General features: G+C 47.5%; 40 pseudogenes; all 40 read right to left on the reverse strand.

The window, feature by feature from the left end:
• Nucleotides 1-14,292: 14,292 nt before the first annotated feature.
• LOC143949807 (5S ribosomal RNA) lies at nt 14,293-14,412 on the reverse strand (annotated as a pseudogene).
• A 2,721-nt stretch (nt 14,413-17,133) lies between these two features.
• LOC143948925 (5S ribosomal RNA) lies at nt 17,134-17,252 on the reverse strand (annotated as a pseudogene).
• A 101-nt stretch (nt 17,253-17,353) lies between these two features.
• On the reverse strand, nt 17,354-17,472 carry LOC143949472 (5S ribosomal RNA; annotated as a pseudogene).
• A 797-nt stretch (nt 17,473-18,269) lies between these two features.
• LOC143948429 (5S ribosomal RNA) lies at nt 18,270-18,388 on the reverse strand (annotated as a pseudogene).
• A 1,180-nt stretch (nt 18,389-19,568) lies between these two features.
• Nucleotides 19,569-19,687, reverse strand: LOC143946934 (5S ribosomal RNA; annotated as a pseudogene).
• A 2,331-nt stretch (nt 19,688-22,018) lies between these two features.
• On the reverse strand, nt 22,019-22,137 carry LOC143948927 (5S ribosomal RNA; annotated as a pseudogene).
• A 101-nt stretch (nt 22,138-22,238) lies between these two features.
• On the reverse strand, nt 22,239-22,357 carry LOC143949473 (5S ribosomal RNA; annotated as a pseudogene).
• Nucleotides 22,358-22,678: 321 nt separating this feature from the next.
• LOC143949336 (5S ribosomal RNA) lies at nt 22,679-22,797 on the reverse strand (annotated as a pseudogene).
• A 1,179-nt stretch (nt 22,798-23,976) lies between these two features.
• Nucleotides 23,977-24,095, reverse strand: LOC143946935 (5S ribosomal RNA; annotated as a pseudogene).
• Nucleotides 24,096-26,448: 2,353 nt separating this feature from the next.
• LOC143947137 (5S ribosomal RNA) lies at nt 26,449-26,567 on the reverse strand (annotated as a pseudogene).
• Nucleotides 26,568-26,667: 100 nt separating this feature from the next.
• Nucleotides 26,668-26,786, reverse strand: LOC143949190 (5S ribosomal RNA; annotated as a pseudogene).
• A 320-nt stretch (nt 26,787-27,106) lies between these two features.
• LOC143946062 (5S ribosomal RNA) lies at nt 27,107-27,225 on the reverse strand (annotated as a pseudogene).
• Nucleotides 27,226-44,031: 16,806 nt separating this feature from the next.
• On the reverse strand, nt 44,032-44,151 carry LOC143949583 (5S ribosomal RNA; annotated as a pseudogene).
• Nucleotides 44,152-44,249: 98 nt separating this feature from the next.
• On the reverse strand, nt 44,250-44,368 carry LOC143949489 (5S ribosomal RNA; annotated as a pseudogene).
• Nucleotides 44,369-44,873: 505 nt separating this feature from the next.
• LOC143949155 (5S ribosomal RNA) lies at nt 44,874-44,992 on the reverse strand (annotated as a pseudogene).
• A 956-nt stretch (nt 44,993-45,948) lies between these two features.
• LOC143948102 (5S ribosomal RNA) lies at nt 45,949-46,067 on the reverse strand (annotated as a pseudogene).
• Nucleotides 46,068-46,447: 380 nt separating this feature from the next.
• On the reverse strand, nt 46,448-46,566 carry LOC143948941 (5S ribosomal RNA; annotated as a pseudogene).
• Nucleotides 46,567-49,316: 2,750 nt separating this feature from the next.
• LOC143949180 (5S ribosomal RNA) lies at nt 49,317-49,435 on the reverse strand (annotated as a pseudogene).
• A 320-nt stretch (nt 49,436-49,755) lies between these two features.
• On the reverse strand, nt 49,756-49,874 carry LOC143949899 (5S ribosomal RNA; annotated as a pseudogene).
• A 3,331-nt stretch (nt 49,875-53,205) lies between these two features.
• On the reverse strand, nt 53,206-53,324 carry LOC143947456 (5S ribosomal RNA; annotated as a pseudogene).
• Nucleotides 53,325-55,639: 2,315 nt separating this feature from the next.
• LOC143945592 (5S ribosomal RNA) lies at nt 55,640-55,758 on the reverse strand (annotated as a pseudogene).
• A 101-nt stretch (nt 55,759-55,859) lies between these two features.
• On the reverse strand, nt 55,860-55,979 carry LOC143949919 (5S ribosomal RNA; annotated as a pseudogene).
• A 753-nt stretch (nt 55,980-56,732) lies between these two features.
• Nucleotides 56,733-56,851, reverse strand: LOC143947551 (5S ribosomal RNA; annotated as a pseudogene).
• Nucleotides 56,852-56,950: 99 nt separating this feature from the next.
• On the reverse strand, nt 56,951-57,069 carry LOC143947264 (5S ribosomal RNA; annotated as a pseudogene).
• Nucleotides 57,070-57,170: 101 nt separating this feature from the next.
• LOC143949401 (5S ribosomal RNA) lies at nt 57,171-57,289 on the reverse strand (annotated as a pseudogene).
• A 326-nt stretch (nt 57,290-57,615) lies between these two features.
• On the reverse strand, nt 57,616-57,734 carry LOC143948295 (5S ribosomal RNA; annotated as a pseudogene).
• Nucleotides 57,735-68,592: 10,858 nt separating this feature from the next.
• On the reverse strand, nt 68,593-68,712 carry LOC143948837 (5S ribosomal RNA; annotated as a pseudogene).
• Nucleotides 68,713-69,962: 1,250 nt separating this feature from the next.
• LOC143950013 (5S ribosomal RNA) lies at nt 69,963-70,082 on the reverse strand (annotated as a pseudogene).
• Nucleotides 70,083-70,832: 750 nt separating this feature from the next.
• On the reverse strand, nt 70,833-70,951 carry LOC143949086 (5S ribosomal RNA; annotated as a pseudogene).
• Nucleotides 70,952-71,110: 159 nt separating this feature from the next.
• Nucleotides 71,111-71,229, reverse strand: LOC143949963 (5S ribosomal RNA; annotated as a pseudogene).
• Nucleotides 71,230-73,223: 1,994 nt separating this feature from the next.
• On the reverse strand, nt 73,224-73,342 carry LOC143948650 (5S ribosomal RNA; annotated as a pseudogene).
• Nucleotides 73,343-73,443: 101 nt separating this feature from the next.
• On the reverse strand, nt 73,444-73,562 carry LOC143948732 (5S ribosomal RNA; annotated as a pseudogene).
• A 319-nt stretch (nt 73,563-73,881) lies between these two features.
• Nucleotides 73,882-74,000, reverse strand: LOC143946063 (5S ribosomal RNA; annotated as a pseudogene).
• A 13,122-nt stretch (nt 74,001-87,122) lies between these two features.
• Nucleotides 87,123-87,241, reverse strand: LOC143948360 (5S ribosomal RNA; annotated as a pseudogene).
• Nucleotides 87,242-90,227: 2,986 nt separating this feature from the next.
• Nucleotides 90,228-90,346, reverse strand: LOC143948060 (5S ribosomal RNA; annotated as a pseudogene).
• A 100-nt stretch (nt 90,347-90,446) lies between these two features.
• On the reverse strand, nt 90,447-90,565 carry LOC143949420 (5S ribosomal RNA; annotated as a pseudogene).
• A 17,839-nt stretch (nt 90,566-108,404) lies between these two features.
• Nucleotides 108,405-108,523, reverse strand: LOC143949840 (5S ribosomal RNA; annotated as a pseudogene).
• A 98-nt stretch (nt 108,524-108,621) lies between these two features.
• Nucleotides 108,622-108,741, reverse strand: LOC143950083 (5S ribosomal RNA; annotated as a pseudogene).
• A 9,770-nt stretch (nt 108,742-118,511) lies between these two features.
• Nucleotides 118,512-118,630, reverse strand: LOC143948947 (5S ribosomal RNA; annotated as a pseudogene).
• Nucleotides 118,631-119,168: 538 nt separating this feature from the next.
• On the reverse strand, nt 119,169-119,287 carry LOC143949376 (5S ribosomal RNA; annotated as a pseudogene).
• Nucleotides 119,288-142,583: the final 23,296 nt, after the last annotated feature.

Raw genomic sequence — 142,583 nt, forward strand, 5'->3', positions numbered from 1 at the left:
AGGACGTTCCTCTGTATAATCTAGCCTATCTGTATACACTAGCCTGTCTTTTGTACAAATTAGCCTCTCTGTAGCCGGTCTTCTGTATACACGAGCCTCACTGTCTACTCTTGGTTTTCTTTTGTATAAACTAGTATCTCTTTATACATTATCTCTCTGTGTACCCAAGCCTCTCTGTATACACTAGTCCGCCTGTATACACTAGCAAGTCTGCATACACTAGCCTCTCTTTGTAACCCAACCCCTCTCTCTTTATACCCTAGCCTCCATCTCTGCATACCCAGGACTTTCTTCTCTATAATCTAGCCTATTTGTATACACTAGCCTGTCTTTTGTACACATTAGCCTCTCTGTATAAACTAGCCGGTCTACTGTATACACTAATCCATCTGTATACACTAGCAAGTCTGCATACTCCTGCCTCTCTGTGTAACCCAGCCTCTCTCTCTCTGTATACCCTAGACTCCATCTCTGCATACTCAGGACGTTCTTCTGTATATATTCTAGCCTATCTATATACACTAGCCTGTGTTTTGTACACTTTAGCCTCTCTGTATAAACTAGTCGGTCTTCTGCATACACGAGTCTCTCTGTATACCCTTGGATGTCTTTTGTATACACTAGCTGCTCTTTATACATTAGCTCTCTGTATACCCAAGCCTCTCTGTATACACTAGTCCGTCTGTATACACTAGCAAGTCTGCATACACCAGCCTCTCTGTGTAACCCAGCCTCTCTCTCTGTATACCCTAGCCTCCATCTCTGCATACCCACGATGTTCTTCTCTATAATCTAGCCTATTTGTATACACTAGCCTGTCTTTTGCACACATTAGCCTCTCTATATAAACTAGCCGGTCTTCTGTATACACTAGTCCGTCTGTATACACTAGCAAGTATGCATACTCTAGCCTCTATCGCTGTATACCCTAGCCTCCATCTCTGCATACCCAGAACGTTCTTCTGTATAATCTAGCCTATCTGTATACACTAGTGTATACAGACGGACTAGTGTGTATACAGAGGACCGGCTCATGTGTACAAAAGACAGGCTAATGTATACAGATAGGCTAGATTATACAGAAGAACGTCCTGGGTATGCAGAGCGCTCAGCTTCAAGGTATGGCCAACATGAGTAATATGAGGGACACTCCTCACCCCCGCCCCCACCTACCAGATCTGACTTTCATCCCCTTGCCCTCTCTGCCCCGGTCATCTGGTGGCAGTTTTATGCACTCCCTGGCCCCCACCCATTCATAATCCTTACCGACCTTTCCTTCCGCTGCTTACTGGAACACACTGGATGACTTGTCTAATTAACCAACTTGTACAAGACACCGCTATCCTCCTGTCTGACACCGATCCCCCTTGGAGGCTTTACCCCTCACTGTGTTGGGTGGTCCCTGCCTCCCCTGGATGCTCCACATATACCCCGACGACATTGTCGGAGGGGCACCACTTGACAGGACACGGGGCTGTCATGCCGGTGGCATCTCCCATTGGAGGAAGGGATGATGGCCCCAACCCCTTGGCAGCAGGTTCAGCTTGTACAGACCAGGACAGCTCATCTTTCCTTCTGGAGTCTTGACCTTAGAGGGGGGAGTTGCACTTTGGGGGGTCTGAGTGATACCTAGTGCGCTGGACTGGAAGGGCTTGACATTCCCGCATATGTGTCCCCTCCCCCTGGTTGCGCCCCTCGCCCCCACCCTCTGGCCCCCACCTACTCTTTGCCGACATTGCCTTCTGCAGCTTTCAGGGACCCTGGATGACTTATTTATTGAGCCTATTGGTACGAGACACTGCTTCCCTCCGGTGTGACTCTGGACCCCGCTGGAGGATTTACCCCTTACTGTTTGGGCGGTCCCAGCCTCCCTCTGGATGCTCTACACAGCCCCCGATGGCGATGCAGGAGAGACACTAATTGGCGGGCCCCAGGACTGCTGCTCGGGTGAAGTCTCCCGTTGGATGGAGGGATGGTGGCCCCAGCCCCTTGCCTGCTGGATTTTCCATGCACCGACCAGGGCTGCTCCTCTTTCATCTTGATGTGGTGACCATGGAGGGGAGGAGTTGAAATTTATGGGGTCCGGGTGATTGCTGGTGGGAGTGCGCTAAAGGACTTGACATTTCCGCATATTTGTCCCCTCTCCCCTGTCTCCCCCCTCCCTTTCCCCCCCTTCCCACCCTTCCATTTTCACCCTTCCCTTCCCTCCTTTTCCTCCCCCTTTCCCTCACTCCACCCCCCCTTTTCCCCCCTTCCCTGCCCCTTTTCCCCCCGGGGCGTGGACGGGGGAGAGGGGGTAAGGAGAGGACAATCTGCCAAAGGGAGAAATGCATTTGTTCGGGGACTGCATGTACTTTTGGAGTATGGGACGGGGGTGGTGGATCCCATTCTGCGATGCCTTTTCTGTTGTGACGGGCTCCCTCGTGCATGCCTACGTTTAGGGCGAGCCGAGGAGACCCCTCAGTGCTGACAGTTTTATGCTCTACCTCTGTTTTGATTATATTATTGTTTTTTGGTTCTATGATGTTACTGATTGTCTTTTATTTGCATACCAGTTTCAGACGTGACATTTACCACTGCCGGGACTGGGGGGACTAGGATTCGGGGGCTCCCTCTCTGACCTGTCTACCCAGACTGGGGGGACTAGGATTCGGGGGCTCCCTCTCCGACCTGTCTACCCACCAACCCAAGTAGGACAGCACTTTAAACCTCTGGTAAGTACATCTGGTAAGCGCTATAGCATAATTGTGCTGTTTGGGGGCGTGGCCTGGATATGGCGGAGTGAAGTCCACTGTTAAATCGGCATGCAATCACCCGAAAGATGCAGGACAAGGGCAGCTGCTAAGGGAGATTGCTCTGGGACCCCCGCTGGGGAGATGCAACGCTACTTTAACCCCACGCAAAGACGGTCTACAGGTGCGGCCTTGGCGGCGCCACGAGGCACACCACGCAGAGCATCTCAAGTGCGGCCTGAGAGTCGGGACACCCCCGCGACATCCAGCCGCGGACACTCCGCCTGTAGCATCGGTTTCAATGGATGTACCAGGAAGTTCCCGGGGGTCGGACCAGGTCGAACAAGATCTCCGATCCTTGATACAGGCCCTCCCCACCAGAACGGACATTGAGGCGCTTATTTTACGCCTCGAGGAGACGCACCGCAGAGATATCTAGGAGGTGAGGGAAGATGTGTCCGCTTTGACGGAAAGGGTGTCTGCGGGGGAGGCCTCCTTTTCCACATTGGAGCACCGAGTGGCGGACTTGGAAAGGTCCCCGAGACCAACATCGTGACACAGCTATTGCACTTCAGCTCCACTTAGAAGACGTGGAAGACAGGAGCCGCAGGAACAATCTGCGGCTCCAAGGAGTACCCGAATCCCTCGAGGGTGAAACTATGGAGGCCGCTGTGCAAGAAGTTTTTCGTATTCTCTTGGAGGATCCCGCGGGTGCTGTGGAAGTGGAACGTCTTCACCGGACTCTGGGACCTAGAAATGCTGATCGGGAACGTCCGCGGGATGTCTTTTGCAAACTGCTACGATACCCACAGACGAGATACTGAGAAGAGCATGGGAGCAGGGAGAAGTTGACTTAAACGGAGCTGCCATTTCCTTTCTCCCGGATCTTTCCAGGGCCACGCTGAAACGTAGGGCCCTACTACGCCCCGTCCTGGAGTTGGCAAAAGCGAAGGGATGTACCTATCATTGGGGGTACCCACTTGCCGTCACTTTCTGGAGGGAAGGCAACATGTACACCCTGCAGTCGCCAGCTGACCTGCCCGGCCTCTTCAGGTTCCTTGAGGCGGAACAGATCCCTGTCCCTGACTGGCTACAACTGCTACCTCGCCCGGTTGGAAGATCTGGTCCCTCAGCGTACAGAGGCCCGTTACAGCCCAGGTTGCAGTGCAACCGACGGCGGCCTAGGTTGGCCCAGCGGGAGGAACCTCCACACCGTGAGTAGCTCCCTTGTTTTGCTGCTTGACCCCTGACTTATTTTGGGCTCCCCCAACTGTCCTCTATCAGTACCCCCAGCGGTTTTGTGACTTTCTTGCCCTCCATAGCCCGGATTTTTTCCCTTCTTTTGTGCCCTCCCCCCCCAGCCCCATTGTGTCCCCTCCGGACCCCCGCTGTGTCTCCTTTTCTATGGAAGACTGAGGTACATTGATATGCGGTGGGGGGTCTTTTTTCTATGATACTCTCTACATGGCAGCGAGACGATGTGTGCCCTGGCAATAGATGGATATGGCAGTTGCTTTTGTTGAGGGCGGGGGGAGGAGGGTTGAGGCCACAGGAATTACACCATGCTTTTGGGTTTTATGCTCTCCCCTGCTGCTAGGCCTACACACCCCCCTGACCGCTGGGATGCCGGACGGAGACTTATTTGCCACGTGGGGATTGTCTCCCCGGAAAACTCGTAGGTGCAGGCCCTGACCTGCGCCCCGTATTGGATGTACTATATACTGCCTTGTGTGATGGTCTGCCTTGAACAGAGGGACGTGACCATTTCTTCCATCTAGGGGGGGGAGGGGGGTGTTTTGCTTGAGGGGGGCCTGTTTTGCCCAGTGGCCCGGGACGCCCGGGGTGATTCCACTGTGCTGGGGGGTGGGAGTGCTCCTTCGGGTTGTGGAGGAGTTTGATTTTGGTTTGAGGGAGTTGGGGGGACCAGCAACCATGTTTGTTATCGGGGAGTGATGTAGAGGGTATGCTGTTAGCCACATGATTGTCTAGTGTTGTTTCTTTCCCTCGGGTTATTCTTCCTTTTATAGTTGAGCTTGGCATTGATGTTAACATGTTTCCTTTCCCTGTGAATATTCTTCATGTCTTTATATGCTATATAATGTTCCACAAATATGGTCAGATGTTTTTGCCGTTGTATGTTGTTGTTATATGCCGGATTGCCGGGGGTGTTGGGTGGGACCGGGGGCCACACTTCTCGGCCCTGTCCAACCACTACCCCACTTAGGAACGCGCCCGAATCCCGGTATCTTACTGGGGAGCACTTTAGCGGTATTCAGCACATTTAGTTGTCTCTTTGCGCAGTTCTCTCTTGTGATTGCGCCCTAATTCTACTTCTTGTTCTTATTTCTCCTTTTCAGGCCCGTTAAGGGCCTGTCTATCACTTTCCCCCTTTCCGCATCCACTTTCCCTCCCCTGAGTCCCGGCCTCCTACACCCCCCCCCGCACCCCCCCTCCCCCAGAACCCACGAGCATGGCTGATCTTACAATAATATCCCTGAATTCAAAGGGATTGAACATCCCGGAGAAGAGGAGGATGCTCCTACAGGATATGAGACGCATGAAAGCGGACATTGTATTTTTACAGGAGACCCATTTTAGAGCTAACTCTCTACCTCTCCTCAAAAATAGGTTCTTCCCCACGGTTTATCACTCCATGTACATGGAGGCTAAGTCAAGGGGAGTATCCACTCTGATCTCAGCTAAAGTGCCATGGACGTTGTTAGACGTGCAATATAAGGAAGGGCGGTATTTATTTTTGAAGGGGAAGGTGGGAGGGATGGTAGTGACCCTGGCGAATATCTACTCCCCTAGTGAGCGACAAGATGCCTTTCTCAAAACTAGACTATCGCACCTTGCTAGATACACAGAGGGCCAGCTTATTATAGGGGGCGATCTTAATGTCCCTCTTACTCCCACGGAAGATACCTCTACGGGCCTTTCTTCCACCTCCCGAGAGATGCGTAAATGCATCTCTGCGTCTTTACATTCAGCACAACTGGTTGATACGTGGAGACTTTTTCATCCCGGGGAAAGGGACTACACTTTTTATTCCAGACCCCACCAAACATACTCGCGTATAGACTATTTCCTAATCCCCCATAGACATTTACATGCTGTTAAAGATGTTACAATAGGTTCAATAACTTGATCGGATCATGCCCCGATTACCCTACGATACACTATTACGGACATTCATAAATCACAGAGATCACCCTGGCGCCTGAATGACAGTCTTCTTCAGGAACCAGAAATCTTCGCGGACATAAATAGGGAAATAGACTGTTATTTCCAGACTAACTTGACTTTGGAGAGTAGCCCCGGAGTGATCTGGGAAGCGCACAAAGCAGTGATCCGTGGAGTGCTTATTAAACTTGGTGCTAGGCTCCACAAGCAGAGGTCGGCTCAACTGTCGGCGTTGCTGCTAAAGGTGCAGAAGCTGGAGGTATGTCATAAACGCACTCCCACAGTACATTTAGGTAGGGAGCTAGATGTGGCTCGCAGGCAGATTACTGACCTGCTTCATTATAGGGCAAAGGCAATGCTCCAAATATGCCGGAAAAAGGTGTATGAATCCGGAGATAGGGACCTTAGCTCGTAACCTACAGGAACAAACACTCGCCTCCTATATACCATACGTCACCTCTGCGGGGGGTCAGAAGATCTCCCTGCCGCAACAAATTTCACAAGAATTTAAAACATTCTATGATGCCCTTTATAATCTACATACGTCCCCGCCGCCCCCAAATGCTACCTCTCAGTATATCGCCGCCTCCCTCATGCCCACGTTACCGGTCGAAATTATAGAGAACTTAGAGGAGCCAATTACGTTAATAGAACTTCAGTCGGCGCTAGGCACCACTAAGACGGGAAAGGCTCCGGGTCCAGACGGTCTCACGAATACATACTATAAAACCCTTCTCCCGTCTTTGGGTTCACATTTGATACATTTTTTTAATGTCCTGAGCACGGGAGCGCACTTCCATAAGTCAACGGTACAGGACCAGATTTCTGTGATACCGAAAGAAGGCAAGGATCCAGCGCAATGTGGGAGCTACCGCCCTATCTCCTTGCTAAATACGGACCTGAAACTCTTCACAAAAATTTTGCCCACTAGACTACAGCGACATTTACCTGGCTTAATCCACTTAGACCAGGTGGGTTTCGTACCGACCAGAGAAGCCAGGGACAATACTATTAAAGTCCTGAATCTGTTACATGTGGCGAATAAGGAACGCATTCCGTGTGTATTCTTCGGGACGGACGCCGAAAAAGCGTTCGATCGAGTTAACTGGCAGTTTATGTTCTCCACGCTGGAGCACATTGAACTGGGGGACAGGATGATACGCTGGATTTCGGCGGTGTATTCCAATCCGATGGCCGGGGTGAGAGCCAACGGTGTTCTCTCGGACATCTTTGAGATTACCAATGGGACCAGGCAGGGGTGTCCTCTCTCCCCCATGCTGTTTGCCCTGACCATGGAGCCTTTCCTTTGTCATATTAGGAGAAACCCAGATATTGTAGGGATCGGGGTCGCGAATACACAATACAAAGTCTCGGCTTACGCCGATGACTTATGCCCCGTACACACGAGCGGACTTTTCGACATCCAAACTCCGACGGACTGAGTCCGGCGGACTATCCGATCGTGTGTGGGCTGCAACGGACTTTAGCGAAGCTAAAGTCTGACGGACTTTAGAAATGAAGCATGCTTTAAATTTTCCCGACGGAACTCCGCCGGACCCGGTCCCCTTTGAAAAATCCGCTCGTGTGTGTGCTACTCCGACGGACTAAAACCGACGCTAGGGCAGCTATTGGCTACTGTCTAGGAACTTCCTACGTCGAATCCAGTCGTACGTCATCACGTTCGACTCCGTCGGAGTTTGGTGTGATGGTGTGTGGTCAAGTCCGTTCGGTCGAAAAGTCCGCCAGAACTCCGTCGGAACTCCGGCGGAACTCCGGCGGAACTCCGGCGGAACTCCTTTGGAGGTCTGTCAGACTTAATCCCTCTCGTGTGTACGGGGCATTACTGTTTACTCTGGCTGATCCGTCCTTATCACTACCTACCCTACTTAGTGAATTTGAAACTTATGGCAAACTCTCCAACTTCCGTATACATTTTAGTAAATCGGAGGCCATGGGAGTAGGCATGTCCGCTCCCCAGCTGACTAATCTACAAACTCGTTTCAACCTGAAATGGATGACAGTAGCCTTGAAATATCTGGGCACACTTATACCCCCAAAACTATCTCAACTTTTTCAGCTCAACTTTCCACCCTTGCTTCATAAAGTACGAGCTTTGTTATGCAAATGGAACAGCGGCCTCCATTCTTGGTTTGGCCGCTGTAACATCCTGAAAATGATGATTCTTCCCAAATTTCTCTGCCTCCTTCAAGCCCTCCCAATCCACATCCCTCTATCCTACTTCGCATAAATCCGGTCAGTATTTTTGAACTTTCTGTGGGCGGGGAAAAGGTCTAGGTTACAGGGGAGGATTTTGTCCCTACCCAAGCGATCTGGGGGTCTGGCGATGCCGGACGTGCACACGTACTACAAAGCAGCACAGCTGGTTAGACTAATTGACTGGTGTCGTCATGGAAAGGTGAAGCTGTGGACGCAGGTGGAACAAGCCCAGAGCGGAATACTCCTGAATGTCATCCCATGGTGCTACAATGATGTGCCGCTGGCCCTCAAGCGCCACCCACTCATAGGCAATACTGTGGTAATCAGCACGCGTCTGGCCTCCCGGGTCCCCCTGTCTTCCGATAACTCGCCCCTCCGCCCGATTTTAGATGACCCACATTTCCCCCCGGGCACATCTGATGCAGCATTCCGAACCCTGAGGGATTCGGGGTGTTACCTAGCCTCACATTTTAGTGTAGCGGGACGCTGGAGAACGACTGCAGAACTGACAGACCCGACTGGCTCTTTCCGCCTGGACTTTTTGAGAACAGCACAACTGCGACACTTTTTAGACACCCTAGCGCCGCCTAGGGCCGCGTCTTCTTCTCCCACACCCATAGAAGATCTATGCTCCGGGTTGGTGGCTCATACTCTGTCCTTAACATATACGATACTTAATGTTCCGCCGGAAGGCTATCAGCTCCCAAGTCTCATTAAATGGGAAACAGAACTAAATTGCACATTCACAGATCTACAGAAGCAGAAAATGGTGCTGTTTACGCACAAATCATCAATCTGCACTAAGGTGCAGGAGACGAATTACAAACTCCTCACGAGATGGTATAGGACCCCGGTAGTTTTGCGTAAATTTTTCCCGGCGGTGTCGGATGAATGCTGGCGCTGCCGGGAGGGGACGGGGACTCTGTTGCATATTTTTTGGTCCTGCCCTAGACTTAGATGTTCTTGGGAGGGAGTCCGTCGGATCGTGCAGGGATTCACTGATTATGTGATCCCGGATGATCCGGCGTTCTTCCTGCTTCATGTTAACGACATACCCACACGCTTGTATAAGAAGTCTTTGATCAGACACTTGGTAGATGCGGCGAAGGCATGCATTCCCCTTGCCTGGAAATCCCCGCTCCTGCCTACTCTGAATACTTGGGTCAGGAAAGTCCAAGACGTTAATAAGATGGAAGACCTTGTCCTGACCAGCCAACACAGACAGGAGTTATATACTAAGACATGGCAGCTTTGGAATATATTTAAATTCTCACAAGAGGGGCAGGCCCTACGGATGCCCCTAGATCACCCACCGTGAAGTGGATGATATCGTGACCATTCGTTCGAATGTTTACCTAATCTGAGTATACTGGACACCCATGCTCGTGGGTACCCCCCCTCCCCTGCCCCGCCCCCCCAATCTCCTTCCTCCTGCCCCCCGCCTGACCTTTACTTACCTCTCCCTTACTACTTCCTCTTCTATTCACTGTTTTTATATCTAGCTTTGCCTCCCTTGGCACCTCAGGGCTCTGTTGGAGTTCCTGGGCTTTCTTACATCCTTCTACAATCAACAGGAAAAAGAAAAAAGGGGGGGGGAGAGACCTGGCCGGACCTAAACGGCATGATGTTACATGTTACTATCAGGAGATACCTGTGTTGCAGTTGTACTATGTCATGTATTCAGATTGTCGCTACTTTATATTGCACTGTGAATGTTTGGATTTTGTACATGTTGTGGCCAGTTTGGTCCTTCCGCCCAAATACAAATAAAAAATAAATAAATAAATAATTGTGCTGTTTTAGTATACCCTTCCTGTACTGTTGAGTGCGGACAACCCTTAATTTCCCTCTCCCCCTGGGCTTGAGGTGCCCGGCCTCTTTTTCCCCTTACCTTTCCTTCCATTTGCCCTTCCTTTCTCCCCCTTAGTTCCCGCCATCCATTACCTACCCAAAACCTACCTTGGTTCAACTTTCTTTGCTTTTCTCTGACGTCCCCCTCCCCGAGGAGCGATGGCAGACTCAGTCAAGGTCACCTCTCTAAACGTTAAGGGACTGAACTCCCCTGAAAAACGGTGGATCCTCCTGTGAGGACTGAAGACTTCCTGTACTGATGTGGCCTTTATACAAGAAACACATTTTAAAAATACTAGCCTCCCCTTTCTATGGTCGAGATCCTTCCCTAAGGTCTACCACTCTACTAACCCCTCCTCTAAGACCAAGGGAGTCTCCATTCTGATCTCTAGCAGGCTCCCCTCGGTTCTCCAGGATTCTCTGGTGGACCCTGGGGGCCGATATCTTTTTCTTAGGGGCCACATTGGAGAGCGCCTTTTTACATTTGCCACTGTGTACACTCCCAATGATCACCAAGACACGTTCCTCAGAACTACCCTGCAAAGATTATGTGACTTTCGGGAGGGCCAGTTGATATTAGGTGGGGACTTTAATGTCCCCTTTCGCCATCGGTTGACACTTCTGCCTCTTGCTCCTCGCTCCTCATTTCCTCTAGTAAGCGGATTACTAAGTGTTTACTGAATGACCAATTAGTTGATGTCTGGCGTCTGCAACACTCTGGGGAAAGGGACTACTCTTTTTGCTCTTCCCCTCACAAATCATACTTGAGGATAGACTTCTTCTTGATTCCACATGACCAACTGCACTTGGTGAGCTCTTCCTCCATCGGCCATATTACTTGGTCCGACCATGCTCCTGTAGCCCTTACCTACACCCTCTCTAGGAACCCCTCATCTAGGTCTCTATTCTGGCACCTTAATGAGAGCCTCCTCCAGATACCGGAAGTTTTAGCAGATGTGACCAGGGAATTGGACCTTTATTTCCAAGAAAACTAAACGCAGGACTGCGACCCGGGGATAATTTGGGAGGCTCACAAGTCAGTACTCCGCAGGGTACTTATCAGGCACGGGGCGCGCATCAAACAAACATGGAAGGAACAGCTTGCTAATCTGTTTCGTGAACTTGCCTCTGTGGAAGCGAAACATAAACATGCCCCCTCACGGACCTTAGAGATTGAATTGGGGACACTCCGTACCCAGATTGCTGACCTACTCCATTATAAAGCGAAAGCGGCACTCCAGTTTTGTCGCAAACTGACATAGGAGTCAGGGGACAAATGCGGAAAAATCTTAGCCAGGTCGGTAAAGGAGTTGAAATCTGCCTCTTACATACCACAGTTGATAGATGAGAATGGCCAGAGGGCCTCTACCCCAACCCAAATAGCCGAAGTCTTTGAAAAATGTTACTCTGATCTCTACAACCTGCCCGATTCAGGGTCCGGACAGGACAATATAGACAGATATGTAACCGGTTCTGGTCTACCAACCCTCTCATCGGATTCACGGTAGTACTTGGAGGACCTGATCACACTGGAAGAAGTCCAGACGGCCGTGGGACCTCTGGAGGTGGGTAAGGCTCCGGGCCCTGACGGATATATCGCACAATACTATAAGACCTTCCTCCCTATTCTCGGCCCGCGCTTGGTGATTTTATTTAATACTCTGAGCTCGAATGGGGATTTTCCCGAGGATACACTTAGAGCCCACATCTCGTTGATACCTAAGGAGGGCAAAGACCCGGACCTATGTGGGAGCTACAGACCCATTTCTCTCCTAAATTCGGTCCTAAAACGATTCTCTAAAATCCTCGCCACGTGATTGGCACATCACTTGCAGTCCCTTATACATATTGACCAGTTAGGTTTTATTCCCACCAGGGAAGATAGGGACAACACCATTAAGCTGGCATGGATAAGTAAGATATACTCACGCCCTTCAGCTAGAGTCAAAGTGAATGGGGTGCTCTCATCTCCCCTTGACATCGGGAATGGGACCAGACAGGGTTGCCCCCTGTCGCCCCTGTCATTGGAACCCTTTCTCTCCACAATTCGACAAAACTCAGACATAACGGGACTCCAAGTGGGTACTATTGAGTGCAAGATATCTGCCTACGTGGATGACATGCTGTTCTCGCTGACGAATCCAAGAGATTCCTTGCGAAATCTCCTTCGGGAATTCCAGATATACGGGATACTTCTTGAAATCAGAGGCCATGGGGGTTGCAGTCCCCCCGCAAACGTTACTAGACTTGCAGTCCAATTTTTGATTTAAATGGACCCATACAGCCCTTAAAACTTCCCCTCATCCCTTGTCACTAAGATCCGCAGTTTGCTTCACGGGTGGCATTCTGGCCTCCATTCCTGGTTCAGGAGATGCAATCTCATTAAAATGAACATACTCCCTAAATTTACCTATCTTTTCCAAGCTCTCCCGATCCAGATTCCAGTCCCGTTTTTTAAGCAAGCTCAATCCTTGCTCACTCAATTTAACTGGGCCCACGAAAATCCCAGACTTAAGCAGTCACAGCTGACATTGTCTAAACAACAGGGAGGGTTGGTTCTCCCTGACTTGCGACGCTACTACCTGGTCTCCCATCTGGGGCGTGTATTGGACTGGAATCGAAACAAACTTTCTAAGCTCACTCCTGAATTCCGCTAAGAAGCGCCATGTGGTGCTATAAGGATTTACCCACAGAATTTACGTCACATCCCACTATAGGGGCTTAGTTGAAAGTCAGTCACCTGATCGCTACCCAAAACACACTCACGTCTTTGACTTCCCCACTATTCCCTATACGTGGGCATCCGAACTTTGAACCGGGGACCCACTTAGAAATTCCAACCTAGACAATGCGTCTAAATTCGTCATTGATGGAAAATGGCCTTCTTTCTCAACCCTAACAGATCCGACAGGGCTTTTCCAACTGCCTTTTTGGAGAGCGGCGCAACGACATAATTTTCTCCATTCCATCCCCAATTCTCAAACGTTCGACCGCCCTCAGACAGAGTTTGAGACTCTATGCAGGAGCGAAGGCCCTTTGGCCCACATTCTCTCTCAAACAGATTACCCACACTTAACCTGTCTGTCCAACTGGGAAAAGGACCTTAATTGCTCGTTTTCCCCAGCACAGAGACAACGCATTATCACTTTGGCTCTCAAAACCTCGCTGTGCACGAAGATACAGGAGACAAATTTTAAACTTCTCACCAGGTGGTATTTGACACCATCAAAGCTGCATAAATGTTTCTCCTCTTCCTCGAACATATGCTGGAGGTGTGGAGAAGAAGAGGGCACGTTGCTCCACATTTTTTGGTCCTGCCCCAGCTTGGTGGACTTCTGGACAGAGATCCGATGCATAACACAAAAATTCACAGACTTCTCCATCCAGGAAGAGGCTGCATTCTTTCTCTTGCACCATTCACAGATTCCCTTTAAGAAGTACAAAAAAATCTATTTTACAGCATGTGATAAATGTGGCGAAATCCTGCATCCCTCTCTATTGGAAAAAATGTTCCCTCCCTTTCATTACTCACTGGCTTAGGAAAATAGAGGACATTAAAAAAAATGGAGGACTTGATCCTCACATCACAAGGTAAACAAGAATTTTTTTAACAAACCTGGGACATCTGGAATACCTTTATATTCTCGCTGGAAGGATGTCGCCCGCTATCGCCTTAGTGCTCTGAGCTTTCCTTGACTGGCCCCTTGGACAGTGGCTGTCATCGTGTCTCGTCCCCTCTTCTCCTCTCCTGATCTTTCACCCCTTCTCTTTTCTGCCTTCCTCCCCTATCTCTCACCCCCTCCACCCCCTCTCTCTTGGAAAAAGTGGAAAATTGGGAATGACGGCCCCACACCCCCCTCTGGATGGATTATGCCGGAGGGACCTGGGGTTTGTGTGACCCTGGATCTTGGTACAGTACTTTATCCATGCCTCAAATCATTGTGGTTGATGGAAGGCAGACTCACAGTTGCGAATATACCTGTATCAAGTATTGTTCAGCTGCTTTTAGCTCTGTATTTCTCTGTTGCATTATGTACTCGGGGGACCGTCTTCCCCTGTTTGGAGAAAAAATTATATTTGAAAAAAAAAAGAAGCCTACGACACCTGGTATTCCCAGGCGGTCTCCCATCCAGGCATTAACCAGGCCCGACCCTGCTAAGCCTCCAAGATCAGACGAGATGGAACAGATTCAGGGTGATGTAGCCATAGCCAATATCTTCAGGCACTCTCAATTCTCTTGACAAACGCCAAGATGGTCACCTTGGGAAAAAGCGGAAAAAAATAGGTCAACGGCAACAACATAAAAAGAAGCCTACGGCATCTGGAAATCCCAGGCGGTCTCCCATCCAGGTACTAAACTGGTCCCAACCCTGCTTAGCCTCTGAGATCAGATGAGATTGGGCTCTTACAGGGTGATGTGGCCGTAGGAGATTTCTTCAGGCACTCTCAACCCTCTTGACTAACGCCAAGATGGTCACCTTGGGAAACAAACAAAAAAAACAAGTCAACGCCAACAACATAAGAAGAAGTCTACAGCACCTAGTATTCCCAGGTGGTCTCCAATCCAGGTACTAGCAAGGCCCTGACCCTGAGATCAGAGGAGATCGGGGCTTTCGGGCTTATGTGCCCATAGGCAATCTCTTTGGGCACTCTCAACCCTCTTGACAAATGCCAAGATAGTCACCTTGGGAAACAAGCGAAAAAAAAACATGTCAACAACATAAAAAGAAGACTACGGCACCTGGTATTCCAAAGCCATCTTCCATTCAGGGACTAACTAGGCCCAACCCTTCTTAGCCTCATAGATGAGAAGAGATAGGGCTCTTTCAGGGTGATGCTGCTGTAAGCGAACTCTTTGGGCACTCTCAACCCTCTTGAAAAAAAACAGGTCAAAGCTAACAACATAAAAAGAAGCCTACGGCATCCAGTATTCCCAGGCGATCTCCCAATCAAGACACTAACCAGACCAGATCCTTCGATGGCACCTGGTCTTCCCAGGCAGTCTCCCATCCAGGTACTAACCAGGCCTGACGCTGCTTAGCCTATGAAATCAGACGAGATCGGGTGCTTTCAGAGTGATGTGGCCGTAAGCGTTCTCTTCAAGACACGCCCAACCCTCTTGACAAACGCCAACATGGTCGCCTTGAGAAACAAGCGAAAAAAACTGGTCAAAGCCAACAACATAAAAAGAAGCCTATGGGCTTACAGCGGACCTTAAAAGATGAGACCCATTAGCTCTGTCATGGTTCAGACGCTGTAATGTGTTGAAGATGAACGCGATGCCACGACTTCTGTATCTACTACAAGCCTTACCTATCAAAATACCCCAGACTTTCATTCATGCGGTTCGCTCAATCTTTATCAAGTTCCTCTGGCGCCGCAAACATACGCGTATTGGTAGGGCAATGCTATTGCGACCGAAATTGCGGGGAGGTATTGGCTTCCCGGACCCTGCTCTATATTACACAGCGACGCACATGACACGGGTGGTTGACTGGTGCCGGCATGGGGAACTGAAGCTATGGGTCAAGCTAGAGCAGGAGATGGCGCGGGTTCCACTGGCTGGTCTGCCTTGGGCGGGGAGGCCATTGGAGCCCTGTGTGACTACTCACCCGTTAATTGGCCCCTCGCTCGCCGAGATGGAAAGTTTTTTTCACCTTTCCCACCTGACTAACTTCCCTTCTCCTATGACCCCAATTATTGAACATCCTAGATTCCCTCTGGGCCTGTCTGACCAGGCCATTACCAGGCAAGCCCTGAAAGGGCTTCTGAGAGCAGCCCTATTTCTTGGACCCACGGGCTGGATTCCCACGGGCACCATACTGCTAGAGCAAGTACCTGTTGCATTGGATAGCTGGAGAGCTAGACAGCTCATCCATTTCCTCGGTTCACTACATAACCATTCGTTCTTCTCTAGACAATTCCACCCCTTCGAGGAACTTTGCATGGATGATGGCCCAATTCGTGGTTCTCTCTCTAGGTCCTTCCAAATCCTGACAGACGCACAATCCTCCACGGATCCGCCCTTCCTAGCTAAATGGAAAAGGGACTTACAAACTACATCCTCCAAACCACAGAAGGACAGAATACTCTTTTTCGCCCATAAGTCGTCACTCTGCAGTAAATATCAGGAGATCTCATATAAGCTGATCACACGCTGGTATCGTACACCGGTGGTGTTGGGCAAAATATTCCCCGGTCAATCTGACCGCTGCTGGCGCTGTGAGCAACAGGCTGGCACCATTCTCCACATTTTCTGGGAATGCCCTTAATTACAAACATTCTGGCAGCCTGTCCTGAGACTCATCCACAAGTTCACAGACATTTCCTTAGCCAATGATCCTGCAGAAGTTCTTCTCAATCAAACTCCTATGTCGAGAAAGCGTTATCATAAGTCCTTACTTAAACATCTCCTCAATGCAGCTAGGGCCTGCATCCCAAGTCAGTGGAAACAGCAATCTGCTCCAACGCTGACCCAGTGGTTCGCAAGGTTAAATGATATTGAACGAATGCCACAATGAGGGATAAAACAGAGGAGCATGGGAACAGATGGTTCTACTGGACCCAGTTTCACTTTTCGGAAGAATACCTCCGCGAGACATAGTAAGCTCATGGTGATTGTTGGAGATCGCTGTTCCAAACGTTGGACAGCTGATGAGCTGGTAAACCGAGGGCGTCTCTTGCTCCCAGGGAGGGGACCGCAGGGGACCCCACCCTATCCACTCTACCCACGACACCCCCTTACCCCTTCTTTTCCTTTTCTGCCATTTCCTTCCCCAATTATCTCTTTCCCCTTCTCCCTCCTTTCAGTTCTACTATTTCCCTTCTTAACTCAAAAAAGGGAAAAGAAAATGGTATGTTCCGACCCCATTTGACTACTACACAATACTCTTCCCCTATCTATGGATATCTAAACTCTTCGAGGGTAGCAGGGCTCGTATCAATAATATTTTAAGTGGTAGAGGATCCCAACGAGATGGAGCTTTAATCTCATCTTGATATGACCGCAAAGCTTTACACGTGCTATTCTCCTCGGACTTCTTACCATTGGCTCTGATATCCATGCATTATGATCATTTGTTTGTAACTATTTGTATCACACATTCTGTGAAGTTGCCTTTGCATTATATGTCGCATACTACTAAATAAAAAAATATGGCACCTGGTATTCCCAGGTGGTCTCCCATCCAGGTACTAACCAGGCCTGACACTGTTTAGCCTCCGAGATCAGACGAGATTGGGCGCTTTCAGGGTGATGGGGCCGTAGGTGATCTCTTCGGGCACTCTCTACCCTCTTGACAAACGCCAAGATGGTCACCTTGGGAAACAAGTGGAAAAAAAAACAGATCAAGGCCAACAACATAAAAAGAAGCCTACAGCACCTAGTATTCCCAGGTGGTCTCCAATCCAGGTATTAGCAAGGCCCAACCCTGTTTAGCTTCTGAGATCAGAGGAGATCGGGCGCTTTCAGGGTTATGTGCCCATAGGCAATCTCTTTGGGCATTCTCAGCCCTCTTGACAAATGCCAAGATAGTCACCTTGAGATACAAGCGAAAAAAAACAGGTCAATGTCAACAACATAAAAAGAAGAATACGGCACCTGGTATTCCAACGCCATCTCCCATCCAGGTACTAACTAGGCCCAACTCTTCTTAGCCTCAGAGAAGAGAAGAGATAGGGCTCTTTCAGGGTGATGCTGCTGTAAGCGATCTCTTTGAGCACTCTCAACCCTCTTGACAAATGCCAAGATGGTCACCTTGGGAAACAAGCGAAAAAAAAAAAGCGAATCAACACCAACAACATAAAAAGAAGCCTACAATAACTGGTATTCCCGGGTGGTCTCCCATCCAGGTATTAACCAGGCCTGACTCTTCTTAGCCTCCAAGATCAGACAAGATTGGGTGATTTCAGAGTGATGAGATCAGAGGAGATCGGGCGCTTTCAGGCTTATGTGCCCATAGGCAATCTCTTTGGGCACTCTCAACCCTCTTGACAAATGCCAAGATAGTCACCTTGGGAAACAAGCGGAAAAAAAACAGGTCAATGTCAACAACATAAAAAGAAGACTACGGCACCTGGTATTCCAAAGCCATCTCCCATCCAGGGACTAACTAGGCCCAACCCTTCTTAGCCTCAGAGATGAGAAGAGATAGGGCTCTTTCAGGGTGATGCTGCTGTAGGTGAACTCTTTGGGCACTCTCAACCTTCTTGACAAATGCCAAGATGGTCACCTTGGGAAACAAGCGAAAAAAAAAAAAACGAATCAACGCCAACAACATAAAAAGAAGCCTACAATAACTGGTATTCCCAGGTGGTCTCCCATCCAGGTACTAAGCAGGCCTGACTCTTCTTAGCCTCCAAGATCAGACGAGATTGGGTGCTTTCAGAGTGATGTGGCCATAGGCAATCTCTTCAGGCACTCTCAACCCTCTTGACAAACACCAAGATGGTCACCTTGGGAAACAAGCGGAAAAAAAACAGGTCAACGCCAACAACATAAAAAGAAGCCTACGACACCTGGTATTCCCAGGCGGTCTCCCATCCAGGTACTAACAAGGCCCGACTCTTCTTAGCCGACAACATCAAACGAGATTGGGTGCTTTCAGGGTGATGTGTCTGTAGGCAATCTCTTCAGGCACTTTCAACCCTCTTGACAAAAGCCAAGATGGTCACCTTGGGAAACAAGCAAAAAAAAATAAGTCAATGCCAAGAACTTAAAAAAAAAGCCTATGGCATTGAGAAATCCCAGGCGGTCTCCCATCCAGGTACTAACCAGGTCCCAACCCTGCTTAGCCTCTGAGATCAGGCTCTTTCAGGGTGATGCCGCCATAGTAGATTTTTTCAGGCACGCTCAACCCTCTTGACAAACGCCAAGATGGTCACCTTGGGAAACAAACAAAAAAAACAAGTCAACGCCAACAACATTAAGAGAAGCCTACAGCACCTAGTATTCCCAGGCGGTCTCCCATCCAGGTATTAACAAGGCGCGACCCTTTCTAGCCTCTGAGATCAGAGGAGATTGGGCACTTTCAGGGTGATGTGCCCATAGGCAATCTCTTTGGGCACTCTCACCCCTCTTGAAAATGCCAAGATGGTCACCCTGGGAAACAAGCGGAAAAAAAACAGGTCAACGCCAACAACATGAAAAGAAGAATACGGCACCTGGTATTCTAAGACCGTCTCCCATACAAGTACTAACTAGGCCCAACCCTTCTTAGCCTCAGAGATCAGAAGAGATAGGGTGCTTTCAGGGTGATGCGGCTGTAAGCGATCTCTTTAGGCACTCTCAACCCTCTTGACAAATGCCAAGATGATCACTTTGGGAAACAAGCGAAAAAAACAGATCAACACCAACAACATAAAAAGAAGCCTGCGGCATCTGGAAAACCCAGGCGGACTCCCATCCGGGTACAAACCAGGCCCAACCCTGCTTAGCCTCTGAGACCAGACGAGAGTGGGCGCTTTCAGGGTGTTGTGCCCGTAGACAATGTCTTAGTGCACTCTCAACCCTCTTGACACATGCCAAGATGGTCACCTTGGGAAACAAAGGAAAAAAAACAGGTCAACGCCGATAACATAATGAGAAGCCTACGGCACCTGGTATTCCCAGGCTGTCTCCCATCCAGGTACTAACCAGGCCCATCGCTGCTTAGCCTCCGAGATCAGATGAGATTGGGCTCTTTCAGGGTGATTTGGCCGTAGGCACTCTCTTTGGGCACTCTGAAGCCTCTTGACAAAGGCCAAGATGGTCACCATGGGAAACAAGCTAAAAAAAAACAGGTCAAAGCCAACAACATAAAAAGAAGCCTACGGCATCCAGTATTCCCAGGCGATCTCCCAATGAAGACACTAGCCAGACAAGATCCTTCTATGGCACCTGGTCTTCCTAGGCAGTCTCCCATCCAGGTACTAACCAGGCCTGACGCTGCTTAGCCTCTGAAATCAGACGAGATTGGGTGCTTTCAGGGTGATGTGGCCGTAAGCGTTCTCTTCAAGACACGCCCAACCCTCTTGACAAACGCCAAGATGGTCGCCTTGAGAAACAAACGAAAAAAACAGGTCAAAGCCAACAACATAAAAAGAAGCCTATGGGCTTACAGCGGACCTTAAAAGATGGGACCCACTAGCTCTGTCATGGTTCGGACACTGTAATGTGTTGAAGATGAACGCGATGCCACGACTCTGTATCTACTACAAGCCTTACCTATCAAAATACCCCAGACTTTCTTTCATGCGGTTCGCTCAATCTTTATCAAGTTCCTCTGGCGTGGCAAACATACGCGTATTGGTAGGGCAATGCTATTGCGACCGAAATTGTGGGGAGGTATTGGCTTCCCGGACCCTGCTCTATATTACACAGCGACGCACATGACACGGGTGGTTGACTGGTGCCGGCATGGGGAACTGAAGCTATGGGTCAAGCTAGAGCAGGAGATGGCGCGGGTTCCACTGGCTGGTCTGCCTTGGGCGGGGAGGCCATTGGAGTCCTGTGTGACTACTCACCCGTTAATTGGCCCCTCGCTCGCCGAGATGGAAAGTTTTTTTCACCTTTCCCACCTGACTAACTTCCCTTCTCCTTTGACCCCAATTATTGAACATCCTAGATTCCCTCTGGGCCTGTCTGACCAGGCCATTACCAGGCAAGCCCTGAAAGGGCTTCTGAGAGGAGCCCTATTTCTTGGACCCACGGGCTGGATTCCCACGGGCACCATACTGCTAGAGCAAGTACCTGTTGCATTGGATAGCTGGAGAGCTAGACAGCTCATCCATTTCCTCGGTTCACTACATAACCATTCGTTCTTCTCTAGACAATTCCACCCCTCGAGGAACTTTGCATGGATGATGGCCCAATTCGTGGTTCTCTCTCTAGGTCCTTCCAAATCCTGACAGACGCACAATCCTCCACGCATCCGCCCTTCCTAGCTAAATGGAAAAGGGACTTACAAACTACATCCTCCAAACCACAGAAGGACAGAATACTCTTTTTCGCCCATAAGTCGTCACTCTGCAGTAAATATCAGGAGATCTCATATAAGCTGATCACACGCTGGTATCGTACACCGGGGGTGTTGGCCAAAATATTCCCCGGTCAATCTGACCGCTGCTGGCGCTGTGAGCAACAGGCTGGCACCATTCTCCACATTTTCTGGGAATGCCCTTAATTACAAACATTCTGGCAGCCTGTCCTGAGACTCATCCACAAGTTCACAGATATTTCCTTAGCCAATGATCCTGCAGAAGTTCTTCTCAATCAAACTCCTATGTCAAGAAAGCGTTATCATAAGTCCTTACTTAAACATCTCCTCAATGCAGCTAGGGCCTGCATCCCAAGTCAGTGGAAACAGCAATCTGCTCCAACGGTGACCCAGTGGTTCGCAAGGTTAAATGATATTGAATGAATGCCACAATGAGGGATAAAGGAGCATGGGAACAGATGGTTCTACTGGACCCAGTTTCACTTTTCGGAAGAATACCTCCGCGAGACATAGTAAGCTCATGGTGATTGTTGGAGATCGCTGTTCCAAACGTTGGACAGCTGATGAGCTGGTAAACCGAGGGCGTCTCTTGCTCCCAGGGAGGGGACCGCAGGGGACCCCACCCTATCCACTCTACCCACGACACCCCCTTACCCCTTCTTTTCCTTTTCTGCCATTTCCTTCCCCAATCTTCTCTTTCCCCTTCTCCCTCCTTTCAGTTCTACTATTTCCCTTCTTAACTCAAAAAAGGGAAAAGAAAATGGTATGTTCCGACCCCATTTGACTACTACACAATACTCTTCCCCTATCTATGGATATCTAAACTCTTCGAGGGTAGCAGGGCTCGTATCAATAATATTTTAAGTGGTAGAGGATCCCAACGAGATGGAGCTTTAATCTCATCTTGATATGACCGCAAAGCTTTACACGTGCTATTCTCCTCGGACTTCTTACCATTGGCTCTGATATCCATGCAATATGATCATTTGTTTGTAACTATTTGTATCACACATTCTGTGAAGTTGCCTTTGCATTATATGTCGCATACTACTAAATAAAAAAATATGGCACCTGGTATTCCCAGGTGGTCTCCCATCCAGGTACTAACCAGGCCTGACACTGTTTAGCCTCCGAGATCAGACGAGATTGGGCGCTTTCAGGGTGATGGGGCCGTAGGTGATCTCTTCGGGCACTCTCAACCCTCTTGACAAACGCCAAGATGGTCACCTTGGGAAACAAGTGGAAAAAAAAACAGATCAAGGCCAACAACATAAAAAGAAGCCTACAGCACCTAGTATTCCCAGGTGGTCTCCAATCCAGGTATTAGCAAGGCCCAACCCTGTTTAGCTTCTGAGATCAGAGGAGATCGGGCGCTTTCAGGGTTATGTGCCCATAGGCAATCTCTTTGGGCATTCTCAGCCCTCTTGACAAATGCCAAGATAGTCACCTTGAGATACAAGCGAAAAAAAACAGGTCAATGTCAACAACATAAAAAGAAGACTACGGCACCTGGTATTCCAAAGCCATCTCCCATCCAGGGACTAACTAGGCCCAACCCTTCTTAGCCTCAGAGATGAGAAGAGATAGGGCTCTTTCAGGGTGATGCTGCTGTAGGTGAACTCTTTGGGCACTCTCAACCTTCTTGACAAATGCCAAGATGGTCACCTTGGGAAACAAGCGAAAAAAAAAAAACGAATCAACGCCAACAACATAAAAAGAAGCCTACAATAACTGGTATTCCCGGGTGGTCTCCCATCCAGGTACTAAGCAGGCCTGACTCTTCTTAGCCTCCAAGATCAGACGAGATTGGGTGCTTTCAGAGTGATGTGGCCATATGCAATCTCTTCAGGCACTCTCAACCCTCTTCACAAACACCAAGATGGTCACCTTGGGAAACAAGCGGAAAAAAACAGGTCAACGCCAACAACATAAAAAGAAGCCTACGACACCTGGTATTCCCAGGCGGTCTCCCATCCAGGTACTAACAAGGCCCGACTCTTCTTAGCCGACAACATCAAACGAGATTGGGTGCTTTCAGGGTGATGTGCCTGTAGGCAATCTCTTCAGGCACTTTCAACCCTCTTGACAAAAGCCAAGATGGTCACCTTGGGAAACAAGCAAAAAAAAATAAGTCAATGCCAAGAATTTAAAAAAAAAGCCTATGGCATTGAGAAATCCCAGGCGGTCTCCCATCCAGGTACTAACCAGGTCCCAACCCTGCTTAGCCTCTGAGATCAGGCTCTTTCAGGGTGATGCCGCCATAGTAGATTTTTTCAGGCACGCTCAACCCTCTTGACAAACGCAAAGATGGTCACCTTGGGAAACAAACAAAAAAAACAAGTCAACGCCAACAACATTAAGAGAAGCCTACAGCACCTAGTATTCCCAGGCAGTCTCCCATCCAGGTATTAACAAGGCGCGACCCTTTCTAGCCTCTGAGATCAGAGGAGATTGGGCACTTTCAGGGTGATGTGCCCATAGGCAATCTCTTTGGGCACTCTCATCCCTCTTGAAAATGCCAAGATGGTCACCCTGGGAAACAAGCGAAAAAAAAACAGGTCAACGCCAACAACATGAAAAGAAGAATACGGCACCTGGTATTCTAAGACCGTCTCCCATACAAGTACTAACTAGGCCCAACCCTTCTTAGCCTCAGAGATCAGAAGAGATAGGGTGCTTTCAGGGTGATGCGGCTGTAAGCGATCTCTTTAGGCACTCTCAACCCTCTTGACAAATGCCAAGATGATCACTTTGGGAAACAAGCGAAAAAAACAGATCAACACCAACAACATAAAAAGAAGCCTGCGGCATCTGGAAAACCCAGGCGGACTCCCATCCAGGTACAAACCAGGCCCAACCCTGCTTAGCCTCTGAGACCAGACGAGAGTGGGCGCTTTCAGGGTGTTGTGCCCGTAGACAATGTCTTAGTGCACTCTCAACCCTCTTGACACATGCCAAGATGGTCACCTTGGGAAACAAAGGAAAAAAAACAGGTCAACGCCGATAACATAATGAGAAGCCTACGGCACCTGGTATTCCCAGGCTGTCTCCCATCCAGGTACTAACCAGGCCCATCGCTGCTTAGCCTCCGAGATCAGATGAGATTGGGCTCTTTCAGGGTGATTTGGCCGTAGGCACTCTCTTTGGGCACTCTGAAGCCTCTTGACAAAGGCCAAGATGGTCACCATGGGAAACAAGCTAAAAAAAAACAGGTCAAAGCCAACAACATAAAAAGAAGCCTACGGCATCCAGTATTCCCAGGCGATCTCCCAATGAAGACACTAGCCAGACCAGATCCTTCTATGGCACCTGGTCTTCCTAGGCAGTCTCCCATCCAGGTACTAACCAGGCCTGACGCTGCTTAGCCTCTGAAATCAGACGAGATTGGGTGCTTTCAGGGTGATGTGGCCGTAAGCGTTCTCTTCAAGACACGCCCAACCCTCTTGACAAACGCCAAGATGGTCGCCTTGAGAAACAAACGAAAAAAACAGGTCAAAGCCAACAACATAAAAAGAAGCCAATGGGCTTACAGCGGACCTTAAAAGATGGGACCCACTAGCTCTGTCATGGTTCGGACGCTGTAATGTGTTGAAGATGAACGCGATGCCACGACTCTGTATCTACTACAAGCCTTACCTATCAAAATACCCCAGACTTTCTTTCATGCGGTTCGCTCAATCTTTATCAAGTTCCTCTGGCGTGGCAAACATACGCGTATTGGTAGGGCAATGCTATTGCGACCGAAATTGTGGGGAGGTATTGGCTTCCCGGACCCTGCTCTATATTACACAGCGACTCACATGACACGGGTGGTTGACTGGTGCCGGCATGGGGAACTGAAGCTATGGGTCAAGCTAGAGCAGGAGATGGCGCGGGTTCCACTGGCTGGTCTGCCTTGGGCGGGGAGGCCATTGGAGCCCTGTGTGACTACTCACCCGTTAATTGGCCCCTCGCTCGCCGAGATGGATAGTTTTTTTCACCTTTACCACCTGACTAACTTCCCTTCTCCTATGACCCCAATTATTGGACATCCTAGATTCCCTCCGGGCCTGTCTGACCAGGTCATTACCAGGCAAGCCCTGAAAGGGCTTCTGAGAGCAGCCCTATTTCTTGGACCCACGGGCTGGATTCCCATGGGCACCATACTGCTAGAGCAAGTACCTGTTGCATTGTATAGCTGGAGAGCTAGACAGCTCATCCATTTCCTCGGATCACTACCTAACCATTCGTTCTTCTCTAGACAATTCCACCCCTTCGAGGAACTTTGCCTGGATGATGGCCCAATTCGTGGTTCCCTCTCTAGGTCCTACCAAATCCTGACAGACGCACAATCCTCCACGGATCCGCCCTTCCTAGCTAAATGGAAAAGGGACTTACAAACTACATTCTCCAAACCACAGAAGGACAGAATACTCTTTTTCGCCCATAAGTCGTCACTCTGCAGTAAATATCAGGAGATCTCATATAAGCTGATCACACGCTGGTATCGTACACCGGTGGTGTTGGCCAAAATATTCCATGGTCAATCTGACCGCTGCTGGCGCTGTGAGCAACAGGCTGGCACCATTCTCCACATTTTCTGGGAATGCCCTAAATTACAAACATTCTGGCAGCTTGTCCTGAGACTCATCCACAAGTTCACAGACATTTCCTTAGCCAATGATCCCGCAGCAGTTCTTCTCAATCTAACTCCTATGTCGAGAAAGCGTTATCATAAATCTTTACTTAAACATCTCCTCAATGCAGCTAGGGCCTGCATCCCAAGTCAGTGGAAACAGCAATCTGCTCCAACGGTGACCCAGTGGTTCGCAAGGGTAAATGATATTGAACGAATGGAAGACCTGACTGCCACAATGAGGGATAAAACGGAGGAACATGGGAACAGATTCTTCTACTGGACCCAGTGAGATTTTCGGAAGAATACCTCCGCGAGACATAGTAAGCTCATGGTGATCGTTGGATATCGCTGTTCCAAACGTTGAACAGCTGATGAGCTGGTGAGCCGAGGGCGTCTCTTGCTCCCTGGGAGGGGACCCCACCCTATCCACTCTACCCACGACACCCCCTTACCCCTTCTTTTCCTTTTCTGCCATTTCCTTCCCCAATCTTCTCTTTCCCCTTCTCCCTCCTTTCAGTTCTACTATTTCCCTTCTTAACTCAAAAAAGGGAAAAGAAAATGGTATGTTCCGACCCCATTTGACTACTACACAATACTCTTCCCCTATCTATGGATATCTAAACTCTTCGAGGGTAGCAGGGCTCGTATCAATAATATTATAAGTGGTAGAGGATCCCAACGAGATGGAGCTTTAATCTCATCTTGATATGACCGCAAAGATTTACACTTGCTATTCTCCTCGGACTTCTTGCCATTGGCTCTGATATCCATGCAATATGATCATTTGTTTGTAACTATTTGTATCACACATTCTGTGAAGTTGCCTTTGCATTGTATGTCGCATACTACTAAATAAAAAAATAAAAAAAGAAGCCTATGGCACCTGGTATTCCCAGGTGGTCTCCCATCCAGGTACTAACCAGGCCCGACACTGTTTAGCCTCCGAGATCAGACGAGATTGGGCGCTTTCAGGGTGATGGGGCCGTAGGTGATCTCTTCGGGCACTCTCAACCCTCTTGACAAACGCCAAGATGGTCAACTTGGGAAACAAGTGAAAAAAAAACAGGTCAAGGCCAACAACATAAAAAGAAGCCTACAGCACCTAGTATTCCCAGGTGGTCTCCAATCCAGGTACTAGCAAGGCCCAACCCTTTTTAGCCTCTGAGATCAGAGGAGATCGGGCGCTTTCAGGGTGATGTGCCCATAGGCAATCTCTTTAGGCATTCTCAACCCTCTTGACAAATGCCAAGATAGTCACCTTGAGATACAAGCGAAAAAAAACAAGTCAATGTCAACAACATAAAAAGAAGAATACGGCACCTGGTATTCCAATGCCATCTCCCATCCAGGTACTAACTAGGCCCAACCCTTCTTAGCCTCAAAGAAGAGAAGAGATAGGGCTCTTTCAGGGTGATGCTGCTGTAAGCGATCTCTTTGGGCAATCTCAACCCTCTTGACAAATGCCAAGATGGTCACCTTGGGAAACAAGCGGAAAAAAAAAACGAATCAACGCCAACAACATAAAAAGAAGCCTACAATAACTGGTATTCCCAGGTGGTCTCCCATCCAGGTACTAACCAGGCCCGACTCTTCTTAGCCTCCAAGATCAGACGAGATTGGGTGCTTTCAGAGTGATGTGGCCATAGGCAATCTCTTCAGGCACTCTCAACCCTCTTGACAAACACCAAGATGGTCACTTTGGGAAACAAGCGAAAAAAAAACAGGTCAACGCCAACAACATAAAAAGAAGTCTACGACACCTGGTATTCCCAGGCGGTCTCCCATCGAGGTACTAAAAAGGCCAGACTCTTAGCCTCCAACATCAAACGAGATCGGGTGCTTTCAGGGTGATGTGCCCATAGGCAATCTCTTCAGGCACTTTCAACCCCCTTGACAAACGCCAAGATGGTCACCTTGGGAAACAAGCAAAAAAACAAAAAATAAGTCGGAAGCTAGAGACAATACGGCTCGAGACCTCAATTTAATCCATGCAGCACATGTACAGGGAAGGCCCTTGCTTATGTTGTCAACGGACGCGGAGAAGGCCTTTTTTTTTTTTTTTTTGGGGGGAAAACCAACTTTACAAACATGTTCAACACTCAATAAAACAAACTCATGAAACAGAGTAATGGCATAGCAGTACAAGCCAATCAGATGTTACAGAGTCATCAGAATACACAACTAACACATCATGCCGTGAACGACCAGGGGAAAATGCACTTGTTATACCATACCCCTACCCCCCCCCTGCAAGTAGGTAGTTTTCCTGTTTCCTTCTTTTACTCTGTGTCGTATTGCCGATTCATCCTGACGCTGCTGTAGTTAACCCCTGCATTTATCCAATTTTACATACAGGTTTCCCCATCACCTATCCATCTGTCCCATATTTTGGAAAACTTTTGTAAACATCCCCTGTGTTGAAATATCAATTTTTTAAACGGCAGCATGTTGTTGACATCCCTTTTCCAGTCGCCAATAGTTGGAGGAGAACTCCTCATCCACATACGTGCTACTGCCTTCCTAGCTACAGACAGGGTTTTGTGAATAAATGTTGCTTGATAATTTTCGATGTCGATGTCTGGCAGCAGTCCCAAGATACATAGTCTTGGGCCTGGTGCCACTGGAGAGCACATGACATTGTGTAAGAATTGAACTACCTGTAGCCAGTACGGCTGCAATTTATCACATTCCCAGATTTGGTGATAGAACGTACCGGGGTTGTGACCACAAGCGGGACAGCTGGTCTGGTCTGAATTTAGCAAGTCTCTGTGGTGTGAGGTATGATCTGTGGATAATGTATAGTTGTGTCAGTCTATCTGAGAGCTTGTGAGACATCTTCGGGACATTATCTAGGATTTCATCCCAGTCAGTGTCGGTAATGTCCCCCAGATCTGGTTCCCAGTTTGCCTTGGCTTTCTAGATGACTGCTACTGTCTTGGGGAGGTGAAGTGTGGAGTAGAGATTGGAAATCAGTTTTCTGGAGTCTGCGTCTAGGAGTATATCAATGAGCGGGGGGCGTGTAAGAGACAGCTCTGTATTTCTAAATTGGGCTTTCAACGCATGGCGCAATTGGAGGTAGCCAAACTGTAGGCGCTGCGGTAGTGCAAATTCCTCCTGGAGAGAGCGAAATGACTTCGGACCCAGCTCCGTCATCACCTGATATAAATATACCACCCCGTATGAGGCCCAAGTCCCGCGTCAGGGAGCTGTTGTAGTTCCACCAAATGGATGTTGCCCCAGAGTGGTGTGTGTGAGTGTATGTGCCCTATATTTAATTTCCTTAAGGCTGTTTCCCAGGTTTTTTGATGGTGTTCCAGCATTATATCTACAAGGCCGCCTGTGTACTAGTCCGCCCCTGAAGATGGCCTGCAGTGGGGTCATTGGAGGATTACCCGGGTTGTCTCCTACCAGGGCTCGATATCTAGAGGCCTCTGTTGTATTAAAATAGTGAAGATGGGATAACTGTGCTGCAATGTAATATTCTTGTAAGTCCGGGAGCGAGGCTCCCCCCATGTTCGCTGGATTTTTAAGCGTCTGCCAGGCCAATTTATGCCGGCCGTGAACCCATACAAAAGTGTTGAGGATGCTCTCCAGTTTTTTAAATAATCTAAGAGGGAGACGTAGCGGGGCGTGCCAGACCATGTATAGAATTTTGGGCAATAGTACCATTTTCACTAAATTGATCCTGCCCATAACCCCCAAAGGCAATTTGGTCCAGGCCTGTGTCTTAAGTTTGAGCAGCGTAAATAGGGATTCTATATTACTTGTGCAGTAGTCCCTCAGGTCTCTTGTGACCTGCACCCCCAGGTATTTAATCTCCCCCACCCTCTGCAAAGGAAGTTCTGGGGTGTTCTGTGGTGGTGGAAACTGGTCAATAGGGAGAATTTGGGACTTGTCCCAGTTCATACGTAGCCCTGAATAATTGCCCATGCGTTCAATGATGGTCAGCGCAGCCCGGAGAGATGGACCTTGGTCAGCCAAATATAAGAGCGTGTCGTCCGCGTAAAGACCTATTTTGTCCAATGTATTTCCAACACGCAGGCCCTCTATATCTGGGGATGCCCTAATAGCCATGGCCAGAGGTTCTGCCACCAGGGCGTACAGGAGAGGGGTCAGGGGACATCCCTGTCTAGTTCCCCTCTCCAGTGGGAACTGCTCTGACATCCACCCATTGACAAAAACTCTGGCCTTAGGCGACTGGTATAGAATACGTATCCATTTCTGGAAGTTGGGTCCGAATCCGAAGCTTCCGAGGCATTCCCAAAAGTAGGGCCATTCTACCGAGTCGAACGCTTTCGCTGTGTCTAACGCTACAATGACTCGCGAGCCCGCGTTTTCATGGCGCGCCTGTAGATTCATAAACCACCGCCGGATGTTCATAGCCGTGTTCTTGGAGCTTTGGGTGGTGTATACAGAGAGTCTAGTGGGTAAAGAAGACAGGCTGGTGTATTCTAGCTAGTTTTTACAGTCTAGTGTATACAGAAGACAGGCTGTGGTATACAGAGGGTTTAGTGTATTCAGAGAGTCTAGTGTATCCAGTTAGCGAGTGTATACATAAGACTGGCTAGTTTACACAGAGTTAACAGAGAAGCAAAGGTGTACAGAGAAGCTAGTATATATAGAAGACCACAGCATACAGAAGAAAGGCTAGTGAATACAGAATAAAGGCTGGCTTCTACGGAGAGGCTAGTGTATGCAGAACACTATCTAGGGTATACAGAGAGGCTAGATTATACAGAGAGGCTAGTGCATAGAGTGAAGCTATTGTATATAGAAGCCTGGTTAGTGTATACAGAGAAGCTAGTGTGTACAGAAGAAAGGCTAGACATGTTATAAAGAGAGACAAGTGTTTACAGAAGACCGTTTGAGGTATACAGGGATGCTAGTTTATACAGAGAGACAAATGTATACAGAAGATAGGCTAGGGCATACAGAAGACAGAAGACGGGCTAGTGTATTCAGAACATAGGCTAATGTATATCGAAGACAGGCTAATTGTATGCAGAAGACCGGCTAGTGTAACATGCTGGTGTATATAGAGAGACTAGTGCATTTAGAGGGTAGGCTAAGTGATAACAGAAGACAATCTGGGCTATACAGAGACATTTCATCTAGCTCACATCTCTAATGGAGTTTGTCTCATTCTTATGCTAAATATAGATTATACTCACTCCACGATTTTAATCATCCACATCAAGCATGCAATAAAACCATCAAAATGAACCATGTACTCTTTTGCTCTATTTTGCATATTTGTAATTCTCCACATCAACTGTCACATTGAGTATTTGACAGTCCTGACACACCATCCTGACTTATTTTGCTTTATTTATTATTAGAAATAGAGAGTACTACCTCAAAATCTGGTTAAATCTATTCACTTCGATGAGTTCTACCGCTAATTGTACGGTAATGCAAAATGTTCACAAAACCATCCATTTGCTACCAGACATGCTGCCCATACTAAGAGTAATGTAACTATCGCTCGCTAACGATGTAAACAGTTTTATTGCTTTTCTGAAATTAACCGAGTATCTCTGACATTAACTGAGTATCTCTCTGCAATATGATGTTATTAAAAATAATAATAATAATAATAGGATTGTGTAATGCTTTATCAACTAGTCTAATATAAGCTTTCTCATTGGTACCGGCATATCCTTTATATTTAGACTAACGCAACTATTTCTCGGCCATTTTCAAGCTAAGCTTTCAATCTCTTACCGTTGAACAGCGATAATTCCTCTCTGCAATATTAAGCCATTTAAATATCCTATTGGTCGCCTATATTATACAACTCTCTGAAAAGCATATATGTAGAGAATAAAACTAGTCTTACATCTTAATAAAACAGTTTTATTGCTCAACCAGTATCAGTTGTCATGACATAAGCAAACAAATGTTTCCACTGTTTGACTCTATTTTCTGTATTACTTCTTTTTCTCCACCTTAACACAGTTAAAACACAGTGACAAAACATTTCTTTTTACCGCAGCAAAATGTGAGAAAAGCAGTGTAAGCCGTCTTTCTGCCATTTGCTTCAGAAAATTAATGTACCGCTTTTAAATCCATATCAATTCCACATACGAGGACGTAGAGAGACGACATTGCTGGAAGAGGCAGCAGAGGAGACTATATGCTGAAGTAAAAGGGCGAACATTCCCCTAGCACAGCAGGAGCAGAGCCCAAAGAGCTACACAGTGGCTCATACTGTGACTGCTCGGCTAACCCATTGAGGGTTCTCTGTCTGGTGAGCGCAATTATATTCTCCTGACACTGAGTGGCGCACCGGAGAGGAATGCTCCTAACCTTCCTGCACTAGTCACCTTGTTCTATCCTTTTACTTGAAAAGACTTTATGCGTTTTTTCAGCAATTGAGTGATGCGATTTTGAAAAATTCGTTTGAATATTGAAGGATTTCTTTTTGTCATTTTTTTCTTGTTATCTTTACGATCATTTTGGACTGTCATTTTTGGGACTTATAGTATAGAGTACAGTTTATAGATCACTAATATTGTGGCTTGTGGTTCGCATATGATCTTTTGCACCTAGTATATATATTTTTTGTACTTATTTTTATTTTTATCTTTTATGTGACATATTTATCACTTTTCACAGCACATGTGCACTTTTGGGTTGCACACCACTGGGTATTTTTTTTACTTCTTAATTCTTATTTATTTTTCTTAATTTATATATTTTTTTGCAATAAATTTTTATTGTGGTATACAAGAGTAAATAAAAAAATATATATATAATGGAGCAATAAAATAACAATACAAACTTACAATAAGCATAAATAAAATGGACATGCATTTAAGAAAAATAAATAAATAAATAAATAAAATAGGAAATTTAAATATCAAAATGCAGTATATGTCAATAAAGATTCGCTAAATTATCGTAAGGATAATTGCGCATAGTCAGAGGATTTACAAAAGCAATTCCAAGAATCCCAAATCTTCCTAAAGATATCAGTAGTATCATTCGCTTGATGAATCAATTCTTCCATGCATTTAATTTTTTCAATACGATTAAACCAATCCAGAATGGATGGGGGAGTAGTAATGTTTCATAGAGCTGGAATACACATTTTTGCTGCGTTAATTAAGTGTAGAGTAAGAGATTTATGATACATTTTTCTAGGGATATGAGAGTGATGTAAAAGCATCTGTGCTGGCGAGAAATCAATCGGGAATGTGGAAACTAGAGAAGTAATACGGTAGACTTCTTTCCAGAAAGGTTGAATAAGGGGGCAAGACCAAAAGATATGAAGTAAAGAGCCTTCTAAATCCATACATCTGCAACAATGAGAAGGTATGGAAGGAGAAAACTTATGTAGGGAAAGTGGAGTTTTGTACCACCTAGAGAAAATTTTAAAACAATTTTCCTGAGTAGAAACATTAATGGAACCTTTATGTATATAGGAATAAATCTTACTCCATTCTTTACTTGAAAGATCGAGAGAGAGATCTTGCTCCCATCGTTGACTGGCAACATTGGATTTGGAGTCAATATCAGAGAAAAAAAAAGAATACATTTTAGAAATAACGTGTTTTTGAGGTTCAATTTGAGAGCATAGTACTTCAAAGGAGGTTAGTGATTTTGTAAAAGCTATACGTTTGAGAGGGTTATTTAAAAAATGTCTTTTTACAAGCTTGATTGAATATTTGTATAGTATTGTGAATGAGAGGATGTAGTCTGCAAGTGTGTGGTATATGAGCGGGAGAAATCCAAGGTAGTTGGTGAAGAGGAATATTAGTGTTCAATGGATATCCAATCTTTAATAGAAGAGTGAATATTCCAGTCAACTATTCTTGATATGTGACAGGCCCAATAATATTTAGAAAAATTTGGAAGACCAATACCGCCTTTCAATTTAGGCATGGTCAGTCTATCAAAACTAATTCTTGGTCTGAGTTTACCCCACAGAAATAAAGAGCAAGCACTTCGGAGTGAGGCAAAAAAGGCGCGTGGTAGCTTAATGTGTATAGTTTGAAAAAGATAAAGAAGTCTTGGAAGGATTTTCATTTTTATAATAGAAGCTTTACCAAACCAGGAAAATATACCAGTGGACCAAGAATGTGCTTTTTGTATATTTTGAAGGATGGGAACGTAATTTTTAGAGTAGAGTTTAGACAAATGAGAGGGTAATTGTATACCAAGGTAAGTGATTGAATCAGTATTCCATTTAAAAGGAAAATTTGATTTACATCGGGAAATATCATCAGCTTCTAGAGATATATTCAGAGCTTCGGATTTATTGAAATTTATTTGTAGATTAGATAGAAGTTTAAATGTGGCAAAGTCTTTAAGCAAGGATGGAATAGAAATATGAGGATTAGTAAGAAATAACAGAATGTCATCAGCAAAAGCTGCTAGTTTATAAGTGTTGTGGGTGATAGTAATTCCATGGATGTCAGAATGTTAGAATTGAGACAATGAAGTAAAGGTTTAAGAGTGAGTACAAAAATTAAAGGGGATAGTGGACATCCTTGACGAGTGCCATTGGAAATTGGAAAGGCGTTCGATAGGTGGCCATTAACTCTCACTCTCGCATACGGGGAGGAGTATAATGCATGAATAAATTGCAACATGCGTTCGGGGAGACCAAATATTTTGAGAGCTTCAAACATATAATCCCAGACCACTCTATCGAACGCCTTCTCCGCATCCAAAGATAAGAAAAAACCACGTTGTTGTGAGGAAGACAACCAATCATGTAGATTAATAGCTTTCGTTGTATTATCTTTTGCTTCTCTACCTGGAATGAAGCCTACATGATCTAATGAAGTTAATGTGGGCAAGAAGGGTAAAAGACGATTGGCCAAAAATTTTGCATAAATCTTCAGATCCACATTCAGCAATGAAATTGGACGGTAATTAGAAACAAGGGATGGATCTTTATGAGGTTTAGGAATAACTGTTATATGAGCAGTAAGTAAATCAGGCGTGTGAGATTTGTGTAAAGATAAGAAATTAAAAGCATTTAGAAAATGTGGGCGGAGGATTTCTATAAAAGATTTGTAATAGCCCGAAGTTAGACCATCAGGTCCAGGACTCTTTCCAGGTTTTAACTGTTGAAGAGCCATATCAAGTTCTTTAGAAGAAATAGGTTGTGCTATAGTGAGAGAGTCTTGTTCAGAAAGTTTTCTCGTGGTATATTTAGAAAAAAAAATTTGAATTTTTTTTTTTATTCGGGTGTTTCGTTCAGAGTCTGAAATGGAGGGCAATAAATTGTATAGACGTGTATAATAATTAACAAAGTGATTAGCAATATCAGTATTAGTAACTAATTTGCGTCCCGTGGAAGTGGTGAGGGAATGAACAGTAGAACGTCTCTTCTTGAGTCTCAAAGCATTTGCTAATAGTTTCCCTGCTTTGTTCCCGTATTCATAAAAACGTTTTTAATTTAATATGTAATTGCGTTTATATTGATTGTGCAATTCGGCTAACAAATCTTCTCTAGCTTGAATAAGATCATTTAAAGAGGAATGGCGAATACGAGATGTCAAGTTATTGATATATGATTGTTTTTCTTTTTTACGTTTTGTGGAAACTGCAATAAAGTAACCTCTTATAACGCATTTTTGCGCTTCCCAGGACACTAAAGGTGAAACATCAGGAGAGGTATTTTCAGCAAAATATTGATTCAGTCTCTCAACAAGGACGGGAGCAAATCTGTTATCTGTGAGAAGGGAGGGATCTAGACGCCAGATAGATGGTGTTGAAAGTACATCAGGAAATGACATGGACATGGAAATAGGGTGATGATCAGATAAAAACATAGGATCAATAGTGGCAGAAGTGAGGAAAGGTAGGTCTTTCTGAAAAAGAAATAGATAATCAAGTCTAGAGTAACGTTTATGTGGTGCAGAATAAAAGGTGTAATCTTTCATTGTAGGGTATAGTGTACGCCATGTATCATGTAGAGATACATTTTGAAGTTGAGTTTTAATGGAGCGTAAAACTGTATAAGGGAGTGATGAGGAAACGGTAGACGTATCCTGAATAGGTATCAAGGGAACATTAAAATCACCTCCTACAATGAGAATACCAGAATAAAAATCAGACAGTTTCTGCAAGGTTGATTTAAAAAATAGGGATTGTTTAGAATTAGGAACATAAATATTAGCTAAAGTGATAGGTTTACCATGAAGTGATCCTTTCAAAAAAAGATACCTTCCCTCTATGCCTACACAGGAGTCCAAAATTTGGAAAGGGCATTTAGCAGCAATTAAAATCGAAACCCCCTTGGATTTCGAATGGAGATTAGTGGCATGAAAAAAAGATGGATATCGGGCATCATGAAGTTTAGGAGTGGAATTCGTTTTAAAATGTGTTTCTTGTAAGAAAATTATATCAGCTTTGTTTTTATACTTATTATTATTATATTATAGAGATAACTATCTCCAAATCATTGTAAACCTAACCATAGTTATAATGTCTACAGCTAATTTTACGTTAAAGCAAAATTCACACAAAACCACCTTTTTAAAACCTTTACACATTAAGAGTAATGCAACCATCTCTCGCTACCTCTATGCAATAGGATTCTCTTTCCAGTGGAAACGGAAAACAGTCAGTGTAAGCCGTCTTCGTGCGTAACAAAATTAATGGAACGATTTACACGTTGGAATTTTGAAGCTACGTCAACTTACTCTTAAATAATGTATACCCTTTAGCTGCTTAGTTCACACTTTGCTGTATGTAGCCGCGTTAACTGTATTAATGGTTACATGTAAATAACCAATGGGGATTTACATTTCATGTCTATCTCACATCGCTAATGCAATTTGTCTATTTGCCATGTCATAATTTACCAGTTATTATACTTTCTCATCCTTAAAGACACGTAAGGATCCTGAAAAACGATAGAAACCTAGTCACGTCGTTGCTGATATTTCATGATTACAGCAATCATCTCATCTAATTGCTATTCCGACATTCTGCCTTGGTATTACTTTGCAACGCTCTATTGAACAATATAAAGGTAAGCTAGATATTTTGTGTATTTCCACTTAAACTCGACTTGTATATACTGTCTCAATATTATCCGTTCTAATTTTGCTAAATTAGATTGTAGAGTTTGCTCTGTCTAAATCCAGGTTACCTACTCACCTTTATTACGTATACTGCTAATTTTAGGATAATACAAAACTATCTTATTGCTTCTTTACACGCTGCACACATTAAGAGTAATGCAATGCTACCGTGAACAGTTTAATTGCTCTTCTCACATTTAGCTGGTATCTCTCTGCTATAGGAAACTGAATTTGTACTACAACGATCACTCATCTAATATCAGTCCACTCAGTGCTACCGGGATAACTTTTACATTTAGAGTAATGAAATTATTTCTCAGTCATTTTGAAGCTACTACAACTAACGCTTCTGATCTCTTTTCAACTGCAATACTTAATCACTGTTATTGCAGAATATTTAGCTGCTTACCTCACACTTTGCTGTACGTAGCCGTGTTAACAGAATTAATACCTGTAAGTAACCAATGGGGATTGACATTTTATCTCTAATTCATATTCACATTTCTAATGCAGTTTGTCTTTTTGCCATGTCATCCTCTGCCAGTTATTATCCTTTCTCATCCTTATGCTATATTTGGGGTATATTCACTACATGATTAAAGACACGTAATGAACCTGATTGATAAAAACCTACACACGTCATTGCTGTTATTTCGTATTTAGAATAAACAGATTGCTATCTCTAAATCCTGGTAAACCAACTCACACAAAACCATCTTATTTCTACTTTACACGCAGCACATATTAAAATATTAACATTTAGCCGGTATCTCTCTGCAATAGTAAACGAAATGTGTAGATCACTCATCTAATCACTCATCACTCAGTGGTACCGGAACAACTTTTAAATTTAGAGTAATGCAACGATTTCTCAGTTTTATGAAGCTACTGCAACTAACGCTTTGGATCTCTTTCCTGTTAAATTACGCTCTGCAATATTAAGCCATGTAAATTTTCCTATTGGTCTGCTAACAATGTTATGTATAAGAATACAAATCTTTCAAAAGCAATATCGTCTCACTGCAATACTTGCACTCTGCATAATAAATATGAATAATGCGAATAATGCTAATAATAAAGTCGTCTAAAACTCGGCTAAAAGTAGAGAATAAAACTATCTTACATCAAAATAAACCATGTACTGCCAAACCAATAACGGCCAATTACTTAACGTCTATCAGTCAATGACTTAATAAAATAAACTAAGCACTCTTTTGCTCTATTTTGTATATTTGTAGTTCTCCACATTAACTGTCACATTGATATCACCACTGACAACACATCACTTTTTAACAGCCCCAAAATATGAAAAAAAGCACTGTAACTCTTTACATGTTTCAAAGTCCTGTCTTCTTTACACGCTAGCCTTTCTGTATACATTAATCTCTCTGTGTACACCAGCCACTCTATATAGACTAGCCTCTCTTCTGTATAGAAGTGCCCGTAATCTATATACACTAGCCTGCCTTTCTTTTTACAATAGTCTCGGCGTCCCAGCCTCTCTGCATTCCCCAGATTGTCTTCTGTATACTATCTGTAAAAAATAGCCTGCCTTTTGTACTCATTAGCCTCTCTGTATTAACTAGCCAGTCTTCTGCATACTCTTGCCTCTCTGTGTAACACATTCTCTCTCTGGATTCCCTAGCCTCCATCTCTGCATACCCAGGACCTTCCTCTGTATAATCTAGCCTATCTGTATACACTACAAATGTACAAATTAGCCTCTCTGTAGCCAGTCTTCTGTATACACCAGCCTCACTGTCTACTGTTGGTTGTCTTTTGTATACACTAGCATCTCTTTATACATTATCTCTCTGTGTACCCAAGCCTCTCTATATACACTAGTCGGCCTGTATACACTAGCAAGTCTGCATACACTAGCCTCTCTTTGTAACCCAACCTCTCTCTCTGTATACCCTAGCCTCCATCTCTGCATACCCAGGACTTTCTTCTCTATAATCTAGCCTATCTTTATACACTAGTCGGTCTTCTGTAGACATTAGCCTCCCTGTTTAAACTAGCTGGTCTACTGTATACACTAGTCCGTCTGTATACACTAGCAATTATGCGTACTCTAGCTTCTCTCTCTGTATACCTTAGCCTCCATCTCTGCATACCCAGGACGTTCTTCTGTATAGTCTAGCCTATCTGTATACACTAGCCTATCTGTATACACTAGCCTGTCTTTTGTACACATTAGCCTCTCTGTATAAACTAACTGGTCTTCTGTATACACTAGTCCGCCTGTATACACTAGCAAGTATGCATACTCTAGCCTCTCTCTCTCTCTCTGTATACCCTAGCCTCGATCTCTGCATACCCAGGACGTTCTTCTGTATAATCTAGCCTATCTGTATACACTAGCCTGTCTTTTGTACACATTAGCCTCTCTGTATAAACTAGCCGGTCTTCTGCATACACAAGTCTCTCTGTATACCCTTGGATGTCTTTTGTATACACTAGCTGCTCTTTATACATTAGCTCTCTGTACACCCAAGCCTCTCTGTATACACTAGTCCATCTGTATACACTAGCAAGTCTGCATACACCAGCCTCTCTGTGTAACCCAGCCTCTCTCTCTGTATACCCTAGCCTCTATCTCTGCATACCCAAGATATTCTTCTCTATAATCTAGCCTATTTGTATACACTAGCCTGTCTTTTGTACACATTAGCCTCTCTATATAAACTAGCCCGTCTTCTGTATACACTAGTCCGTCTGTATACACTAGGAAGTATGCATACTCTAGCCTCTCTCTCTGTATACCCTAGCCTCCATCTCTGCAAACCCAGAACGTTCTTCTGTATAATCTAGCCTATCTGTATACAATAGTGTATACAGACGGACTAGTGTATACAGAGGACCGGCTAATGTGTACAAAAGACAGGCTAATGTATACAGATAGGCTAGATTATACAGAAGAACGTCCTGGGTATGCAGAGCGCTCAGCTTCAAGGTATGGCCAACGTGAGTAATATGAGGGACATTCCTCACCCCCGCCCCCACCTACCAGATCTGACTTTCATCCCCTTGCCCTCTCTGCCCCGGTCATCTGGTGGCAGTTTTATGCACTCCCTGGCCCCCACCCATTCATAATCCTTACCGACCTTTCCTTCCACTGCTCACAGGAACACACTGGATGACTTGTCTAATTAACCAACTTGTACAAGACACCGCTATCCTCCTGTTTGACACCGGTCTCCCTTGGAGGCTTTACCCCTCACTGTTTGGGTGGTCCCTGCCTCCCCCTGGATGCTCCACATATACCCCGACAACATTGTCGGAGGAGCACCACTTGACAGGACACGGGGCTGTCATGCCGGTGGCATCACCCATTGGAGGAAGGGATGATGGCCCCAACCCCTTGGCAGCAGGTTCTTTCATGTACAGACCAGGGCGGCTCATCTTCCCTTCTGGAGTCTTGACCTTAGAGGGGGGAGTTGCACTTTGGGGGGTCTGAGTGATACCTAGTGCACTGTACTGGAAGGGCTTGACATTCCCGCATATGTGTCCCCTCCCACTGGTTGTGCCCCTCGCCCCCCCTCTGGCCCCCACATACTCTTTGCCGACATTGCCTTCTGCAGCTTTCGGGGACCCTGGATGACTTATTTATTGAGCCTATTGGTACGAGACACTGCTTCCCTCCAGTGTGACTCTGGACCCCCCCGGAGGATTTACCCCTTACTGTTTGGGCGGTCCCAGCCTCCCTCTGGATGCTCTACACAGCCCCCGATGGCGATGCAGGAGAGACACTAATTGGCGGGCCCCAGGACTGCTGCTCGGGTGAAGTCTCCCGTTGGATGGAGGGATGGTGGCCCCAGCCCCTTGCCTGCCGGATTTTCCATACACCGACCAGGGCTGCTCCTCTTTCATCTTGATGTGGTGACCATGGAGGGGAGGAGTTGAAATTTATGGAAGTTTATGACTTCCTGTACTGATGTGGCCTTTATACAAGAAACACATTTTAAAAATACTAGCCTCCCCTTTCTATGGTCGAGATCCTTCCCTAAGGTCTACCACTCTACTAACCCCTCCTCTAAGACCAAGGGAGTCTCCATTCTGACCTCTAGCAGGCTCCCCTGGGTTCTCCAGGATTCTCTGGTGGACCCTGGGGGCCGATATCTTTTTCTTGGGGGCCACATTGGAGAGCGCCTTTTTACATTTGCCACTGTGTACGCTCCCAATGATCACCAAGACACGTTCCTCAGAACTACCCTGCACAGATTATGTGACTTTCGGGAGGGCCAGTTGATATTAGGTGGGGACTTTAATGTCCCCTTTCGGCATCGGTTGACACTTCTGCCTCTTATCAGGCACGGGGCGCGCATCAAACGAACACGGAAGGAACAGCTTGCTAATCTGTTTCGTGAACTTGCCTCTGTGGAAGCCAAACATAAACATGCCCCCTCACGGACCTTAGAGATTAAATTGGGGACACTCCATACCCAGATTGCTGACCTACTCCATTATAAAGCGAAAGCGGCACTCCAGTTTTGTCGTAAACTGACGTAGGAGTCAGGGGACAAATGCGGAAAAATCTTAGCCAGGTCAGTAAAGGAGTTGAAATCTGCCTCTTACATACCACAGTTGATAGATGAGAATGGCCAGAGGGCCTCTACCCCAACCCAAATAGCCGAAGTCTTTGAAAAATGTTACTCTGATCTCTACAACCTGCCCGATTCAGGGTCCGGACAGGACAATATAGACAGATATGTAACCGGTTCTGGTCTACCAACCCTCTCATTGGAATCACGGGAGTACTTGGAGGACCCGATCACACTGGAAGAAGTCCAGACGGCCGTGGGACCTCCGAAGGTGGGTAAGGCTCCGGGCCCTGACGGATATACCTCACAATACTATAAGACCTTCCTCCCTATTCTCGGCCCGTGCTTGGTGAATTTATTTAATACTCTGAGCTCGAATGGGGATTTTCCTGAGGATACCCTTAGAGCCCACATCTGGTGATACCTAAGGAGGGCAAAGACCCGAGCCTATGTGGGAGCTACAGACCCATTTCCCTCCTAAATTCGGTCCTAAAACTATTCTCTAAAATCCTTGCCACGTGATTGGCACATCACTTGCAGTCCCTTATACATATTGACCAGTTAGGTTTTATTCCCACCAGGGAAGATAGGGACAACACCATTAAGGTGCTTACCCTGGTCCATAAAGCAAAGTCATCTGGGACCCCTTGTCTTTTCATGAGTACTGATGCCGAGAAGGCTTTTGATCGGGTCAAATGGACATTCATGTTTTCGGTCCTTCGCCATATAGGTCTGAGTGAACAGATGCTGGCATGGATAAGTAAGATATACTCACGCCCTTCAGCTCAAGTCAAAGCGAATGGGGTGCTCTCATCTCCCCTTGACATCGGGAATGGGACCAGACAGGGTTGCCCCCTGTCGCCCCTGTCATTGGAACCCTTTCGCTCCACAATTTGACAAAACTCAGACATAACGGGACTCCAAATGGGTACTAATGAGTGCAAGATATCTGCCTACGCGGATGACATGCTGTTCTTGCTGACGAATCCCAGAGTTTCCTTGCCAAATCTCCTTCGGGAATTCCAGATATATGGGATACTTCTTGAAATCAGAGGCCATGGGGGTTGCAGTCCCCCCGCAAACGTTACTAGACTTGCAGTCCAATTTTCGATTTAAATGGACCCATACAGCCCTTAAAACTTCCCCCCACCCCTTGTCACTAAGATCTGCAGTTTGCTTCACGGGTGGCATTCGAAACAAACTTTCTAAGCTCACTCCCGAATTCCGCTAAGAAGCGCCATGTGGTGCTATAAGGGTTTACCCACAGAATTGACGTCACATCCCACTATAGGGGCTTAGTTGAAAGTCAGTCACCTGATCGCTACCCAAAACACACTCACGTCTTTGACTTCCCCCCTATTCCCTATACGTGGCCATCCGAACTTTGAACCGGGCACCCACTTAGAAATTCCAACCTAGACAATGCGTCTAAATTCGTCATTGATGGAAAATTGCCTTTTTTCTCAACCCTAATAGATCTGACAGGGCTTTTCCAACTGCCGACATAATTTTCTCCATTCCATCCCCAATCCTCAAACGTTCGCCCGCCCTCAGACGGAGTTTGAGTCTCTATGCAGAAGCGAAGGCCCTTTGGCCCACATTCTCTCTCAAACAGATTACCCACACTTAACCTGTCTGTCCAACTGGGAAAAGGACCTTAATTGCTCGTTTTCCCCAGCACAGAGACAACGCATTATCACTTTGGCTCTCAAAACCTCGCTGTGCACGAAGATACAGGAGACTAATTTTAAACTTCTCACCAGGTGGTATTTGACGCCATCAAAGGTGCATAAATGTTTCCCCTCCTCCTCGAACATATGCCGGAGGTGTGGAGAAGAAGAGGGCACGTTGCTCCACATTTTTTGGTCCTGCCCCAGCTTGGTGGACTTCTGGACAGAGATCCGATGCATAACACAAAAATTCACAGACTTCTCCATCCAGGAAGAGGCTGCATTCTTTCTCTTGCACCATTCACAGATTTCCATTAAGAAGTACAAAAAAATTAATTTTACGGCATGTGATAAATGCGGCGAAATCCTGCATCCCTCTCTATTGGAAAAAATGTTCCCCCCCTTTCATTACTCACTGGCTTAGGAAAATAGAGGACATTAAAAAAAATGGAGGACTTGATCCTCACATCACAAGGTAAACAAGAATTTTTTAAACAAACCTGGGACATCTGGAATACCTTTATATTCTCGCTGGAAGGATGTCGCCTGCTATCGCCTTAGTGCTCTGAGCTTTCCTTGACTGGCCCCTTGGACAGTGGCTGCCATCGTGTCTCGTTCCCTCTTCTCCTTTCCTGATCTTTCACCCCTTCTCTTTTCTGCCTTCCTCCCCTATCTCTCACCCCCCTCCACCCCCTCTCTCTTTTGGAAAAAGTGGAAAATTGGGAATGACGGCCCCACACCCCCCTCTGGATGGATTATGCCGGAGGGACCTGGGGTTTGTGTGACCCTGGATCTTGGTACAGTACTTTATCCGTGCCTCGAATCATTGTGATTGATGGAAGGCAGACTCACAGTTGTGAATATACCTGTATCAAGTATTGTTCAGCTGCTTTTTGCTCTGTATTTCTCTGTTGCATTATGTACTCAGGGGACCGTCTTCCCTTGTTTGGAGAAAAAATTATATTTGAAAAATAAAGAAGCCTACGACATCTGGTATTCCCAGGCGGTCTCCCATCCAGGCATTAACCAGGCCCGACCCTGCTTAGCCTCCAAGATCAGATGAGATGGAACAGATTCAGGGTGATGTGGCCGTAGCCAATATCTTCAGGCACTCTCAACTCTCTTGACAAACGCCAAGATGGTCACCTTGGGAACAAGCGGAAAAAAATAGGTCAACGGCAACAACATAAAAAGAAGCCTACGGCATCTGGAAATCCCAGGCGGTCTCCCATCCAGGTACTAAACTGGTCCCAACCCTGCTTAGCATCTGAGATCAGATGAGATTGGGCTCTTTCAGGGTGATGTGGCCGTAGGAGATTTCTTCAGGCACTCTCAACCCTCTTGACTAACGCCAAGATGGTCACCTTGGGAAACAAACAAAAAAAACAAGTTAACGCCAACAACATAAGAAGAAGTCTACAGCACCTAGTATTCCCAGGTGGTCTCCCGTCCAGGTATTAACAAGGCCCGACCCTGTTTAGTCTCTGAGATCAGACGAGATCTGGTGCTTTCAGGGTTATGTGGCCATAGGCGAGCTCTTCAGGCACTCTCAACTCCTTGACAAACACCAAGATGGTCACTTTGGTAAACAAACAAAAAAAAACAAGTCAACGCCAACAACATAAAAAGAAGCCTACAGAACCTAGTATTCCCAGGTGGTCTCCAATCCAGGTACTAGCAAGGCCCGACCCTGTTTAGCCTCTGAGATCAGAGGAGATCGGGCGCTTTCAGGCTTATGTGCCCATAGGCAATCTCTTTGGGCACTCTCAACCCTCTTGACAAATGCCAAGATAGTCACCTTGGGAAACAAGCGGAAAAAAAAAGTCAATGTCAACAACATAAAAAGAAGACTACGGCACCTGGTATTCCAAAGCCATCTCCCATCCAGGGACTAACTAGGCCCAACCCTTCTTAGCCTCAGAGATGAGAAGAGATAGGGCTCTTTCAGGGTGATGCTGCTGTAAGCGAACTCTTTGGGCACTCTCAACCCTCTTGACAAATGCCAAGATGGTCACCTTGGGAAACAACATAAAAAGAAGCCTACAATAACTGGTATTCCCAGGTGGTCTCCAATCCAGGTACTAAGCCAGCCTGACTCTTCTTAGCCTCCAAGATCAGACGAGATTGGGTGCTTTCAGAGTGATGTGGCCATAGGCAATCTCTTCAGGCACTTTCAACCCTTTTGACAAACGCCAAATTGGTCACCTTGGGAAACAAGCAAAAAAAAATAAGTCAATGCCAAGAACTTAAAAAAAAAGCCTATGGCATCCAGAAATCCCAGGCGGTCTCCCATCCAGGTACTAACCAGGTTCCAACCCTGCTTAGCCTCTGAGATCAAATGAGATTTGGCTCTTTCAGGGTGATGCGGCCATAGTAGATTTTTTCAGGCACGCTCAACCCTCTTGACAAACGCCAAGATGGTCACCTTGGGAAACAAACAAAAAAAACAAGTTAAGAGAAGCTTACAGCACCTAGTATTCCCAGGTGGTCTCCCATCCAGGTATTAACAAGGCCTGACCCTTTCTAGCCTCTGAGATTAGAGGAGATTGAGAGCTTTCAGGGTGATGTGCCCATAGGCAATCTCTTTGGGCACTCTCAACCCTCTTGAAAAATGCCAAGATAGTCACCCTGGGAAACAAGCGGAAAAAAAAAGGTCAACGCCAACAACATAAAAAGAAGAATACGGCACCTGGTATTCCAAGGCCGTCTCCCATACAAGTACTAACTAGGCCCAACCCTTCTTAGCCTCAGAGATCAGAAGAGATAGGGTGCTTTCAGGGTGATGCGGCTGTAAGCGATCTCTTTAGGCACTCTCAACCCTCTTGACAAATGCCAAGATGATCACTTTGGGAAACAAGCGAAAAAAAAAGGGCAACACCAACAACATAAAAAGAAGCCTGCAGCATCTGGAAAACACAGGCGGTCTCCCATCCAGGTACAAACCAGGCCCAACCCTGCTTAGCCTCTGAGACCAGACGAGATTGGGCACTTTCAGGGTGTTGTGCCCAGAGGCAATTCCTTTGTGCTCTCTCAACCCTCTTGACAAATGCCAAGATGGTCACCTTGGGAAACAAATGAAAAAAAACAGGTAAACACCGACAACATAATGAGAAGCCTACGGCACCTGGTATTCCCAGGCTGTCTCCCATCCAGGTACTAACCAGGCCCATCGCTGCTTAGCCTCCGAGATCAGATAAGATTGGGCTCTTTCAGGGTGATTTGGCCGTAGGCACTCTCTTTGGGCACTCTGAAGCCTCTTGACAAAGGCCAAGATGGTCACCTTGGGAAACAAGCTAAAAAAAAAACATGTCTAAGCCAACAACATAAAAAGAAGCCTACAGCATCCGGTATTCCCAGGCGATCTCCCAATCAAGACACTAACCAGGCCAAATCCTTCTATGGCACCTGGTCTTCCCAGACAATCTCCCATTCAGGTACTAACCAGGCCTGATGTTTCTTAGCCTCTGAAATCAGACGAGATCGGGTGCTTTCAGGGTGATGTGGCCGTTAGAGTTCTCCTCAAGACACGCCCAACCCTCTTGACAAACGCCAAGATGGTCGCCTTGAGAAACAAGCGAAAAAAACAGGTCAAAGCCAACAACATAAAAAGAAGCCTATGGCACCTGGTATTCCCAGGCGGTCTTCCATCCAGGTACTAACCAGGTCCGACACTGTTTAGCCTCCGAGATCAGACGAGATTGGGCGCTTTAAGGGTGATGGGGCCGTAGGTGATCTCTTCTGGCACTCTCAACCCTCTTGACAAACGCCAAGATGGTCACCTTGGGAAAAAAGTGAAAAAAAAAACAGGTCAAGGCCAACAACATAAAAATAAGTTTTTGTAGTATTTGTAAGAATTTGTGTATAAAAGGGCATTGACTCTGAGGGATAAGATTGTTAAGAATGTCCCTGATCCTCCACCCAGAGGTCTGACTTTTTTTACGGGAAAAGGTTTCTTTCCTTGTAAACGCTGCTTTGCGTGTTTGAAAACTAAACGTCCAGTTGAGAAGAAATTTAAATTTACGTCCACGAGTACTGGGAATTCCTACGAGGTAAAAGATTTTATATGCTGCAACACAGAGGGAGCTGTGTACATGTTACAATGTAGTTGTGGCCTGCAATATGTAGGCCGCACTAAAAGACCACTGAGAGTACGGATAAAAGAGCATGTCAAAAACATTATTAATGGATTTGACAAACATAGCGTCTCAAGACATTTTTGTACACACCACAATAAGGACCCCACCCAGCTTACCTTTTGGGGTATTGAACCCTATAAAAAACACTGGAGAGGCGGCCACAAGGTCAGGACACTAAGCCAACTAGAATCAAAGTGGATCTTCACTTTAGATACTTTCGCACCTCAGGGGCTCAACATCGATTTTGACCTCAACTGTTTTATTAGTGATTTTTAACAATTGTTTTAACACATTTTAGTAGTGATGTTAGGTGTTTTATGCATTACCTTGCTTTGTAAACTGACACTATGAGAACTTTGGACTTCTTTTCCGGTGTCCTCTTAAAATTAGATATTTATTTCTAAATTTTATACACATTTTTTTTAATCTATTTCTCTTTTCCCCCCTCCTCTGGATTGTGCTTATGTTTAGAGTGGGATCTTGGTCCTATCTCTGTGCTCATTTTTTGGTGGGTCGGTTTCTTGCTGTTCATGGCTCTTCCGGGCTGATGAGGGCACCTGTGAAGACCATGTGAGCTTATGATGGTCCAGAATATAGGTTTTAGGATCCCTATATTGCTCCTACTTTTTAATATATTGTCATTGGTTGTTGTTTACATTACCTTACTGGTGATGTTTTTTAATTAATTATGGACCTATTTTATATTTTGTGTGCTAATTTTAAATAAAAATTATGATTTTTTCTAACATTTTTTAATGTGGTTTTCAGTGCTATTACTACGATGTGGGTATTGGTTTATATATGCCCCTTTGATTGCTGCCAGATGTCACACGGTATTTTTTAGGGTCATGTCATAAGCACCATTGTACTAGTTAGAGGTGCGTTATAGATAATATCGTTTTTAATTTGCAACTTTTTTCCGCTGTTCTAGCGGGTACCTGTGTGTCTAGCCATCCTATATTGCTTATAGGTAGATATCCACGAGTGTAGCCTTGGTTACGATTATGTTTACATCCAATTATCTCTGGGAAAATGGCCGCGAGTGTAGCCTATGGTCTTTACGATGGTTATGTCTGCTGGCTACAAGAAAATGGCTGCCGTAGATCGGTGTGTTGTTTGGCCCTCATTATAGCTATACTTGTCCACAAGAAAATGGCCACGGTTGTGGCCGGCTATTACTGACATGATTATGAGTTGTGGGCTACGAGAAAATGGCCGCTAATTACTGACACTACTTAAACGTTCGTCCTCACCCTAGCTGTTATTCCTTGATGAAGTCACATGACTGGTGACGATACGCGTAGGAACGCTATAGGAGAGTGAGGACACCGGAAGTGACGTCCGGAGTATGAACGCGGTGTTCGTTTGTTTTTAAACTGTATATTTTACTTCTCTGAAATGTGAGTACCCAGGACTTTGTCCTTGATTGAATAAATAAAAAATGTAACTACGTACTTCACCATTGAAGTCTTCCCCTTTCTTCCCTCTATGATTATTGCATATGTATGGTGACTGAGTGCCCAGAGAAAACTACCTATGTATACCAGCGGATAGCAACAGATTGTTTATTGGAATGCTGTTTACCTTACAGCAGTAAGGTAAGGTAGTTATTGCACCTAGTGTGTGAACACAAGATTCACATGAGCACCGGTGGAATCAGACCCCTTTGTTTGGTCACGCAGCCTATTGATTTATTTGGTACTGGATGGACTCACAATTTGCATGACTATATATAACCGTTGTTTGATGTGATACTTTAGGGCACATTTTGGATGTGCGTTTGGACTTTGATCATCAATTTTTTGCACTGTATGCACTTTATGGATTAAGACACACTGGATTTTATTGCACTGTACTAATTTTATTATTAGTTTTTACAGTCTTATCCTTTTTTATATTCTTTTATATTTTATATTGTTTATTTTTATTTTATTTTTATTTTTATTTTATTTTTATTTTTTCTCACCTCTATTTATTTATTTTGGATTTCTATTTATCTTTAGTCTGTTATTTTTATTTTTTATTTATTTTATTTAATTTAATTTCTATTTACGCCACATGCTGTTTCACTTCGATTGAATCTTTTTCGATTACTGATTCTGCACACAGCACTTGATTGGATACTATTAGCACTGTGTTAGGTGCACAGCTTGATTTATTTCACCTGAGTGGATATATACACTGTCTGAGTCTATTAAGGCATGTAGTTAATTTATTTAATCTATATACCATTTATTGACACTTAGGTACTGCGGTTAGTTTATTTAGTTATATTGTTACTTTATTATATATTTGTTCACTTGGAGCGCAACACCTACTACTAACTTACTATAACATAAAAAGAAGCCTACAGCACCTAGTATTCCCAGGTGGTCTCCAATCCAGGTACTAGCAAGGCCCAACCCTGTTTAGCTTCTGAGATCAGAGGAGATCGGGCGCTTTCAGGATTATGTGCCCATAGGCAATCTCTTTGGGCACTCTCAACCCTCTTGACAAATGCCAAGATAGTCACCTTGAGATACAAGCGAATAAAAAACAGGTCAATGTCAACAACATAAAAAGAAGAATACGGCACCTGGTATTCCAACGCCATCTCCCATCCAGGTACTAACTAGGCCCAACCCTTCTTAGCCTCAGAGAAGAGAAGAGATAGGGCTCTTTCAGGGTGATGCTGCTGTAAGCGATCTCTTTGGGCACTCTCAACCCTCTTGACAAATGCCAAAATGGTCACCTTGGGAAACAAGCGAGAAAAAAAACGAATCAATGCCAACAACATAAAAAGAAGCCTACAATAACTGGTATTCCCAGGCGGTCTCCCATCCAGGTACTAACAAGGCCCAACTCTTCTTAGCCTCCAACATCAAACGAGATCGGGTGCTTTCAGGGTGATGTGCCCGTAGGCAATCTCTTCAGGCACTTTCAACCCCCTTGACAAACGCCAAGATGGTCACCTTGGGAAACAAGCAAAAAAATTAATAATAAGTTGGAAGCTAGAGACAATACGGCCCGAGTCCTCAATTTAATCCATGCGGCGCATGTACAGGGAAGGCCCTTGCTTATGTTGTCAATGGACGCGGAGAAGGCCTTTGACAGGGTGGCCTGGCACTTTATGCAGGCCACCCTGGAACATATAGGTCTTGGCCCCAACATGATGAGCTGGGTAATGTCGCTTTACTCCACGCCGTCGGCAGCGGTACGGGTGAACGAGTGGTGCTCGGACTCTTTCCCCATCACTAATGGGACGAGGCAGGGGTGCCCTCTGTCTCCCCTAATTTTTATTCTGACACTGGAACCACTTATGTGTCACGTTCGGAATGACCCGAATATTACTGGCATATCCAAACCCTCGGCACACCACAAAATTGCGGCGTACGCTGACGATCTAATTTTTTTCGTCTCCAATCCACACATTTCGCTTCCCAATATACTGGCTCTCCGGCGATATGGCAGCCTATCAAACTATAAAATCAATTGCGCCAAGTCGGCTGTATTGAATATATCGGTCCCGGATGGTGAGGCCAAGAGGCTACGCTCCACTTTTCTATTCTACTGAGCTGAAAAATCTATACGTTACCTGGGCTTTGACATGGCAGCGGAATAGACTGAAATCTGATTTGGGAATCTGGCATGCTTTAACACTGACCTGGTTCGGGCGCTGTAATGCATTCAAAATGACGGCCCTCCCGCGGATCTTATACTTGTTCCAGACATTACCGACCTGGTTACCCCCAATTTTTTTCAGACAACTGCAGGTGCTGCTCCGGGACTTTATTTGGGCGTGCAAACCGCCCAGAGCCCGTTTGCAATTGCTTGCCAGACCAAAGGACAAGGGGGGTTTGGGTCTCCCAGATCTGAGACAATACTACAGAGTGACTCTGCTAGCAAGAGTCGTTGATTGGCATTGTAATGGCCCACACAAGCAGTGGGTGGAGATGGAGATTGAGGATGGATCCATTCCCCTATTGACCTCCCCGTGGCTCCTGTCCTCCCTACCAAAAGACCTCAGAGATCACCCCGTAGTGGGAGCTACGTTGGCTGTTGTGCGGAAGTTGTTCCGCTGCACACACATTGCTCCCCTGCTGTCACCAATGACTCCGGTTATAGGTAATCCAGACTTCCCACCGGGATTTACCAATAAGAAACTGCGACAGTTGACAGTCGTGGGGAAACAGCATCTGGGAGAGGTGTGGCCCTCGGGAGGGCCCCCGACCACGCAAACTGTCGCCGAGCTTTCTGACCCTCTGCTTGACTTGTTTAGTGCTTATCAACTTCGTCATTTTCTTCTGGCCATACAAAGGGCCCCCTACCTGACGCCCTATGAATCCATCTGTCACAAAAGGGAACCTGTGCGACACACCCTCTCCCTCCTGTACAACCTATTGAGTAGTCAGGAGGAGGAGTCGACCCCACCATTTATCCACAAATGGGAGAGGGACTTAGGCATCACATTTACCCCACAACAGATAGGGAAGATCCTGACCTTAGTACATAAAGCTTCCATCGCAAACCAATATCAAGAATCAGTATACAAGATAGTCTCATGCTGGTATAGAGTCCCATACCTTCTGAATAAAATGAATAGATCGATCCCGGATGTTAGTTGGAGGTGCAATTCAGATACGGGGACCATGAGACACATTTTCTGGGCATGCCCGGCCTTGAGGAACTTTTGGGTGGAGGTGACCGAGACGATAAAAACTCTCACAAATGTAGATATCGCAGACAACCCAGCAGCGTGCCTTCTACACTTGACTGAACAGCCTGTTCGAAAATACAAAAAAACCCTCACGATGCAACTCCTGAACGCCACCCGGGCCTGCATTCCCACACTGTGGAGGCAGCCTCAGCCCCCATCCAAGGTGCTGTGGTATTCCAAAGTCAATCATATTCTCCGGATGGAAGAATTGACCGCCACCCTTCACAACACTGAAGAGGCATTTAGTGTTACATGGAGGCCCTGGAGGTATTTTACTGGTACTCGAGACTACATTCGGGAGGTGAGCAGCGCCCCTGTCCCAGAAAACGACTGAACATCTAACGTTTACCTACGTAGGCCATGTCTGCCCTGGGTGACATTCCCCCCCCCCCTCCCTTTTTGACTTTATTTTTCTTTTTTTCCCCGCCGCCACCCCCCCCCCCCCCTCTCTCCGTCTTTGCACTCTCTTCTCCACCCGTCCTCCCTTTTGACTATGCCTTGTCTCCTTACTAGCCTTCAGGACCCAGAAGAACCCCAGGGTTCTGGACACGACCGGCTCATATTTTACTCTGGTTCACATAGGTCATGATAAGCTGGCTCGCTGTGGTCCCAGTTGTTCTCCATGATTACATTTGTTCGAACGGAGCTGCACTAGTTATACTGTACTACATGTCGGAGGTGGGTTTTCTCTCTTTTCTGCATGAAACTGTAGGACTCCCCTCTGAGAACCCAGAGTTATTTGGCTGCCTATTTTTTGTTACCATGTAATTGTGACCCTGGGTCATGCTGTATGGTTGACTGTTATATTTATGTTGTTTTACTTATACTTAATAAAAGAATAAAAAATAAATAAATAAGTCAATGCCAACAACTTAAAAAAAAAGCCTATGGCATCGAGAAATCCCAGGCGGTCTCCCATCCAGGTACTAACCAGGTCCCAACCCTGCTTAGCCTTTGAGATCAAATGAGATTTGGCTCTTTCAGGGTGATGCAGCCATAGTAGATTTTTTCAGGCACGCTCAACCCTCTTGACAAACGCCAAGATGGTCACCTTGGGAAACAAACAAAAAAAAACAAGTCAACGCCAACAACATAAAAAGAAGCCTACAGCACCTAGTATTCCCAGGCAGTCTCCCATCCAGGTATTAACAAGGCGCGACCCTTCCTAGCCTCTGAGATCAGCGGAGATTGGGCGCTTTCAGGGTGATGTGCCCATAGGCAATCTCTTTGGGCACTCTCATCCCTCTTGAAAAATGCCAAGATAGTCACCCTGGGAAACAAGTGAAAAAAAACAGGTCAACGCCAACAACATAAAAAGAAGAATACGGCACCTGGTAAACCCAGGCAGTCTCCCATCCAGGTACAAACCAGGCCCAACCCTGCTTAGCCTCTGAGACCAGATGAGATTGGGCGCTTTCAGGGTGTTGTGCCCGTAGGCAATTTCTTTGTGCACTCTCAACCCTCTTGACACATGCCAAGATGGTCACCTTGGGAAACAAGGGAAAAAAAACAGGTCAACGCCGACAACATAATGAGAAGCCTACGGCACCTGGTATTCCCAGGCTGTCTCCCATCCAGGTACTAACCAGGCCCATCGCTGCTTAGCCTCCGAGATCAGATGAGATTGGGCTCTTTCAGGGTGATTTGGCCATAGGCACTCTTTTTGGGCACTCTGAAGCCTCTTGACAAAGGCCAAGATGGTCACCTTGGGAAACAAGCTAAAAAAAACAGGTCAAAGCCAACAACATAAAAAGAAGCCTACGGCATCCAGTATTCCCAGGCGATCTCCCAATCAAGACACTAACCAGACCAGATCCTTCTATGGCACCTGGTCTTCCTAGGCAGTCTCCCATCCAGGTACTAACCAGGCCTGACGCTGCTTAGCCTCTGAAATCAGACGAGATTGGGTGCTTTCAGGGTGATGTGGCCATAAGCGTTCTCTTCAAGACACGCCCAACCCTCTTGACAAACTCCAAGATGGTCGCCTTGAGAAACAAACAAAAAAAACAAGTCAACGCCAACAACATAAAAAGAAGCCTATGGGCTTACAGCGGACCTTAAAAGATGGGACCCACAAGCTCTGTCATGGTTCGGACGCTGTAATGTGTTGAAGATGAACGCGATGCCACGACTTCTGTATCTACTACAAGCCTTACCTATCAAAATACCCCAGACTTTCTTTCATGCGGTTCGCTCAATCTTTATCAAGTTCCTCTGGCGCGGCAAACATACGCGTATTGGTAGGGCAATGCTATTGCGACCGAAAGTGCGGGGAGGTATTGGCTTCCCGGACCCTGCTCTATATTACACAGCGACGCACATGACACGGGTGGTTGACTGGTGCCGGCATGGGGAACTGAAGCTATGGGTCAAGCTAGAGCAGGAGATGGCGGGGGTTCCACTGGCCATTGGAGCCCTGTGTGACTACTCACCCGATAATTGGCCCCTCGCTCGCTGAGATGGATAGTTTTTTTCACCTTTCCCACCTGACTAACTTCCCTTCTCCTATGACCTAGATTCCCTCCGGGCCTGTCTGACCAGGCCATTACCAGGCAAGCTCTGATAGGGCTTCGGAGAGCAGCCCTATTTCTTGGACCCACGGGCTGGATTACCATGGGCACCATACTGCTAGAGCAAGTACCTGTTGCATTGGATAGCTGGAGAGCTAGACAGCACATCCATTTCCTCGGATCACTACCTAACCATTCGTTCTTCTCTAGACAATTCCACCCCTTCGAGGAACTTTGCCTGGATGATGGCCCAATTCGTGGTTCCCTCTCTAGGTCCTACCAAATCCTGACAGACGCACAATCCTCCACGGATCCGCCCTTCCTAGCTAAATGGAAAAGGGACTTACAAACTACATTCTCCAAACATCAGAAGGACAGAATACTCTTTTTCGCCCATAAGTCGTCACTCTGCAGTAAATATCAGGAGATCTCATATAAGCTGATCACACGCTGGTATCGTACACCGGTGGTGTTGGTCAAAATATTCCCCGGTCAATCTGACCGCTGCTGGCGCTGTGAGCAACATGCTGGCACCATTCTCCACATTTTCTGGGAATGCCCTAAATTACAAACATTCTGGCAGCCTGTCCTGAGACTCATCCACAAGTTCACAGACATTTGCTTAGCCAATGATCCCGCAGCAGTTCTTCTCAATCTAACTCCTATGTCAAGAAAGCGTTATCATAAGTCCTTACTTAAACATCTCCTCAATGCAGCTAGGGCCTGCATCCCAAGTCAGTGGAAACAGTAATCTGCTCCAACGGTGACCCAGTGGTTCGCAAGGGTAAATGATATATAACGAATGGAAGACCTGACTGCCACAATAAGGGATAAAACGGAGGAGCATGGGAACAGATGGTTCTACTGGACCCAGTTTCCCTTTTTCGGAAGAATACCTCCGCGAGACATAGTAAGCTCATGGTGATCGTTGGAGATTACTGTTCCAAACGTTGGACAGCTGATGAGCTGGTAAACCGAGGGCGTCTCTTGCTCCCTGGGAGGGGACCCCACCCTATCCACTCTACCCACGACACCCCCTTACCCCTTCTTTTCCTTTTCTGCAATTTCCTTCCTCAATCTTCTCTTTCCCCTTCTCCCTCCTTTCAGTTCTACTATTTCCCTTCTTAACTCAAAAAAGGGAAAAGAAAATGGTATGTTCCGACCCCATTTGACTACTACACAATGCTCTTCCCCTATCTATGGATATATAAACTCTTCGAGGGTAGCAGGGCTAGTATCAATAATATTTTAAGTGGTAGAGGATCCCAACGAGATGGAGCTTTAATCTCATCTTGATATGACTGCAAAGCTGTACACGTGCTATTCTCCTCTGACTTCTTACCATTGGCTCTGATATCCATGCAATATGATCGTTTGTTTGTAACTATTTGTATCACACATTCTGTGAAGTTGCCTTTGCATTGTATGTCGCATACTACTGAATAAAAAAAAAAAAAAAGAAGCCTATGGCACCTGGTATTCCCAGGTGGTCTCCCATCCAGGTACTAACCAGGCCCAACACTGTTTAGCCTCCGAGATCAGACGAGATTGGGCGCTTTCAGGGTGATGGGGCCGTAGGCAATCTCTTCAGGCACTTTCAACCCTCTTGACAAACGCCAAGATGGTCACCTTGGGAAACAAGCAAAAAAAAAATAAGTCAATGCCAAGAACTTAAAAAAAAAGCCTATGGCATCCAGAAATCCCAGGCGGTCTCCCATCCAGGTACTAACCAGGTCCCAACCCTGCTTAGCCTCCGAGATCAAATGAGATTGGGCTCTTTCAGGGTGATGCGGCCATAGTAGATTTTTTCAGGCACGCTCAACCCCCTTGACAAAAACGCCAAGATGGTCACCTTGGGAAACAAACAAAAAAAACAAGTCAACGCCAACAACATTAAGAGAAGCCTACAGCACCTAGTATTCCCAGGCGGTCTCCCATCCAGGTATTAACAAGGCGCGGCCCTTTTTAGCCTCTGAGATCAGAGGAGATTGGGCGCTTTCAGGGTGATGTGCCCATGGGCAATCTCTTTGGGCACTCTTATCCCTCTTGAAAAATGCCAAGATAGTCACCCTGGGAAACAAGCGAAAAAAAACAGGTCAACGCCAACAACATAAAAAGAAGAATACGGCACCTGGTACTCCAAGGCCGTCTCCCATACATGTACTAACTAGGTCCAACCCTTCTTAGCCTCAGAGATCAGAAGAGATAGGGTGCTTTCAGAGTGATGCGGCTGTAAGCGATCTCTTTAGGCACTCTCAACCCTCTTGACAAATGCCAAGATGATCACTTTGGGAAACAAGCGAAAAAAACAGGTCAACACCAACAACATTAAAAGAAGCCTGCGGCATCTGGAAAACCCAGGTGGTCTCCCATCCAGGTACAAACCAGGCCCAACCCTGCTTAGCCTCTGAGACCAGACGAGATTGGGAACTTTCAGGGTGTTGTGCCCGTAGGCAATTTCTTTGTGCACTCTCAACCCTCTTGATAAATGCCAAGATGGTCACCTTGGGAAACAAGGGAAAAAAAACAGGTCAACGCCGACAACATAATGAGAAGCCTACGGCACCTGGTATTCCCAGGCTGTCTCCCATCCAGGTACTGACCAGGCCCATCGCTGCTTAGCCTCCGAGATCAGATGAGATTGGGCTCTTTCAGGGTGATTTGGCCGTAGGCACTCTCTTTGGGCACTCTGAAGCCTCTTGACAAAGACAAAGATGGTCACCTTGGGAAACAAGCTAAAAAAAAAAGGTCAAAGCCAACAACATAAAAAGAAGCCTATGGCACCTGGTATTCCCAGGCGGTCTCCCATCCAGGTACTAACCAGGCCCGACACTGTTTAGCCTCCGAGATCAGACGAGATTGGGCGCTTTCAGGGTGATGGGGCCGTAGGTGATCTCTTCCAGCACTCTCAACCCTCTTGACAAACGCCAAGATGGTCACCTTGGGAAAAAAGTGGAAAAAAAAACAGGTCAAGGCCAACAACATAAAAAGAAGCCTACAGCACCTAGTATTCCCAGGTGGTCTCCAATCCAGGTACTAGCAAGGCCCAACCCTGTTTAGCCTCTGAGATCAGAGGAGATCGGGCGCTTTCAGGGTTATGTGCCCATAGGCAATCTCTTTGGGCACTCTCAACCCTCTTGACAAATGCCAAGATAGTCACCTTGAGATACAAGCGAGAAAAAAAACAGGTCAATGTCAACAACATAAAAAGAAGAATACAGGACCTGGTATTCCAACGCCATCTCCCATCCAGGTACTAACTAGGCCCAACCCTTCTTAGCCTCAGAGAAGAGAAGAGATAGGGCTCTTTCAGGGTGATGCTGCTGTAAGCGATCTCTTTGGGCACTCTCAACCCTCTTGACAAATGCCAAGATGGTCACCTTGGGAAACAAGCGAAAAAAAAAAAAAAACGAATCAATGTCAACAACATAAAAAGAAGCCTACAATAACTGGTATTCCTAGGTGGTCTCCCATCCAGGTAATAACCAGGCCCGACTCTTCTTAGCCTCCAAGATCAGACGAGATTGGGTGCTTTCAGAGTGATGTGGCCATAGGCAATCTCTTCAGGCACTCTCAACCCTCTTGACAAACACCAAGATGGTTACGTTGGGAAACAAGCGAAAAAAAAAAACAGGTCAACGCCAACAACATAAAAAGAAGTCTACGACACCTGGTATTCCCAGGCGGTCTCCCATCCAGGTACTAACAAGGCCCAACTCTTCTTAGCCTCCAACATCAAACAAGATCGGGTGCTTTCAGGTTGATGTGCCCGTAGGTAATCTCTTCAGGCACTTTCAACCCTCTTGACAAACGCCAAGATGGTCACCTTGGGAAACAAAAAAAAAAAAAGTCGGAAGCTAGAGACAATACGGCCCGAGTCCTCAATTTAATCCATGCGGCGCATGTACAGGGAAGGCCCTTGCTTATGTTGTCAACGGACGCGGAGAAGGCCTTTGACAGGGTGGCCTGGCACTTTATGCAGGCCACCCTGGAACATATAGGTCTTGGCCCCAACATGATGAGCTGGGTAATGTCGCTTTACTCCACGCCGTCGGCAGCGGTACGGGTGAACGAGTGGTGCTCGGACTCTTTCCCCATCACTAATGGGACGAGGCAGGGGTGCCCTCTGTCTCCCCTAATTTTTATTCTGACACTGGAACCACTTATGTGTCACGTTCGGAATGACCCGAATATTACTGGCATATCCAAACCCTCGGCACACCACAAAATTGCGGCGTACGCTGACGATCTAATTTTTTTTGTCTCCAATCCACACATTTCGCTTCCCAATATACTCGCGGCTCTCCAGCTCTCCGGCAGCCTATCAAACTATAAAATCAATTGCGCCAAGTCGGCTGTATTGAATATATCGGTCCCGGATGGTGAGGCCAAGAGGCTACGCTCCGCTTTTCCATTCTACTGAGCTGAAAAATCTATACGTTACCTGGGCGTGGACATCGCAGCGGATTTGGCGCAATTGTACCCGCTTAATTTTGTCCCTCTCCTGAATAGACTGAAATCTGATTTGGGAAACTGGCATGCTTTAACACTGACCTGGTTCGGGCGCTGTAATGCATTCAAAATGACCGCCCTCCCGCGGATCTTATACTTGTTCCAGACATTACCGATCCGGTTTCCCCCAATTTTTTTCAGACAACTGCAGGTGCTGCTCCGGGACTTTATTTGGGCGCGCAAACCGCCCAGAGCCCATTTGCAATTGCTTGCCAGACCAAAGGACAAGGGGGGTCTGGGTCTCCCAGATCTGAGACAATACAACAGAGCGACTCTGCTAGCGAGAGTCGTTGATTGGCATTGTAATGGGTCACACAAGCAGTGGGTGGAGATGGAGATTGAGGATGGATCCATTCCCCTATTGACCTCCCCGTGGCTCCTGTCCTCCATACCAAAAGACCTCAGAGATCACCCCGTAGTGGGAGCTACATTGGCTGTTGTGCGGAGGTTGTTCCGCTGCACACACATTGCTCCCCTGCCGTCACCAATGACTCCGGTTATAGGTAATCCAGACTTCCCACCGGGATTTACCAACAAGAAACTGCGACAGTTGACAGTGGTGGGGAAACAGCGTCTGGGAGAGGTGTGGCCCTCAGGAGGGCTCCCGACCACGCAAACTGTCGCTGAGCTTTCTGACCCTCCGCTTGACTTGTTTAGTGCTTATCAACTTCGTCACTTTCTTCTGGCCATACAAAGGGCCCCCTACACTCCTAGAGACCTGACGCCCTATGAATCCATCTGTCACAAAAGGGAACCTGTGTGACACACCCTCTCCCTCCTGTACAACCTATTGAGTAGTCAGGAGGAGGAGTCGACCCCACCATTTATCCACAAATGGGAGAGGGACTTAGGCATCACATTTACCCCACAACAGATAGGGAAGATCCTGACCTTAGTACATAAAGCTTCCATCGCAAACCAATATCAAGAATCAGGATACAAGATAGTCTCACGCTGGTATAGAGTCCCATACCTTCTGAATAAAATGAATAGATCGATCCCGGATGTTTGTTGGAGGTGCAATTCAGATACGGGGGACCATGGGACACATTTTCTGGGCATGCCCGGCCTTGAGGAACTTTTGGGTGGAGGTGACTGGGACGATAAAAACTCTCACAAATGTAGATATCGCAGACAACCCAGCAGCGTGCCTTCTACACTTGACCGAACAGCCTGTTTGAAAATACAAAAAAACCCTCACGATGCAACTCCTGAACGCCGCCCGGGCCTGCATTCCCACACTGTGGAGGCAGCCTCAGCCCCCATCCAAGGTGCTGTGGTATTCCAAAGTCAATCATATTCTCCGGATGGAAGAATTGACTGCCAGGGGGCGTGGCCTGGACAGCAATGGAGTAGGGCGCTTGTGACCTGAGCTCCGCTCCTACCGCGATCTCCTGCAGTGATCCTGGGTGCCCACTGACTATTTTACCTGCAACTTTACCGGTGTAATACCCGTTACTTTCCCGTGTATAACTTGGGACAATGTCTCCGACGAAGAAGCAGTCTGCAGCGGCGGCATCTCTTGAAAAATTCCGGCGGGACCACGAGGGCCAACATGGCGGACAGTCCCCTCCGGCTGCAGAACCTGCTACCTCAGACACGGCGAAGGTGCGTGAGGCGATTTCTACCTGCCAGGCCACACTGACAACTAAGCTTGAGGAGGTCAAGGTGGACGTCTCACTTATCCGGCAAGACATGGCTAAACTGCGTGACAGAGTGAAGGAAACAGAAACCCGGATCAGTCAGGCTGAAGATGTCCTGTTCCCTCTGCAGCATGCCCAGGAGGATGTGCAAAGACAACTCCAGCAGCTGGCGCAGAAACAGGATGACCTCGAGAATAGGGCCCGCAGATCTAACCTCCGATTCATCGGCCTACCGGAGGGCTCCGAGGGGGCTGACCCGGCGACATTTCTGGAATCTCTCCTGATCAAGGCCTATGGTAGGGAGGCGTTCTCTACCTCCTTTATTATCAAAAGGGCCCACAGAATGCCTGCCCGCCCGCCGCCGGAGGGGGCACCTCCCCGCTTGTGCATTGCTAAGCTGCTAAACTACCGAGATAGGGATGCTATCCTTCGCCTTACCCGAGAAAAAGGCAACATCCGGTTTCAGAACGGACATATATCGGTGTTTCCCGACTTCTCCGCAGAAGTTCAAAAACGTCGTTCCCGATTCGTGGAAGTTAAGCGGTGCCTCAGGGCACATCACCTCAAATACGCCATGTTGTACCCGTCCAGACTCCGCGTTGTGGGGGAAGATAGGGCCTACTTTTTTGAAGATCCTGAGATGGCGGTATCCTGGTTGGACCAGAGAGACGCGGCTCGAAATCGGCCACCTCGGAACTAAAATCGTTGGAGGATTTGTGAGTTCTCTATCTGCTCCCCCCTTTCTATTTGCCCGTGTGCAAGCAGATCGCTGTTGGACTGCCTATGCGTGGTTCACTAACCTCAGTCCCTGAATTGATACTTATGTTCCCCCTCTCTACCATGGATGGCCGTTACTCTTGTGGACTGAACATTTGCTGCTGCCTATGGCCACGCTCTGCGGGCATCCCCCTGGTTCGTTACACAGTACCCCTTCCCCCTCCCTGTTAGTTTGGGGGGCCCGCTTGGCGGGCTTTATTGGGCCCTTTCCCTGGGTGGGTGGTGGGGTTGCGGGTCATCTGGACTTGCTGCGTGGGACTGCAGAACTTTGACTTTCTCCTGATACATGCCCTTTACTGGACTGCTATGTCCCGCTGCTGAACTGGGCACCGCACCAATGGGAGTGGGGTGGGAAATGGACGCATGGTCCGGCTCCGGCCTACAAGCCGGGTTATGACGAGAGAGGATTTGGTCTTGTCACTGGGTCCATATCTGGCAAAGTCCACCCCCGTGGCTTATTGTTACTGACATTGCCTAGTGTTATATGGTTTGTTTTGGGAAGGGAGCTCCAGCCAAGTTGGGGTGGCTGAGAGCAGGGAGGGTGGGGATGGGTTGTAGTTGTTATGTTACATTATGTTATGTTCTATGCTTATTTTATGGCACAAGCTTTATTTGGTTATGGAACAGACAAATGTCTCTTTTTTATGTCTACTCTGATAAATATGGGGATGGATACTGTTTTGTCAGGTGGTGTGGGTACTATTTTTCTCCTTGTGATACTGGCTGAGACCATGCCATGGGTACCCTTAAGTTACTGACGTGGAATGTCAGGGGAATTCGGGATAAAATTAAGAGGGCGGCAGTGTTTGGGTGTCTTAAAACTTATAGAGCGGATATCACAGTTCTGGTGGAGACGCATGTAACTGGGAGATTGCAAATAGCTTTGCGTCGCCCGTGGATTGGCTGGGCCTACCACGCCACCCATACGTCCTATTCTCGCGGGGTGTCTGTATTGATATCTAAGACGGCACAGTTTTCCTTGGTGTCTTTACAGACAGACCCACAGGGCAGATATATATTTATACACTGCTTATTGCACGGCGAACAGTACATTATTCTCGCCTATTACGTACCCCCGCCCTACGATCATAGACTAATTACAGAGGGATTATTTTTTATGGCTCAACACCCTAATGTCCCAGCGATTTGGCTGGGAGATTTTAATATGGTTTTGAATCCAGGGGTGGATAGAATGAGCTCTACTCGAGGGGACCATCCACAGGGGGACACTGGCCTAGGTCGCACGTTTCAGGAATTCTCTCTTACAGATCTATGGCGATTTAAATATCAGGCTAAACGTGTTTACTCCTGTTTCTCTGCAACTCACTCCACCATGTCATGCATTGATTATATTGCTGTGTCCGCCCAGTTGTTACCCAGGCTAGTAGACACGGGCTATTATGCTAGATCATTGTCAGACCACGCCCCTTCCTGGGCAACTTTTTCCTTGACCCGGCCTACTGGACCGAAACCATGGCGGCTTCACCCCTTCTGGTTAACCACCTTGAGTGACAGTGAAGACTTAGGGGATGAATGGCGGTTTTTCTTTACTACTAATCAGGGAACGGCTCCGGTTGATTGTACCTGGGAGGCTTTTAAACTGCACGTACGCTCCCCTTTAACACACCGGATTAACCGGTTGAAGCGTACCTCCAAGACTTTGCTGTCTAATGCCCTACGGGAGCTGGACTCGGTGACCACTGACTTCACCACTGACCCCACACCTGCTAAGGCCCAGATATTAAGACACCACACAAGGATAGTAGATCACCTCCACACTGAACAGGCTAAGCAAAAGTTGTTTTTTGTTAAGCAACGGGTGTTTGAACAGGGAGAGAGGGCGGGAAAGTTGTTGGCCTACTTGGCGCATCGGGACTCCAAGCCCCCGGTGGTGGTTTTGTTGACTGACAATGGGGGTGCGGAGGTGACTGATCCGCCAACAGTGGCCACCATATTTCGTGCTTACTATGCTGCCCTCTATGAGTCGCAGGTACATAGGTCGAGGACTGAGACGGGGGCATACCTCTGAGCTGTCTCTCTTCCCCACCTGTCCGAGGCTCAGGTTGAGTCTCTTGAGGCCCCGATATCGGCAGATGAGATTAGACTAGCGGTGGCATCCCTTGCAGCAGCTAAAGCCCCTGGACTGGATGGTATTCCTCTGGATTTTTATGCCCACTACTCTGAGATACTAGTGCCAGAATTGTTGAGATTATATACACACATATTTGAATCCGAGTCCCTACCTGATACTCTAAAGCAGGCAGTTATTATAGTGATACCCAAGCCAGGAAAGGATCCCCACTCCCCGGATTCCTACCGCCCCATCTCGCTGCTCCAAGCAGATATTAACATTTTGGCTAAAGTACTTGCCACCCATTTGAGTGGCATCATCCTATCACTTATTCACCCTGATCAAACGGGATTTATGCCCGGGAAAAACACGGCCATTAATATCCGTCGGTTATATATGAATATCCAGGCTGAGCATGACAGAGTGGGATCGAGGGTGGTGGTGTCACTGGATGCCGCTAAGGCGTTTGATTCCATTGAGTGGAAGTATCTTTGGGAATGCTTGGGTAAATTTGGGTTTGGCCCCAATTTTATTAAATGGATTACTCTCCTATATTATCGCCCAATGGCTAGAGTAGCGGTTAATGGATGGGTGTCGGACCCCTTTCAGTTGGGCCGTGGCACACGTCAGGGTTGTCCGCTCTCTCTTATGCTATATGCTTTGGCAGCAGAACCGTTGGCTGCTGCACTTCGGGTACACCCGGCTGTAGTAGGCCTCCGACGCGGCTCTCTGGTGGAGTCGGTGAGTATGTATGCGGATGATACTTTACTGTATGTAGAGGACTCGGGTCAGTCATTGGGAGCTGCCCTGGGGGTCATAGAGGAGTTTGGTGGTCATTCCGGTCTGCGTATTAATTGGACCAAGTCACAGGTTTTACCCACTGACTTGTTCCCCCCGGACCGGAGTGCGGCTTCTCTCCCGCTCTCCAGGGTATCCTCCATCCAGTATTTGGGAGTGCAGGTTACGAGGGAGCCCAGGGAGTATATTCATCTCAATCTTGAACCACTGCTTCTGTATGTGCGGGAGAAGACTAAGGCATGGTCCCGTCTCCCCATTGGGGTTATGGGACGGATCAATATTACTAAAATGATCCTCCTGCCGAAACTCCTTTATGTACTTTGGCATTCCCCTGTCATGGTCCCTGTGGCGTTCTTTAAAACATTAGACGGTGTCTTAAACACCTTTATCTGGGGCCCCTCTAGACATAAGTTGGCATGGAACACACTTAAAAACCCGACCTCTATGGGGGGATTGGCTCTCCCTGATTTCCACACATACTACATAGCAGCCCAGGTTTCCCATTTTTATCACCACCATAGAGCGGATAGTCACAGATACCAGGCCTTGGTGGGCGGGAGGGCTGAATCCCCTGTTGACACTCCACTTCAGATGATTTTTTGGGGTGGTGGGGTTAGGGATGCCCGGTTCCGGATCCTGCCACACCACCGGAGTATTTGGAAGCTAGCCCTTAGATTACTGGGAGCTGACTATCACCACTCACATACACCGTTATGGCGCAACCCCCTACTTCGTGAGTTGTTTGGCTAACCAGATGTAGACTTGTGGGCTTCTAGGGGGATACTTTATCTGCACCAGGTGGTGTCTCCTATGGGCGTAAGGGATTTTCTCTCCCTACAAATGGAATTTAACATACCCCCTCATATGCACTTTCGCTACTTGCAATTGCGACACGCGCTCCGTGCGCAATTTGCTCAGGACTTCCCGAATGTACAGTCGTTGGCTTTGAGAGATGTAATTATGGGGGACGAACCAACTAAATTGATCTCGACTCTATACAGCCTACTCCGGGCCCGCTTGGTGGCGCAAATCACTGAACGGGCTAGGTTGAGATGGGAAGAGGATATAGGTCCCTTTGATGGGGAGGAATGGGAGGATGCCCTTGAGAACATTAAACAGGCTTCGCTTAACCTAACCGACCGACTAACGCAGTACTATGTGATGCACAAGTCCTATCTCACCCCTGTCCGGATAGCTAAGTATCACCCTGACTATGACCCGAAGTGTCCCAGATGCTCTTGTATGACTGGTACTTTCTACCATCTTCTCTGGCAATGCCCAATGGTCCAGGAGTATTGGGGGCAGATTGTCAAGTTTCTACATGAGCACATGGGTTCACCCCTTCAACTTGACCCTAAAGCCCCATACACACTATCAGTTTTTCTGCTGAGTTTTTCCTTCAGATTTACCAAAACCATATAATATGAGGTCAAACCTTAGGAGTTTCAATTTGTATGCTATCAGGCAGGCCCTTCTACTACATGGTTTTGGTAAACCTGAAGGAACAACTCAGCAGAAAAACTGATAGTGTGTATGGGGCTTAATGCCCCGTACACACGAGAGGGATTAAGTCTGACAGACTTCCGACGGAGTTCTAGCGGAGTTCCGCCGGAGTTCTGGCGGACTTTTCGACCGAACGGACTTGACCACACACCATCACACCAAACTCCGACGGAGTCGAACGTGATGACGTACGACTGGATTCGACGTAGGAAGTTCATAGACAGTAGCCAATAGCTGCCCTAGCGTCGGTTTTAGTCCGTCGGAGTAGCACACACACGAGCTGATTTTTCGAAGGGGACCGGGTCCGGCGGAGTTCCGTCTGGAAAATTTGAAGCATGCTTCATTTCTAAAGTCCGTCAGACTTTAGCAAAGCTAAAGTCCGTTGCAGCCCACACACGATCGGATAGTCTGACGGACTCAGTCCGTCGGAGTTTGGATGTCGAAAAGTCCGCTCGTGTGTACGGGGCATAAGAGTTGCCTACTCAGCATATTTCCTGATACCTCTGTTGATAAATACTTGGCTACATTTTTGCACTCTACGCTGTTTACTGCACGAAAGCTAGTGGCTAAATACTGGATGCGTCCAACCATGCCTACCATGCGGGAATGGGTAATGGACATTAATAGTAAGCTACCCTTGGTTAAACTGGTATATAGACATCGTGGGTGTCCAGCCAAATACCACAAAATATGGGATAGGTGGGTGGAAAATTTACATACATGTGTGGAGTGAGCTGTGTTGGAGTTTATATTATCATTGTCAGGAAATTTCCTTAATGTAAGATGTATTACTGTCCGTCACCTATGAAGTGGCTGATGTTTGTACCTACTGTAATGCCTTGTTATAACTGAGTTGTTCAATAAACTTGTGCTGTTTTAACAAAAAAAAAGAATTGACCGCCACCCTTCACAACACTGAAGAGGCATTTAAGCCGCGTACACACGTAGCCGTCTGTCCGACGTACTTAGTCTGGCAGACTTCCCGCCAGACTGTCCGTCGGACTTTCCGAACGGGCTACTTGCCCACACACGGCACTTTTTCAGTGGACAAATACGGCGTACTGAGTCCGCCGTACTATCCGCCCTACTTTTGAAATGAATGGACTCGCCCACACACGCGGAAGAAAGTCCGCTCATTTCGAGCGCGTCTCCAGGTAGGCGGGGCCCGCGAAGGATACGTCGCTGGACCCGCCGCCTGGCTCATTGTGAGCGGAGGACTCAGCGAGGCAACATCTGAAGAAGAAGAAGAGAAGGACAGAAGAACGGAAGGTGGCGGCGGCGGCAGAAGACTGGGCCACCGCCTGTAAAAGAGCTAGAAGAAGGTGCGGTGGCCCGGCAGAAGAACCGAAGACCCCCGAAGTCAGAAGAAGAGGCCGGCGGCGAGGAAGAAAGCCGGGCTCCTCCGCTAGCAAAAGAGCTACAAAAAGATAGCGGAGTAGTCCGGCGAGAAGACCCCCGAAGACGGAAGACCCCCGGAGCTGTGCAATAAACTATTTTAACCCTTGTGTGTTGTGTTTTTTTTGTACTTTATTTTACAGGTGAATGGGTAGGGGTACCATGTACCCCATACTCATTCACATAGGGTGGGGGGCCGGTATCCGGGGGCCCCTTATTAAAGGGGGCTCCCGGATTCTGATAAGCCCCCCGCCCGCAGACCCCGACAACCAACGGCCAGGGTTGTCGGGAAGAGGCCCTTGTCCTCATCAACATGGGGACAAGGTGCTTTGGGGTGGGGGGCCGCGCGGCCCCCCCTTCCCCAAGGCACCCCCCATGTTGAGGGCACGCGGCCTGGTACGGCTCAGGAGGGGGGGGGGGCGCTCGCTCGTCCCCCCTTTCCTGGCCGGCCGGGTAGCGTGCTCGGACAAGGGTCTGATGTGGACTTGGGGGGAACCCTCACGCCGATTTTTTCCGGCGTTGGGGTTCCCCTTTAAGTCCATACCAGGCGGCGGGTCCAGCGACCTATCCTTCGCGGGCCCCGCCTACCTGGAGACCCGCTCGAAATGAGCTGACTTTTCTCCGGGCGGGAAAAGTCCGTTCATTTCAAAAGTACGGCAGACTGGCACACACACGGCCGGATTGTCCGCCGAAATGCGAATCCGGCGGGACGATTGGAGTGTAAAACTACTTTCTAAGTCCGCCGTACTTTCGGGTCAAAAAAGTATGCCGGAGGCTACACACGGGGGGATTATCCAGCGGACTTCAGTTTGCCGGACTTTTCCACCCGCTTGTTTGATCGTGTGTACACGACATTAGTGTTACATGGAGGCCCTGGAGGTATTTTACTGGTACTCGAGACTACATTCGGGAGATGAGCAGCGCTCCTGTCCCAGAAAATGAATGAACATCTAACGTTTACCTACGTAGGCCATGTCTGCCCTGGGTGGCATTCCCCCCCCCTCCCTTTTTGTCTTTATTTTTCTTTTTTTCCCCGCCGCCATCCCCCCCCTCCTCTCTCTCCGTCTTTGCACTCTCTTCTCCCCCCGTCCTCCCTTTTGACTATGCCTTGTCTCCTTACTAGCCTTCGGGACCCAGAAGAACCCCAGGGTTCTGGACATGACCGGCTCATATTTTACTCTGGTTCACATAGGTCATGATAAGCTGGCTCGCTGTGGTCCCAGTTGTTCTCCATGATTACATTTGTCCGAACGGAGCTGCACTAGTTATACTGTACTACATGTCGGAGGTGGGGTTTCTCTCTTTTCTGCATGAAACTGTAGGACTCCCCTCTGAGAACCCAGAGTTATTTGGCTGCCTATTTTTTGTTACCATGTAATTGTGATCCTGGGTCATGCTGTATGGTTGACTGTTATATTTATGTTGTTCTACTTATACTTAATAAAAGAATAAAAAAAAAAAAAAAAAAAATAAGTCAATAACAACAACTTAAAAAAAAAGCCTATGGCATCGAGAAATCCCAGGCGGTCTCCCATCCAGGTACTAACCAGGTCCCAACCCTGCTTAGCCTCTGCGATCAAATGAGATTTGGCTCTTTCAGGGTGATGCAGCCATAGTAGATTTTTCAGGCACGCTCAACCCTCTTGACAAACGCCAAGATGGTCACCTTGGGAAACAAACAAAAAAAACAAGTCAACGCCAACAACATAAAAAGAAGCCTACAGCACCTAGTATTCCCAGGCGGTCTCCCATCCAGGTACTAACCAGGTCCCAACCCTGCTTAGCCTCTGAGATCAAATGAGATTTGGCTCTTTCAGGGTGATGTGCCCATAGGCAATCTCTTTGGGCACTCTCATCTCTCTTGAAAAATGCCAAGATAGTCACCCTGGGAAACAAGCGAAAAAAAACAGGTCAACGCCAACAACATAAAAAGAAGAATACGGCACCTGGTATTCCAAGGCTGTCTCCCATTCAAGTACTAACTAGGCCCAACCCTTCTTAGCCTCTGAGATCAGAAGAGATAGGGTGCTTTCAGGGTGATGCGGCGGTAAGCGATCTCTTTAGGCACTCTCAACCCTCTTGACAAATGCCAAAATGATCACTTTGGGAAACAAGCGAAAAAAACAGGTCAACACCAACAACATAAAAAGAAGCCTGCAGCATCTGGAAAACCCAGGCGGTCTCCCATCCAGGTACAAACCAGGCCCAACCCTGCTTAGCCTCTGAGATCAAATGAGATTGGGCGCTTTCAGGGTATTGTGCCCGTAGGCAATTTCTTTGTGCACTCTCAACCCTCTTGACAAACACCAAGATGGTCACTTTGGGAAACAAGCGAAAAAAAACAGGTCAACGCCAACAACATAAAAAGAAGTCTACGACACCTGGTATTCCCAGGCGGTCTCCCATCCAGGTACTAACAAGGCCCGACTCTTCTTAGCCTTCAACATCAAACGAGATCGGTTGCTTTCAGGGTGATGTGCCCGTAGGCAATCTCTTCAGGCACTTTCAACCCTCTTGACAAACGCCAAGATGGTCACCTTGGGAAACAAGCAAAAAAAAGAAAAATAAGTCGGAAGCTAGAGACAATACGGCCTGAGTCCTCAATTTAATCCAAAAAATAAATAAGTCAATGCCAACAACTTAAAAAAAAAAGCCTATGGCATCGAGAAATCTCAGGCGGTCTCCTATCCAGGTACTAAACAGGTCCCAACCCTGCTTAGCCTCTGAGATCAAATGAGATTTGGCTCTTTCAGGGTGATGCAGCCACAGTAGATTTTTCAGGCACGCTCAAATCTCTTGACAAACGCCAAGATGGTCACCTTGGGAAACAAACAAAAAAAACAAGTCAACGCCAACAACATAAAAAGAAGCCTACAGCACTTAGTATTCCCAGGCGGTCTCCCATCCAGGTACTAACCAGGTCCCAACCCTGCTTAGCCTCTGAGATCAAATGAGATTTGGCTCTTTCAGGGTGATCCAGCCATAGTAGATTTTTCAGGCACGCTCAACCCTCTTGACAAACGCCAAGATGGTCACCTTGGGAAACAAACAAAAAAAACAAGTCAACGCCAACAACATAAAAAGAAGCCTACAGCACCTAGTATTCCCAGGCGGTCTCCCATCCAGGTACTAACCAGGTCCCAACCCTGCTTAGCCTCTGAGATCAAATGAGATTTGGCTCTTTCAGGGTGATCCAGCCATAGTAGAGTTTTCAGGCACGCTCAACCCTCTTGACAAACGGCAAGATGGTCACCTTGGGAAACAAACAAAAAAAACTAGTAAACGCCAACAACATAAAAAGAAGCCTACAGCACCTAGTATTCCCAGGCAGTCTACCATCCAGGTATTAACAAGGCGCGACCCTTTCTAGCCTCTGAGATCAGCGGAGATTGGGCGCTTTCAGGGTGATGTGCCCATAGGCAATCTCTTTGGGCACTCTCATCTCTCTTGAAAAATGCCAAGATAGTCACCCTGGGAAACAAGCGAAAAAAAACAGGTCAACGCCAACAACATAAAAAGAAGAATACGGCACCTGGTATTCCAAGGCTGTCTCCCATTCGAGTACTAACTAGGCCCAACCCTTCTTAGCCTCTGAGATCAGAAGAGATAGGGTGCTTTTAGGGTGATGCGGCTGTAAGCGATCTCTTTAGGCACTCTCAACCCTCTTGACAAATGCCAAAATGATCACTTTGGGAAACAAGCGAAAAAAACAGGTCAACACCAACAACATAAAAAGAAGCCTGCGGCATCTGGAAAACCCAGGCGGTCTCCCATCCAGGTACAAACCAGGCCCAACCCTGCTTAGCCTCTGAGACCAAACGAGATTGGGCGCTTTCAGGGTGTTGTGCCCGTAGGCAATTTCTTTGTGCACTCTCAACCCTCTTGGCACATGCCAAGATGGTCACCTTGGGAAACAAGGGAAAAAAAACAGGTCAACGCCGACAACATAATGAGAAGCCTACGGCACCTGGTATTCCCAGGCTGTCTCCCATCCAGGTACTAACCAGGCCCATCGCTGCTTAGCCTCTGAGATCAGATGAGATTGGGCTCTTTCAGGGTGATTTGGCTGTAGGCACTCTCTTTGGGCACTCTGAAGACTCTTGACAAAGGCCAAGATGGTCACCTTGGGAAACAAGCTAAAAAAAACAGGTCAAAGCCAACAACATAAAAAGAAGCCTACGGCATCCAGTATTCCCAGGGATCTCCCAATCAAGACACTAACCAGACCAGGTCCTTTTATGGCACCTGGTCTTCCCAGGCAGTCTCCCATCCAGGTACTAACCAGGCCTGACGCTGCTTAGCCTCTGAAATCAGACGAGATCGGGTGCTTTCAGGTTGATGTGGCCGTAAGCGTTCTCTTCAAGACACGCCCAACCCTCTTGACAAACGTCAAGATGGTCGCCTTGAGAATCAAGCGAAAAAAACAGGTCAAAGCCAACAACATAAAAAGAAGCCTATGGGCTTACAGCGGACCTTAAAAGATGGGACCCACTAGCTCTGTCATGGTTCGGACGCTGTAATGTGTTGAAGATGAACGCGATGCCACGACTTCTGTATCTACTACAAGCCTTACCTATCAAAATACCCCAGACTTTCTTTCATGCGGTTCGCTCAATCTTTATCAAGTTCCTCTGGCGCGGCAAACATACGCGTATTGGTAGGGCAATGCTATTGCGACCGAAATTGCGGGGAGGTATTGGCTTCCCGGACCCTGCTCTATATTACACAGCGACGCACATGACACGGGTGGTTGACTGGTGCCGGCATGGGGAACTGAAGCTATGGGTCAAGCTAGAGCAGGAGATGGCGCGGGTTCCACTGGCTGGTCTGCCTTGGGCGGGGAGGCCTTTGGAGCCCTGTGTGACTACTCACCCGTTAATTGGCCCCTCGCTCACCGAGATGGATAGTATTTTTCACCTTTCCCACCTGACTAACTTCCCTTCTCCTATGACCCCAATTATTGGACATCCTAGATTCCCTCTGGGCCTGTCTGACCAGGCCTTTACCAGGCAAGCCCCGAAAGGGCTTCTGAGAGCAGCCCTATTTCTTGGACCCACGGGCTGGATTCCCACGGGGACCATACTGCTAGAGCAAGTACCTGCTGCATTGGATAGCTGGAGAGCTAGACAGCTCATCCATTTCCTCGGATCACTACCTAACCATTCGTTCTTCTCTAGACAATTCCACCCCTTCGAGGAACTTCCTAGCTAAATGGAAAAGGGACTTACAAACTACATTCTCCAAACCACAGAAGGACAGAATACTCTTTCTCGCTCATAAGTCGTCACTCTGCAGTAAATATCAGGAGATCTCATATAAGCTGATCACACGCTGGTATCGTACACCGGTGGTGTTGGCCAAAATATTCCCCGGGCAATCTGACCGCTGCTGGCGCTGTGAGCAACAGGCTGGCACCATTCTCCACATTTTCTGGGAATGCCCTAAATTACAAACATTCTGGCAGCCTGTCCTGAGACTCATCCACAAGTTCACAGACATTTCCTTAGCCAATGATCCCGCACCAGTTCTTCTCAATCTAACTCCTATGTCGAGAAAGCGTTATCATAAGTCCTTACTTAAACATCTCCTCAATGCAGCTAGGGCCTGCATCCCAAGTCAGTGGAAACAGCAATCTGCTCCAACGGTGACCCAGTGGTTCGCAAGGGTAAATGATATTGAACAGTCAGGAAGACCTGACTGCCACAATGAGGGATAAAAAGGAGGAGCATAGGAACAGATGGTTCTACTGGACCCAGTTTCGCTTTTTGGAAGAATACCTCCGCGAGACATAGTAAGCTCATGGTGATCGTTGGAGATCGCTGTTTCAAACGTTGGACAGCTGATGAGCTGGTGAGCCAAGGGCGTTTCTTGCTCCCAGGGAGGGGACCCCACCCTATCCACTCTACCCACGACACCCCCTTACCCCTTCTTTTCCTTTTCTGCCATTTCCTTCCCCAATCTTCTCTTTCCCCTTCTCCCTCCTTTCAGTTCTACTATTTCCCTTCTTAACTCAAAAAAGGGAAAAGAAAATGGTATGTTCCGACCCCATTTGACTACTACACAATACTCTTCCCCTATCTATGGATATCTAAACTCTTCGAGGGTAGCAGGGCTAGTATCAATAATATTTTAAGTGGTAGAGGATCCCAACGAGATGGAGCTTTAATCTCATCTTGATATGACCGCAAAGCTGTACACGTGCTATTCTCCTCGGACTTCTTACCATTGGCTCTGATATCCATGCAATATGATCGTTTGTTTGTAACTATTTGTATCACACATTCGGTGAAGTTGCCTTTGCATTGTATGTCGCATACTACTAAATAAAAAAAAATAAAAAAAAAGAAGCCTATGGCACCTGGTATTCCCAGGCGGTCTCCTATCCAGGTACTAACCAGGCCCGACACTGTTTAGCCTCCGAGATCAGACGAGATTGGGTGCTTTCAGGGTGATGGGGTCGTAGGTGAGCTCTTCGGGCACTCTCAACCCTCTTGACAAACGTCAAGATGGTCACCTTGGGAAATAAGTGAAAAAAAAAACAGGTCAAGGCCAACAACATAAAAAGAAGCCTACAGCACCTAGTATTCCCAGGTGGTCTCCAATCCAGGTACTAGCAAGGCCCAACCCTGTTTAGCTTCTGAGATCAGAGGAGATCGGGCGCTTTCAGGGTTATGTGCCCATAGGCAATCTCTTTGGGCATTCTCAACCCTCTTGACAAATGCCAAGATAGTCACCTTGAGATACAAGCAAAAAAAAACAGGTCAATGTCAACAACATAAAAAGAAGAATACGGCGCCTGGTATTCCAACGCCATCTCCCATCCAGGTACTAACTAGGCCCAACCCTTCTTAGCCTCAGAGAAGAGAAGAGATAGGGCTCTTTCAGGGTGATGCTGCTGTAAGCGATCTCTTTAGGCACTCTCAACCCTCTTGACAAATGCCAGGATGGTCTCCTTGGGAAACAAGCGAAAAAAAAAACGAATCAACGCCAACAACATAAAAAGAAGCCTACAATAACTGGTATTCCCAGGTGGTCTCCCATCCAGGTACTAACCAGGCCCGACTCTTCTTAGCCTCCAAGATCAGACGAGATTGGGTGCTTTCAGAGTGATGTGGCCATAGGCAATCTCTTCAGGCACTCTCAACCCTCTTGACAAACACCAAGATGGTCACTTTGGGAAACAAGCGAAAAAAAACAGGTCAACGCCAACAACATAAAAAGAAGTCTACGACACCTGGTATTCCCAGGCGGTCTCCCATCCAGGTACTAACAAGACCCGACTCTTCTTAGCCTCCAACATCAAACGAGATCGGTTGCTTTCAGGGTGATGTGCCCGTAGGCAATCTCTTCAGGCACTTTCAACCCTCTTGACAAACGCCAAGATGGTCACCTTGGGAAACAAGCAAAAAAATAAAAATAAGTCGGAAGCTAGAGACAAAACGGCCCGAGTCCTCAATTTAATCCATGCGGCGCATGTACAGGGAAGGCCCTTGCTTATGTTGTCAACGGACGCGGAGAAGGCCTTTGACAGGGTGGCCTGGCACTTTTTTTTTTTAACAGAAAATTTTTATTAGACAAACCAGCATTACATTGCAAAGAATAGTAAATCCAATATTACACAGTTGTAGAAAGGAAAAAAACACCTTCATCCAGTAATCATTCTTAAATTAATAATCCAGCAGTACAGATAACAGGAGTAACCATTACTCTATAATAAATGCAGGACAACCCCAGCGGAACTTTACAGCCATCAAGCAGGTACCTGACATTTGCGCGAGCCCACGGAGGGGGGGGGGGGGGGGCAGGGAGGAAATGGTCGGGAGAGAGAGAACAGGGCGGTCAACCGGGTGGGGGGGATCCACCACCGTCTCAGCTCAACTCAAAGTTAGGGGGAGGGGGAACCAAGATCAGCGGACGCGTCTATCCAGGAGGACCAAATTTTATCAAATTTCCCTGGGTATTGTCTACTTTCATAGGTCAACTTATACAGGGGGAGCTCCAGGTTCACTGATCTCCTCCACGAGGCAGGGGTAGGGGGGTCTTCGAGTTTCCATCTCAATAGAATCTCGCGTCTGGCATAATACAATGCGAAGGTAAGGCACAGTTTGCAGTACCTGTCCCCCTCAACGTCTGCCAAATGGCTCAATAGTAGGGTTTGAGGGTCGACCTGAATGTTCGACCCGGTCACAGCATTTAGCGTAGAAACCACTTCCTCCCAGTAGGGCTGGATTTTGGGACATGACCAGACCATGTGCCAGAAAGTGCCCACCTCCTGTTTACACCTTTGACAATTAGGGTCCCTTTGGGGGTAAATACGCGCCAGCCTCTGCGGGGTGAAGTAGGCCCTATGCAGGAATTTAAATTGTATAAACCTGTCTTTCGCGGCTATCATTGTTGGAATGTAAGAAGTCAGGCACTCCTCCCATTCCTCCTCCCCTAGGGACGGAATGTCCAAACTCCACTTCTCCCGGGATTTGGTCAAACTAGTGTCATGTTCCACCGTGAGGTAAAGATATAAGGTCGACAGGGTTCTCCCCATCACCCTGGAAGTCAGTAGATGTTCAATGGAGTCCGATTCCAGAGTCAGAGGGGCAGGAAACTGAGCCCCAAAGGCGTGCTTCAGTTGCCAATATCTGAACTGGAAAGAAAGTGGAAGCTCATATGTACGTCTCAGTTCTTGGAAAGTCGTTAGCCTACCCTGATAAACTATGTGCTTTAAAGTGACGATTCCTCTTTTCGCCCACAGAGAAGGGTCTGGGATACTATTCAGGTGAGGGAGCATGGGGTTGCCCCATAGGGGCATATGTGGGGAGATGTGGTTGGGCTTTCCATAGCTCCTCCTTGTCTCCCGCCAGACCCTCACCGTGGTACGCATCAAGCCCGTCATGGAGGAGCTCGCTCTAAGCCTCCGAAATGGTAGGTTACTCAGAGCTGCATAGGAGCCAAGGATGGCTGCCTCCAGGGTGACCGCCGGGTTTTGTGTGGGCTGGGAAGAACCACCACCGAATTGTGACCAAAACGGCCGCCCAGTAGTAAATCTGAAAGTTTGGGAGCGCCAGGCCCCCCCCACCCGATAGTGGGAGATATAGTATCTGCTTACCTACCCTGGGGGGTCTCCCAGCCCAGACAAAGGATATCAACAGACTCTCCAGTCTCTGGAAAAAAGTCCTGGGAATGTGGATGGGGGTATTACGAAAGAAGTACAGGTACTTGGGGAGATAGATAATTTTTAACAAATTGACTCTGCCCACCTGGGATAAAGGGAGAGATCGCCATGCCTCGCACCTAGCCCCTAATTGTGTCATGAGTGGCTGTATATTGTCCTCCAGATAGTTCTGAACTCTACCACTGACCTTAATCCCCAGGTATATAAAACTTTCCACTCATTTAAGCTGTGGATGAGGCACGCGAGGGGTCAAGGAGTGGAGTGGGAAAACAACCGATTTGTCCCAATTGATGCGGATACCTGAGTACCGACTGAATCGATTAATCAGTTCCAATGCAGTGCCCAAAGAAGACGACGCGTCCGCTAAATAAAGCAGAGTGTCATCTGCATACAAGGACAGCTTTTCCTCGATGGGCCCTACTTGTATCCCCTTTATCCCAGTATCCGCTCTCAGCAAAATAGCCAAGGGCTCCATCGCGAGGACAAATAAGGCTGGTCAGAGGGGGCACCTCTGTCTCGTACCCCGGGCCAGTTGAAACTGCCCGGAGAGACAGCCATTGGTACGGATTCTAGCAGAGGGGCTGTGGTACAGCATGCGGATCCAATTCGTAAATCCTGGGCCAAATCCAAATCGCGAGAGCACCTCCCATAGGTAACCCCACTCGACAGAGTCGAAAGCCTTCTCAGCGTCGAGCGAGGCCACTACACCCGTCTCCCCCCGGCCGCTCTATCTATGTGCGTGAGTAGGCGTCTGATATTAATGTCTATGCCTCTGCCTGGCATAAAACCTGTTTGGTCACTATGGACAAGGGCCGTGATGACTAAGTTAGTCTGTTGGCCAGGATTTTGGCCAGTATTTTCGTGTCCACATTTAACAGTGATATAGGGCGGTATGACGAACACAAGGTGGGGTCTTTCCCCGGCTTGGGGATCACCACTATGATCGCCTCGCTCATGGTGTCGGGAAGTTTATCAATATGCGACGACGCAGAGAATAGATGGTGGAGTCTTTCAGAGAGCTCCGTAGCGTAGTGCTTATAGAATTCCGCCGGGATTCCATCCGGTCCCGGCGTCTTACCCACCTGCATAGATTTAAGCGCCCGAAGAATCTCCAGAACCGTGATAGGTGCGTCCATCCTATTTCGGTACGTTTCCGCGAGGATTGGTATATCTATGTCGGCCAAGTAGGTCGTTAGTTCTTCCTTACTGTAATCTGACCTAGAGGTGTAGAGAGATGTATAAAACTCCGCAAAACAGTTATTAATCCCATCTGGGGTGTGAAGCAACTGACCGGATTTGTCCCTGATATGTGAAATGCTCAACCCGCCTGCCTGTTCTCTGGAGAGCCAGGCCAGCATCCTCCCCGACCTCTCCCCCTGCTCAAAGATCCGCTGGGACTGAGCCAGCATTCTCTTCTGGGTGAGAGAGGTACGAAGATCAACAGCCTCCCTGGTCAGGATTTGCAGTTGCCGATAATGTTGGGGGTCCCGAGTGCGGACAAAAAGAGCCTCCGCGCAGACCGCCTCTCCCTCAGCTTTTTATAGCTCTGCTCTACATTCCCTGCGTATTTTGCCAATGATAGTCTGATAGTGCCCCCTCGTGGTAGCCTTAAAGGCATCCCAGACTACCGTGGCCCCTAGCCGAACCTGCATTCTCCTCCCAATAGCTGTTCAATTCGGTCCTAAAATGAGCATCCACAGCGGCATCTGAGATCCAGAACCTGGAAAGCCTCCATAGTCTAACCGCTGGTCCCAGGGAAAGATCCAATGTCAGAAACAGAGGTGCATGGTCCCATATCCCCCTGGGCAATATTTGTATGTCTACGACCCTTGGAAGGACTGGGCTCCGCGCAAAGACCAAGTCAATGCGGGAGAATGTTTTATGGGTGGCAGAGTGACATGTAAATGCCCGAGACCCGGGGTGTCTCCACCTCCAGACATCCGTCAGGCCATATGTGTCTGCCCAGGCAGCCAGCCCAGGTCCATGGTGTCCCCCCGGAGTCAGTCTGTCCATGTCTGGGTCAGGAACTAGATTAAAATCACCCAGGATAAGAGCATTATCAGAGGCAAATTTGGCCATCTTGCTAGTGATTTGGTTCAGCACCAGCAATGAGGCCGGCGGGGGCAAGTATAATCCCACAATGGTCCAGGTCATTGAGTAAATTGTCGCATGAATAATGACATACCTGCCGTCCGGGTCCAAGGCCAGATCCAGGAGCCGAAAGGGGAGGGACTTCAATACTAGGACACTTACCCCCCTGGCAAAACTAGAGTGGGTGGAGTGGTAATGGTACCCCACCCAGGGTTTTTTGAGGGAAAGAAGTCTACTGCCGATGAGGTGCGTTTCCTGGAGTACGCATATGTGTGGGTTATAACTTTGAAGAAATTGGAACACCAGGGATCGCTTAACCGGGGAGTTCAATCCCCTGGTGTTCCAGGATACAATGTTAAGTATAGACATGGATTCTGGGGGCAGTGGAAGGATCAGGATCATTGTGGAACCCTGCTCCCGGATTGGACCGCTGGACCCGGGACATACATATCCGAGAACAATGCAACACTGAAATATCAATATTTTTAGTAAACAAGTACAACAAAACTAAACAGAGAACAAACAGATAACCCCAATAACCATACATGAAAAAAAGAATTTGCGCAGCAACAATCTAAACTATTGTTAGAAATTAGCGCCCTTGAGTCACAACACAAGGCCAGTCTCGCTCAAGCCACACTACATAACCTAACAATGAAGAGGGAGGAGTTGAAGGCCATGTACCATGAGCAATGGAAACGGGAAGCCCGTAGGGTGTCACAAAAATTCCATGAATGGGGTAATAACCCGGGGAGGCTTTTGGCTAGTTCCCTACAACAGGCAAAAACCAGGGCTTTCATTGATAAAATTAAGACAGCTTCTGACGCTCTCACGCATGAGACCACAACTATAGCCAAGGAATTTCATGCTTTTTACCAACGCCTATACCAGTGATGGCGAACCTTGGCACCCCAGATGTTTTGGAACTACATTTCCCATGATGCTCAGCTACACTGCAGAGTGCAGGAGCATCATGGGAAATGTAGTTCCAAAACATCTGGAGTGCCAAGGTTCGCCATCACTGGCCTATACCATGTCCCTCACGCTGTGCCGGACTTGGTGGTTAGGAGAACTCTGATCCAAGAATATCTACAGCAGGCCAACTTGCCCAAACTGAACTCTGACGCCCTCACCTCATTGGAACGGAGAGTTTTCTGTCCAGGAGTTCAAAGTAGCACTGAAGGCTATGGCGAGTGGCAAGGCCCCTGGACCGGATGGCTTTACGGCCTTTTACTATAAGGCCTTTGCGGAGACCCTGCTGCCGCGTCTCACCTCTTATGCTAACACGATCTCACAGGGGGGGACACTCCGTCCGGAGACGCTGCATGCACATATCTCGGTGATTCCTAAGTCAGGGAAGGACCCTAGTTTATGCGGGAGTTATCGACCTATATCTCTCTTGAATCTAGACGCTAAACTGTATGCCAAAGTTATAGCAAACAGGCTTCTACCGCTACTTCCACGCTGGGTTTACAGTGATCAGACTGGGTTTATCCCGGGTAGGGAGGCACGCGACAATGCTCTCCGCACCCTGTCCCTGATAGCTTGTGCTAGGGGGTCCGCCCAGCCCACCCTGCTACTTTCTACAGACGCGGAAAAGGCGTTTGACAGGGTGGACTGGGAGTATCTCATGGCGACCCTGTCTCACTTGGGAATCAGCCAAACTTTTCTATCTCACATTTGAGCACTATACTATTCCCCTACAGCTCAAATTCGTGTTAATGGTACCCTAAGTGAATCATTTACACTCTATAATGGTACACGTCAGGGCTGCCCCCTCTCGCCGATTTTATTCGCTCTATCCCTGGAACCCTTCCTCTCTACAATTAGACACAATCCAAACATCCATGGGATCACTGTTGGTGATCGAGAACACAAATACGCTGCTTATGTGGATGATATTCTGTTCTACATACAACAACCCCTGATTTCCCTTCCCAATCTGATGTCTGCCTTCTCACAATTCGGTCTCATATCTAATTTTAGAATTAACATGTCCAAATCGGAGATTCTTAACGTCTCTATCCCTGGGGAAACTGTGGTTCGTCTTAGAGACTCCTTCCCTTTTAGCTGGCAAACACACAAAATGAAATATTTAGGCATCTACCTCACACCTAAACCCCAGACTCTATTTCGCGTTAACTATATACCCCTTCTTAATGCAATTCGAATGGACTTACAAAGATGGTCCCAAGTCGCACATTCGTGGTTAGGGAAAATTTGTGGGATTAAGATGAATATCCTACCCCGGATTCTGTTTTTATTCCAGATGATTCCAGTGGGTATTCCAGCTAGTTTTTTCACACTCATAGATTCACTGATTTGCAGATATGTTTGGAACGGAAAGCATCCGAGACTGTCCCGAGCCCTTCTAACCAGACCTAAACGGCTGGGGGGCCTGGCTTTACCTAACGTGAAACTTTACTTTTTAGCTGTTGTTTTCAACAGGATATCAGACTGGAAATATCACAAACATTCTAAACTATGGGTTGCCCTTGAATTGGCGCTCAGTGGCACGGACCTCTACACCCAAGTGTGGATTCCCAGGAAACATAGGTCGTTAGCACCTAGCTCCTCTCCTCTCACCTATTCTACTCTACGGATCTGGGACTCGATATGTAAACAGCACAAGTGGTTATATCACTCTCCCATTATGCCTCTGACGGGTCATAATTACTTCCCACCAGGAAACATTGACCCCAGAATTCATTCCTGGAATCTGGGTAATACACCACATCGCCAACCAGGATGGCATTGTGCCTTTATCTCAACTAATTCCTCCCTCACGGGCAACGCCCATGGATCACTGGACCTACCGTCAACTGGCTGCCTTTGTACACTCCCTGCCGAAACCATTGCGCTCACTGGCTGATTTAACACCAATTGAATCGGCCTTCACGGAGGACCAGCCGGCGGAGAGGCCTTTATCCTTTTTTTACCACGCTTTACAGCTTTTGTTGATTAAGGGCTTCCCCTCCTTTTTGTCTAATTGGGAGAAAGACCTGCGCAGCGAGGTTACGGAGGCACAAAAATCGACTATATTATCAATGGCTCATCTAACATCTACGGCCTCCCACACGGCAGAAGTGAACTATAAATTGTTAACGAGATGGCATTATACCCCAGCTGTCCTACATAAGTTGTTCCCTCAGACATCGTCTCTTTGTTGGAGAGGCTGTGGGGAACGTGCCACACATGCCCATATCTGGTGGTTCTGCCCACTCATACGGCCATACTGGCTAACTATTCTACATTGGATGAAAGTCATTCTGGGTTATGAGTTACCCAATGACCCATGGGTCATACTTTTTCATGGCACTGGCTCCCCAGCAGGATCCTATAGAAAATCTTTGACTCCACATTTGCTTAATGCTGCAAAGGCACTTATTCCACGTAGGTAGAAGCAACCCACGGCTCCCTCTTTACGTCAGTGGCTGATAGAGGTAGATCGCATGTATTATTTAGAGGATCTTACCTACTCTCTACAGAATAAATCGGACCTGGGGAAAAAGATTTGGTCCTGCTGGTTAGCCTTCAAGTGTACAAAGGGGTATACGGACATTATTTCACAAGATGGATAAGTTATTGTACTATCAGGTGTCCCATCTCTTTGGCGGGGATAGGGCCGAGGCAGACCCTTCCTCTCTCTTCCCCTTCCTCCCCTACCCTTTCTGGTTCTTGACCTTCTTCTCTCTATCTTTCCTTTCCACTCTTTTTCTCCCCTCGCTTCCTTTCTATTAGCTTGGTACGATGTTATTTGATTGGCGCACCAAGGGACTTTGCAGTCATGCAGTCGCAGTCCCAATTATTGGTTGGTCACTGCTCTTTTTGTTAAGCTGGTTGGCTTAGAACATAAACGGATATTTACTTTCGAGTTGCTAACACCTCGGTGTAATATGCCTTGCACTATAACATCTGCAGCCCCTGTCTTACTTTGCATTGTATACTGTATGTGCCAGGCTTCCTGTTATTGTTTCTTTGTTTTCTTCTTTTTCAATAAACATAAATTAAACAAAAAAAAATCAAAGGATTTCCTGAGCTTCTGAGTCTCCACCGAGTAGTCAGGGAAGATCATCAGTCTGGCATTCTGATACTGAAGGTCACCGACCGCTCTAGAAGCGTGGAGAACTGCATCTTGGTCTCTAAAATTAAAGAGGCGGAGGATGAAGGTTCGCGGGGGGGCTCCAGGAGGCCCCGGTTTAGGTGGTACACGGTGTGCCCTTTCCACTGCGTAGTGAGGCGAGAAACGAGCATCAGGGAGGAGGTCCCGCAGCATGCCCTTCACAAAGAAGGTGGGGTTGTTCCCCTCAGCCCCCTCTGGGAGGCCGACAATGCAGAGATTATTGCGCCGGTTCCTATTCTCGGCATCTTCAGCTCTGTATTCCAAGGCTTTAACTTTAGTTTGAAGGGTGCGAAGTGCAGCTCCATGTTCGGACACTGTGTCTTCAGTATTGCTCACCCTTTGCTCGGTCTCAGTAACCCTGGATCTGAGTTTGTCTATATCCTGTCTGATAAGACCCATATCCAACTGCATGGCTTCCATTTTGGCTGTTAGGGTGGTTTGACAAGTGGCAATGGCCACCATGACCTCCGCCAACCAGGGAGGCCGGGACTCGGCTGGATCCATGGGGGCCATCTGGGAAGCTCTATGGGCACTCCGTGTGGTACGGGTCTCCTCCTGGGGGACCAAGTCTGCCCGGGGGGGGTCTGGCTGGGATGGAAAAGACAGACGCTTGTCCCCTTTACTAAAATTCTTGCCTGAGTTCTGGCGCCTCATTCAGATGGAGTGGCGCAGGACAAGTCCAGGTGGGTTCAGAGAGCCTCCACCGGCAGATCTCTGATGCCCCGGCTGTAGAGTCCAGGTGTCTTCGGGCCGTGAAGGGAGGGCTGTGGTGTGTGTGGGCAGAAGGGCCCGTTCCCGTGCCCAGGGCCGCCCTTGGTCCGTCGGCTGGGGTTCTCCAGGACAGCTGGGGCGTTAAAGAAGTCCCCCGCCCGGTTTCACCCTGCAGGGGCCGTCAGGGGGGCCGCCCCCGAACTAATCGATGTCCCAGAGGGCCCTGTATACTGGGGGGGCGGGGGGGTCAGCAACCTCCCCAAGACAGGGCCCCTCTCCTCCCTATATGATGTGCAGGCTAGGCAGGGGACCTCACCTCAGAGCAGGGGGGGATTGCAGTTTGGAGCCCCCGGGCAGTCCGCAGGCCATCAGGAAAGGCCCCGGTCGTGGCCTACTCGCCTCCGGATGTCCAGGCTCTGCCCCACCTCGTATGGGGTCCGCCACAGGCCGTAGGGGGCGTCACTCCGGGAGTGCTGCAGTTGCTCGGGCGGGGGCCGTCAGGAAAGGCCGCGGTCGCGGCCTACTCACCGCCGGAGGTCCGGATTCCGTGTCTGGGCCGCAATCATCCGTCAGGCAGGGGTCCACCCTCTGTGCAGCCACCGGTCTCGGGGGTCCCGAATCGATCCTCTGCGGACACCGCGCTCCGCCGCTCGGGCAGGGGCCGCCAGGAAAGGCCGCGTCTGCGGCCTAAAACATTGTCAAGGCCGCGGAGCGGCCGGTAGAGCGCGGTGCCCTCAGTCCTCTCTCGCTGGGCCACGGGGCTAACAGACACCAACAACGGGCTCCGGAGGGGCTGAATGTGGAGGAGGAAAGACAATCCTGGATCCGGGAAAGTTTACCAGAAGCGGAGCTCACTAAAAAAGCAGCCGCTCACAGTGCCATCCTGGCTACGCCCACCCTGGCTGCGCCCCCCGGCCTGGCACTTTATGCAGGCCACCCTGGAACATATAGGTCTTGGCCCCAACATGATGAGCTGGGTAATTTTGCTTTACTCCACGCCGTCGGCAGTGGTACGGGTGAACGAGTGGTGCTCGGACTCTTTCCCCATCACTAATGAGACGAGGCAGGGGTGCCCTCTGTCTCCCCTAATTTTTATTCTGACACTGGAACCCCTTATGTGTCACGTTCGGAATGACCCGAATATTACTGGCATATCCAAACCCTCGGCACACCACAAAATTGCGGCGTACGCTGACGATCTAATTTTTTCCGTCTCCAATCCACACATTTTGCTTCCCAATATACTCGCGTCTCTCCGGCGATACGGCAGCCTATCAAACTATAAAATCAATTGCGCCAAGTCGGCTGTATTGAATAATATCGGTCCCGGATGGTGAGGACAAGAGGCCTGGTTCGGGCGCTGTAATGCATTCAAAATGACGGCCCTCCAGCGGATCTTATACTTGTTCCAGACATTACCGATCCGGTTACCCCCAATTTTTTTCAGACAACTGCAGGTGCTGCTCCGGGACTTTATTTGGGCGCGCAAACCGCCCAGAGCCCGTTTGCAATTGCTTGCCAGACCAACGGACAAGGGGGGTCTGGGTCTCCCAGATCTGAGACAATACTACAGAGCGACTCTGCTAGCGAGAGTCGTTGATTGGCATTGTAATGGCCCACACAAGCAGTGGGTGGAGATGGAGATTGAGGATGGATCCATTCCCCTATTGACCTCTCCGTGGCTCCTGTCCTCCCTACCAAAAGACCTCAGAGATCACACCATAGTGGGAGCTACGTTGGCTGTTGTGCGGAAGTTGTTCCGCTGCACACACATTGCTCCCCTGCCGTCACCAATGACTCCGGTTATAGGTAATCCAGACTTCCCACCGGGATTTACCAACAAGAAACTGCGACAGTTGACAGTGGTGGGGAAACAGCGTCTGGGAGAGGTGTGGCCCTCGGGAGGTCTCCCGACCACGCAAACTGTCGCCGAGCTTTCTGACCCTCCGCTTGACTTGTTTAGTGCTTATCAACTTTGTCACTTTCTTCTGGCCATACAAAGAACCCCTACACTCCTAGAGACCTGACGCCCTATGAATCCATCTGTCACAAAAGGGAACCTGTGCGACACACCCTCTCCCTCCTGTACAACCTATTGAGTAGTCAGGAGGAGGAGTCGACCCCACCATTTATCCACAAACGGGAGAGGGACTTAGGCATCACATTTACCCCACAACAGATAGGGAAGATCCTGACCTTAGTACATAAAGCTTCCATCGCAAACCAATATCAAGAATCAGGATACAAGATAGTCTCACGCTGGTATAGAGTCCCATACCTTCTGAATAAAATGAATAGATCGATCCCGGATGTTTGTTGGAGGTGCAATTCAGATACGGGGACCATGGGACACATTTTCTGGGCATGCCTGGCCTTGAGGAACTTTTGGGTGGAGGTGACCGGGACGATAAAAACTCTCACAAATGTAGATATCGCAGACAACCCAGCAGCGTGCCTTCTACACTTGACCGAACAGCCTATTCGAAAATACAAAAAAAACCCTCACGATGCAACTCCTGAACGCCGCCCGGCCTGCATTCCCACACTGTGGAGGCAGCCTCAGCCCCCATCCAAGGTGCTGTGGTATTCCAAAGTCAATCATATTCTCCGGATGGAAGAATTGACCGCCACCCTTCACAACACTGAAGAGGCATTTAGTGGTACATAGAGGCCCTGGAGGTATTTTACTGGTACTCGAGACTACATTCGGGAGGTGAGCAGCGTCCCTGTCCCAGAAAACGACTGAACATCTAACGTTTACCTACATAGGCCATGTCTGCCCTGGGTGGCATCCCCCCTCCCTTTTTGTCTTTATTTTTCTTTTTTTCCCCGCCGCCATCCCCCCCTCCTCTCTCTCCGTCTTTGCACTCTCTTCTCCCCCTGTCCTCCCTTTTGACTATGCCTTGTCTCCTTACTAGCCTACGGGACCCAGAAGAACCCCAGGGTTCTGGACACGACCGGCTCATATTTTACTCTGGTTCCCATAGGTCATGATAAGCTGGCTCGCTGTGGTCCCAGTTGTTCTCCATGATTACATTTGTCCGAACGGAGCTGCACTAGTTATACTGTACTACATGTCGGAGATGGGGTTTCTCTCTTTTCTGCATGAAGCTGTAGGACTCCCCTCTGAGAACCCAGAGTTATTTGGCTGCCTATTTTTTGTTACCATGTAATTGTGATCCTGGGTCATGCTGTATGGTTGACTGTTATATTTATGTTGTTCTACTTATACTTAATAAAAGAATAAAAAAAAATAAAAAAAAATAAGTCAATGCCAACAACTTAAAAAAAAAGCCTATGGCATCGAGAAATCCCAGGCGGTCTCCCATCCAGGTACTAACCAGGTCCCAACCCTGCTTAGCCTCTGAGATCAAATGAGATTTGGCTCTTTCAGGGTGATGCAGCCATAGTAGATTTTTTCAGGCACGCTCAACCCTCTTGACAAACGCCAAGATGGTCACCTTGGGAAACAAACAAAAAAAACAAGTCAACGCCAACAACATAAAAAGAAGCCTACAGCACCTAGTATTCCAAGGCGGTCTCCCATCCAGGTATTAACAAGGCGCGACCCTTTCTAGCCTCTGAGATCAGCGGAGATTGGGCGCTTTCAGGGTGATGTGCCCATAGGCAATCTCTTTGGGCACTCTCATCCCTCTTGAAAAATGCCAAGATAGTCACCCTGGGAAACAAGGTAAAAAAAACAGGTCAACGCCAACAACATAAAAAGAAGAATACGGCACCTGGTATTCCAAGGCCGTCTCCCATTCAAGTACTAACTAGGCCCAACCCTTCTTAGCCTCTGAGATCAGAAGAGATAGGGTGCTTTCAGGGTGATGCGGCTGTAAGCGATCTCTTTAGGCACTCTCAACCCTCTTGACAAATGCCAAGATGATAACTTTGGGAAACAAGCGAACAAAACAGGTCAACACCAACAACATAAAAAGAAGCCTGCGGCATCTGGAAAACCCAGGCGGTCTCCCATCCAGGTACAAACCAGGCCCAACCCTGCTTAGCCTCTGAAACCAAACGAGATTGGGCACTTTCAGGATGTTGTGCCCATAGGCAATTTCTTTGTGCACTCTCAACCCTCTTGACACATGCCAAGATGGTCACCTTGGGAAAAAAAACAGGTCAACGCCGACAACATAATGAGAAGCCTACGGCACCTGGTATTCCCAGGCTGTCTCCCATCCAGGTACTAACCAGGCCCATCGCTGCTTAGCCTCCGAGATCAGATGAGATTGGGCTCTTTCAGGGTGATTTGGCAGTAGGCACTCTCTTTGGGCACTCTGAAGCCTCTTGACAAAGGCCAAGATGGTCACCTTGGGAAACAAGCTAAAAAAAACAGGTCAAAGCCAACAACATAAAAAGAAGCCTACGGCATCCAGTATTCCCAGGCGATCTCCCAATCAAGACACTAACCAGACCAGATCCTTCTATGGCACCTGGTCTTCCCAGGCAGTCTCCCATCCAGGTACTAACCAGGCCTGACGCTGCTTAGCCTCTGAAATCAGACGAGATCGGGTGCTTTCAGGTTGATGTGGCCGTAAGCGTTCTCTTCAAGACACGCCCAACCCTCTTGACAAACGCCAAGATGGTCGCCTTGAGAAACAAGCGAAAAAAACAGGTCAAAGCAAACAACATAAAAAGAAGCCTATGGGCTTACAGCGGACCTTAAAAGATGGGACCCACTAGCTCTGTCATGGTTCGGACGCTGTAATGTGTTGAAGATGAACACGATGCCACGACTTCTGTATCTACTACAAGCCTTACCTATCAAAATACCCCAGACTTTCTTTCATACGGTTTGCTCAATCTTTATCAAGTTCCTCTGGCGCGGCAAACATACGCGTATTGGTAGGGCAATGCTATTGCGACCAAAATTGCGGGGAGGTATTGGCTTCCCGGAACCCTGCTCTATATTACACAGCGACGCACATGACACGGGTGGTTGACTGGTGCCGGCATGGGGAACTGAAGCTATTAGTCAAGCTAGAGCAGGAGATGGCGCGGGTTCCACTGGCTGGTCTGCCTTGGGCGGGGAGGCCATTGGAGCCCTGTGTGACTACTCACCCGTTAATTGGCCCCTCGCTCGTCGAGATGGATAGTTTTTTTCACCTTTCCCACCTGACTAACTTCCCTTCTCCTATGACCCCAATTATTGGGCATCCTAGATTCCCTCCGGGCCTGTCTGACCAGGCCTTTACCAGGCAAGCCCCGAAAGGGCTTCTGAGAGCAGCCCTATTTCTTGGACCCACGGGCTGGATTCCCACGGGGACCATACTGCTAGAGCAAGTACCTGTTGCATTGGATAGCTGGAGAGCTAGACAGCTCATCCATTTCCTCGGATCACTACCTAACCATTCGTTCTTCTCTAGACAATTCCACACCTTCGAGGAACTTTGCCTGGATGATTACCCAATTCGTGGTTCCCTCTCTAGGTCCTACCAAATCCTGACAGACACACAATCCTCCACGGATCCGCCCTTCCTAGCTAAATGGAAAAGGGACTTACAAACTACATTCTCCAAACCACAGAAGGACAGAATACTCTTTTTCACCCATAAGTCGTCACTCTGCAGTAAATATCAGGAGATCTCATATAAGCGGATCACACGCTGGTATCGTACACCGGTGGTGTTGGCCAAAATATTCCCCGGTCAATCTGACCGCTGCTGGCGCAGTGAGCAACAGGCTGGCACCATTCTCCACATTTTCTCGGAATGCCCTAAATTACAAACATTCTGGCAGCCTGTCCTGAGACTCATCCACAAGTTCACAGACATTTCCTTAGCCAATGATCCCGCAGCAATTCTTCTCAATCTAACTCCTATGTCAAGAAAGCGTTATCATAAGTCCTTACTTAAACATCTCCTCAATGCAGCTAGGGCCTGCATCCCAAGTCAGTGGAAACAGCAATCTGCTCCAACGGTGACCCAGTGGTTCGCAAGGGTAAATGATATTGAATGAATGGAAGACCTGACTGCCACAATGAGGGATAAAACGGAGGAGCATGGGAACAGATTGTTCTACTGGACCCAGTTTCGCTTTTCGGAAGAATACCTCCGCGAGACATAGTAAGCTCATGGTGATCGTTGGAGATCGCTGTTCCAAACGTTGGACAGCTGATGAGCTTGTGAGCCGAGGGCGTCTCTTGCTCCCTGGGAGGGGACCCCAGGGGACCCCACCCTATCCACTCTACCCACGACACCCCCTTACCCCTTCTTTTCCTTTTCTGCCATTTCCTTCCCCAATCTTCTCTTTCCCCTTCTCCCTCCTTTCAGTTCTACTATTTCCCTTCTTAACTCAAAAAAGGTAAAAGAAAATGGTATGTTCCGACCCCATTTGACTACTACACAATACTCTTCCCCTATCTATGGATATCTAAACTCTTCGAAGGTAGCAGGGCTAGTATAAATAATATTTTAAGTGGTAGAGGATCCCAACGAGATGGAGCTTTAATCTCATCTTGATATGACCGCAAAGCTGTACACGTGCTATTCTCCTCGGACTTCTTAAAATTGGCTCTGATATCCATGCAATATGATCGTTTGTTTGAAACTATTTGTATCACACATTCTGTGAAGTTGCCTTTGCATTGTATGTCGCATACTAGTATATATAAAAAAAAAAAAAGAAGCCTATGGCACCTGGTATTCCCAGGCGGTCTCCCATCCAGGTACTAACCAGGCCCGCTTTCAGGGTGATGGGGCCGTAGGTGATCTCTTCGGGCACTCTCAACCCTGTTGACAAACGCCAAGATGATCACCTTGGGAAACAAGTGGAAAAAAAAACAGGTCAAGGCCAACAACATAAAAGAAGCCTACAGCACCTAGTATTCCCTGGTGGTCTCCAATCCAGGTACTAGCAAGGTCCAACCGTGTTTAGCTTCTGAGATCAGAGGAGATCGGGCCCTTTCAGGGTTATGTGCCCATAGGCAATCTCTTTGGGCATTCTCAACCCTCTTGACAAATGCCAAGATAGTCACCTTGAGATACAAGTGAAAAAAAACAGGTCAATGTCAACAACATGAAAAGAAGAAAACGGCACCTGGTATTCCAACGCCATCTCCCATCCAGGTACTAACTAGGCCCAACCCTTCTTAGCCTCAGAGAAGAGAAGAGATAGGGCTCTTTCAGGGTGATGCTGCTGTAAGCGATCTCTTTGGGCACTCTCAACCCTCTTGACAAATGCCAAGATGGTCACCTTGGGAAACAAGCGAAAAAAAAAAACGAATCAACGCCAACAACATAAAAATAAGCTTACAATAACTGGTATTCCTAGGTGGTCTCCCATCCAGGTACTAACCAGGCCCGACTCTTCTTAGCCTCCAAGATCAGACGAGATTGGGTGCTTTCAGAGTGATGTGGCCATAGGCAATGTCTTCAGGCACTCTCAACCCTCTTGACAAACACCAAGATGGTCACTTTGGGAAACAAGTGAAAAAAAAACAGGTCAACGCCAACAACATAAAAAGAAGTCTACGACACCTGGTATTCCCAGGCGGTCTCCCATCCAGGTACTAACAAGGCCCGACTCTTCTTAGCCTCCAACATCAAACGAGATCGGGTGCTTTCAGGGTGATGTGCCCGTAGGCAATCTCTTCAGGCACTTTCAACCCTCTTGACAAACGCCAAGATGGTCACCTTAGAGACAATACGGTCCGAGTCCTCAATTTAATCCATGCGGCGCATGTACAGGGAAGGCCCTTGCTTATGTTGTCAACGGACGCGGAGAAGGCCTTTGACAGGGTGGCCTGGCACTTTATGCAGGCCACCCTGGAACATATAGGTCTTGGCCCCAACATGATGAGCTGGGTAATGTCGCTTTACTCCACACCGTCGGCAGCGGTACGGGTGAACTAGTGGTGCTCGGACTCTTACCCCATCACTAATGGGACGAGGCAGGGGTGCCCTCTGTCTCCCCTAATTTTTATTCTGACACTGGAACCACTTATGTGTCACGTTCGGAATGACCCGAATATTACTGGCATATCCAAACCCTCGGCACACCACAAAATTGCGGCGTACGCTGACGATCTAATTTTTTTCGTCTCCAATCCACACATTTTGCTTCCCAATATACTCGCGTTCTCTCCGGCGATACGGCAGCCTATCAAACTATAAAATCAATTGCGCCAAGTCGGCTGTATTGAATATATCGGTCCCGGATGGTGAGGCCAAGAGGCTCCGCTCCGCTTTTCCATTCTACTGGGCTGAAAAATCTATACGTTACCTGGGCGTTGACATCGCAGCGGATTTGGCGCAATTGTACCCGCTTAATTTTGTCCCTCGCCTGAATAGACTGAAATCTGATTTGGGAAACTGGCATGCTTTAACACTGACCTGGATAGGGCGCTGTAATGCATTCAAAATGACGGCCCTCCCGCGGATCTTATACTTTTTCCAGACATTACCGATCCGGTTACCCCCAATTTTTTTCAGACAACTGCAGGTGCTGCTCCGGGACTTTATTTGGGCGCGCAAACCGTCCAGAGCCCGTTTGCAATTGCTTGCCAGACCAAAGGACAAGGGTGGTCTGGGTCTCCCAGATCTGAGACAATACTACAGAGCGACTCTGCTAGCGAGAGTCGTTGATTGGCATTGTAATGGCCCACACAGGCAGTGGGTGGAGATGGAAATTGAGGATGGATCCATTCCCCTATTGACCTCCCCGTGGCTCCTGTCCTCCCTACCAAAAGACCTCAGAGATCACCCCGTAGTGGGAGCTACGTTGGCTGTTGTGCGGAGGTTGTTCCGCTGCACACACATTGCTCCCCTGCCGTCACCAATGACTCCGGTTATAGGTAATCCAGACTTCCCACCGGGATTTACCAACAAGAAACTGCGACAGTTGACAGTGGTGGGGAAACAGTGTCTGGGAGAGGTGTGGCCCTCGGGAGGTCTCCCGACCACGCAAACTGTCGCCGAGCTTTCTGACCCTCCGCTTGACTTGTTTAGTGCTTATCAACTTCATCACTTTCTTCTGGCCATACAAAGGGCCCCCTACACTCCTAGAGACCTGACGCCCTATGAATCCATCTGTCACAAAAGGGAACCTGTGCGACACACCCTCTCCCTCCTGAACAACCTATTGAGTAGTCAGGAGGAGGAGTCGACCCCACCATTTATCCACAATTGGGAGAGGGACTTAGGCATCACATTTACCCCACAACAGATAGGGAAGATCCTGACCTTAGTATATAAAGCTTCCATCGCAAACCAATATCAACGCTGGTATAGAGTCCCATACCTTCTGAATAAAATTAATAGATCGATCCTGGATGTTTGTTGGAGGTGCAATTCAGATACCGGGACCATGGGACACATTTTCTAGGCATGCCCGGCCTTGAGGAACTTTTGGGTGGAGGTGACCGGGACGATAAAAACTCTCACAAATGTAGATATCACAGACAACCCAGCAGCGTGCCTTCTACACTTGACCGAACAGCCTGTTCGAAAATACAAAAAAACCCTCACGATGCAACTCCTGAACGCCGCCCGGGCCTGCATTCCCACACTGTGGAGGCAGCCTCAGCCCCCATCCAAGGTGCTGTGGTATTCCAAAGTCAATCATATTCTCCGGATGGAAGAATTGACCGCCACCCTTCACAACACTGAAGAGACATTTAGTGTTACATGGAGGCCCTGGAGGTATTTTACTGGTACTCGAGACTACATTCGGGAGGTGAGCAGTGCCCCTGTCCCAGAAAATGACTGAACATCTAACGTTTACCTACGTAGGCCATGTCTGCCCTGGGTGGCATCCCCCCCCTCCCATTTTGTCTTTATTTTTCTTTTTTTCCCTGCCGCCATCCCCCCCTCCTCTCTCTCCGTCTTTGCACTCTCTTCTCCCCCGTCCTCCCTTTTGACTATGCCTTGTCTCCTTCGGGATCCAGAAGAACCCCAGGGTTCTGGACACGACCGGCTCATATTTTAATCTGGTTCACATAAGTCATGATAAGCTGGCTCGCTGTGGTCCCAGTTGTTCTCCATGATTACATTTGTCCGAACGGAGCTGCACTATTTATACTGTACTACATGTCGGAGGTGGGGTTTCTCTCTTTTCTGCATGAAACTGTAGGACTCCCCTCTGAGAACCCAGAGTTATTTGGCTGCCTATTTTTTGTTACCATGTAATTGTGACCCTGGGTCATGCTGTATGGTTGACTGTTATATTTATGTTGTTCTACTTATACTTAATAAAAGAATAAAAAATAAAAAAAAAAGTAAATGCCAACAACTTAAAAAAAAAGCCTATGGCATCGAGAAATCCCAGGCGGTCTCCCATCCAGGTACTAACCAGGTCCCAACCCTGCTTAGCCTCTGAGATCAAATGAGATTTGGCTCTTTCAGGGTGAACAGTCATAGTAGATTTTTTCAGGCACGCTCAACCCTCTTGACAAATGCCAAGATGGTCACCTTGGGAAACAAACAAAAAAAACAAGTCAACACCAACAACATAAAAAGAAACCTACAGCACCTAGTACTCCCAGGCGGTCTCCCATCCAGGTATTAACAAGGCGCGACCCTTTCTAGCCTCTGAGATCAGCAGAGATTGGGCACTTTCAGGGTGATGTGGCCATAGGCAATCTCTTTGGGCACTCTCATCCCTCTTGAAAAATGCCAAGATAGTCACCCTGGGAAACAAGCAAAAAAAAACAGGTCAACGCCAACAACATAAAAAGAAGAATACGGCACCTGGTCATCTTGAGAAACAAGCGAAAAAAAACAAGTCATTGCCAACATTGGAGGCTAAGCAGGGTTGGGCAATCAGTTTCCTTGCCTGAAATAAGCATCTCAGAACTGCCATCTGGCTGCTTCCTGGGTTTCCAACTCCTTCAACTAATCCCAGGAGACAATACTTCGCCTCCATCCTGGTGCAGTTTCCAAACACCCGATCAATGGTTCCTGTCACCTCCGTCCAGTAGCGGATCAACTTCGGGCATCTCCAAAACATGTGCATCATGTCTCCCCCCATGTTCCCGCACCGGGGGCAACTTTCGTCCGGCCGTTCGGCCAAATTGAAAAAGTTTACGAGGAGCATAATAAGTTCCATTTAATAAGAACAGATGTAACATCCTCTGTGAGGAGAGCCACAATTCCCCACAGGCAGGATTCATGTGGCCAATTATAGCTCAGAGGGATTTAGTACACACCCCACACTATATAAGGCCACCAGCGTGGTGGCCTTGTATAGTGTGTTGCGGTGGTCAGGGAAAGAGGACGATAGGCAGGTGGGTGTTATGTACAGTACACACCTGAAGCTACCCTTTATTACTGGTGTTCAATTTCTGCAATACATGCATCTGCAGTGCAGAAGTTAGAGTGGGTGTTGTGTGCCTCCTGCACAGTATACACCTTATTGCTGGTGTTCTGTTTCTGTAATACAGGAACCTAGCACTGTTAAAGTGTAGGGTGTACAGAGAAGCTGGTATATATAGAAGACTACAGCATACAGAAGAAAGGCTAGTGAATACAGAATACAGAATACAGACTCGTGTATGTAGATAGGCTTGAGTATACAGAGATGCTAGAGTAAACAGTGAGGCTGGGGTACACAGAGAGGCTAGTTTAAAGAGAGGCTAGTATATACAAAGATGTTAGTGTATATAGAGAGGTTAGTGTATAGAGAGAGTCGAGTGTATACAGATAGGACAGTGCATATAGAGAGACTAGTGTATACAGAAGACAGGCTTGGGTATACATCCAAGCTGACAGTGTATACAGAAGACTGGGTAGTGTATAAAGAGAGTCTAGTGGGTACAGAAGACAGGCTGGTGTATCCTAGCTAGTTTTTACAGTCTAGTGTATACAGAAGATATGCTGTGGTATACAGAGGGTTTAGTGTATTCAGAGAGTCTAGTGTATACAGTCGGCGAGTGTATACATAAGACTGGCTAGTTTACACAGTGTTTACAGAGATGCAAGGGTGTACAGAGAAGCTGGTATATATAGAAGGCTACAGCATACAGAAGAAAGGCTAGTGAATACAGAATACAGTCTCGTGTATGTAGATAGGCTTGAGTATACAGAGATGCTAGAGTAAACAGTGAGGCTGGGGTACACAGAGAGGCTAGTTTAAAGAGAGACTAGTATATACAAAGATGTTAGTGTATATAGAGAGGTTAGTGTATAGAGAGGGTCGAGTGTATACAGAAAGGACAGTGCATATAGGGAAACTAGTGTATACAGAAGACAGTCTTCGGTATACATCAAAGCTGAAAGTGTATACAGAAGACTGGGTAGTGCATACAGAGAGTCTAGTGGGTAAAGAAGACAGGCTGGTGTATTCTAGCTAGTTTTTACAGTCTAGTGTATACAGAAGACAGGCCGTGGTATACAGAGGGTTTAGTGTATTCAGAGAGTCTAGTGTATACAGTCGGTGAGTGTATACATAATACTGGCCAGTTCACACAGTGTTTACAGAGATGCAAGGGTGTACAGAGAAGCTAATATATATGGAAGACTACAGCATACAGAAGAAAGGCTCTACGGAGAGGCTAGTGTATGCAGAAGACAGGCTAGGGCATACAGAAGACAGAAGACGGGCTAGTGTATTCAGAACATAGGCTAGTGTATATCGAAGACATGCTATTGTATTGTATGCAGAAGACCGGCTAGTGTAAACATGCTGATGTATATAGAGAGGCTAGTGAATTTAGAGGGTAGGCTAAGTGATAACAGAAGACAATCTGGGCTATACAGAGACATTTCATCATTTCATCTAGCTCACATCTCTAATGCAGTTTGTCTCATTGCCATGTTATGTCTTTTCATTCTTATGCTAAATATAGATTATACTCACTACACGATTTTAATCATCCACATCAAGCATGCAATAAAACTATCATACATCAAAATGAACCATGTACTCTTTTGCTCTATTTTGCATATTTGTAATTCTCCACATCAACTGTCACATTGAGTATGTGACAGTCCTGACACACCATCCTGACTTATTTTGCTTTTTTTCTTATTAGAAATAGAGAGTTCTACCTCAAAATCCGGTTAAATCTACTCACTTCGATGAGTTCTACCGCTAATTGTACGGTAATGCAAAATGTTCACAAAACCATCCATTTGCTACCAGACATGCTGCACATACTAAGAGTAATGTAACTATCGCTCGCTAACGATGTAAACAGTTTTATTGCTTTTCTGACATTAACCGAGTATCTCTGACATTAACTGAGTATCTCTCTGCACTATGATCTTAATAATAATAATAATAGGATTGTGTAATGCAAAGATCAACTAGTCTAATATAAGCTTTCTCATTGGTACCTGCATATTCTTTAAATTTAGACTAACGCAACTATTTCACGGCCATTTTCAAGCTAAGCTTTCAATCTCTTACCGTTGAACAGCGATACTTCCTCCCTGCAATATTAAGCCATTTAAATGTCCTATTGGTCGCCTGTATTATACAACTCTCTGAAAAACATATATGTAGAGAATAAAACTAGTCTTACATCTTAATAAAACAGTTTTTTTGCTCAACCAGTATCTCAGAACATAAGCAAATAAACGTTTCCACTGTTTGACTCTATTTTCTGTATTGCCTCTTTTTCTCCACCTTAACTGTCACAGTTAAAACACAGTGACAAAACATTTCTTTTTACCGCAGCAAAATGTGAGAAAAGCAGTGTAAGCCGTCTTTCTGCCATATGCTTCAGAAAATTTATGTACCGCTTTTAAATCCATATCAATTCCACATAACAGTGAACCTTCTTAAAATTTTAACATTTACTGATTATATATTTTTTTGCAATACATTTTTATTGTGGTATACAAGAGTAAATAAAAAAATATATATAATGGAACAATAAAATAACAATACAAACTTACAATAAGCATAAATAAAATGGACATGCATTTAAAAAAAAAAAATGAGAAAATTTATGTAGGGAAAGTGGAGTTTTGTACCACCTAGAGAAAATTTTAAAACAATTTTCCTGAGTAGAAACATTAATGGAACCTTTATGTATATAGGAATAAATCTTACTCCATTCTTTACTTGAAAGATCAAGAGAGAGATCTTGCTCCCATCGTTGACTGGCAACATTGGATTTGGAGTCAATATCAGAGAAAAAAAAAGAATACATTTTAGAAATAACGTGTTTTTGAGGTTCAGTTTGAGAGCATAGTACTTCAAAGGAGGTTAGTGATTTTGTAAAAGCTATACGTTTGAGAGGGTTCTTTAAAAAAATGTCATATTTGAAAGTATAGCCAGAAAGGGAAAGAACAACTTGAAGTCTGTAAATGTAAATCTGATAAATTTAAAAACGAACCATCATGAAAAAATTGCATGGCCCTAACTATTTTATGGGGCCAATTAGACTTGAAAAAAGAGTTTAAAATACCTGGCGGGAAGTCAGGATTATCACATTTTACAAGCTTGATTGAATATTTTTATAGTATTGTGAATGAGAGGATGTAGTCGTCAAGTGTGTGGTATATGAGCGGGAGAAATCCAAGGTAGTTGGTGAAGGGGAATATTAGTAAATGAATGTTGAATGGATATCCAATCTTTAATAGAAGAGTGAATATTCCAGTCAACTATTCTTGATAGGTGACAGGCCCAATAATATTTAGAAAAATTTGGAAGACCAATACCCCCTTTCAATTTAGGCATGGTCAGTCTATCAAAACTAATTCTTGGTCTGAGTTTACCCCACAGAAATAAAGAGCAAGCACTCCGGAGTGAGGCAAAATAGGCGCGTGGTAGCTTAATGGGTATAGTTTGAAAAAGATAAAGAAGTCTTGGAAGGATGTTCATTTTTATTATAGGAGCTTTACCAAACCAGGAAAATATACCAGTGGACCAAGAATGTAAGTCTTTTTGTATATCTTGGAGGATGGGAACGTAATTTTTAAAGTAGAGTTTAGACAAATGAGAGGGTAATTGTATACCAAGGTAAGTGATTGAATCAGTATTCCATTTAAAAGGAAATTTTGATTTACATCGGGAAATATCATCAGCTTCTAGAGATATATTCAGAGCTTCGGATTAATTGAAATTTATTTGAAGATTAGATAGAAGTTTAAATGTGGCAAAGTCTTTAAGCAAGGATGGAATAGAAATATGAGGATTAGTAAGAAATAACAGAATGTCATCAGCAAAAGCTGCTAGTTTATAAGTGTTGTGGGCGATAGTAATTCCATGGATGTCAGGATTAGAATTGAGACAATGAAGTAAAGGTTCAAGAGTGCCGATTGGAAATTGGAAAGGCATTCGATAGGTGGCCATTAACTCTCACTCTCGCAGTCGGGGAGGACTATAATGCATGAATAAATTGCAACATGCGTTCGGGGAGACCAAATATTTTGAGAGCTTCAAACATATAATCCCAGGCCACTCTAGCGAACGCCTTCTCCGCATTCAAAGATAAGAAAAAAACACGTTGTTGTGAGGAAGACAACCAATGACGTAGATTAATAGCTTTCGTTGTATTATCTTTTGCTTCTCTACCTGGAATGAAGCCTACTTGGTCTATTGAAATTAATGTGGGCAAGAAGGGTAAAAGACGATTGGCCAAAATGTTTGCATAAATCTTCAGATCCACATTCAGCAATGAAATTGGACGGTAATTAGAAACAAGGGATGGATCTTTATGAGGTTTAGAAATAACTGTTATATGAGCAGTAAGTAAATCAGGCGTGTGAGATTTGTGTAAAGATAAGAAATTAAAAGCATTTAGAAAATGTGGGCGGAGGATTTCTATAAAAGATTTGTAATAGCCCGAAGTTAGACCATCAGGTCCAGGACTCTTTCCAGGTTTTAACTGTTGAAGAGCCATATCAAGTTCTTTAGAAGAAATAGGTTGTGCTATAGTGAGAGAGTCTTGTTCAGAAAGTTTTCTCGTGGTATATTTAGATAAAAAATCTTGAATTTTTTTTTTATTCGGGTGTTTCGTTCAGAGTCTGAAATGGAGGGCAATAAATTGTATAGACGTGTGTAATAATTAACAAAGTGATTAGCAATATCAGTATTAGTAACTAAGGTGAGGGAATGAACAGTAGAACGTCTCTTCTTGAGTCTCAAAGCATTTGCTAATAGTTTCCCTGCTTTGTTCCCGTATTCATAAAAACGTTTTTGATTTAATATGTAATTGCGTTTATATTGATTGTGCAATTCGGCTAACACATCTTTTTTAGCTTGAATAAGATCATTTAAAGAGGAAATAGCCTGTGAAGAGTTATGTGCCATTTCCAAATGGCGAATACGAGATGTCAAGTTATTGCTTTTCTTTTTTGCGTTTTGTGGAAAGTGCAATAAAGTAACCTCTTATAACGCATTTGTGCGCTTCCCAGGATACTAAAGGTGAAACATCGGGAGAGGTATTTTCAGCAAAATATTGATTCAGTCTCTCAACAAGGATGGGAGCAAATCTGTTATCTGTGAGAACGGAGGGATCTAGACGCCAGATAGATGGTGTTGAAAGTACATCAGGAAATGACATGGACATGGAAATAGGGTGATGATCAGAAAAAAACATAGGATCAATAGTGGCAGAAGTGAGGAAAGGAAAGAAAGAAAATAAGATAGTCAAGTCTAGAGTAACGTTTATGTGGTGCAGAATAAAAGGTGTAATCTTTCATTGTAGGGTATAGTGATAAATTTTGAAGTTGAGTTTTAATGGAGCGTAAAACTGTATAAGGGAGTGATGAGGAACCCGTAGACATATCCTGAATAGGTATCAAGGGAACATTAAAATCACCTCCTACAATGAGAGTACTAGAATAAAAATCAGTCAGTTTCTGCAAGGTTGATTTAAAAAAATAGGGATTGTTTAGAATTAGGAACATAAATATTAGCTAAAGTGATAGGTTTACCATGAAGTGATCCTTTCAAAAAAAGATACCTTCCCTCTATGTCTATACAGGAGTCCAAAATTTGGAAAGGGCATTTAGCAGCAATTAAAATAGAAACCCCCTTGGATTTCGAATGGAGATTAGTGGCATGAAAAAAAGATGGATATCGGGCATCATGAAGTTTAGGAGTGGAATTCGTTTTAAAATGTGTTTCTTGTAAGAAAATCATGTCAGCTTTGTTTTTATACTTATTATTATTATATTATAGAGATAACTATCTCTAAATCATTGTAAACCTAACCATAGTTATAATGTCTACAGTTAATTTTACGTTAAAGCAAAATTCACACAAAACCATCTTTTTAAAACCTTTACACATTGAGAGTAATGCAACCATCTCTCGCTACCTCTATGCAATAGGATTCTCTTTCCAGTGGAAACGGAAAACAGTCAGTGAAAGCCAGCTTCGTGCGTAACAAAATTAATAGAACGATTTACACGTTGGGATTTTCAAGCTACGTCAACTTACTCTTAAATAATGTATACCCTTTAGCTGCTTAGCTCACACTTTGCTGTATGTAGCCGCGTTAACTGTATTAATGGTTACATGTAAATAACCAATGGGGATTGACATTTCATGTCTATCTCACATCGCTAATGCAATTTGTCTCTTTGCCATGTCATACTTTGCCAGTTATTATACGTTCTCATCCTTAAAGACACGTAAGGATCCTAAAAAACGATAGAAACCTAGTCACGTCGTTGCTGATATTTCATGATTACAGCATTCATCTCATCTAATTGCTATTCCGACATTCTGCCTTGGTATTACTTTGCAACGCTCTATTGAACTTAAACTCGACTTGTATATACTGTCTCAATATTATCCGTTCTAATTTTGCTAAATTAGATTGTAGAGTTTGCTATGTCTAAATCCAGGTTACCTACTGACTTTAATTACGTATACTGCTAATTTTAGGATAATACAAAACCATCTTATTGCTTCTTTACACGCTGCACATATTAAGAGTAATGCAATGCTACCGTGAACAGTTTAATTGCTCTTCTCACATTTAGCTGGTATCTCTCTGCTATAGGAAACTGAATTTGTACTACAACGATCACTCATCTAATATCAGTCCACTCAGTGCTACCGGGATAACTTTTACATTTAGAGTAATGAAATGATTTCTCAGTCATTTTGAAGCTACTACAACTAACGCTTCTGATCTCTTTTCAACTGCAATACTTAATCTCTGTTATTGCAGAATATTTTAGCTGCTTAGCTCACACTTTGCTGTACGTAGCCGTGTTAACAGTGTTAATACCTGTAAGTAACCAATGGGGATTGACATTTTATCTCTACTTCATATTCACATTTCTAATGCAGTTTGTCTTTTTGCCATGTCATCCTCTGCCAGTTATTTTCCTTTCTCATCCTTATGCTATATTTGGGGTATGATTAAAGACACGTAACTAACCTGATTGATAAAAACCTACACAAGTCATTGCTGTTATTTCGTGTTTAGAATAAACAGATTACTATTTCTAAATCCTGGTAAACCAACTCCCACAAAACCATCTTATTTCTACTTTACACGCAGCACATATTAAAATATTAACATTTAGCCGGTATCTCTCTGCAATAGTAAACGAAATGTGTAGATCACTCATCTAATACCGTCTGCTCAGTGGTACCGGAACAACTTTTAAATTTAGAGTAACGATTTCTCAGTTTTATGAAGCTACTGCAACTAACGCTTTGGATCTCTTTCCTGTTAAATTACGCCCTGCAATATTAATCCATGTAAATTTTTCCATTGGTCTGCTAACAATGTTATGTATAATAATACAATTCTTTAAAAAGCAATATCGTCTCACTGCAATACTTACACTCTGCATAATAAATATGAATAATGCGAATAATGCTAATAATAAAGTCGTCTAAAACTCGGCTATAAGTAGAGAATAAAACTATCTTACATCAAAATAAACCACGTACTGCCAAACCAATTTCTTAACGTCTATCAGTCAATGACTTAACAAAATAAATTAATAATTTAATAATAAAATTGCTGTATTTTGTATATTTGTAGTTCTCCACATTAACTGTCACATTGATATCACCACTGACAACACACCACTTTTTAACAGCCCCAAAATATGAAAAAAGCATTGTAACTCTTTACATGTTTCAGAAGTAGTTGCATTAGCAAAAAATAAAGTCCTGTCTTCTTTACATGCTAGCCTTTCTGTATACATTAATCTCTCTGTGTACACCAGCCAGTCTATATAGACGAGCCTCTCTGTCTACTGCATACACGTGCCCGTAATCTATATACACTAGCCTGCCTTCTTTTTACAATAGTCTCGGTGTCCCAGCCTCTCGGCATACACTATATAGAATAGCCTCTCTTCTGTATACAAGTGCCCGTAATCTATATACACTAGCCTGCCTTTCTTTTTACAATAGTCTCGGTGTCCCAGCCTCTCTGCATACTCTAGCCTCACTCAATTCCCCAGATTGTCTTCTGTATACTATCTGTAAAAAATAGCCAGCCTTTTGTACTCATTAGCCTCTCTGTATAAACTAGCCAGTCTTCTGCATACTCTAGTCTCTCTGCGTAACCCAGCCTCTCTCTCTGTATACCTTAGCCTCCATCTCTGCATATACCCAGGACGTTCTTCTCTATAATCTAGCCTATTTGTATACACTAGCCTGTCTTTTGTACACATTAGCCTCTCTGTATAAACTAGCCGGTCCTCTGTATACACTAGTCCATCTGTATACACTAGCAAGTATGCATACTCTAGCCTCTCTCTCTGTATACCCTAGCCTCCATCTCTGCATACCCAGGACGTTCTTCTGTATAATCTAGCCTATCTGTATACACTAGCCTGTCTTTTGTACACATTAGCCTCTCTGTATAAACTAGCCGGTCTGCTGTATACTCTAGTCTCTCTGTGTAACCCAGCCTCTCTCTCTGTATACCTTAGCCTCCATCTCTGCATATACCCAGGACGTTCTTCTCTATAATCTAGCCTATTTGTATACACTAGCCTGTCTTTTGTACACATTAGCCTCTCTGTATAAACTAGCCGGTCCTCTGTATACACTAGTCCATCTGTATACACTAGCAAGTATGCATACTCTAGCCTCTCTCTCTGTATACCCTAGCCTCCATCTCTGCATACCCAGGACGTTCTTCTGTATAATCTAGCCTATCTGTATACACTAGCCTGTCTTTTGTACACATTAGCCTCTCTGTATAAACTAGCCGGTCTGCTGTATACACTAGTCCGTCTGTATACACTAGCAAGTCTGTGTAACCAAGCATACCCTAGCCTCCATCTCTTGCATAACCAGGACTTTCTTCTGTATAATGTTTCCTATTCAGAGATTGCTTCTCTCCATAAGTGCAGCCCTAAGTGTGGAAGATACCCTATTATAGACTTTCTGGTTCATAAAGACATCTGTTTTTTTTTTTTTTTTGCTTGGTCCTGAAGTTCAGAGCGCCCTTACAAACTGTATCTGGATTATCTGTATACACTAGCCTGTCTTTTGTACACATTAGCCTCTCTGTATAAACTAGCTGGTCTACTGTATGCACTAATCCATCTGTATACACTAGCAAGTCTGCATACTCCTGCCTCTCTGTGTAACCCAGCCTCTCTCTCTCTCTGTATACCCTAGCCTCCATCTCTGCATACCCAGGACGTTCTTCTGTATAATCTAGCCTATCTGTATAAACTAGCCTGTCTTTTGTACACATTAGCCTCTCTGTATAAACTAGCTGGTCTTCTGTATACACTAGCAAGTCTGCATACTCTAGCCTCTCTGTGTAACACAGTCTCTCTCTCTGTATACCCTAGCCTCCATCTCTGCATACCCAGGACTTTCTTCTGTATAATCTAGCCTATCTATATACACTAGCCTGTGTTTTGTACACTTTAGCCTCTCTGTATAAACTAGCCGGTCTTTTGTATACACTAGCTGCTCTTTATACATTAGCTCTCTGTATACCCAAGCCTCTCTGTATACACTAGTCCATCTGTATACACTAGCAAGTCTGCATACACCAGCCTCTCTGTGTAACCCAGCCTCTCTCTCTGTATACCCTAGCCTCCATCTCTGCATACCGAAGATGTTCTTCTCTATAATATAGCCTATTTGTATACACTAGCCTGTCTTTTGCACACATTAGCCTCTCTATATGAACTAGCCGGTCTTCTGTATACACTAGTCCGTCTGTATACACTAGCAAGTATGCATACTCTAGCCTCTCTCTCTGTATACCCTAGCCTCCATCTCTGCAAACCCAGAACGTTCTTCTGTATAATCTAGCCTATCTGTATACAATAGTGTATACAGACGGACTAGTGTAGACAGAGGACCGGCTAATGTGTACAAAAGACAGGCTAATGTATACAGATAGGCTAGATTATACAGAAGAACGTCCTGGGTATGCAGAGCGCTCAGCTTCAAGGTATGGCCATTTGAGTAATATGAGGGACATTCCTCACCCCCGCCCCCACCTACCAGATCTGACTTTCATCCCCTTGCCCTCTCTACCCCGGTCATCTGGTGACAGTTTTATGCACTCCCTGGCCCCTACCCATTCATAATCCTTACCGACCTTTCCTTCCACTGCTCACAGGAACACACTGGATGACTTGTCTAATTAACCAACTTGTACAAGACACCGCTATCCTCCTGTTTGACACCGGTCTCCCTTGGAGGCTTTACCCCTCACTGTTTGGGTGGTCCCTGCCTCCCCCTGGATGCTCCACATATACCCCGACAACATTGTCGGAGGGGCACCACTTGACAGGACATGGGGCTGTCATGCCGGTGGCATCTCCCATTGGAGGAAGGGATGATGGCCCCAACCCCTTGGCAGCAGGTTCTTTCATGTACAGACCAGGGCGGCTCATCTTCCCTTCTGGAGTCTTGACCTTAGAGGGGGGAGTTGCACTTTGGGGGGTCTGAGTGATACCTAGTGCGCTGTACTGGAAGGGCTTGACATTCCCGCATATGTGTCCCCTCCCCCTGGTTGCGCTCCTCGCCCCCCCTCTGGCCCCCATATACTCTTTGCCGACATTGCCTTCTGCAGCTTTCGGGGACCCTGGATGACTTATTTATTGAGCCTATTGGTACGAGACACTGCTTCCCTCCAGTGTGACTCTGGACCCCCCTGGAGGATTTACCCCTTACGGTTTTGGCGGTCCCAGCCTCCCTCTGGATGCTCTACACAGCCCCCGATGGCAATGCAGGAGAGACACTAATTGGCGGGCCCCAGGACTGCTGCTCGGATGAAGTCTCCCGTTGGATGGAGGGGTGGTGGCCCCAGCTCCTTGACTTTCGGAAGGGCCAGTTTATATTAGGTGGGGACTTTAATGTCCCCTTTCGCCATCGGTTGACACTTCTGCCTCTTATCAGGCCTTATCAAACTAACACGGAAGGAACAGCTTGCTAATCTGTTTTGTGAACTTGCCTCTGTGGAAGCGAAACATAAACATGCCCCCTCACGGACCTTAGAGATTGAATTGGGGACACTCCGTACCCAGATTGCTGACCTACTCCATTATAAAGTGAAAGCGGCACTCCAGTTTTGTCGTAAACTGACGTAGGAGTCAGGGGACAAATACGGAAAAATCTTAGCCAGGTCAGTAAAGGAGTTGAAATCTGCCTCTTACATACCACAGTTGATAGATGAGAATGGCCAGAGGGCCTCTACCCCAACCCAAATAGCCGAAGTCTTTGAAAAATGTTACTCTGATCTCTACAACCTGCCAGATTCAGGGTCTGGACAGGACAATATAGACAGATATGTAACCGGTTCTGGTCTACCAACCCTCTCATTGGAATCACGGGAGTACTTGGAGGACCCGATCACACTGGAAGAAGTCCAGGCGGCCGTGGGACCTCCGAAGGTGAGTAAGGCTCCGGGCGCTGACGGATATACCGCACAAAACTATAAGACCTTCCTCCCTATTCTCGGCCCGCGCTTGGTGAATTTATTTAATACTCTGAGCTCGAATGGGGATTTTCCTGAGGATACCCTTAGAGCCCACATCTCGTTGATACCTAAGGAGGGCAAAGACCCGGGCCTATGTGGGAGCTACAGACCCATTTCCCTCCTAAATTCGGTCCTAAAACTATTCTCTAAAATCCTCGCCACGTGATTGGCACATCACTTGCAGTCCCTTATACATATTGACCAGTTAGGTTTTATTCCCACCAGGGAAGATAGGGACAACACCATTAAGGTGCTTACCCTGGTCATATAAAGCAAAGTCATCTGGGACCCCTTGTCTTTTCGTGAGTACTGATGCCGAGAAGGCTTTTGACCGGGTCAAATGGACATTCATGTTCTCGGTCCTTCGCCATATAGATCTGAGTGAACGGATGCTGGCATGGATAAGTAAGATATACTCACGCCCTTCAGCTCAAGTCAAAGCGAATGGGGTGCTCTCATCTCCCCTTGACATCGGGGATGGGACCAGACAGGGTTGCCCCCTGTCGCCCCTGTCATTGGAACCCTTTCTCTCCACAATTCGACAAAACTCAGACATAACGGGACTCCAAATGGGTATTATTGAGTGCAAGATATCTGCCTACGCGGATGACATGCTGTTCTCGCTGACAAATCCCAGAGTTTCCTTGCCAAATCTCCTTCGGGAATTCCAGATATACGGGATACTTCTTGAAATCAGAGGCCATGGGGGTTGCAGTCCCCCCCGCAAATGTTAATAGACTTGCAGTCCAATTTTCGATTTAAATGGACCCATACAGCCCGTAAGTACTTAGGTACTTACATTCCACCGGACATCGCGTGTACGTTTATGTTGAATTTCCCCCCACCCCTTGCCACTAAGATCCGCAGTTTGCTTCACGGGTGGCATTCTGGCCTCCATTCCCGGTTCAGGAGATGCAATCTCATTAAAATGAACATACTCCCTAAATTTACCTATCTTTTCCAAGCTCTCTCGATCCAGATTCCAGTCCCGTTCTTTAAGCAAGCTCAATCCTTGCTCACTCAATTTAACTGGGCCCACAAAAATCCCAGACTTAAGCGGTCACAGCTGACATTGTCTAAACAACAGGGAGGGTTGGTTCTCCTTGACTTGTGATGCTACTACCTGGCCTCCCATCTGGGGCGTGTATTGGACTGGAATCGAAACAAACTTTCTAAGCTCACTCCCGAATTCCGCTAAGAAGCTCCATGTGGTGCTATAAGGATTTACCCTCAGAATTGACGTCACATCCCACTATAGGGGCTTAGTTGAAAGTCTATCACCTGATCGCTACCCAAAACACACTCACGTCTTTGACTTCCCCCCTATTGCCTATACGTGGCCATCCGAACTTTGAACCGGGGACCCACTTAGAAATTCCAACCTAGACAATGCGTCTAAATTCGTCATTGATGGAAAATGGCCTTTTTTCTCAACCCTAACAGATCCGACAGGGCTTTTCCAACTGCCGACATCATTTTCTCCATTCCATCCCCAATCCTCAAACGTTCGCCCGCCCTCAGACGGAGTTTGAGTCTCTATGCAGAAGTGAAGGCCCTTTGGCCCACATTCTCTCTCAAACAGATTACCCACACTTAACCTGTCTGTCTAACTGGGAAAGGGACCTTAATTGCTCGTTTTCCCCAGCACAGAGACAACGCATTATCACTTTGGCTCTCAAAACCTCGCTGTGCACGAAGATACAGGAGACACATTTTAAACTTCTCACCAGGTGGTATTTGACACCATCAAAGCTGCATAAATGTTTCCCCTCTTCCTCGAACATATGCTGGAGGTGTGGAGAAGAAGAGGGCACGTTGCTCCACATTTTTTGGTCCTGCCCCAGCTTAGTGGACTTCTGGATAGAGATCCGATGCATAACACAAAAATTCACAGACTTCTCCATCCAGGAAGAGGCTGCATTCTTTCTCTTGCACCATTCACAGATTCCCATTAAGAAGTACAAAAAAATCTATTTTACGGCATGTGATAAATGCGGCGAAATCCTGCATCCCTGTCTACTGGAAAAAAGTCACTGGCTTAGGAAAATAGAGGACATTAAAAAAAATGGAGGACTTGATCCTCACATCACAAGGTAAACAAGAATTTTTTAAATAAACCTGGGACATCTGGAATACCTTTATATTCTCGCTGGAAGGATGTCGCCTGCTATTGCCTTAGTGCTCTGAGCTTTCCTTAACTGGCCCCTTGGACAGTGGCTGCCATCGTGTCTCGTTCCCTCTTCTCCTTTCCTGATCTTTCACCCCTTCTCTTTTCTGCCTTCCTCCCCTATCTCTCACCCCCTCCACCCCCTCTCTCTTTTGGAAAAAGTGGAAAATTGGGAATGACGGCCCCACACCCCCCTCTGGATGGATTATGCCAGAGGGACCTGGGGTTTGTGTGACCCTGGATCTTGGTACAGTACTTTATCCGTGCCTCGAATCATTGTGATTGATGGAAGGCAGACTCACAGTTGTGAATATACCTGTATCAAGTATTGTTCAGCTGCTTTTTGCTCTGTATTTCTCTGTTGCATTATGTACTCAGGGGACCGTCTTCCCTTGTTTGGAGAAAAAATTATATTTGGAAAAAAAAAAAAGAAGCCTACGACACCTGGTATTCCCAGGCGGTCTCCCATCCAGGCATTAACCAGGCCCGACCCTGCTTAGCCTCCAAGATCAGATGAGATGGAACAGATTCAGGATGATGTGGTCATAGCCAATATCTTCAGGCACTCTCAACTCTCTTGACAAACGCCAAGATGGCCACCTTGGGAACAAGCGAAAAAAAATAGGTCAACGGCAACAACATAAAAAGAAGCCTACGGCATCTGGAAATCCCAGGCGATCTCCCATCCAGGTACTAAACTGGTCCCAACCCTGCTTAGCCTCTGAGATCAGATGAGATTGGGCTCTTTCAGGGTGATGTGGCCGTAGGAGATTTCTTCAGTAGTGATGGACGAACTTCCGACGGGACGTTTCGCGAACGCGAAACGCGAACGGACACAAACGTTCGCGAAAACGACCGTTCGCCGCGGGCTCCATTGACTTCAATGGGAGGCGAATTTCGCAAACCTTTAGGTCGAATTTGCGGCCACGGGGTAATTATTAGGGGGTAGCACGTAGTCCCACCACCTGGACAATAGCATAATACATGTATGAGGTGAATTTGGGATCGATAACTACAAGCATTTTTTTTTTATTTGGGAAATTGTTCTGACAATTCAGGACTATGGAGCTAATGAAGGCAATGGAGGAGAGGGAAGGTCAGGGACCAGGGTAGGCAAACAAGAGGGTGCAGGAGATACAGAGCACTGACAGCAGCACCGTAATACAGAGCACTGACATCAGCACCGTGACATACAGCGCTGACAGCAGCTCCGTGACATACAGCGCTGACAGCAGCTCCGTGACATACAGCGCTGACAGCAGCTCCGTGACATACAGCGCTGACAGCAGCTCCGTGACATACAGCGCTGACAGCAGCTCCGTGACATACAGCGCTGACAGCAGCACCGTGACATACAGCGCTGACAGCAGCTCCGTGACATACAGCGCTGACAGCAGCTCCGTGACATACAGCGCTGACAGCAGCTCCGTGACATACAGCGCTGACAGCAGCTCCGTGACATACAGCGCTGACAGCAGCTCCGTGACATACAGCGCTGACAGCAGCACCGTGACATACAGCGCTGACAGCAGCTCCGTGACATACAGCGCTGACAGCAGCTCCGTGACATACAGCGCTGACAGCAGCTCCGTGACATACAGCGCTGACAGCAGCTCCGTGACATACAGCGCTGACAGCAGCTCCGTGACATACAGCGCTGACAGCAGCTCCGTGACATACAGCGCTGACAGCAGCTCCGTGACATACAGCGCTGACAGCAGCTCCGTGACATACAGCGCTGACAGCAGCTCCGTGACATACAGCGCTGACAGCAGCTCCGTGACATACAGCGCTGACAGCAGCACCGTAAGCAGCCCCAGGAGGAAGTCAGCACAGCACAGGGATGGTGTGATCCCCTCATAATAAGAACCCCCAGGAGGAAGTCAGCACAGCACAGGGATGGTGGGAGCCCCTCATAATAAGAACACCCAGGAGGAAGTCAGCACAGCACAGGGATGGTGGGAACCCCTCATAATAAGCAGCCCCAGTAGAAATATGACACCGCTCAACCTCTTCAAAGAGGAGGGTAGGGGCATATAGTACGGTGTGCTTTTTTGGGTCAGGGAAGTGAGCCAAATGAATTAAGAAGGTCTGTGTGCTTGATTCCAAAAATTGTTTATAGACATATACATGGTCTACTGATCACATGTGTTGAATTCCTCCGAGATCCATGCCTCATTCATTTTTAGAAATGTGAGGTAGTTAACACTGTGGTGAGCTAGGCGAGTACGCTTATCGGTCACAATCCCCCCTGCTGCGCTGAACGTCCTTTCGGACAGGACACTGGATGAGGGGCAAGCCAACAGTTCGATTGCAAATTGGGCAAGCTCTGGCCAGAGGTCAAGCCTGCCCACCCAGTAGTCTAGGGGTTCATCACTCCTCAGAGCGTCCACATCGGCCGTTAACCCAATGTAGTCGGACACCTGACGGTCTAGGCGTTCCCTGATGCTGGATCCGGATGACACCTGTCGATGGGTCGGCTGAAAGAATGACCTCATATCCGAAGTCACCAACACATCTTCAAACCGGCCTCTTCTTGCAGGCGCTGTTGGATTGGTACCCGCAAATCCTTCTCTGGGAGTGGGAATTGCTCCTCTGCCAGCGCACGCAAAAGCAGAATGCAGCATTTCTCGAAGCAAGGCCTGGAAGTGCTGCATTCTGACAGCCCTCTGCGACGGCGGTAACATTTCCGCCATTTTGTGTTTGTACCGGGGGTCTAAGTACGTTGCCACCCAGTACTGGTCCTTGACCCTCATGCTTTTTATACGGGGGTCCCTATTAAAACACTGGAGCATGAAGGCCCCCATTTGCACTAAAGTGGAAGCGGTGTGGTGGCCTGGCTCCTGCTCATCATCCAGGATAATGTCGTCCTCTTCATTCTCCTCTCCCCATCCTCGCACAACAGGGATCCCAGAAAGGTTTAAAGCATGCTCTTCTTGCTCCTGCTCATCCGCCCCGGCACCATCCTCCTCTGACTCCTCATCAGACTCCTGTTGTTGACTTGTCTCAGATAGAGTAGCCCCCCCTGGGAATTCATCCAGCATTGCGACTTCCTCATCTTCCCGCTCCTGCTCCTCCACAGCCTGATCAATGACACGACGCAATGCACGCTCCAGAAAGAAGGCATAAGGTACCATGTCACTGATGGCGCCATGGCTGCGACTGACCAGTTTGGTGATCTCCTCAAATGGCCGCAGAAGTCTGCATGTGTCGCGCATGAGCAGCCACTGGCGCGGTGAAAAAAAACCCAGCTCCCCAGAACCGTTTCTTTCGCAGAGTTCATACAGGTAGACGTTAACTGCACGTTTCTGCTGGAGCAGCCTATCAAGCATATAGAAGGTTGAGTTCCATCGCGTCGGGCAATCGCAAATAAGACGTCTGACCGGCAGATGGTGTCGCCGCTGAATGTCAGCAAGGCGAGCCATGGCCGTGTAAGATCTTCTGAAATGGGCCGAGATTTTCCTTGCCTGCCGCAAGATGTCCTGGACCCCAGGGTATTTGACAAGGAATCGCTGCACGACCAAGTTTAAGACGTGTGCCATGCACGGCACGTGCGTGATTTTGCCCTGTTTCAATGCGCTAAGCAGATTGGCACCGTTGTCACACACCACTTTACCAACTGTCAAATTGAGCGGTGTTAGCCACTCATCTGCCTGTGAACGCAAAGCTGAAAGGAGTGCCGGGCCAGTGTGGCTCTTTGCTTCCAGGCACAACAGACGCAGCACGGCATGGCAACGTCTCACCTGGCATGTGGAATAGGTTCTGGGGAGCTTGGGCGGTGCAGTGGAAGAGACGCTAGCAGCGGAAAAGGAGGAGGCAGCTGAGGAGGAGAGGGAGGAGGATGGAGTAGGAGGAGGAGAAGAAGAGTCAGGCCTGCATGCAATCCGTGGCGGTAAAACCAAATCTACACGGGTGCCACGGGTTACATGCTTGACGGCCGTCAGAAGGTTCACCCAGTGGGCAGTAAAACTGATATACCTTCCCTGCCCGTGTTTGCTAGACCACGTGTCTGTGGTCAGATGTATCTTGGCACCGACACTGTGTGCCAGAGATACATTCACTTGCCGCTGAACATGGCCATATAGCTCTGGGATGCCCTTCTCTGAGAAATACTTCCTTCCTGGGACCTTCCATTGTGGTGTTCCAATGGCCACAAATTTGCGAAAGGCCTCCGAGTCCACCAGTTTATATGGCAGTAGTTGGCGGGCTATGAGTTCTGACAAGCCAGCCGCCAACCGTTGGGCAAGAGGGTTATCCGGCGTCATCATTTTTTTACGCTCAAACATTAGGCCCACGGAAGCCTGCCTTTTTGCAGAAAAATGTGAGCTTGGCGTGATGGAAGGTGGAGTGGAGGACAATTGTGAGGAGAGAGGAGAAGGAGAAGTAGAAGACGAGGCTGGACGGTGAGAGCCTGCAGTGTGGCTTTGTGTGTTCCGTTGCTCCCACTGGGCTCGGTGATGGCTGCTCATGTGCCTTCTTAAGGCGGTCGTCCCTAGGTGAGTATTGGGCTTACCGCGACTAACGCGTTGACTGCAAAGATTGCAGATGGCAACGCTATTGTCAGCAGCGGACACGTTAAAAAAAGCCCACACTGCGGAGCCATGTGCCGGTGTCCTGGGAGCGCCAGATGTGACCGTACATGGTCGATGACTCGCTCCTGATACATTTGCAGTCTGCTTTGTCCCTGCTGTGCAATGTAAGTCATTGCTGCTTCTCCTCCCTATCTGCTGGTCCATATCTCCCTCTGAACTCCCCTCCTCTTCCTCTCTTGTGGGCACCCACGTGACATCACTAGACACGTCATCATCAACGTCACCTTCCCCACCGCTATAAGTAGAGTAGGCAGCAACACCGGGGACCAACCTCCTCCTTGGGCTGATCTGGGTACTGGCGTCAGACTGCTGAGTAGCGCTTGTTGCTACCTCCTCTTCCTGATCCAATACCAAGAGTGGCTGCGCATCAGAAATGTCCTCTTGATATGGATCGGAAAATAATTCCAGTGACTCAAGCGGAAGGTATGTGGTGGTGGTGGTGGTGGTCGTGTTGTTGGTGGTAGTGTCTTTGGGGGTGCACATAGCAGAGAGTGAAGAAGAGGGTGCAGATCGAGAGGATGAGGAGGGTGCAGAAGAGTAAGGCTGAGCGAGCCACTCAACCAAGTCTGGTGCATCCTTTAAAGTAATTGAACGCACCTTCTGCAACTTCCCACTTTGGCTCAAGCCTGTTGCTCCTGCCCTACCCCTACCACCCCTGCGGAAGGGCCTGCCTCTTCCTCTGCATGTCATTTTTTAAATGACCCTGTGACAAAACTCTTAGTCCCTATACCGCTGAAGGACTGCTGCAGTATAGGTGAGCGGTCAGCAGTGGTGCACGTCAACCCTATCTATTGTGGACCTATAGCGGTCCTTACAGAACAGCAGACTGTACCGCACTCAAGCCTATGTACCGTAGCACCCTATACCAAGTTACCAGTCCTTATAAGAACTTTTGTGGACCAAGCAGGTTGTGTATTAGTGTTTAGCAGACTGTACGTCAGTCCCTATACCGCTGAAGGACTGCTGCAGTATAGGGCAGCGGTCAGCAGTGGTGCACGTCAACCCTATCTATTGTGGACCGATAGCGGTCCTTACAGAACAGCAGACTGTACCGCACTCAAGCCTATGTACCGTAGCACCCTATACCAAGTTACCAGTCCTTATAAGAACTTTTGTGGACCAAGCAGGTTGTGTGTTAGTGTTTAGCAGACTGTGCGTCAGTCCCTATACCGCTGAAGGACTGCTGCAGTATAGGGCAGCGGTCAGCAGTAGTGCACGGCAACCCTATGTATTGTGGACCGATAGCGGTCCTTACAGAACAGCAGACTGTAACGCACTCAGGCCTATGTACCGTAGCACCCTATACCAAGTTACCAGTCCTTATAAGAACTTTTGTGGACCAAGCAGGTTGTGTGTTAGTGATTAGCAGACTGTACGTCAGTCCCTATACCAATGAAGGACTGCTGCAGTATAGGGCAGCGGTCAGCAGTAGTGCACGGCAACCCTATGTATTGTGGACCGATAGCGGTCCTTACAGAACAGCAGACTGTAACGCACTCAGGCCTATGTACCGTAGCACCCTATACCAAGTTACCAGTCCTTATAAGAACTTTTGTGGACCAAGCAGGTTGTGTGTTAGTGATTAGCAGACTGTACGTCAGTCCCTATACCAATGAAGGACTGCTGCAGTATAGGGCAGCGGTCAGCAGTAGTGCACGGCAACCCTATGTATTGTGGACCGATAGCGGTCCTTACAGAACAGCAGACTGTAACGCACTCAGGCCTATGTACCGTAGCACCCTATACCAAGTTACCAGTCCTTATAAAAACTTTTGTGGACCAAGCAGGTTGTGTGTTAGTGTTTAGCAGACTGTGCGTCAGTCCCTATACCGCTGAAGGACTGCTGCAGTATAGGGCAGCGGTCAGCAGTGGTGCACGTCAACCCTATCTATTGTGGACCGATAGCGGTCCTTACAGAACAGCAGACTGTACCGCACTCAAGCCTATGTACCGTAGCACCCTATACCAAGTTACCAGTCCTTATAAGAACTTTTGTGGACCAAGCAGGTTGTGTATTAGTGTTTAGCAGACTGTACGTCAGTCCCTATACCGCTGAAGGACTGCTGCAGTATAGGGCAGCGGTCAGCAGTGGTGCACGTCAACCCTATCTATTGTGGACCGATAGCGGTCCTTACAGAACAGCAGACTGTACCGCACTCAAGCCTATGTACCGTAGCACCCTATACCAAGTTACCAGTCCTTATAAGAACTTTTGTGGAACAAGCAGGTTGTGTGTTAGTGATTAGCAGACTGTACGTCAGTCCCTATACCAATGAAGGACTGCTGCAGTATAGGGCAGCGGTCAGCAGTAGTGCACGGCAACCCTATGTATTGTGGACCGATAGCGGTCCTTACAGAACAGCAGACTGTAACGCACTCAGGCCTATGTACCGTAGCACCCTATACCAAGTTACCAGTCCTTATAAGAACTTTTGTGGAACAAGCAGGTTGTGTGTTAGTGATTAGCAGACTGTACGTCAGTCCCTATACCAATGAAGGACTGCTGCAGTATAGGGCAGCGGTCAGCAGTAGTGCACGGCAACCCTATGTATTGTGGACCGATAGCGGTCCTTACAGAACAGCAGACTGTAACGCACTCAGGCCTATGTACCGTAGCACCCTATACCAAGTTACCAGTCCTTATAAAAACTTTTGTGGACCAAGCAGGTTGTGTGTTAGTGTTTAGCAGACTGTGCGTCAGTCCCTATACCGCTGAAGGACTGCTGCAGTATAGGGCAGCGGTCAGCAGTAGTGCACGGCAACCCTATGTATTGTGGACCGATAGCGGTCCTTACAGAACAGCAGACTGTAACGCACTCAGGCCTATGTACCGTAGCACCCTATACCAAGTTACCAGTCCTTATAAGAACTTTTGTGGACCAAGCAGGTTGTGTGTTAGTGATTAGCAGACTGTACGTCAGTCCCTATACCAATGAAGGACTGCTGCAGTATAGGGCAGCGGTCAGCAGTAGTGCACGGCAACCCTATGTATTGTGGACCGATAGCGGTCCTTACAGAACAGCAGACTGTAACGCACTCAGGCCTATGTACCGTAGCACCCTATACCAAGTTACCAGTCCTTATAAGAACTTTTGTGGACCAAGCAGGTTGTGTGTTAGTGATTAGCAGACTGTACGTCAGTCCCTATACCAATGAAGGACTGCTGCAGTATAGGGCAGCGGTCAGCAGTAGTGCACGGCAACCCTATGTATTGTGGACCGATAGCGGTCCTTACAGAACAGCAGACTGTAACGCACTCAGGCCTATGTACCGTAGCACCCTATACCAAGTTACCAGTCCTTATAAAAACTTTTGTGGACCAAGCAGGTTGTGTGTTAGTGTTTAGCAGACTGTGCGTCAGTCCCTATACCGCTGAAGGACTGCTGCAGTATAGGGCAGCGGTCAGCAGTGGTGCACGTCAACCCTATCTATTGTGGACCGATAGCGGTCCTTACAGAACAGCAGACTGTACCGCACTCAAGCCTATGTACCGTAGCACCCTATACCAAGTTACCAGTCCTTATAAGAACTTTTGTGGACCAAGCAGGTTGTGTATTAGTGTTTAGCAGACTGTACGTCAGTCCCTATACCGCTGAAGGACTGCTGCAGTATAGGGCAGCGGTCAGCAGTGGTGCACGTCAACCCTATCTATTGTGGACCGATAGCGGTCCTTACAGAACAGCAGACTGTACCGCACTCAAGCCTATGTACCGTAGCACCCTATACCAAGTTACCAGTCCTTATAAGAACTTTTGTGGAACAAGCAGGTTGTGTGTTAGTGATTAGCAGACTGTACGTCAGTCCCTATACCAATGAAGGACTGCTGCAGTATAGGGCAGCGGTCAGCAGTAGTGCACGGCAACCCTATGTATTGTGGACCGATAGCGGTCCTTACAGAACAGCAGACTGTAACGCACTCAGGCCTATGTACCGTAGCACCCTATACCAAGTTACCAGTCCTTATAAGAACTTTTGTGGAACAAGCAGGTTGTGTGTTAGTGATTAGCAGACTGTACGTCAGTCCCTATACCAATGAAGGACTGCTGCAGTATAGGGCAGCGGTCAGCAGTAGTGCACGGCAACCCTATGTATTGTGGACCGATAGCGGTCCTTACAGAACAGCAGACTGTAACGCACTCAGGCCTATGTACCGTAGCACCCTATACCAAGTTACCAGTCCTTATAAGAACTTTTGTGGAACAAGCAGGTTGTGTGTTAGTGATTAGCAGACTGTACGTCAGTCCCTATACCAATGAAGGACTGCTGCAGTATAGGGCAGCGGTCAGCAGTAGTGCACGGCAACCCTATGTATTGTGGACCGATAGCGGTCCTTACAGAACAGCAGACTGTAACGCACTCAGGCCTATGTACCGTAGCACCCTATACCAAGTTACCAGTCCTTATAAGAACTTTTGTGGACCAAGCAGGTTGTGTGTTAGTGATTAGCAGACTGTACGTCAGTCCCTATACCAATGAAGGACTGCTGCAGTATAGGGCAGCGGTCAGCAGTAGTGCACGGCAACCCTATGTATTGTGGACCGATAGCGGTCCTTACAGAACAGCAGACTGTACTGCACTCAGGCCTATGTACCGTAGCACCCTATACCAAGTTACCAGTCCTTATAAAAACTTTTGTGGACCAAGCAGGTTGTGTGTTAGTGTTTAGCAGACTGTGCGTCAGTCCCTATACCGCTGAAGGACTGCTGCAGTATAGGGCAGCGGTCAGCAGTAGTGCACGGCAACCCTATGTATTGTGGACCGATAGCGGTCCTTACAGAACAGCAGACTGTAACGCACTCAGGCCTATGTACCGTAGCACCCTATACCAAGTTACCAGTCCTTATAAGAACTTTTGTGGACCAAGCAGGTTGTGTGTTAGTGATTAGCAGACTGTACGTCAGTCCCTATACCAATGAAGGACTGCTGCAGTATAGGGCAGCGGTCAGCAGTAGTGCACGGCAACCCTATGTATTGTGGACCGATAGCGGTCCTTACAGAACAGCAGACTGTACCGCACCCAAGCCTATGTACCGTAGCACCCTAGACAGACCAAGTTACCAGTCCTGATAAAGAGCTTTGTGGAACAAGTGAGTTGTGAATGATTAGCAGACTGCAGCAGAAGGGCAGCAGTCAAGTATAATATTCTTTCTATATTTGGAAGAAAGAATATTATACGTGTACAAGCCTATTACCGTACCACTGATACCAGTCCTGAAAAGAACCTTTGTGGAACTAATAGTAACAGCAAGTCTTTAAAATTATCCTCACTGCCTGACACACTGCTTCCTGCCTGTCCCTATACAAATTGGCAAAAAAGAGTAGGCTGGAACGATTAGCTGGAACAGCTCTTTTGTGGACCTGATAGTAACAGCTAATGATGATGATGATGATGATGATGAAGAAAGACTAATCTGGCTGAGCTGTCCCTAAAATAGCAGCATACAGCGCTCTGTCCCTTTATCTAAACTGACAAAAGAAACTCAGGCTGCTGACCTAACACCTATACCAGTCCTGAAAAGAACTTTTGTGTACCAAATAGCTAGCGTTTTCTCTGTCCCTACTCCACACAGGATCCTTTCCCTACAGTGACAGAAGAAAGAATGTAAAATGGCCACCGGATCGGGTGTATTTATAGGTTAGGGGGAATGTCCAAGTGTCCATGAGCTGTCATGTCTCAATTGGTTGTCCTGTAACACATGATAAACGTGTCACGAAAGGTTAAAGTTCTTGTATACATTAAACACGTAAGTCCGCCGGGGCGAACGACGGAAAAAGGCGTTCGAACCCGCGGACGGCGAAAGTCGGAAATTCGCCGCGAAACGACCGCCGGGCGAACCGTTCGGCCATCACTATTCTTCAGGCACTCTCAACCCTCTTGACTAATGCCAAGATGGTCACCTTGGGAAACAAACAAAGAAAACAAGTCAACGCCAACAACATAAGAAGAAGTCTACAGCACCTAGTATTCCCAGGTGGTCTCCCATCCAGGTATTAACAAGGCCCGACCCTGTTTAGTCTCTGAGATCAGACGAGATCTGGTGCTTTCAGGGTTATGTGGCCATAGGCAAGCTCTTCAGGCACTTTCAACTCATTGACAAACACCAAGATGGTCACCTTGGTAAACAAACAAAAAAAAAACAAGTCAACGCCAACAACATAAAAAGAAGCCTACAGAACCTAGTATTCCCAGGTGGTTTCCAATCCAGGTACTAGCAAGGCCCGACCCTGTTTAGCCTCTGAGATCAGAGGAGATCGGGCGCTTTCAGGCTTATGTGCCCATAGGCAATCTCTTTGGGCACTCTCAACCCTCTTGATAAATGCCAAGATAGTCACCTTGGGAAACAAGCGAAAAAAAAACAAAAAGGTCAATGTCAACAACATAAAAAGAAGACTACGGCACCTGGTATTCCAAAGCCATCTCCCATCCAGGGACTAACTAGGCCCAACCCTTCTTAGCCTCAGAGATGAGAAGAGATAGGGCTCTTTCAGGGTGATGCTGCTGTAAGCGAACTCTTTGGGCACTCTCAACCCTCAAATGCCAAGATGGTCACCTTGGGAAACAAGCGGAAAAAAAAAATGAATCAACGCCAACAACATAAAAAGAAGCTTACAATAACTGGTATTCCCAGGTGGTCTCCCATTCAGGTACTAAGCAGGCCTGACTCTTCTTAGCCTCCAAGATCAGACGAGATTGGGTGCTTTCAGAGTGATGTGGCCATAGGCAATCTCTTCAGGCACTCTCAACCCTCTTGACAAACACCAAGATGGTCACCTTGGGAAACAAGCAGAAAAAAAAACAGGTCAACGCCAACAACATAAAAAGAAGCCTACGGAAAGGACGTGGCTTGCCTGGCGGCGAGGATGGCAGCACATTAACAGAGCTCCGGAGAGAGAGTCAGCAAACAGCCTTATCTGTCCTTCTTACACCGCGAAACATGGGCAAAAAAACCCAGCTAACGCCTAAGTGCCCGGAGGAATCCGAGCGGCAGAGCGGCCCGGAATATCAACGAGATCTTTAAATCTCAGACTTTACAGCGGGCGAACGGCCCTGACAAGATGGCGCGGCCGCATGGTGAGGAGGAAGATTTCAGCGAGGACTCCCAGTCTGCCTCGGAGGACACAGGTAGGGGTCTCTCTCACTCCTCTAAACCCCTCACTTATGACCACATGTCCGGATTCGCTGCAGACATAAAATCCACATTTTCAGCAGCCATAACAGATCTGAAGACTAACCTGCTAGTACTGACTGAAAAAATCATAGCAGTGGAGACAGCAGGGAGAAGGAGGGACAGAGACATCCGCACACTGGAGTCGGTGGCAGAGGCACACTCCTCACATTTCATAGAAATGAATCGCCATTTGGAGGACTTGGACAATAGGGGGAGGAGGAATAACATCAGGGTAAGGAGGATCCCCGAATCTGTGGAACCTGACCAGATCATTCCTGCCCTACAAAGACTCTTTAACAGTCTCCTAGACAGACAGGAAGATTCGGCCATAGATTTTGTGCGCGCTCACCGAGCACTTAGAGCAAGAGGCCCAGATTCTGCACCCCCCAGAGATATTATTTGCTGCCTCCAGAACTTCCCTTTAAAAGAGGACATAATGAGAAGAGCAAGGGGGAATGACCGCATTGTCTTCAACGGGGCAGCCATTATGCTTTTCCAGGACCTGTCTCAAATCACATTGCGCAACCGGAGAGCACTACGCCCGTTACTGGACATACTCAGAGAGCGTGAGATCAGGTATACATGGCGCTTCCCCTTCGCTCTCGTGGTAACACATGGGGGTAAACAGTTGTCCTTGCGTACTCCAAGTGACCTACCAGAGTTTTGTACCGCTCTACATCTGGAGCCACCAGCCTTACCGGAGTGGTATCAGGAATTTGCCCTGCCTGTGAGCTCCCAGGAACCCCATGGCTCGGCCTGCTCGACTCCTGAGAAACAGCTGCCAAAACGTATGAGAAGTAACAAAGGGAGCCACTCTACTATGGGTACTCCTAATCCCAGACCCACTCCCTCCAGAATCAGGGGGGGAGACCGGGATTAATTTGCTTGTGTTCTACCTTACCGTGTGAGGTTCTCGGGCCATATTGGGTACTGTTTGTGTGACTGCTGGCTTACGCAGAGGGAAGTCTTGGCCTATCTGAAGGGAGCAGTAGCGGGGGATGTCTGCTGACCCGCATTGAATGGGGGGCACTACGCTACTTAAGACCTGTTTTTCCCAACACACGGCTCAGTGTTCAGATTGCATTATTGCAAACGGTTGTGGGATGTTGCTTACCCATGGGCCCCTCTCCTTATTTGCAATCTGTTTCACCTTTTTACATATGGATTAATACGCCAAGGGGAAGGTTGCGATACTGTCATCATGGGTGGAAGGGAGTATAGACTATGGAGCTTTTTGTTCACTGCTGGGACCACTGCAGACTGTCCCATGATTCCAAATCCCATCAAAAGCAGGATTAGTTTGGCTACATTCCTTTTGCTGTACCATTAATGTGAGGTCATACCTTCCCTGCATGTGGATTGAGAACGGCTTACGCCAGGGATTGTTTAACAGCATGCTAATTGTACCTTGTTTCCGTTGGGCTCCGGAATACTTTGGGGCTATTGAAACTTGGCCAACAATCTTCCCACCTCACTTAGTTACCGGTTGCAGCACGTCACTACGGATACAGATGGCAGATGGCCCGGGGACGATTACACGGGGGGGTTTGAGCCCTTGTCCTTTAGATTTGAACCGCAGAAAAGAAGAAGACAGACTTTTACATTCCATTGGTTTTTAATTGCTGACTCTCTATCCCATTTCTCTATGTTATTTGTTGAATTATTTTCCTTTTTTTTTTACACTGTGATCGTTTTCTCATTTTTTTTGGGGGGGATTACACAGTGCTACTGTTCAAGGCGCGCCTGGGTCAGATCCACAAACAAAGCAAACCGCTTTTCGGATCACCCCACGACCCTACCAAGCTTTTCCAGACCGGGTAGTTCACCTGATCTAGGGAAAGGCTGCTTTGCAACCCGGTAGGCTGTGTTTGGTTTACTGAGGGAGTTACTTTGCCTCAGGGATCAGATACTTCGCTTCTTTACAGTTACAGCTAAAACAACGAACGGTACAGGCTACAGGAAACAGGAAACGGTACAGGCTACAGGAAAATGGCCGTGAATTAGAGATATTATTTAAACGTTCGTCCACCTCCTATGCTTTAGTCCCTGATGAAGTCACGTGATCAATGACGATACGCGTAGGATTTGCCTAGGAGGATACCGGAAGTGACGTCCGGGGTACGAACGAGGAGGCCGTTCGTTGTTTTAGCTGTAACGTTTGAATTGTATTACTTAAATGTGAGTACCCAGGACTTGGTCCTTTTTATAATAAAGAATCTGTGTGACTTACTTCACTATTGGAGCCCCTTTTCTCTTTTTCGGGTTTGACCTGTGATCCTTTGCGAAGTACCTGGAGGAAAATATCTGGGGCGCTTGCACTACACTTAGGATATACATCGCAAACCATTGGAGTATACTGCTGTACCTATACCAACTGAGGATACACACCCTAATCGAGGACATACACCTTAAATATTGGAGCATATTGCTGTCTAACTGACAGCAGTGAGGTAAGGTACCCACTGCACTCAGTGTGTGAGCACCCACTTTGAGGAACTGTAAGATCACCGGTGGAACTACCCGTGTTTATTCACAGGATTAACCCTTCACACAGCACAGCGTGGATTCACTTTATTTTGCATGAACTGATATGGATTGCTAGTCCTTTATGTCAATTAAGAGACACTTTAAGAAACCCTTTTGAATTGCTGTTTTTTTAGGTTTATCTATTTACTTTTTGATATATTTTTACACACATTTATTTATTTATTTATTTGTTGGATTTTACCCTTACACAATTTTCTGTATACACACTGGCACTTGGATGCACCTTTATGGACTGAGATACACCTTTTTGATTTCACAACTTTCTGGATTGATATTATCAGGATCTGCATTTTTGTTTTTATTACTTCACTTGCACTGTATTACGATTGTATAGATTATTTATATTTCTTTATTTGATCTTAGTATGAATAACACTAGGAATATGTGTATATTCTGAACACCCCATTAATCATTTTATGCACATAGGTTGTAGATATAATTTAAAGTAATTTTAATCGCATAGGTGCGTCTTTTAGATTTTATATGCGATTATTTATTTTTTGTTACTAGATTTAATTAATTTTGTGTGGAGCGCAACACCATTCTTTTTTACTAATTATCACTTGAGGGGAGGGTTTGCACCTCTGTCGGTGGTTTGCTGCAACCATACCAGTTCTGTTTAATTCACCATTGTAGCGCGAGGATAACCTACCATTACCAGTCTTGAAGGGATGTGGTATTTCCAAAAAAATTATTCGGTTACATCAGCTTCAGGTGCTTGGTAGCTGTGGGTGATCTTGATGAAGGTCAGTCGATCAACTGATTCGGTGGACAGGCGCACCCTGTGATCGGTAACAAAGCCACCAGCAGCACTGAAGGTGCGTTCCGAAAGAACGCTGGATGCAGGACAGGCCAGTAGCTCAATTGCATACTGTGCAAGCTCTGGCCAGTGATCCATCCTCAAGACCCAGTAAGCCAGAGGATTTTTGGTGGGAAAGGTATCCAAGTCTGACCTTGCCCCTAGGTATTCCTGCACCATGTAAATCAGACGCTGGCGATGGGTGCTGGAACCGATCATACCTTGGGGCTGCAGACTAAAAAATTGTCTGAAAGCATCAGTCAGACGGCCACCTTCTCCACCGCTCCTTCTGACCGATGCCTCAGCAACACGTTGTCCAGGACCAGGAGTTTGTAACCTCCCAGTCTCTGGGAACGCGTTGCACAGACCTTTCTGCAAGGCCTCCCAGAGATGTCTCATCCTCTGCTCCCTCTGCAATGGCAAGATAAGGTCGGCAACCTTACCCTTGTACCGTGGATCAAGGAGAGTGGCCAGCCAGTAATGGTCCCTCTCCTTGATCCGAAGAATACGAGGATCCTTCCGCAGGCTTTGCAGGATCAGGGAGGCCATGCAGCGTAGGTTAGCTGAGGCATTCGGTCCGGAGTCCTCTGGGTCACTAAGGACAACATGATCCGCAGCTACCTCCTCCCAGCCACGTACAAGTCCACTTGTTTCTTGGGACTGTAAATCATCCCTACAAGACTGCTGCTGCTGCTGCTGATGCTGAGTGCCAGCCTCCACCTCCATGCTGACACAATCATCCTCCTCCTCCTCTTCCTCCTCCTCATCCTCTTCCTGTGTGATGGGTGGCACAGCAGGAACACTGTCTGGATAAAGGGGGCCTTGAGAGGCAAGGAAGTCCTCCTCTTCCTGCCTCTGTTCTGCCTCAAGTGCCCTGTCCATTATTCCACGCAGCGTATGCTCCAAGAGGTGGACAAGAGGTACAGTGTCACTGATGCATGCACTGTCACTGCTCACCATCCTTGTGGCCTCCTCAAACGGTGACAGGACAGTGTATGCATCCCTGATCATGCCCCACTGGCGTGGTGAGAAAAAACTGAGCTCCCCTGACCCTGTCCTGGTGCCGTAGTCGCACAGGTACTCATTGATGGCCCTCTGCTGCGTGTGCAGCCGCTGCAGCATGGCCAATGTTGAGTTCCATCTGGTGGGCATGTCACATATAAGGCGGTTCTTGGGCAGGTTCAACTCCTTTTGGAGCTCAGCCAGCCGAGCACAGGCATTAAATGATCGGCGGAAATGCACACAGACTTTCCTGGCCTGCTTCAGGACATCCTGTAAGCCGGGGTACCTGCCCAAGAACCGCTGCACCACCAGGTTAAGGACGTGAGCTACACAGGGCACATGGGTCAGTTGTCCCTGTCGGAGGGCGGAGAGGAGGTTGGTGCCATTGTCGCAAACCACCATTGCTGGCTTAAGCTGGCGTGGCGTCAACCACCTCTCGGCCTGCCACTGCAGAGCTGACAAAACATCCACCCCAGTGTGGCTCCTGTCCCCCAAACAAACCAGCGCAAGCACGGCATGGCATCGTTTTGCCTGCGTACTTGCGTAGCCCCTGGAACGCCTACAGAGCACCGCTGGTTCTGAGGACAGAGTACTGGAAGAGGCCATGGAGGAAGAAGAAGAGGAGGGGGTGGAGGAGAAAGGTGTGTCACAACCAATAGTAGCATTTTGGAGGCGTGGTGGCGGAACAACCTCCAACACTACTGCACCTTGTCCTGCATCCTTCCCAGCTGCCAGAAGAGTGACCCAATGGGCCGTGAAAGACAGTAACGTCCCTGTCCATGCCTGCTGGACGATGAGTCAGCGGTAATATGCACCTTACCGCTGACCGCCCTGTCCAGCGAGGCAAGGACATTGCCTTCCACATGCCGGTAGAGAGCCGGAATCGCCTTCCGTGAGAAAAAGTGGCGTTTGGGGACCTGCCACTGAGGAACCGCACATTGTACAAACTCACGGAAGGGGGCCGAGTCTACCAACTGAAAAGGCAGCAGTTGAAGTGCTAGCAATTTAGCCAAGCTAGCATTCATGGGCATGTGGATGGCTGGGAGTGAACTTCTTCCGCCGGTCCAGCAGCTGGGGCAGGGACATTTGCCTGCTATAATCGGACGTGGGTGTACCGCTAGCAGAGTTCCCGGAAGCACTTGGCTGTGACATACCTAATTCTACACCTTCATTCCTCTCAGAGCAGGTTTCAGAGAGGACTGAAGGTCTAGTGGGGTTGGAGATGCCAGCTGATGAGGAGCAAGGAGAGGTCCGCTTTGTTCTTTGGTGTGGGTCTTTGAGGTACGCTTGCCAACGAGCTGCATGGCAGGTCAACATATGTCTGGTCAAGCATGTGGTGCCCAAGCGGCTGATGTTTTGGCCACGTGAGATACGCTTGAGACATATGTTGCAAATAGCAGCGGTGCGATCTGATGCACTCGTCTCAAAAAAGGCCCACACCAAAGAACTTTTAGAATAACGCGCAGAGGCAGCGCTCTGCACAGGCAGCGCTCTGCACAGGCGGAGCTCTGCACAGGCGGAGCTCTGCACAGGCGGAGCTCTGCGGTGTGATTCAGTCGGTGTGCTGCCCCTAAGCTGGCCCCCGGAGGGCATCCTGCCTCGTTGGACATGTGCCTCCTCCTCCTCCTCCCTCCTTCCAGGCACCCACGTGGAGTCAGTGCCCTCATCATCCCCTCCCTCTTCATCGCTGTAGCAAACCTGGCAGTATGCTGCAGCTTGTGGAACATGACTGCCAGATTGCTGTCCTTCTTGAGCATCCCCTCTCTCTGCGCTCACGCTACTGCCTTCCTCTAGCTGAGTGTCATCATCAGAGCCCACAAAACACTGGGCATCCTCCTGGAGCATGTACCCAACACTGTGCTCAAAGAGTTCAGGAGACTCCTCAGGAGGACGTGGTGGGTCTAGGGAAGGAGTCACTGATGATGACATTGAGAGGAGGGAAGACGATGCGTTGGCAGCTGCTTTGCTACTACCCTGAGACTGGGTGAGAGAGGATGAGGAGGATGAAGAGGGCTTGGTCATCCACTCTACCAAGTCGTTGGCATGTTGCGGTTCAACATGTCCAGCTGCCGAAAAGAAGGACAAGCATGTCCCATGGCCACGTGCTGATGACAATGCACCGCGTCCACGACCAGCACTGTTGTCTCTAGACACAGAGCCTGTTTGCCCTCTTTTATCGGCTCGCGCCTGTCTGCCTCTCCTTGCTGGCCTTCCAGACATGGTAATGGCCTGAAGGGAGTTGGGTAAAACAGCAGTTGGGTAGTGTATATTGTGCTGGAGGCACACAACACCCACTAACTCCTGCAGATGCCTTTATTATAGAACACCAGAGATAAAGGGGTATATACAGATGTATACTGTGCTGTGCTGGAGGCACACACAACTTCCAATAACTCCTGCAGATGGCAAGTGGGCTCAAATAGAGAACAGCTATGTAGGTGGATATAGCGGTATGTACTGGGTACAGAGCACGCAGACAGCACGCACTATCTCCTAACACTACTGGGTACAGAGCACGCAGACAGCACGCACTATCTCCTAACACTACTGACTTCAAGCTCTATTATTAAAGATAGATCACTAGCTATATAGGTGAGGTGAATATAGCGGTGTATAGCGGTCAGGGCACGCAGACAATAACCAGAGAACACCAGAGATAAAGGGGTATATACAGATGTATACTGTGCTGTGCTGGAGGCACACACAACTTCCAATAACTCCTGCAGATGGCAAGTGGGCTCAAATAGAGAACAGCTATGTAGGTGGATATAGCGGTATGTACTGGGTACAGAGCACGCAGACAGTACGCACTATCTCCTAACACTACTGACTGCAAGCTCTATTATAAAAGATAGATCACTAGCTATATAGGTGAGGCGAATATAGCGGTGTATACTGCGGTCAGGGCACGCAGAAAATAACCACTACACAACAGCAAGATAGAAAATCGGCCGAAAACGATCGGTGTGTACTGTGTTGAAGGTACACAGAACACCCACTGCTTCAGACGCCAACACACTACACGAGGCCGCCACGATGGCGGCCTTATATAGTGTGGGGCGTGCACTACACAGCCTGAGCTATGATTGGCCACAGGCATCCTGCCTGTGGCCAATCATGGCTCTCCTCGCTGCTGGCGCTGCGATTGGCCAAGCATGCGGGGTCACAGTGCATGCTTGGCCAATCATGAGCCAGCAATGCACTGCGCCATCGCAGTGCATTGTGGGCCGTGAGCGCCACACGAATTTGACGCGAACGGACCAAAATGTTCGGACTTCGCCGAACAGACGAACAGCCAATGTTCGAGTCGAACGTACGTTCGACTCGAACACGAAGCTCATCCCTACTCTTGACAAAGGCCAAGATGGTCACCTTGGGAAACAAGCTAAAAAAAACAGGTCAAAGCCAACAACATAAAAAGAAGCCTACGGCATCCAGTATTCCCAGGCGATCTCCCAATCAAGACACTCACCAGACCAGATCCTTCTATGGCACCTGGTCTTCCTAGGCAGTCTCCCATCCAGGTACTAACCAGGCCTGACGCTGCTTAGCCTCTAGAAATCAGACGAGATCGGGTGCTTTCAGGGTGATGTGGCCGTAAGCGTTCTCTTCAAGACACGCCCAACCCTCTTGACAAACGCCAAGATGGTCGCCTTGAGAAACAAACAAAAAAAACAAGTCAACGCCAACAACATAAAAAGAAGCCTATGGGCTTACAGCGGACCTTAAAAGATGGGACCCACTAGCTCTGTCATGGTTCGGACGCTGTAATGTGTTGAAGATGAACGCAATGCCATGACTTCTGTATCTACTACAAGCCTTACCTATCAAAATACCCCAGACTTTCTTTCATGCGGTTCGCTCAATCTTTATCAAGTTCCTCAGGCGCGGCAAACATACGCGTATTGGTAGGGCAATGCTATTGCGACCGAAATTGCGGGGAGGTATTGGCTTCCCGGACCCTGCTCTATATTACAGAGCGACGCACATGACACGGGTGGTTGACTGGTGCCGGCATGGGGAACTGAAGCTATGGGTCAAGCTAGAGCAGGAGATGGCGCGGGTTCCACTGGCCATTGGAGCCCTGTGTGACTACTCACCCGATAATTGGCCCCTCGCTCGCCGAGATGGATAGTTTTTTTCACCTTTCCCACCTGACTAACTTCCCTTCTCCTATGACCCCAATTATTGGACATCCTAGATTCCCTCCGGGCCTGTCTGACCAGGCCATTACCAGGCAAGCCCTGAAAGGGCTTCTGAGAGCTGCCCTATTTCTTGGACCCACGGGCTGGATTCCCACGGGCACCATACTGCTAGAGCAAGTACCTGTTGCATTGGATAGCTGGAGAGCTAGACAGCACATCCATTTCCTCGGATCACTACCTAACCATTCGTTCTTCTCTAGACAATTCCACCCCTTCGAAGGAACTTTGCCTGGATAATGGCCCAATTCATGGTTCCCTCTCTAGGTCCTACCAAATCCTGACAGACGCACAATCCTCCACGGATCCGCCCTTCCTAGCTAAATGGAAAAGGGACTTACAAACTACATTCTCCAAACATCAGAAGGACAGAATACTCTTTTTCGCCCATAAGTCGTCACTCTGCAGTAAATATCAGGAGATATCATATAAGCTGATCACACGCTGGTATCGTACACCGGTGGTGTTGGCCAAAATATTCCCCGGTCAATCTGACCGCTGCTGGCGCTGTGAGCAACAGGCTGGCACCATTCTCCACATTTTCTGGGAATGCCCTCAATTACAAACATTCTGGCAGCCTGTCCTGAGACTCATCCACAAGTTCACAGACATTTCCTTAGCCAATGATCCCGCAGCAGTTCTTCTCAATCTAACTCCTATGTCGAGAAAGCGTTATCATAAGTCCTTACTTAACCACTTTCAGACCGGACCATTTTGCTGGTCAATGACCAGAGGTCTTTTTACAATTTGGCACTGCGCTGCTTTAACTGGTAATTGCGCGGTCATGCAATGTTGTACCCAAACAAAATTTGCGTCCTTTTTTTCCCACAAATAGAGCTTTCTTTTAAAGGTATTTGACTGACTCTGCGATTTTTATTTTTTGCGATATAAACGTAAAAAGACCGCAAATTTTGAAAAAAAATGATATTTTCTACTTTTTGTTATTAGAAAAATCCAATAAACTCAATTTTAGTCATACATTTAGGCCAAAATGTATTCAGCCACATGTCTTTGGTAAAAAAAAAGTCAATAATTGTATATTTATTGGTTTGCGCAAAAGTTGTCACATCTACAAACTAAGGTACATTTTCTGGAATTTACGCAGCTTTTAGTTTATGACTGCCTATCTCATTTATTGAGGTGCTAAAATGGCAGGGCAGTACAAAAACCCCCCAAATGACCCCATTTTGGAAAGTAGACACCCTAAGGAAATTGATAAGAGGCATGTTGAGCCCATTGAATATTTTATTTTTTTGCCTCAAGCGACTGATGTGATGTGATGTCAAGCGATTAAATGATATATTGCTCACACATGCCATGGTTATATGTGGAATTGTACCCCAAAATACATTCTGCTGCTTCTCCTGAGTACGGGGATACCACATGTGGTCGGGGCCCCGAAAACCAAGCACCGCCTTCAGGCTTTCTAAGGGCGTAAATTTTTGACTTCACTCCTCACTACCTATTACAGTTTTGAAGGCCATAAAATGCCAAGATGGCACAAAACACCCACAAATGACCCCATTTTAGAAAGTAGACACCCCAAGCTATTTGCTGAGAGGCATGTTAAGTCCATGGAATATTTTATATTTTGCCACAAGTTGCGGGAAAATTACAAACTTTTATTTATTTTATTTTTTTTTCACAAAGTTGTCACTAAATGATATATTGCTCACACATGCTATGGGCATATGTGAAATGACACCCCAAAATAAATGCTGCTGCTTCTCTTGAGTACGGGGATACCACATATGTGGGACTTTTTGGGAGCCTAGCCGCGTACGGGGCCCCGAAAACCAAGCACCGCCTTCAGGCTTTCTAAGGGCGTAAATTTTTGACTTCACTCCTCACTACCTATTACAGTTTTGAAGGCCATAAAATGCCAAGATGGCACAAAACCCCCACAAATGACCCCATTTTAGAAAGTAGACACCCCAAGCTATTTGCTGAGAGGCATGTTGAGTCCATGGAATATTTTATATTTTGCCACAAGTTCCGGGAATATTACAAACTTTTTTTTTTTTTTCACAAAGTTGTCACTAAATGATATATTGCTCACACATGCCATGGGCATATGTGAAATGACACCCCAAAATAAATTCTGCTACTTCTCCTGAGTACGGGGATACCACATGTGTGGGATTTTTTGGGAGCCTAGCCGCGTACGGGGCCCCGAAAACCAAGCACTGCCTTCAGGATTTCTAAGGGTGTAAATTTTTGATTTTACTCCTCACTACCTATCGCAGTTTTGAAGGCCATAAAATGCCAAGATGGCACAAACCCCCCCGCCCAAATGACCCCATTTTGGAAAGTAGACACCCCTAAATTTAGGGGTACACTAGTGAGACTCACAGGTAAAAAAGCACCTAGGCTGTCAGCGACTGTATCAAAACGCTACAAAAAAAACTGTTAGCGATCACAGGGATCAGGCCTGACTCTGCGAACGCTGCAGTTATGTGCGTTGTGTTTTGTAAGTGACAGTGATCGATCGATACTGCACTTGGGTGGGCTGGGCTGGGCTTGGCGGAGGGGCTAAACGCAGGTGCTAGCAGGTATCTGGGCTGATCCCGCTAACAATGCGTTTTGGGAAACCTAAACTTCTGGCGACGCTAATATAGATCTGATCAGATACTATATTACTAAGGGAGGTGTATGCTTTGCGCGTGGGTGTTAGCGGTACTGGCACTAACCTGACGCTGCCTGGGGCGACGCAGACCTTATCTGACCCTCAAACTTATATCACCCGCCGGGTGATCAGGGGGTTAAACCTTTATTAGGTAATAAATGGCGGGTGCCCTGAAACTATAAAAAAATAACTAACCAACCAGCGTCACCTGTAACAGTTATATGGTGATCACTGGTGAAAGGGTTAACTAGGGGGCAATCAGGGGGCTTTATGCGGTAGTATATGGGGGTCCCTGGCGCTATAAAAAGCTGCGGCGTCCTTCCCCTCTCTTCCCTTGCCCTTTCCTTCCAGGTCCTTTCCGCCACCCGCCCAACCCCCCCCCCCCCGGGTCCCCCATGGCGTTCGACAGACTTACAGTGATGTCCCTGAACGTTAAGGGTCTTAACACGCCGGAGAAGCGGCGTATTTTGTTAGATGATTTAAAACAGTCCCAGGTAGACGTAGCTTTTCTCCAGGAGACCCACTTTAAGGATAATAAGCTACCTTATTTACGAAATAAGCTTTTCCCGATTGCCTATCATTCCACAAACCCAACGGCTAAGTCCAAGGGAGTCTCCATACTGATATCCAGTAGGGTTCCCTGGAACTGCCAGAGCTACAATCTGGACCCCTCAGGACGGTTTGTCTTCCTTAAGGGTACGGTAGGCCTCACGCAGCTTACACTGGCAGCGATATATGCCCCTAATGACCACCAGGCCACCTTTCTGGAAGAGACTTTAGAACGTCTCCAAGACTTCAGAGAGGGCCAGACTTTAATGCCCCATTGACTCCCTCAGTGGACACTTCCTCCGGAAGGACCTCCATCCCCATAGGCCAACTCAAACGTATGTCTAAGACGTTCCATAAATCACAGCTGATAGACGTTTGGCGTCTGCAGCATTCGGGAGAGCGTGACTATACCTACTATTCCTCTGTACACCAGGTATACACTAGGATAGACTACTTCCTGATCCCCCATGCGCACCTACATGCCATTGAACACATGTCTATTGGACTTAGGACCTGGTCTGACCATGCACATATATTTTTGACATATCGTATATCTGATCACGCCTCTTCCAGACACCGATTCTGGCGTCTGAACGAGAGCCTCCTGCAGGCTCCGGAGTTGCTGGCGGAGGTGTCTAGGGAGCTGCATTGTTACTTCCAGGAGAATGCCCGACCTGGTTGTACGCCTGGGATTTTGTGGGAGGCTCACAAACCAGTGATTAGGGGGATCCTTATTAAGCATGGGGCCCGCATTAAACGGGAGCGTACCCAACAACTTACCCAACTCTTACAGAAACTTGCTGTTGCTGAGGGCAAACATAAGCATAATCCTACACTGTCCTCGGAGTCTGACTTGACAACCTTACGGAAACAGATCAACGATCTCCTCCACTACAGAGCTAAGGCACATTTACAGATCTGCCGTGGAACGACATATGAATCAGGGGACAAATGCGGGAAATTTTTGGCAAGAATGGTCAGAGACTTAAAACTTTCCACATACATCCCTCATATTAACAAGGCAGGGGGCGAAAGGGCAATCCTGCCCACACATATTACACGGGAGTTTCACTCTTTCTACTCCACCCTGTACAACCTGCCTCTGGTGACAGCGCCCCAATCAGACATGGACGAATACGTTACGACCTCTCACATGCCCTCTCTCTCGCCTGACACGCAGAGGATCTTAGACTCTCCCATAACTTTACCAGAACTCCAAACGGCCATGAAGTCCCTGAAGCCCGGGAAAGCGCCGGGTCCTGACGGCTATACCTTACAATACTACAGAACCCTATTCCCAGTATTAGGCCCCCAACTAATCACGGTCTTTAATGCCATGGGGTCGGGAGAAACGTTCGCCTCCGCTACCCTGGGTGCCCATATCTCCGTGATCCCTAAGGAGGGGAAGGACCCGGCGTCCTGTGGCAGTTATAGACCTATCTCGCTGCTGAACATAGATCTCAAACTATTCACCAAAATACTGGCTACTCGGCTGGCATCGCATCTCCAGCAACTTATCCATCTGGATCAGGTGGGTTTTGTCCCGTCGAGGGAAGCTAGGGATAGTACCACCAAAGTGCTTAATTTGTTACATATTGTGAAATCAAAGAAGACCCCGTGTCTATTTTTAAACACTGATGCCGAAAAGGCGTTCGACCGGGTTAACTGGTCGTTTATGTTTACAGTACTACGACATATCGGACTGGGGGAGGTGATGCTGAGCCGCATAGCTAGTATATATAGTAGTCCTACAGCCCAGGTGAAGGCCAACGGTATACTATCAGAACCTTTTAAGATCACCAATGGGACGAGACAGGGTTGCCCATTGTCCCCCCTCCTTTTCGCTCTGTCCTTGGAACCGTTTTTAGCCAAGATCAGAATGAACCCCGATATACAAGGGGTGGCAATTGGCCGACTGCACTGTAAGCTGTCAGCCTATGCGGATGATATGCTCTTCTCCATCACTAACCCAATAATTTCCCTTTTGAACCTCCTTAGTTCATTCGAGACTTACGGGAAACTCTCTAACCTTCGAATTAACTTTATTAAATCTGAGGCAATGGGGATATCTATTCCGGCACGTACTCTCTCGGTGTTACAATCCACCTTCCGATTTAGATGGACGTCCTCTGCCTTGACTTACCTGGGCACGAAAATCCCAACTGACCTGTCTCGCATCTATGACTATAACTTTCCCCCTTTGTTGATACAGATTAGGGCACTGCTAGACACATGGCATAAGGGACTACACTCATGGTTTGGGAGATGCAATCTACTAAAAATGAGTGTGCTGCCCAAATTGTTATACCTCTTTCAGGCTCTCCCGATCAGAATACCTCCCACATATTTTAAACAGGTGTAGACCCTGTTTGTCCAATTTGTCTGGGCATACAAGAAACCGCGCATACCACGTGCCCAACTTTCTGCGCCCAAACGATATGGGGGACTGGCACTCCCCGATATTAGGAGATACTACAAAGCAATACACTTAGGCAGAATCGTGGACTGGGGGAGACATCAAGAATTGAAATTATGGGTACAGATAGAACAACGGCAGGTAAACATTCCCCTGCGATCTGCGCTATGGTGTGGTGGCTCCCTCCCCCCTGAGATAAAATCGCATCCCTTGATAGGGAACACTCTGACGCAATGTCTTCAGGCGACACTCCAAAACTCCCTGACTACCAAAACCTCTCCCTTGACCCCGATTCTAGGTAACCACCGGTTCCCCCCCCCCGGGAATTCACCTACACGCTTTCAGGCGCTGAGGGAGTCAGATTGTGTAACGGCTGCAGGATTTGTGTGGCGAGATAGGTGGCCCTTGTTAACGGAGCTAACCGTCCCCGCGGGCTCCTTCCAACTCTCCTTCTGGGACGCAGTACAGATACACCATTTTCTTCAAAGCATCCCAAATCCCCAGTCTTACACACGACCGCTGACCCCATACGAGGAATTCCTCACAGGCACGGAACCAGTTTCTCGAGTCCTCTCTAAAATGTAATCGACACTGAATACACCAGCCCACCCGCCGAGCCTGGCGTGCTTGGACAAGTGGGAGGCGGAGCTTCAATGCACCTTTAGGCTGCGTACACACGGGCGGACTGTTCGCCCAACTTTGTCCGCTGAACAGTGTTTCAGCGGACAGTCCGCTCGTGTGTGGGCTTCAGCGGACAGTTTCAGCGGACAGTCTGACGAACAAAGTTTTTCGGAATTCCCGTAAGACAGTCCGCTGAAACTTGGTTTGAGCGGACAGTCCGCTCGTGTGTAGGCTTGTTCGTCAAACTAAGTTCCGCGCATGCTCAGAAAGGATTTACAAGCCGAAGGTTGCATTGCAGTGTATAGGACGTCGTTTTTCTAGTCCCGTCGTACGTGCCGTTCACGTCATCGCGCACGCTTTCAGCGGACTGTTCGTTCATCGTGTGTGGTCAAGTCCGCTCATGCAAATTTTGAGCGGACTGTTTGTCGGATTGTTTGACAAACTAAGTTGGGCGAACAGTCCGCCCGTGTGTACGCGGCCTTACTGCAGTCCAGAAACAGAATATAAATGACCATTCTCTTAAAACGTCACTGTGCACTAAAATACAAGAGACCAATTATAAAATCATGACCCGGTGGTATCTTACACCTAGTCGCCTACATGCCATTTTCCCAGACACGTCAGCAAGTTGCTGGCGATGTCATGAAGAGAGGGGGTCCATGTTACACATGTTTTGGTCCTGCCCTAAGTTGACGCCTTTCTGGACTGCAGTGCGAACGGTGTCTCAAAAATTTACGCACCTGCTGATTCCCAACGACCCGGCGTTCTTTCTACTCCATGTGTCCACCCTGCCCCCCTGAAGATACAAGAGATCTATACTGAGACACTTGACTAACGCTGCCAAATCCTGTATCCCCCTACTTTGGAAACAAGACTGTCCTCCGACCGTAGCAATGTGGTTGAGAAGGGTAGAAGACATGAATAAAATGGAGGACTTGGTGTTGACAGCGCAACACAGACAGGACACCTACAGGAAAACCTGGTCCCTCTGGAATATGTTCATACTTTCAGATAAAGGAAAGTCGCTGCTTGCGACTTGAGCTGTTGTGATTACATGGACACTAGGCAGTACACGGAGGTTCCAACCCCATGGACAGGTATCTCAGTCGCACGCCTCCCATTGTCCCTCCATGCCCCCCTTCTCTCCCGATCCTCCCCCCTCTCCCCTGTAACTTACCTTTCTTTCTTCTCTCATTCTTTTCTGGTAGTGATATGTCGGCCTATATTGTTTAGATTTTGGCTATACCAACAAACTGGACCTCGGGGACACATGGACCCTGGTTATATTCTCTTTCTTGTGCTGTTGGAATATGCACTGTATTTTATATCTTGTCAAGATGAGTGACTTGGAGGCTGCGACCTCCATTTTTTTGCTACCGCTGTATGTTAAACGGGCCCTTGTCCCATTGTTGAAAACTAATAAAATATATATTTAAAAAAAAATAAAAAAAAGCTGCGGCGAACCATCCAGGTACTAACAAGGCCCAACTTTTCTTAGCCTCCAACATTAAACGAGATCGGGTGCTTTCAGGGTGATGTGCCCGTAGGTAATCTCTTCAGGCACTTTCAACCCTCTTGACAAACGCCAAGATGGTCACCTTGGGAAACAAGCAAAAAAATAAAAAATAAGTCGGAAGCTAGAGACAATACGGCCCGAGTCCTCAATTTAATCCATGCGGCCATGTACAGGGAAGGCCCTTGCTTATGTTGTCAACGGACGCGGAGAAGGCCTTTGACAGGGTGGCCTGGCACTTTATGCAGGACACCCTAGAACATATAGGTCTTGGCCCCAACATGATGAGCTGGGTAATGTCGCTTTACTCCACGCCGTCGGCAGCGGTACGGGTGAACGAGTGGTGCTCGGACTCTTTCCCCATCACTAATGGGACGAGGCAGGGGTGCCCTCTGTCTCCCCTAATTTTTATTCTGACACTGGAACCACTTTTGTGTCACGTTCGGAATGACCCGAATATTACTGGCATATCCAAACCCTCGGCACACCACAAAATTGCGGCGTACGCTGACGATCTAATTTTTTTCGTCTCCAATCCACACATTTCGCTTCCCAATATACTCGTGGCTCTCCGGCAAAATGGCAGCCTATCAAACTATAAAATCAATTGCGCCAAGTCGGCTGTATTGAATATATCGGTCCCGGATGGTGAGGCCAAGAGGCTACGCTCTGCTTTTCCATTCTACTGAGCTGAAAAATCTATACGTTACCTGGGCGTTGACATCGCAGCGGATTTGGTGCAATTGTACCCGCTTAATTTTGTCCCTCTCCTGAATAGACTGAAATCTGATTTGGGAAACTGGCATGCTTTAACACTGACCTGGTTCGGGCGCTGTAATGCATTCAAAATGACGGCCCTCCAGCGGATCTTATACTTGTTCCAGACATTACCGATCCGGTTACCCCCAATTTTTTTCAGACAACTGCAGGTGCTGCTCCGGGACTTTATTTGGGCGCGCAAACCGCCCAGAGCCCGTTTGCAATTGCTTGCCAGACCAAAGGACAAGGGGGGTCTGGGTCTCCCAGATATGAGACAATACTACAGAGCGACTCTGCTAGCGAGAGTCGTTGATTGGCATTTTAATGGGTCACACAAGCAGTGGGTGGAGATGGAGATTGAAGATGGATCCATTCCCCTATTGACCTCCCCGTGGCTCCTGTCCTCCCTACCAAAAGACCTCAGAGATCACCCCGTAGTGGGAGCTACATTGGCTGTTGTGCGGAGGTTGTTCCGCTGCACACACATTGCTCCCCTGCCGTCACCAATGACTCCGGTTATAGGTAATCCAGACTTCCCACCGGGATTTACCAACAAGAAACTGCGACAGTTGACAGTGGTGGGGAAACAGCGTCTGGGAGAGCTCCCGACCACGCAAACTGTCGCTGAGCTTTCTGACCCTCCGCTTGACTTGTTTAGTGCTTATCAACTTCGTCACTTTCTTCTGGCCATACAAAGGGCCCCCTACAGTCCTAGAGACCTGACGCCCTATGAATCCATCTGTCACAAAAGGGAACCTGTGTGACACACCCTCTCCCTCCTGTACAACCTATTGAGTAGTCAGGAGGAGGAGTCGACCCCACCATTTATCCACAAATGGGAGAGGGACTTAGGCATCACATTTACTCCACAACAGATAGAGAAGATCCTGACCTTAGTACATAAAGCTTCCATCGCAAACCAATATCAAGAATCAGGATACAAGATAGTCTCACGCTGGTATAGAGTCCCATACCTTCTGAATAAAATGAATAGATCGATCCCGGATGTTTGTTGGAGGTGCAATTCAGATACGGGGACCATGGGACACATTTTCTGGGCATGCCCGGCCTTGAGGAACTTTTGGGTGGAGGTGACCGGGACGATAAAAACTCTCACAAATGTAGATATCACAGACAACCCAGCAGCGTGCCTTCTACACTTGACCGAACAGCCTGTTCGAAAATACAAAAAAACCCTCACGATGCAACTCCTGAACGCCGCCCGGGCCTGCATTCCCACACTGTGGAGGCAGCCTCAGCCCCCATCCAAGGTGCTGTGGTATTCCAAAGTCAATCATATTCTCCGGATGGAAGAATTGACCACCACCCTTCACAACACTGAAGAGGCATTTAAGCCGCGTACACACGTAGCCGTCTGTCCGACGTACTTAGTCTGGCGGACTTCCCGCCAGACTGTCCGTCGGACTTTCCGAACGGGCTACTTGCCCACACATGGCACTTTTTCAGTAGACAAATACGGCGTACTAAGTCCGCCGTACTATCCGCCCTACTTTTGAAATGAACGGACTCGCGCGCGTCTCCAGGTAGGCGGGGCCCGCAAAGGATACGTCACTGGGCCCGCCGCTTAGGTTCATTGTGAGCGGAGGACTCAGCGAGGCAACATCTGAAGAAGAAGAAGAAGAAGAGAAGGACAGAAGAACGGAAGGCGGCGGCGGCGGCAGAAGACTGGGCCACCGCCTGTAAAAGAGCTAGAAGAAGGCGTGGTGGCCCGGCAGAAAAACCGAAGAGGGGGACAAGACCCCCGAAGTCGGAAGAAGAGGCCGGCGGCGAGGAAGAATGCCGGGCTCCTCCGCTAGCAAAAGAGCTACAAGAAGATAGTGGAGGAGTCCGGCGAGAAGACCCCCGAAGACGGAAGACCCCCGGAGCTGTGCAATAAACTATTTTAATCCTTGTGTGTTGTGTTTTTTTTGTACTTTATTTTACAGGTGAATGGGTAGGGGTACATTGTACCCCATACTCATTCACATAGGGTGGGGGGCCGGCATCCGGGGGCCCCCTTATTAAAGGGGGCTCCCGGATTCTGATAAGCCCCCCGCCCGCAGACCCCGACAACCAACGGCCAGGGTTGTCGGGAAGAGGCCCATGTCCTCATCAACATGGGGACAAGGTGCTTTGGGGTGGGGGGCCGCGCGGCCCCCCCTTCCCCAAGGCACCCCCCATGTTGAGGGCACGCAGCCTGGTACGGCTCAGGAGTGGGGGGGCGCTCGCTCGTCCGCCCTTTCCTGGCCGGCCGGGTAGCGTGCTCGGACAAGGGTCTGATGTGGACTTGGGGGGAACCCCCACGCCGATTTTTTTCGGCGTTGGGGTTCCCCTTTAAGTCCATACCAGGCAGCGGGTCCAGCGACCTATCCTTCGCGGGCCCCGCCTACCTGGAGACCCGCTCGAAATGAGCGGACTTTTCTCCGGGCGGGAAAAGTCCGTTCCTTTCAAAAGTACGGCGGACTGGCACACACACGGCCGGATTGTCCGCCGAAATGCGAGTCCGGCGGGAAGATTGGAGTGTAAAACTACTTTCTAAGTCCGCCGCACTTTCGGGTCAAAAAAGTATGCCGGAGGCTACACACGGGGGGATTGTCCGGCGGACTTGAGTTTGCCCGACTTTTCCACCCGCTTGTTTGATCGTGTGTACACGGCATTAGTGTTACATGGAGGCCCTGGAGGCATTTTACTGGTATTCGAGACTACATTCGGGAGGTGAGCAGCGCCCCTGTCCCAGAAAACGACTTAACATCTAACGTTTACCTACGTAGGCCATGTCTGCCCTGGGTGGCATTCCCCCCCCCCCTCCCTTTTTGTCTTTATTTTTCTTGTTTTCCCCGCCGCCACCCCCCCCCCCCCCTCCTCTCTCTCCGTCTTTGCACTCTCTTCTCCCCCCGTCCTCCCTTTTGACTATGCCTTGTCTCCTTACTAGCCTTCGGGACCCAGAAGAACCCCAGGACACGACCGGCTCATATTTTACTCTGGTTCACATAGGTCATGATAAGCTGGCTCGCTGTGGTCCCAGTTGTTCTCCATGATTACATTTGTCCGAACGGAGCTGCACTAGTTATACTGTACTACATGTCGGAGGTGGGGTTTCTCTCTTTTCTGCATGAAACTGTAGGACTCCCCTCTGAGAACCCAGAGTTATTTGGCTGCCTATTTTTTGTTACCATGTAATTGTGACCCTGGGTCATGCTGTATGGTTGACTGTTATATTTATGTTGTTCTACTTATACTTAATAAAAGAATAAAAAAAAAAAAAAATAAGTCAATGCCAACAACTTAAAAAAAAAGCCTATGGCATCGAGAAATCCCAGGCGGTCTCCCATCCAGGTACTAACCAGGTCCCAACCCTGCTTAGCCTCTGAGATCAAATGAGATTTGGCTCTTTCAGGGTGATGCAGCCATAGTAGATTTTTTCAGGCACGCTCAACCCTCTTGACAAACGCCAAGATGGTCACCTTGGGAAACAAACAAAAAAAACAAGTCAACGCCAACAACATAAAAAGAAGCCTACAGCGGGGGACAACACCAGGAAGATCATTGACCTCATCGACGTGGCAAACAGAGATAACATGGCGTCTTTGGTCTTAAGCTTAGACGCTGAGAAGGCATTCGACCGCCTCAGTTGGCCCTTCATGGAGGCCACGTTGCACCGTATGGGCTTTCGGGGCCCATTTCTGCGCGCGGTGCAACACCTCTACACTACACCCTCCTCACAAGTTCGGACCCCCTTCGCCACATCCTCCACTTTCTCCATCGCTAATGGCACTCGCCAGGGCTGTCCGCTTTCTCCTCTCCTTTTTGCCTTATGCGTGGAGCCTCTGGCGGCTGCCATTAGAAGTAATCCTGATATCCGTGGGATCCCAGTCAGGGGTAGAGAATTCAAGATTTCGCTTTTCCCGGATGATATTATCCTCACCCTGACTCAGCCTAGGATCTCACTACCCAATCTCCACTCAGAGCTGGACCGCTATGGAGGGCTCTCGGGCTATAAAATTAACTCTTCCAAATCGGTGGCCCTCCCTCTAAACATGGTCACGGCTGAGACGACCCATTTGCGTTCCGCGTTCCCATACAAATGGGAAAGCTCCTCCCTTAAATATTTGGGGGTCCTCCTTACACCGTCATTCCATACCCTGTACCAAGCCAACTTCCCTCCCCTCTATCGGACGATTAGGGATCTGATTCGTAAATGGAAGACCCACCACATCTCTCTCCTGGGACGGATTACGTCCATTAAGATGGTGGTCCTCCCCAAACTTCTTTACTTGTTTCAGACACTGCCAATCCCGGTTCCATATGCTCAGTTACGCGCACTCCAGAGGGACCTGCTGAAATTTGTTTGGAACTACAGGAGACACCGGGTCCCGAGCTCTGTTATGACGGCCTCACGTCTGGACAGCGGCATGGCGTTTCCTGATTTGGTTCGTTACTACCAGGCCACTCAGCTGCGGGCCATAGCATCCTGGTTCCCACAGAGATCGTTTAATAGGTGGTCTGAAATCGAAAACATCTGGTTAGCCCCGGTACATCCGAACAGTTTTCTCTGGGGTGCGAGTGTTGAGATAGACTCGGGTCGGCTTCTAGGGCCAATGGCTCACCTCCGTCTGCTCTGGCGGAAGCTCTCCCGCGAGCACAGTCTCCATTCGGAGTTCTCCCCACTGACGTCCTTTCTGTATAACCCGCTCCTGCCGGCTGGCCTGACCCATCAGATGTCCTGGCCCTGGGCTTCGCGCGACCTGTTCCACCTAGGGCACCTGGTAGATCCCAGAACAAGACAGCTTCTGTCCTTCTCGGAGCTCCAGGACAAGCACGACCTCCCCAGAGAGGTGTTCTACAGCTACTTACAAATTCGACATTTTGTGCAGTCTAAAGCCCCTCGCCTACGTCTTTCCTCGCCCTCTCCTTTTGAACAGATAATTCTAGAAGGCAGACATCGCAGAGGCCTGATCTCGGACATATATCGCATTCTTAACACATACCATTTCCTAACGAAGGGCAAACATTCCTATATGAGACACTGGGAGAGGGAGTTGGGTGAGGAGCTCTCCCTCAAGACTTGGCAGGGGGTGTAGGGCCAGGCGGCCAAGTCCTCTTTGTGCACGTTGTACAAGGAGAACTCCTACAAAATTATTTTTTTCTGGTATCAGACCCCGGATATACTCCACAAAATATACCCCTCCACCTCAGACCGCTGTTGGAGATGCCTGAAGGAGTGGGGCTCCCTGTTCCACATTTACTGGGCCTGTTCCTTGATCGCCCCGTACTGGCTAATGGTCCGCAGGCTGCTCCAGCGCTTGTTTGACGTTCCCGTACCCCACTCCCCGAAATTATTTTTACTAGGCCTGTCCCAGCCCACACTGACCAGGCCTGGTCGGAAGCTCCTCGGGCATGTCCTAACAGCGGCCCGTTGTTTGATAGCCTTAAACTGGAAAAGCCCGGTGCCCCCGTCCAGGGAGGCCTTATACGCCAGGATCAAAGATGTTGAGCTCATGGAGAAGATGACAGCTAGAATGAGGGATAAGCTGGAGGAGCATGACCTGGTCTGGAGGAGATGGCGGCTGCTGGAGGATTGATGGCGAACCGGTATGGATGTGGTGATGTAGACCACTGGCGCTCTAGCTCCTTTTCCTTTTCCGTTTCTTCTTCCTTGTCTCTCTCTCTTCTTCTTTTCTCCGTTTTTTTTGTGTATGTTGTTGATGGTCTTTGTCATGTTTTCCGTGTGGCATATGAGCTGAGCAGTAGACCCTGGGCGGTTTCGTGGTTTACTGTGCGGATGCTTGACTTTCTGTGTCTCTCATCCCGCTCTG

Source organism: Lithobates pipiens, unplaced genomic scaffold (assembly GCF_037356315.1).
Source record: "Lithobates pipiens isolate NorthernLeopardFrog02 unplaced genomic scaffold, aLitPip1_a1.2 Scaffold_30, whole genome shotgun sequence".
Classification (NCBI taxonomy): domain Eukaryota; kingdom Metazoa; phylum Chordata; class Amphibia; order Anura; family Ranidae; genus Lithobates; species Lithobates pipiens.